At 38.8% G+C, this 126,841-nt stretch overlaps 2 protein-coding genes and 1 non-coding gene across 4 annotated transcripts; 1 reads left to right on the top strand and 2 right to left on the bottom strand.

The window, feature by feature from the left end:
• Positions 1–9,125: 9,125 nt before the first annotated feature.
• On the bottom strand, positions 9,126–62,004 carry cfap46 (cilia and flagella associated protein 46). Its single transcript, XM_088304858.1, has 60 exons — positions 61,979–62,004; positions 61,547–61,603; positions 61,351–61,469; positions 60,788–60,919; positions 60,533–60,597; positions 59,656–59,820; positions 59,014–59,137; positions 57,571–57,665; positions 57,222–57,347; positions 55,669–55,768; positions 55,308–55,406; positions 54,787–54,977; positions 53,776–54,001; positions 52,879–52,996; positions 51,960–52,089; positions 51,666–51,790; positions 50,904–51,019; positions 48,845–48,951; positions 47,395–47,607; positions 46,511–46,700; positions 46,016–46,165; positions 39,703–39,807; positions 38,963–39,144; positions 38,608–38,739; positions 38,334–38,499; positions 36,157–36,223; positions 35,860–35,995; positions 35,592–35,775; positions 35,208–35,361; positions 35,106–35,120; positions 34,260–34,483; positions 32,781–32,879; positions 32,530–32,688; positions 32,226–32,374; positions 31,854–31,952; positions 31,718–31,778; positions 31,369–31,509; positions 31,088–31,288; positions 30,910–31,016; positions 30,184–30,366; positions 29,208–29,346; positions 26,707–26,901; positions 25,448–25,636; positions 24,935–25,054; positions 23,922–24,104; positions 23,583–23,756; positions 22,370–22,467; positions 20,759–20,829; positions 20,098–20,270; positions 19,897–20,003; positions 18,175–18,251; positions 17,761–17,925; positions 15,223–15,290; positions 14,523–14,628; positions 13,830–13,932; positions 13,626–13,738; positions 10,462–10,543; positions 10,081–10,217; positions 9,695–9,772; positions 9,126–9,514 (listed from the first exon to the last, which is right to left on the bottom strand). Exons 2-60 carry the CDS (start codon positions 61,593–61,595, stop codon positions 9,405–9,407), a joined length of 7,692 nt encoding a protein of 2,563 aa, XP_088160984.1. The 5' UTR covers positions 61,596–61,603; positions 61,979–62,004; the 3' UTR covers positions 9,126–9,404.
• On the bottom strand, positions 42,181–42,274 carry trnai-uau (transfer RNA isoleucine (anticodon UAU)). The gene is made up of 2 exons: positions 42,237–42,274; positions 42,181–42,216 (listed from the first exon to the last, which is right to left on the bottom strand). It is a non-coding gene; the product is annotated as a tRNA-Ile (tRNA).
• A 16,693-nt stretch (positions 62,005–78,697) lies between the features above and the next one.
• On the top strand, positions 78,698–122,194 carry gabrzb (gamma-aminobutyric acid type A receptor subunit zeta, b). 2 transcript variants are annotated; one of them, XM_088304925.1, is made up of 10 exons: positions 78,698–79,134; positions 87,260–87,345; positions 102,556–102,670; positions 104,350–104,412; positions 106,188–106,405; positions 109,989–110,071; positions 114,993–115,130; positions 116,251–116,403; positions 117,718–117,908; positions 119,325–122,194. In XM_088304925.1, the coding sequence occupies exons 2-10, from the start codon at positions 87,293–87,295 to the stop codon at positions 119,688–119,690; spliced, it is 1,380 nt and encodes a 459-aa protein (XP_088161051.1). In that variant the 5' UTR covers positions 78,698–79,134; positions 87,260–87,292; the 3' UTR covers positions 119,691–122,194. The 2 variants fall into 2 exon arrangements, with proteins under 2 accessions (XP_088161051.1, XP_088161050.1); XM_088304924.1 differs by having other exon boundaries at positions 78,700–79,134; positions 102,556–102,668; positions 104,345–104,412.
• Positions 122,195–126,841: the final 4,647 nt, after the last annotated feature.

Raw genomic sequence — 126,841 nt, 5'->3', positions numbered from 1 at the left:
TCTTGTAACTTGGATGGTCTGTCTTCGTTGCTGCTGTTTTCAAGGTCTCTCGGAACTGCCACGTTGAACCGATCAATATTTGAAACTTATCTTATTTTTATGATGGATGTTGGTTCAGATGTACGCTGTAAAACTTGTGCCACGCATCACAAACTATATTAACCCGACACCGTATCACACAGTGAGCGATGGCTGTAAATACTGAATGTCAAGATACATATTGCATGGCTTTAACAATGCAAACATTTGAGCAAAAACTTTCTAAATTTTGAAAAGCTATATGAGGCGACCTCGGATTATCCTTATGATACAATGGTAAAATAAATGCACATATGCTATCCAACTTTTATTTTGGCCTCTCCATTTATCAGTAAAGGCCAGAGTGTTAATATAAATTTAATAAAATAATGTATCCAGTCATTCATTTGTTAAGAATTTTAAAATTTGGGTTAAAAAATTGTCTGTACTGTCAATAATTCTTTTAAGATACCCACAGTTTGACCCATTAATTACATTTGTTATTTCCTATGCAAAATAATTTTTCCTAACAAATCAGAAGTTGACCAGGACTAAAACAAATTATGTTTGACCAATACATTTCTTCTGTAGTTTTGTTTTACTATGAATGTGTCAGCTGGCTGGGACAGGCTCAACAAAGGGAGGGTCGTCACATAAGGACTTTGAAACAAAATAACACATCTTTAAATCATATACTAAGGGTTTCATTATGAGCTGTGACTTAAAATACTTTGTTAGATGAATTTCTGACTAATTATTGAAGTAATTCAAAAGAAGCACTCATGACTTTAGCTCCAGAAAAATAATCATATCATCATATCATAACAACAATTTAAAATTGTCTCCAAGCGATCTTATGAGATTTTTTTTCATCAGCAGTGATATGTAGCCCGTATTTATTGGGCAAGTTAGATCACACTGTTGAGATAACGATATTTAGTGCACTTCATTCCTTTCCACAAATGAAACACAACATGCTTATTTTGGTTCTCAAGTGCTTCTTCACGCCGCCACAGTGTTTTTGTCCACTCGCTCTCAGTTGAACTGTCAGTTAAAGGGCCCGTACACGCAACAGCGAATTGAATGCAAATATTTGAATTCCATACATGCGGTACATGACCAGGTTAGCGATGATTAAAGGGACTGACTTCCAGCTTTTTATAGTCCATCCTTTTTTAAATAAACATCACATCCCCGGTCCCAAAATGGCCATCTTTCCGTGACGGACAGACAAACCCTTCTGTCCTTGGGACGAAATGCCCATCTTTGTACAGTAAAGTTTAACATACAGAGATTTGTCATCTTTTGATGATAAAAATAACATTTTAATAAAATGAAAAATGCTTATCTGAGAATCAAGCCTCAGGTATGGGGGGCAGAAGGAATTTGCTGGGCTGGTGACGTTTATGGTTTAATACTTACATTGGCATTCAGATAAACAAATGCTGGAATGTCGGGAACAATTAAAATTATGACAACAGACTGAATTATTGCATTAGATGAAAAACCGTGATGACCAATAGGCCAAACAGACGCTCACATGCCATCAGGTCTTGGGTCTTTTCATGTCTTGTCTTATACTCTTTAGGTGTCGGGTCAAATTGCTAATGTATAAATATTGGACAGCATCAGTTTTTTCTTCACAAGATGAAAAAGAACATTAGTGCTTTCTATATCCCTACATGTTTAATCCCATCATTAATTTATAGGTTGTCATCATTTCATCAGCCCTTTTGTATTAATATTTTATCCCAGGAAAAGGGAAAACAGACCTGGTCAAAAACCCAGCGTTGTTGGTACATTTGGGTAATTCGGTTAACCCTAAATATAACTGCACATGTCAGTGATGGATTTTGACGGAAATAGGAGATGAATTTCAATATATTCTAAATGAGCTTCCAAAATAATTGGTCCCAAAATAAAAACACAGAATGAATATTAACTCTTCCTGATGGGAGAAGCCTAAAGTAAAATTTAGTTTAGAATTTTGTTTTTACTGTTGTGCTTGACCTCTAAAACAGGTGTTCAACCACTGTTTTCCCCAGATACTACGGTTTACTCCCACATTCCAAAAACATGCATGGTAGGTTAATAGCGCACTCTAAATTGTCCACTTGGTGTGTTTTTGAGTGTGAATAATGCTTTGTCTATTTGTGCCCTTGGCTGGCAACAAGTTCAGGGTGCATAGCGCCTCCTGCCCAAATACATCTGGGATAGGCTCCAGCATGCCCACGACCCTCGAGAGGATACGCAGGTCGGATAATGGATGCATGGATGGTGTTGTTTCTAATTGTGTATTAAATCATTGCTACCTTTCATATTAAAGGACATTTACCTAACATGAACTCCGTGTTAGAGGAACGAGTCGCATATACCTTCTTTAACTTAGTTGAGGCTGTCCAGAGATATAGTGCATTCACAGATTGGCCTTTCCATCATGTTAAACCCTCATGTATCATGTAGGTAAAAATAAATAATTCCACATCACAATGCATATTTCACCCACGTGCCGGGATAGGTACTGAGCTTCACAATGCTAACTCGGGATCATGGATATGGGCCGTGTTGCCTCTATTTTCTGAATAAAAAATATGTGAAGCGGTTTGTGAATATGAGTAGCAATACTATACAATATGATTGGAAGCAAGTAGACTACAATTGGAAATGATGTAGGGGTGAAACATTGATTCCGAACTGCTTTTCCTCGCTATTGCAACTATGTGTAACGTTGTTCATGTCCAATTTAGCTTTAGCGAACTCTAGTGGTTGACTTTAGTATTACAACATGTCAAATTGGTTCTCAGCAACTAAACACAGCACTCCTATCTCTTAAATGTGCCGTGGCACATCTGTACAAACAGTTACACTATTATTACATTTCCAATGATGGCTTAACAACTTCATAACACGCAACAAGCCTCATTGATATTTTTTTTCTGTCAACAGAGGGCTCACATCAACAAGCTGAAGAAGTATACTGACTGAGCAGAACTCATCAGAAAGCGTAAATTATCCGTCTCTGATGAACCTTCAATTATGAAAGTAAGAATAATATATATATATATATATATATATATATATATATATATATATTGTAAAGATTTTATATATTATTGTTTTAGCTACAGTCACATTGTTGGAGACTTTTGCTCATAAATATCTTATTCTTATTTTTGTTGTGATAAAAAAAAAAATGAAGTTACTCACCAGTTATTTTAAAGTAACAGGACGCTTGAGTACAATTTGCCTGTAAGATAGACATGGTATCCACTCCATCCTGCTGCTGACACAGTATTAGCTGTACACGATGTCTCAATTTATTATTTAAATACAAATGAAATATTTGACAAAAAAGAGCCTGTAAGGCTGTTTGGCAATAACCATGTTTTTGACATTTGAGAGGCACTCATTATTATATGTCATGTTGGAAATAATTGCTTTCTGGGTGACCTATTTTTTTTTTTTTTTGCTCGCTCATAATCCATCAAGCATATATCCATCGTTGGTATTTTTATGTTCAGTTCTGTTATCAATACTATGTACACAATGCTAGAAGAGCTCTGTGGTTAGGTCCACCTTTGGGTTTTTTCACGTGACTCACTCTAGTGATTAAAAAAAATAGAACCTTAGTCTTTGAATTTATAACATTTTGGGGGAGGAGCTGTCCCCATTCTTGCAACTATTTTGAATAATATGACAGCTGGGCCGGATAATTGCTTTACAGTACCCCTACGTGTTCCCCCAACGCTGGTCTCTTAATTTTTTTGACAGAATACAAAAGTGAAACTATTCTTAGTCACTTCCAGACTGAGATTCATTTATTGTGACCATAGGGCAAGGGCAAGGATTTAACCTGACACGCAAAGAATGTGTCACCCAGTAAAACGGCTTGATAAAAGTGTATAAATTTGGACTGGCCAAGTCTGGGGAGCATCTGCAACTAGATAATAACCCAACACCTGTCTTAAACTGGCCTAGAAACTTCCACCATCTGTGTGTCTTGGACAGCTAATCGTGCCACGCCAGGCCTGCCTGCCTGACACAGAATTGGAGCATTTTCGCAAAAAACATACGAGGGCGGTTTGGGAGTTCATTCCGACTGTCATCTTTGACCTGCCAGAAAGTGAATCAAACTTCGATCTGAACTTGCTAGGATGCAGGATGAAATTGTCGTTGCGTATATGAAAGTTCATGCTCACTTGTCCTTGAAAGAGGAATAAAACGTCACATTGGACCGACCCAACAGCAAAATCACTTTCAACCCATTTTGCGGCAATCAATAACAACCCAACAATCATGGTCACATGCAAAACTCAGCCCGGCTGGTCCTTTATAACCCCTGGCCGGGTCAGTCCAATGTAAGGAACATGGACAGTGACCAAAATAACCCAATTTGGGTTATTTTTAACCCAGCAGTTTTAAGGGGGGGGGCAACTATGTTGAAGGAAATAATTTGCATTCAGCGTTGCAGAAGGTAGTCGGACTGAAAAATTTTGAATTGTTTTGATTCCTCTTGGACTCTGGTTTGAGAGCAAGCATTACAAATGCAGACAGAAAGCGCAACACTTGATGAGTTTCAAATCCCAGCTAGATGCTTTATGTAGGTCTCAAAAAGTGCATTTGTTTGGATGTCTAAGGCCACAACTACAAGTATCAACTCGAAGGTTGTGGATCTTAAAACATTCAATTTCCTCCTCTATATCCCCCTGGAAGTGGTGTGATAAATTAAACGTCAAAGAAACGTCAAGGATCGTGTGTTTGGAAGACATTAGCATGAAATCCATAAAAGTGTCTTCTTTGGCGTGTTTGCTCCACTCTTGCTGAGCAGAAGCAGTGCAGCCACAGTTCACCTGGGATGATGTAAAGAGAGAATCAGGGTCATTTGGCAACCTTCAAAAACATAGCACTTCATCCTTGATAGTGTACATTGTGGTTCGCTATGTGAGTGAGATCGCCTGCAGCGTCCACTACCTCCCTCCATCCGTCCTAACCTAACTGTGCAGTCTTCGGTTGGAGCAACAAAAGATGAGCTTTTCTGGGAGCGTATTTCCAATGTTAGAATGTGGGACCGAACCTTTGCGAGGTAAACAACACAGCAGGCTTCTAATTGCTGATGGGACCGGAGAAAAAAGGTTGGATAACAATGAGTGTGTGGCATGAATCAAAGTTGTAACACGACTGGTCACCAGATTGACTAGCAATGTTCAGAATTATTTTTTTTTTTTTGCATGTAGGAAGGTCCCTTCTTATTCTCCGCTCGAACCAACCCCTGCGAAGTTGCACGGCGAACAATCTCAACAAAGCATGATAGCACAAAATATAAAAAAAACATCCACTGCAATTAGAATAAACTACCATACGCTTGACAAAAATAATGCACCTTAAAAACCCTGTTGTAAGGACGATTATTTATTTGTTTCCTTTTTTTTTTCCTAAATTAATTTGTGATTAATTAATTCTGAAGGTAATGGAAGTTTGAGGGTTTTGAAAAACATCTTACGTTGCAGTATCGGATGTGTGACTATCAGCCACACTTAATCTGATGTGAAATGACAAAAAAAGACTATTTTTGAAATCATAAATTGAAATTATAACCATTGAATTATTCATTATATGATCATCATGCGAATATAATACATGCTGCTATATAATAATTTCAATTGCAAAGACTGACGGTGCTTGACTGGAAAACATTGTTTAACACATTCAATTATAAAATCAATAACAGACCCGTGCTCAGAGCAAGCCAGTAACATTGCAGAATCTAATGTGATTATACAATCGAATTACAATTTAGCACAGGGTAACGCGATTATGAACATGCAGGCCAAATGTGAAGTGGCTAAATGTTGCCTTGCTATAAAACTGAGGATCACGGTTATTAAAATAATGCCTGTAAATTCCTGTTCTGTTTAAAGTGGGAGGAAATCCGATTTACTGCTCCGTTTGACACGAGAGCAGCTTGATGTCCACCTTGAGGCATGGCAGACAGGAGCCAGATGCTCCCAGAGGTTAAGTCAAGATCAAGGCAAAACCCGTGAAAATCAAGCCTAATCATGCAAAATGAGTCCAAAGAGAAATAAATAAAGGAAAATGTTTTTTCTTCTTTCATCATTGATTGCATATCTTATAAAGTAATAAAAGAAAGTTATTTGCATTTGAATTACTGTGCAACTGGAATGTATGTGATTGTGCACATGGGCCAACAAACAGTTCCCAAGTTCATATTTTAGTTTCCAGTTATTTCAAGCAGTCTAAACAAAATCTTGTAACATTTAGCAATAATTTCTACGACCTGACTCAGTCAGACTATTTATACTACTCATTTTGAGTATATTTAAATAGTAAATTACACTTAAGACATCATTTAAATCGATAAGGAAGTGCTCAAAGCTAGGCAGTCTGTCCCGGGGGCGGAATGGACCAACCCTTCGGCCCATTTATTGGCCTGGGGAGGGGATGCTTTTTTTTTGAGGGGCGGAATGGAGTCGGGCGCCGACAGTTTTTATGAATAAGGCTGGAGGGCGGGCACTGACAGGCAAAAAAGGGTCAAGTGCCCAGCTCTGGAAGTGTTATTCTTAATGTCCTGATCAAGGCCAATCAATCGATCAACGCCTGACCAAGTGATAGATTTGTTTTAGAGTGGTAGGAACATGCAGATTCTCAAAATTCTAGATTGTACTTAACTTCTTTGTCCTTAAACATCATTATCTGGTCGCATATTATATGGTTTGTTCATTACTTCAAGTGTATAAAAGTTTACATTAGATTCTCTAATTTTCGGGTTTCTGACTTGAGAGTGCATTTGTGATCTCTGATTCCGTCACTATGCACTATGTGTCGAGCTCTCTTCTGCAGTATGACAAGGTTTTGCAAGTTAGTTTTATAAGTGTTCACCCAGACTTCTGGGCAGTAAGTAATGTATGGCATTTCCAGGGAACAGTAGACAATATAAAGAGATTGAATTTGAATTTGATTTATATATGATGGAAATACATTTTGAAAGTTTGGTTTTGATATTAAGTAGATGAGATTTATATTAAGCTTTATTCCCAGAAAATTGCCCTGATACAATCCAACTTTCTTTTATTTAGCGCATTTCACAACAGCTGGAGCTGTAACAAAGCGTTTTCCATATGGTGTAACATAAATTAAAGGGAAATGAGAACACACATTAAACATATTCTATATATGTATTATCTAATTTCAGTTTTTCCTCAGTTAGGTGAATGTATACTCAGTATGAAGCGCTTTGAATACCGAAGGTAGCATAGCGCCATACAAGTGAAAGTCTATTTGCCATTTGCCTAATTAGGGTCATTGCCGATCTGGAACCTCAGCGGGACAGATGCAGGATACAACCTGACCTATCTTACATTTAATTTCAGCACATGTTCCACATTTCCTCTCTTGCGAGCCTCCAGCTGAAAAGGTTTGCATATCAAGCGCCCTCTTGTACTGACCCACATGCATACATGAAGTGCACGCAAAGGTCAAACATATGCAGTCCAGTTCCACTCTCACTATATCCTCTGGATACAACCAGCCAAAACAAACAAAACAACCTGGTCTTTTGGAATAAAAAAAAACAAAAAACAAAATTGGTCCAGGTTCATGTTATACTATATAACAAAACATCCATCCACACAGGGCTAGACTAGGACAGAAATATCAGCCCCTCAGCAGCATTAGAAGCACAACTCACTAGTAATATGCTAGTATGCACAATAAGTGTTAAATATTAAGACTGTGGGCCGAATTAAATGAAGGATTGCATGTTGTGATCTGGTAAAAAATGGAGCAAACAGAATGGACCATTGGTGAAATGCGCCTTTTTTCCAGCTACTCTAGTTTCTTCCCACATTCCAAAACAACCATAGTAGGTTTATTGCATGCTCTAAATCAGACATGGGCAAACTAAGTCCCGGGGGGCACATGCGGCTCGTTAAAACGTTTTAATCTGGCCCGCCAAACTTGAAAAAAATTCAATGAATTAACCTTGTTAATGTTTTATTTTGTAAATACTGTGGTGTGTCAAGGACAGATATTTTAATGTAATGCTTTTGTTCATTTGCATTTAAAATTAAATGTATTTTTTTTTCTCCGATGAGGTGAGGTTACCAAAACACTCCATCCATCTGCTCCTGTCAAATTTTAGAACCCATTGCGGCCCACCAATCAAAAAGTTTGCCCCCGCCTGCTCTAAATTGTTCCTTGATGTGATTTTGAGTGTGGATGGTTGTCTATGTGTCGTACAAGTGGCTGGCAACCAGTTCAGGGTGTAACCCCACCCCCAATGCCAGAAGTCGGCCTTGATGCACTCCAGCATGCCCGCAACCCTCGTGAGGATAAGCGAATCAGATAATGGATGGATGTATACACGCGCTCTTCTCTCTCAACTGCTACCTCAGCAAACTTCCCCAAAGTCAGGTGGCTGAATCAATACACCAGCACACAATAAAACAGATTTGCAAAATAAAGCATTTTAGGATAAGATTGGCAAGTTTCGGTCAGCTGAGGTGAACCAAAATGCAGGGCAGGGAGGCGGGGAGTGGTTTTAACAAAAAAAAAAAAAGTGCCCAATCGCCCCCCCCCCGAAAAAAAATAACCTAAAAGGGAAACAAAGACCTAAGAAAATGAAAATGATCAAAGGACAAAACAACATAGATAAGGCAACGAAACAAACACCATAAAAGGATGACTTGACTTGGCCTGGACCGGACTTGACTTGACAAAGCGAAACGTGCAGGCGCGCAACTGACAAAGACAAACGACATTGACAATGACTTGACAAAAACTGAAAGCAAACAGGGAACTTCATACAAACAAATTGACGAGACAACAAGGAACACCTGGACAAGCCACAAAGGGTTGCAGAGAGCTGATTGGTCAACACTCGGGAGTGGGACGACAAGCACAGGTGGCCACAATAAGCTTTAATAACAGATAATGGTACACAAGGAAAAACATGAAACTAAATACCAAAACAAAAAACAATATACACAAACAATGTCAATGATATCAAAAGATTTGAGCCTTTTAATCTATTTCAATGTGCAGAAGAAAGCATGCATGTTAATGTTCATGTCCTCCAAACCATATTAGGAATTGCAATTCACTGGTACACTAATACATAAGAAGCAGGCCATTTGAGGATTGAGGTTTTGTCTTCTACACAAAAGACTAAACAATAGAACATATTGACTAATGTATTATAAAGGTACAACTGCAAGTAGCGTTGATAATTCAACGAGTGAGAAACTCTGCAGAGTGCATTGCCAATATAAAAAATTGGATGTCTGAAAAACCGAGTACACTGGAAATTACAATCTTGTAGTAGTCATTAAACTTACAAGCAACACAATATCTGAGTTAATTTCATAGCTTTATATGCCAGTCAAAATAGGGAGTCCATAAAGAACACAATTGAAGGCTGATGGTGTCAGCTCAGGTTTGTGCTGAACTTCCTCTTCAGAATCAGAGACAGAACTGAGATCTGCAGAAGGGACAAAAACATTTTATCAAAAGTGACCTTTTGAGATAGCTAATTCTGTATTTTCTTCTCCTGGATCTTTTTCTATTTCTAGAGATATGAGAAGAGGTACAATTGCTTAGCAATACATAAAGAAATGCAAATTTGTATGAAAACTTAGATGCGAGGCAGAATTTACTCTACCAGTTGATCCCGCGGAATCGTCATCTCTCCTGAGGAAATGGACTATCTGGCCGGAGGTCTGTTTGCCGCTCAGAAAACCTACAACCCAGATTCCATTCTCAATTCCCAAAGTCAAAACAGCAAATCATAGAAACAAATCAAATCATGCTCGAAAGAATGACTGTTTAGAACAGGGGCGTCCAAATCAGGTCCTGGAGGGCTCCTCCTATCCCTCTTTCGAACTCACCTGATCCAAATGATCAATATTGTTATCAGGCTTCTGAAGAGCTTGCTCATGAGCTGATCATTTGATTCAGGCGTGTTGGAGGAGGGAGACATCTAAAACGTGCCGGATCTCTATCCAGCCCTTGAGGACCAGAGTTGGACACCCCTGATTAAAAACATACTGTCCAGAAAGTTGGTTATGTATTCTGAGTTCTGCTGAAGGCTGCTATGCCACTGGTTGAGGACAATACAGTTGACGCCATTCAAGCTCAACAGCAGAGCAACCTCGGAAGGCTTCTCGAGGGTGCGTTGTCCTGCCCTGGAGGACAAGAGTAGCGAGGTTAGGCTTGCGGTGAAAATATGATGCATGGCTGTTAAGTTTCCAAAAAAAAGAGAAGCGTGATGTGAATGGAGATGCATTAACTCATTCAATACCATTGACGGCTAAATACGTCTTTTTTTTTTTACTCAGTTGGTAGTGAATGAGTTAAAAGAGGAGACGGGGAGAAAATGTCAAAAGTAAAGACATAAATGGAAACATTTGAATGAAGGGCTAATTTTACCTTTTGTGCGTGTCAAGGTTTGATGAGTGCAAAGCATTGATATTGCTCTGGACCAGGTCAAAGAGAAGGCCCATGTGACATTCTGAAAAGGACAAAATCATCAACACTGCTTTCATGCAAAGTAACCTACTTTTGAAAATCTCATTCATTTTGCGTTTATCAGTGAAAAACAGAATGAGAAAGAGGATTAAATCTGTAAAACACCAAAATGTAAATGGAAAGAGCAAATTAAAATTACGCCACAGAGTCTGGGACACAGTAAAGGGTCACAGGGACACCAACCAAGACCGTTGCCTGGTTGCAAGACTCTTCGTAAACCATTCAAAGACAGATTTGTCACAACGAGACATTTTTTTTCTTTTCTCTATTATGAGCCCATTGTGTACAGGTAATATTTACACATTAATATCAATTTTCCACATTCCGTTATTTTTGGCACAAGTAGTTCCATTTCTGCTGTTTGTTATCAAATTACCCGTAGATGAAAGAGCAGTTTCTGGTACGGTTGTGATACAAGTAATCAGAACAATTACAATGAAGGAATCATGCACTAATGAAGAACTGTCAGACTTTATTTCTGGGTCTAAAATGGTGAGCAGCAAAGTAGTTTCCTTCTAAAAATAATTTTAAAAAAATCTCTGTAGTAGGAATATATTCACTCATTTTGTTGTTTTTTTAACTGGAATTCAGAGTGATATATCAGCCACGCTATACTTAGCAGCACTAATACCAGGTTCGTGTGTGGCACACATGTCTGTCCTGAGGCCAGGCTTATGGCCATCCTGACACCCTGTCAATTGTGTGATCTGACTGGCATATTATGCTCACTTGAGAAAAAGACGGATTCATGGTAATAATAAAACATAGGTAAGTTTTGTGTCGTTTTGTATGAAACCCGTGGAGAAAAGTGAAAACCCTCCGCACACTGACTTACCCCTTCTTCAACCCCTTTCTTTAAACAAACAGTGCCATCTACAGGAGTAAATCATACAACTTGTTCATGAAACAAATTTGAAGCTTCATTTTCCCATCACCAGATATAGAGTAATTTCATATCTAATTCAGACTGGTGATTCAATTTGTCTGCTATTCTTTGAGTTATTTTATTATGGAGTCTTTTGAGTACAGAGAGCCTCGAGGAGAGCCCATGCTGAGTATGAGAGTAAAGGAGAGTGGGGATCCTAGTTTAAAAGATTAAGGGCAGTTTCTTAAGAAGTCCATAATCCACTGGCAAGTGGGTGAGGAAAGGCCCAGGTGCAGATGTTTTTTCACCAGTTGAAAGTCAATCTAAAGTCTAGAAAGAGTAAGCATTCGCAGCTTCCTCAGAACTCCGTTCAGGGTGGAGCGCTTATGGTAACACTGTCGTCTGTCGATCGATTTGCCGATAGGCAAACTGATATAGGTCCAGAGTAGTTGGCAGACAGGTCTTTCGAAACACTTATGACAACAGGTGTGAGTGAAAGAGGCCTGTAGACGATGAGACAATATGCTACTGTCAATTTGGGAATGGGGCTGATGGTTGAGGTTTTTAGGTGGTCCGGAATGCTCCTCTGTGACAAAAAATGATTGAAGGTTAGTCAGTTGGTCGGTGCATAATCTGAGTACCGTACCAGCACCCTAGTAAAGATAAACGGTTCAAAATATGGATGGATGTGTTTTGTGGCTTGACAAAAATAAAAAAAAAAAGTGAACCACTAATCCCTGCAAATGATGATGGTAGTTTATGCATTGATGTATTACATGGCGATGTGATGCGTGGTATGATCTATGCCAACCTGGCTCGCCTTTTGAGGCTCCCCATATGTCACGTTACGACTTTTTATTAATCCACAAAAAGATGGCGGCAGCCAAGGAAGATGAGGGCGATAATCATGTGGAAAGTGCGGATATACTACTGAAAGGCGAGACTCACTCCCAGTCAATTGAATGGACCGGCGAGGTGCAGGCTGTTGTTAATAGGGAAATTATAAATATGGTCTTGTTATGTTCTAAAACACAATATGTTTGCACTGTATAGACGTGACAGCGGCAAACGTGCTCACAACTCTTGCGAACACAGAATTGTATTTCTTGGGCTGCCATGGTGGCTGCTTGTGTGCCTTCTGTCTCTGTCTCTCGCTCTCTCTCTCTCAATTATACACCGTTTAGCAGGTGATAGCTCAATTGATTGTTTTTTCTTTGCACGCTGAACCCATTGAACCAGGTGACGGCAGCCAGAATAAACTCTGAAGAATGGAAATCCATTTGAAAATGCTCCTAGAAGTATGAAAAAGCAGTTGAAGTGCAAAGACAATTTAGGAGGGAGTTTCAAATTAGTGTTTGATAAGTTCACCAGACCTCACACTATTAGACTTCTTTTATAGGGATACAAAATACAAATCGAATTATTTCACAATCAAATTATCACACACACACACAATTATATATATATATATATATATATATATATATATATATATATATATATAATTATTAGAATTAGAATTAGAATTAGAAATCCCTTTATTGTCATTGTACTCAAGAGTGCAACGAGATTAGAGGGCTCCCCTCTCCAGTGCAATACAACAATAATACAGACAAATATATAGATTAGATAAATAAGAGAGTGCAATGGAAAATAATACTGAATAGGGTATATAAAAACACATCACAATGCTGTTCTGCAAGGTAAGGGTGTTCTCGTGTGTGTGTGAGAGTTCAGAATAGAGATGGCTCTCGGAAAGAAACTGTTTCTCTGTGTATTGGTCCTCGATTTGATGCATCTGTAGCGCCTGCCAGAGGGCATATATATATATATATATATATATATATATATATGTGTGTGTGTATGTATGTATGTGTGTATGTATGTATTAGACAAACATGAATATACTGTTTACTGGTAAAAATGTTTAGCCATTAAGGCTTTTCTAAAATTCATTGTATGTAAATTACTAATTTACGTGAAGGAAAATATCAATAAACGCGTTTTAAAAAAAGTACACACAAATACATTCCGAGGTGTTTAAAAGTGAAACAAGCTTATGCTCCTGTACCTCGCGACCTGACTCAGGATAAGTGGAAGAAAATTGATGGAGGGATGCAACGTTTTTTGCACATTATGATCAAGCATATTAATAATGAATGACTTATCGTACAGTGTGTTGGAAAAAAACAAACTTTACCTGACAAATTGAGCGCTGCTAATTTGGCAGGTGGGACTGGAGCCAAGAAGCGTTCGGCTCCGAGGTACATGAATCCACTGCATTTGCACAGAACTTTCTCCAACTCGCTCAAACTTTTTGAAAAAGTACAATATGGGATTAAGAGAATTACACTGTTCGGTCAGGACAGTAGAAAAATGTTGGAAAAAGAAATTACAGTCACACCTGGAAGTTTGTTTGATGCCCACAAAGCTCGCCAATAAATGGTTAAAATGTTGACCATATGCGCCCCAGTTCATCTTCATCCTCTCAGCAAGAGTGGTCCCTTCTGGAATACATTTGAACAACAAAGTATACAGTTGTCCCGGTAAACAGAAGGTGCAGCTGAATGAATGAATACAAAGTTGTGAAGATGTGAGGAGGAACAAAAGACAATTTAAGAGGCTGAATGTAAAACGAGACATGTAAATGAAGTAGGAGGAGCTAGGACTATGGGCAACTGTTACAGCGTGAGTTTTATTTTGTATATTCAAAATATACAATACTAGGAATATAAAAAATGCACTATTGCAAGAATCTATTGACTGGCCAAAACGTGATCAAGATTGGCAAATCTGGTTTTACAAGATGCAATATAAGAGCATGAGCAACTTTCATTTGAATAATTCTCAGGTTAAAATCAACTTGTAACCTCATTTAGCAACACGAGAATCACACTAGAAAAGAATACTATGATATTATTATACTATTGCAAACTACCGCAATTACAACAAACACACTGCAATAGTGAAATGAAAAAAAATCCCTGATTGTGCCAATCAAAACCGAGTAATATATTTTCAAAGGCAACGGTGTAAATAACTTTGTTTCCTTGGTGTCTTTTTCCACCAAAAGTAAAAAGTATCCATGTTTACTCACCAAAATTGTTGAAACTGTTGATAATATCTTTGTCATTAAAGATGCATTTAAAGTTCTGCGTGTTCACTGGGACGGTATGTTCGGGCAGAACATGACTGGCAGGTATCTGTGGACATTTGAAAATATTATAGATAATTTGTTCACACAAATAATAGCAGAGTGTCTATTTATTCAACTGTACATGGAAGGAGGACATTGTTCAGACAAATATATGAATATAAAACAATAATAAAGATGTTTTTAGACCATCACCCACTGCAAAGTTTATGCCACATCTACAGTATCCCAAATTAACTGCTCTTCGGCCTTTTATTTTTGGATGTCGATATTTAACGATCCATAAGGGAGGTGTTTGTTTCTGTTAGATAATGAACTTATTAGCCGCTAAAATTATTACATCACTTTTAAAGATTGTAAATTTTGAAATAAAAAAAAAAAAAACACATTCACCTTGCATGTGGCACATTGGGCAAATATCAACTGAGAGACATTTAAGAGCAGAAAAAATGGTCAATGAGAGCAAAATTAAAGTCCAGAATGCAGGAAATGCAATATAGTTTATTAAGAAACATACTGGGCAACTGATTGATGAACATTGTTAAAAGAGAGTCTGGAGCTTGGAGAAACACTAATTACCGGTGCCAACAGCAAGTAAATATAATATTGTCACTATCGACCAGGCCCAGATCAATTTACTCACCGCTTTGATGGCCTGGCTTTGATCGGCTTTCCCCTTCATGCCTTTACCCCCTTTGGTTTCCTTTTCCACTATACAAGCAGGAGGCAGAATGAGAAATACACGTGTTTGTCAGCCCTATTACACCATCTAGAGGTTCAGAATATCTGATAAGTCAACTGGCATTTCTTTCGAAACGACTGCTGGGGCTGCAAAGGTTGGTCTTCTAAAGTTTTTCAAACCGGCAGCATTGATGACAACTGGAATGGAATGCAAAAGATATGAGCTTTTAAACCTTAATCAGGTTTTGTCACACTAAAATAAACTCCACACATTATTTTTTTATATTTTGTTTATGTTGGACTGGCTCTTGCTGCCTTTGCAAATAATAATAACAAATATCCATTTTTATCTAGAGTGGAAGTAAAAATGAACAACTAAGATCACGTTGTTGTACAGTGCTGTGTTCACAATTTTATTTGCATACTTTTGATTAAATAAATGACATGGCAAACTTTTCTACAATTACACAAAAAAAACAAACATTTATAATATATTCAGTACTGTACATGTCTTGGGCCAAGAAAAGATTTGTTGATTGTTGATGTTATCATGATCATATTAGGGCTGTAGTAGACGAGTCCGGACTTTTGGACTTAACTCTGATTCCTTAGCATTTAACTTGGACTCGGCCATTGGGCTCGCAATTTTTTTTTATCAACGTAACCGAGTGCAACTATGTTTTTATACCTGAAAATTAACAACCTCCTTCAAAATAAATTTGAAATAAGGTTTTTCAGATTCTCAAATTAGCCATTTGACTGGTTAACGTGACCGCATGTGAATCGGGGACAGCAAACGCTGCCGCAGCTACACGTTCATGTACTTTCATTCCACACTATATCTCTTCTTGGGTTTGTTTTGGTTATTTTTTTTCTTTATCATTTTTGTCTCCCTGCTTCCCAAGACAGACCTAACACAGAGTAGCAGAGAACTAAAGACAAGTTAACTGATGACAACGTGGTACACCCTGACAACACACGAAGCCGATTGGTAGCCACAAGGGACTGGGGCTGACAAGCACAGGTGGAAACAAAAACCTAACAAGCAAGGCAAGACAACACAACTGAACGAGACAACATGAAACAAAAGTAAACCTAATGGCCACCAAATCAACAAAAACACAGAAGACAGTTAGTAAATAAAATCCATTTTTTCATTGAAGTATATCATCGGAATTCCTGTGCAGTGTGTGGATGAATAAATCACAGCCTTTGTTCATTGAGTAACAAACCCTTTATAAGATCATTCTTTCCCCTATTTCAATTAGAAAAATACCACCTTTTAATAGGTTTACATTGAAAATGTTACATCGCTCCAAGCTGCTAAGAGAATGGAAATAATAGGCTGACATTCATCTTTTTATTTAATAATTTCACATTCTTCAGTGGCCAATTTATGCTCCACTGCTAATGTCAATGTGACATATTTTCGCCACTTGGTAATGACTTTGTTCCAGGGTGTATTTAATGTCACGGAAATTCTTTTGTATCCTTCGACAGGTTAATACATTTGAACAATGAGATCACTCTGATGCTGTGGAAGCACTCTACGGACCTTGGCTTGCGTTGTAAGATGTGACGACAAAAAGGTCAGGACAAGCCTACTAGAACATCGGAACTTTAGTTGGGGTTAATCAGGAGGCATTTGAAACACAGTAGCGTATTTAACATGAGTCTCAATCTGATTGGTTTATTATGAACACAGCCACATTTCAAGGAATAAAGATGTTATATAACTTGTTTATTTTTATTTCCCCTCTGTAAAACATTTTTTAAATTAACTCGCCCTAACTTGTTTATTTTTATTTCCCCTCTGTAAAACATTTTTTTAAATTAACTTGCCCTGCTTATAGTTCACATTAAAGGCAGATTTTTTCTCAATTATTAATATTGCTCTATTTCTTTATACCACAAAACTTTGGCATTTGACCAAGAGTGTGTATCCTCAGTGCAATGTAAAGAGGCTTTCATACGTGTAGGCAATTATTCAAGTGACAAAGAGAAACACCCGCTCAATAAACACCATGAAAGGTTTCCAATAAAACCCCACACAAGCTTTTTTTCGTCTCTGATTCAACAACTGATTCACTTGACTTTAAATATGCAACACTATAGCTAATATTTTACATCCCTTTATGGACCCTCGGCAAACTTTATGTGAGTTTAAATTATGGCCTTCTCAGACTACAAGATAATATCGTTCTGTGTCTTGGACCGGGCAAGACATCACACTACACGTCCGTACCAGACCCAATCGCTGCATGCTTTCGTCAAGTGTCAGTTCATCGGCGCAGGTCCCACGTACAAAATTTCAGACATGACAGTGAAATGTCCCCAGGCACCAAACGACCAATTGTTGAGTATGTCACACTACATGGGCTGCGATATATCAAGGCAGCTCAACTACGAGACGCTACGTTCTTCTGAGATACGTCTATCGGCCCAAAATCGGGCTACATTGGTGTAGTTTGACATTAGTGTACATTTGGGTCTTCAATACCTTTTGTCGGCTCTTCTTTTGGTATACGACTGCAGAGAAGCTGGAGGGAGAAATCTCGAGATACAGAGTGTAGTAGGTCTCCCTCAAGGACGGACAATGCCTCCAATGGCAACTCCATCAACTTCGAGTCTGCTAGCAACACCACAAACTCTCCTGGTGTAGCTCCTGATGTTGTCAGAACCACCAAAATACATCAAGGCGCACGCGCACATACACGCACACACACATCCACACTTTGTGTGTAACAGTGGTTCCAATTACAAATCCATATATTAGTTCAACAAATAGCCTTAAAAAAACATTTTAAAGAATGCCAAATTGTATTAAGACAAACATGAAGATGCCTTCATTGTTACTTAGAAACCAGCCTACAGGTCCTAATTGCAATGCCTCAGAATAAAATAACCACTGTACCTTCACCTGATGGTACTTTCTTCACTTCACCTTTGGCTTGGTCCATTTCAGAATCTGGTTCAGATGCCTCTTGGGAACTTTAAGAAAAATAAGAAAAAGAGGATGCGCATAGCAACTCAACCAGTGGAACTCGCCACAAAAAACACCCAATACAATCTTCAATCAATCAAGTACAATATTATTGGAACCATCCACAGGGCTTGACAAGAACAAGCAAGTTGGATTCATTTCCAGTGAGGCTTGGACTCCGCTAAGGCCTTTGTCACCCATTCTGTTCATAACTTTTATGGACAGAATTTCTAGGCTCAGTGCCTTGTCAGGATGACATTGGGACGCTTCCCTGGTGAGGCGTACCAGGACGTGCTGGAGAGACTACGTCTCCGAGCTGGCTCGGGAATGCCTCGGGATCCGCCAGGAGCAGCTGGACAATGTGGTTGGGGAGAGAGATGCGTGGGATTCCTTGCTTAAGGTGCTGCCCCAGTGACCCGACCTCGGATAATGAATGAATGAATGCTGTGATATCTTGATACTATAACTCCCATGATGAACTACCTGCCCAATTCAATGGTCCATTGATGAACTCTTCTGCTGACATAACTGCTGAATGGGGTTCAAAGAAAACTGTAGTAGCAGTAAGTTATTGTTGCAGAAGACATCCGAATGTCTTTTGTGGTAAAGATAAGTAACTTACAAGGTCAAACAGTTTAGGGCCATGAAATGTTGCTTGGTCATGAAGGGTACATCGCAATGAAATGGGCAAAGATGACAGGTCCTGATAAGCCCGCCAGTAAAATTCTCAGAGTAAATTTTACATTTGAGTAATTTCGTCTCAAATTTTATTCTGTTAACTGGGCCCAAATATAGTCTTTTTAGAATAAAAAGTATTCTGCAAAATGTACTGTGTATGAAGATATGAACCTTGCATTTGTTAATTAAATATTCAGCATAAAATTCTCACAGTCATTGTCTACTGTCTGTCGGCCATGTCGCATCTTGTTTTGTTGTTCACAGTCTAGGTTTGAAGTTCTTTTGCTTGTGTTTTTTTTTACATTTTTTTTACTTTATCCATATTGTTTTGTACTTCAGCATTTTTGTTTATCCCTGCGCTGTGTTAGCATTTTTATTTCAATTTAATTTGCTCCGTTGTGATCTCCGTGCTTCCCTGCGTTTGCCGTTCGTGACAGATATGATATATTAACACAAAGCTTTGACATTGGATGTATTCATCCTTGGTAACGCTTGAAGACTTATTATTTAAAACAAAAAGAACAATGTAGACGTTTCATATTTTTATAGTTGCTTTGTCTTCTGCCATGGTGCTCCACTATATCTACGACGTGGAAGTGCTTCAACCTGCTTTACCGAACGCGAGAGTTGGTTACACGTATGCCTTAATCATACAAGAAATACAAAATTTAACCATGGTGAAACCACTAGTCACAGTGGCAATCGAAAAAAAGTTAATTTCAAGATCTGCAACCATTACAAGATTAATGAAGTATCCGAAATTAATTGATTATTAATTAAAACACTCTGCACTACACCATGAATACCCTCCACAGCATACACCAAGGAAAATGTCTTACAATTGTTGAATATGAAACAAAGTAATACAAGCAATACAAAAGTAGACTTTTAATCTCTGTAAAGCCCAAAAATATAAATATGGCTTTTCTAATGTTGTGAGCATCAAGTGTGGTACTAACCTGTTAGTATACATACCTTAAGAAAGTGAAGTCAAACTGAGAGATGAGTGGATTCAGGTATTCTTCCATCTGTTGAACTATTTCTCTGAAGAGAAGCGTTAAAGTATTTTCTTCATCAGATCTCTGCTCAGAACGTAAATAGAACAAGTTAGGTTCTTTTACTCCAACTGCAGATCCTAAGACATGTGGTTAAATAATATTGCGTTAAAAGACATACCGGATGAGAAATGTGACGCTCTTCAAGGTCTTCCACCCTTCCATCATGCAAACAGGCCTCCTTGAGGAGTGCATGTCTCATCTTTTGGTCAAAGGCCCGTGTCTGCTCTTGGAGAGCCAGCAGAGCCCTCGGGCAGACAGAAACCTTAGCCACCTTTGAGCATGTCAGTAAACCTACAACAAATTTACACTCAATCAGGCATGCATGCTCATACACACACACATGCAGTACAGGACTTGTAATTGGTCCCAGTGAGCATCTTCACAGCCTCTTGCCAATGTTTTCCTCCAATACCTCATTTCCCTCACCAACTGTCTCATTCTTTATTCCTCACGATTTTCTGTTTCATGAACAAGCACCGATGTCAAGAAATTCTATGTGACATTTCTTTTCTATGACGGATGTTTTCACATTTGTCTCATGTAAATAGGTAAAGCGTCTTTAAAGCAGTGGTGGATAAAAGGTTGTCGCTTTGTACTACACTTCATAAACGGAATTTTTAATGTGTTTATCAAATACCAAAAAAATCTGTCCATCAAAAACCTGACTCATTTTAAATGCAGACATTATAACGCATTCACTGGGCTACAACAAGCATGCGTGTTAGTGTGATCATGTTAAATAGAAATACGCAGGAGTGCCCACTGTCCGTGATATTAACCTTGTGATGACTTTCGTTTTGGATTTTCTGCGGATTCAGGGACCTTGTAGAGTGCTCCGTAAAGTTCTGATCTAAAACACAACACACACAGTACACAATTATGCTTGGGAGGGTCTATACACCACCACACTTATTATAATAACATTTCAACAAGGAGTTAATCTTATGTTAATTAGGATCTAACACTTCAAATTTCCCCATTGTGGGACTAATAAAGGACATCTTTATCTTTATCTTTAGTTTAAATATTGCCACATTTTGTCATGATAGAAAAACAAACAGTATACATAAAATTTATGGGGTTCCTGAATAGTCGTCCAACTATGTTTCAGTGACCTTGCTTTGTGCTCACTTCGGGTCTTATTTTTTAAGCTTTGCAATTTCAAAAATGAGCACAAACGCGATTGCTCATGCACACATATATGAACGCTGATCTACTTATCGGGAATCCCTCGGGATTGTGGCAAAATTAAAGCTCATTTTGCATGTACTGGGAGGAATTAGTCCAAAAGATTTAGCACACGTAATGTGATTTATAAAACCTGGTTATGTCTTTGAATGACACGCCTGAAAGGCAGGTGCAAACCAGCGCGCACAGCGGTGGCAGCGTTGCGCTGGCAAAAAAAAAAGAAACGCAGCTGGAAGAATTTCTGCTTGTGTAATAAACGTTTTATAAATGCGAGAAACAAAAAATATTGCACCATAGCCTCTATTTACCAATCTAATTTAAGACATTCTGAGTCATTTAAGGGCAGACTTGGAAGCCAGTCACAGGAAAGAGTTATGCGATATAACTGATGACAAGAGTCCTTTCAACTGTAACAGTGCTATGTTACGCAAGATGGGCATCCAATTCACTCACACGCAGAGCGAGTTAAAGCAAACCAAACATGGCTTTTTTTGAGGGGTTTCTCGCCTCCCCAAAATTTGTGGAACTATATATTTATCTGTACCCATTTCTTTGAATTCCTCTAACACTTTCTTTTGTATCATTTCAAATTTTAATTTGGACTTTTTTGCTCTCCAATATTTTCCATGGTGAAAATCATTGAAGAGCAAAAAAAAAACCCTCGATCAAATGATCTGCACCCTCATTGACACTAATATTAATTTTTTCTTATCTATTATGTTTTCATAACCTAAATTTTGCAAATAGTGACAAGAAAGGGTTTCTATTTTATTTACAGTAAGTTCACTCTTTCTCCACAGCACATTGTTACAGTTGAAGTGGTCTTTAAATACAGTAGAGTTGAGCGTTAATTGTCTCAAATAAGATGTGCAAGTATACGTACACAGAGAGCAGCATGCTCTGTGAACCGCCTCATTAAAATCAGATATAAATGATTTGATCGCTTCACTTGGGTAACTGGACCAAATTAGAATGTCATTTATGGTAATTCTAGCACTGAGCATATTTTAAGAATTTGATGGTGTCTTCATCACTAACGTTAGCCTAGCAACCTGACGTTGGCATGCAAATGTATCCCAAACACAGAAGTGGTGCATGCAGTCCTTTATATCGCTCTAAGAACTGCAGCGGTGGTTTAGTGGTACATTTTCGTGTAGATTTTAGTTGTTAGTGTTACAATAATTTACAGATGCAGAAATTACCCGTCCTTAGAGTGCTGCAGAAACATAATCTTCAGGTTTGATGTAAGTTCTGCAAGAAGGTTTAAGTGGTTGGGGTTGATCGTTAACTGGGAAAAGGCCTGCAAAAAGAGATTTTCGTCTATCAGTGGGATGTTATGCATTATCAACTGTTCTTTTAACTTGTGTCAGTTTGAGTCTCTAAAAAATGGTACAGATAGTACAAAAATAGTACTTCATTTCACAGATGATGCCTGTAAGACATTAACTTGCTTTTACAGTGTAGCGGATATATATATAAAAAAAATCTACACACCCCTGTTCAGATGCCAGGTTTCTGTGATTTTCTGGTGAAAAAAAATTAGACTAAGAAAAATATTTTTCCCCGTTAATACGTCCCATAACATGCACAATTCAATTAAAAAACATAGAAGAAATGATTTCGAGAAAGGAAGTAAAAATAAACAACTGACAAAATGTGAAGCAATCACACGCGGCTGTGTTCATAATGATTAATCACGTGTTAAATGATGGTCAAAACACACCTGCCACCATGTATGAAAAGTATACTTCTCTTGACAATTTTGCAATGCTTAGCACAAGCCGTGGACCATCAGTATCAGAGGGATTAATTGTTTCAAAACAACCTCTAAAACTGGATGTCCCTAAAAAATGATGAAAAGACAGGAAAACCGGTCAAGGGGGTTGAAGAGTCAGACAGCAACATTGAGGGAGCTGGAGGAATTTCTGGCAAGTTTAATACATGTGACACCAATCTCCTCTCTTCTTCATACTGTATTTCAGGGCTATGAGGTAAGGTGCCAAGATGGAAGCCTTATCTTACAAAAAAAAAATCATCCAAGGCTTGCTACATTTTGCTCCCTTGAAGTCTCCCAAATCGCATGTGGGAAAAATGTTTGGTATAAGCTCAAAACTGTTCACTACCAAAAGACCACCATTCCTTCAGTAAAGAAAGGTGGTGGCACAATCATGCATTGGAACTGTTTCTTCTGCAGGGGTATATATATATGTATATATATATATATATATATATATATATATATATAGATGTGTATATGTGTAGCCTGCCTCTCTAAGCAATTTTGAGGACCACGGTCCCTTTGGAGCAAAGGCCAGAACATCCCTTATATCAAGTCCAACCTTGAGGGAACTTAGAAACATGCGACAGAATCCATTAATCATGAGTAGTAGGTATTGAGAGTTGGGGACCTGGTACCTTGGAAATGTTGTTCAGGGAGTGTCTTACTCCTTCCAACACTTTAGTGGGCCTACCCTCCTGAGAGACGAGGAGTTTCCTGTAGAGGCTGAGCAGAGCTGAGAGCTGGGACACACTCGTGTCGTCACAGGCCAGATTTAAAACATCAGCCATTACGTCAACCGTACAAGCACTCTAGGGATAAAAACACAAGATAGATAAAGGGGCCGCTGGATTTGGTCACAATCATGTTTGGTGATGGCATTCTTCAACAACAAATTAGATAAATGAGAGATGTTCGGTAGCAATGCTCTTGTATAGCCTGTATGGTTACCGCATGTTTGATGCACAGAACTTTACCTGAAACAGGGCAAGATACTGACATGCCAAATCGTGGTCTGACTGACCAAGGCACTCCAACATGTTGAGAGAGGCATCACTCAAGATGGAGGCTGATAAATTGTGCTGAAGACACAGACTAACAGTTTGAGACAGTACGTTCCTGGCTTCGACCAAAAGCTGCTCAACTTTGCGCTTTTTTTGCTGCAGAGCAAAGAGACATAAAATAATGCATCGTGAATTGCCATTATGTACTGTAAAAAAAAATATAACTCATATCTATTTTGTTACAACACATATGACTCAAAACCTTTTCCAAATAATGGATATGCACTTCTCAAGCAATACAACAACTTGAAGAGCCAAGAAATGAAACCAGATTTCAGGTTAGAGTTGGAATTGCAGTAGCACCCATTTTGGTTTGAATGCTTTTTAAGTTAACGCAAAGCAAAATGTAATTTTTCCTTTCCGTAACATTCATGACAGCATTTCAACAAAGTGAATGTTCATCTTCATGGGCAAAATTATTTTTAACTCAACTAAATGAAGTTCCATGTTTTAACTGGAATAAGGCACAGATCAGATAAATATACAAAATATATATTTTGGTGGTCATTGGTTTTTAAAGTCAATGTTGATGTGTAAAATATTTGTCCGTTTAATTTCGCATATTTACTTGTGAATGTCATATCTGAAAGCATTGAATCAGCTGCAACCCTTGCCTTGAGTTGCAGCTATCCTACCTAACCTATGTGCAAGATGGGAAGTTGAATGTCTTCTAAGACATCCAGAACGGAACAATCCAGTTCTGATCATTTCAATGCCCAGATAATTAAATGACCTGGATGAATGAGAACATTTGCAAGCAATATAATAATATGTCTAAAAAAATTGTCCAGGTCGGATTATTATTAGAACTATCGAGGTGTCCGTAAAATGACGTATATAGGAAATGGACATATGAGATTAACATCAGCAACTTCACGAATAAGAGATGGGCGCTGAGTGATGGGGTCACGTCAAGACGTATATACCTGCAGTTCGGTGCTTTTAGCAGAGGTCATTCTGGACTCTTTACTATTTACAGTACTTTCCTTCTCTTTCCCAGAATTATCTTCTTCTGTAACTGTGGCAGTGAGGCCATCTGAACCTTCCTGTTGTGAAAAATGATTTCAAGAGCACTGCTTTAATGTAAACCACAGCATGAGATTAAAAAAAAAAATATTAAGGGCCCTATTTCTGAGCCTAGTCTAAATGTCCGCATGGGTGAAGTTTTCTTTCTTTTGGTATTTTTGTAGACGCGTGAAATGGGTGTTTGCGCCGTTGTGGGAATGAATACAGCCAGCTTCCTTCCCAGCTAATGGATGATTGAGCAAAAATAGAGCCCTCGAACTACAACTTCCCTCCTGAAAACAACGGAGTTTGTTTATTCTCTTGCTCTTTCTCGAGTGACTGTCATTGAGCTTCTTGATTTGTTTTCATGTTTATCAAAAGTCATAATCATCACGGTGTGAAGGGATTTCAAATTTCAGTTCGGTGTTTAGTACCTTCAGGTGTCTGTCCCAGAGAGAAGACATATAAACAGGATCCTCCTGCACAGCCAGCAGTCTCAGAGTCTTCCCCATCAAACTCAGGCAACGTGCTCTCATCTCCACGTCATCCAGAGAGCAAGAGTTCACTGCAGCCAGCTGGCCCAATGACGTCTGACCTAATGTGCTGCCCACGTTCATCCACTCCTTTACAGAACACAAATATAGGAATTCGGTTGGACTTATTTGATGCATTATGTGAAAAGAATACAGTTTTTGAGGATCTGTAGTAACAGGAACTACTTGGGTTCTTGTAAAAATATTGAAAAGTTGCAAACAGTCAGGAAAAATAGAAAGAAAGGGGATTGGGCTGCTTTAAGTTTCCCCACAGCCATTATTGTTGCTATTATCCACTATGAAGATGGCGGGTGGGAAAGGTGAAGTGGGAGGCAGCAAAATCTTAATGAGAGAGAATGATTGCTGTACTTAACTGCAATGTGCTTGGACAAAAACTAAACCATATCACCTCTCTGCAATTACACGATTCATTAAGTTGATTGAAGCAATGATTAAAGTCTTAACTTGTATCCACTCACATCCTTAAATGTCTCTCTCAAGCTTTGTTTTCTTCATCTTCAAGCTATTAATACCAAAGGACCAATTTGCAATTTAAACTGTTGGTCAATGCAGTTCCTAAATGTGCTGATTGGTAATATGGCTTTTCAAAATGAATTCATAATGTCAGTTCAAGTACGGTAGTCGCAATATCAGTGTAATTTGCACTATTGTTCACAAAAATGCACTGTTACTGAGAGGTCCTAGGTTCCAATCTCAGCAGTGTTTACATGTTCTCTCATACTTGGATTGGCTGGTAGTCCAAGGTATTTCCTCTTTCTTGGCAGAGACAGGCTCCAGCTGACCCTAATGAATCTACTACAGAATACAAATGCATGAAACATTCTATGGAATAAAAACCTAGTTGACTGAATATACTACTTCTCGGAAATGTTATCCATTGTAGAATATGGCTGTGAAATCATAAAAAAAATTGGGGCATTTATGCTGAAAGCAATGTGGATTAAATATCAGTTCCATTAGATCACATGTGGTTGTACTCTCGTATCTCTCCAGTTAGATATTATTTTTCAAGTTTTTGCATTCTTTCTCTGAAATCGTTTCCCATTGATTACATGCAAATGGGATGTCAAAGGCCATATTAAATGTCTGCCTGTTAAAGTTCTCTCAAATAGGGTTGATTGAGTGAATGCAGGAACTACCTGTTCAATGGAGTTGGTTTCAGGAATGCTCCGCATAAAATCTTCGATCGCGATCTCAGCAATAGACTTGTCCTTGACCAGAGCTCGGTTGACTATTTCTTCACAATGCTCTTCCAGTATTGCCAAGCAAACATCTGCCAGGGTGAGACGGAGCCGAAGTAGTGTCCACTTGGGTGACAAGATGACTCCACAACTCTGGCAAAAGAAATTATACATACTAGGTTTAAACGAGTTTATACTAGGAGATTAAATAATAAATCTATGCGAGATGCATGCTTGCAGTATTGTATTCCACAGATCACATGAGTGAAATGAAATTTTTTATGCACAAAAAAAAAAAAAAAATATATATATATATATATATATATATATATATATTTTTTTTTTTTTTAATTTAAACTTCTACTACACCTAAAGGAAACCAGTTTAGAATGTTTTGGACATTCATAAAAGATTACTTGCATACTTCAGCTAAACCAAAAACTTGGGACAAAATCAAAACAAGTAAACCACTGTTGCAATTGTGAACTTGAAAATAAATATACTTTTCTGATGACTTAATTTTAAACTAATGAAGTTAGATTGCAAAGGACTTTAAATTCATGAAGCAGCTGGCAACAACACTACTACCAAATAAAGATGACATTTTGGTTTTGTTAAAATCTTATTGAAAGTGTTTAATTATCGAGGTTTCTGAAAAAATAAAGACAGCATTTCTTGACTTAAATGTTTGTTTTAAACTAAAAAATAACCAGTCTGTCTTGATTTCACATTACACAGGCTACTTACTCAATTTCACTTAAACGCGAAGTCACTTCAAAAATTGCCTTGACAAAAATAAGTTCTATGCGGTCCAGTGACCACCAACACAGTATTCTGATTATTATTGCATTTGTGTAATATGATTTAACCAGCAAAATCCACCCGTTTTTATCCATCTCAGTCAATTTGTCACTTGACGTCAAATGTCATCGCAGTTTCTCAGGGCTCAACTTGCGAACATCACAGGACCAAACCCAGAAAACAGGAGAGTCCTGACGGTCATTATCTGAGCCAGTCGGCACTGTGATATCATTTACTGTCGATTGCAAGTGGAAAAATGGCCGCCCCCCCAAGAGATTTAAACTAACGGGTGGATTTTCACAATTGCAATAATAATCAGAATGTTGTGTCTGGACTAGTTGTGGTGCATAGAATATATAATTGTCATTTTTTTTTTGGACTTGACCTACCCTTTAATATAAATTCTTATCTTTTTATAAAATTATAAAATAGACAAGTCTTGTGGACCTTACATAGAACTCTTAATGCTGCATGGCAAAACTGTTGACGTCATCAGCTTCAGCACAGCCAGGACTGATTTTTAAATGTATCCACATTAAGAAAATTTATTTAAAACGTTTTGATGCTTCTATTTTGGATTTAACCTAATACATATCAACAATGTATATATTTCATATGAATCACTCCACATATTCACTTTTACATAGGCACTGGCTCCTGCTAGTGATACCACCTCCAAAAGCTGTCAGTGCTCCTTATACAGATCAGCAACAGGAAAAAAGGCTGACAAATCCTGCTGTAGTAAAGCCGTATCAGGCTGTTGACCAGCTAACTAAGGGTATGTGGCATATTTAGGTTGGATTACATCTTTACAGACTGCAGATGAAAGCTTGAGTACCCACAGGCGATGCTTTAATAAAATATCCTGGTGTTTAAAAGGAAAACTTAGTTTCAGACGTTTAAATGCTCCCACGTTGAGTTGTAGTATTTTTTTTTCCCTTAACCAAATTACAATAAATTTGGGAAGTTGGATAAAATGTAAATGAAAGCAGATTATGTGTTGTCACATGAAGCCAATTGACATTTTTAATGTGGCTAGTTTTTTTTTCGGTTTATTATAAAGGTTTGCCAGAGCACTAAGTTCAATGTGACTACAGCAGTAGCACCATCTGCTGGGCATCCACTGTTACGATTGTTTATCAGACAGCTGGTTTCTCACTGATGGATGACAGTGGATCAAAAAACAAATTGTACTTGGATCTCCAGCATTTGTAAGGGCTTTTCATGTAATCACGTTTTTTTTTTTTTTTTTTTTTTAATTATTCCATCAAAATGTCCTGTAAATCAGCCAGTGTTTGACCCGAACCATTTCTAGCTCTCCGGCCCTCAAACATCCTCGTAGATCTTAGTGTGTTCATTTCCAAGTGTAACCAAGATTGTGATTCATGACATAAAAAGAAACATGCATACATTTATAGCTCTAATATAATCTCGATATCCGCATTTAAAAAAAAAAACTTAGTTCATTCATTTGATAGACTGCTTCATGCAGCTTTTAATTCCTTGATTACATTTCCTTTAAATAGAAACTTAAATCTCAAGGAATTAAATGATATGCATTTCTTACATTTGCTTACCAATATTCTCAAAGTAAGAAAACACAAATAACAACAATGTTTAAATGCGACTCAAGTGTGAAATTGGTGGAGTTTATTTACCGCCTCTTCCAGATGGAGCAGGTTTTCAGCATTCAAAACAACCCGTTCTTGTTCTGAGATTGCTAACTGCATGTGGGAGAGGCCATCGAGTAGAAAACGCTGCTTCTCCTTTTTGTCTGTAGCCTTGTTGGCCAGAAATCTTACAAGGAGAATATAAAGTGTGAGAGAAATGTTTGCCGTTCAGTTAACAGCAGAACGCTGAAACAAAACAAATAAAATCTTGCGATGGGCTTTCAAACAGTTGACAACTGTTTTTACTATATACTGTGGCTACAACAATTCATTCGCTAGCCATCAATCTGACTTATTCATTATTAATTATCCCACCCCCAGACTCCTTCCTCCCAGACGTGTACACCACAGTTTTTTTCCCAACAATTATACATGTATTTATGTAATATTTATTCATATAAAGCTGTCAACCCCCTGCTGACTGTAAATATTGTCAGGTTGATTAATATCATCTCAAACATCTTCTAGTATTCCCTCAGGTCACAAGTACAGTAAGTGCTTTGCATTTGTTACATATGCAGTAGTCACTCATCCAGCAAATTTCCTGGTGATTTGTCTCCTTCGGTGCTCCATAGCAGAAAAATGGAGGCGATAGATGTCAGCATCCTGTACTGTGAGTCACAACCCATGTAATATAATTAGCGATAACTAGACCTGCGATTATATTAAAAAAAAATGTACGTGGTGACAAAATGTGATAGAATTTAATTATTGATGTTTTGATTTGACCACTACTCTTATTCTGTCCAGTTTTACCTGACATTATGAACATGTAAAAAGAAGTCTTTTTTTTTTCCCATATTGCTACTGTAAAACTGAACTCTCTCCATTGCATGACTAATATGGGGTATTTTGTTATCTATTCTATTCTATTACGATTATATTGTTGGTATTAAATAAGGTGACACCCCCGGTGTCACGAAAATCAAAATCTGGACAAGATCAATGATTTGCCCTGACTGACCTCAGACCATATGTGCACTGTTCATTGCTCTTTGCAGCATGGTCTCTGTAGTTGAGTTGAGTGAAAACCTTTGCACATTGCCCGAGTGTATCACAGGCAACTTTCAGCATTTGGAGTTCCTTCGTGGTGATTGCAACTCCAGGCTCACTGCCAGAAATGGCACACACACACTCGATGGCACCTCTGGAACACAGCACAAATGAAATTATGAGATATTGTATCTGATTGAAATATCATCGCAGGCCCCTGGCACAGCCACCAAGGACACTCAGACTCCCTAAAAGGAGTGGTCCCCAACCTTTTTTCTGCCGAGGACTGGTTAATACAAGTCCTTAACTTTTGTGGACCGGCAATCGGTGTGGGTGTTTGGGTGCGGTTGCTGGCCACATATTGTGCAGAGTGGGCGTTATAAGTGATCATACTCATTTTGCAATCTTGTGGGTTTAATATTAGCGTAATGCCAGCGAGACAATTAGCATCATTACGTGTGTCAAGAGTCCGATGTAACCAAATGAAATATTTTTCAACCTTACTTACTATACTTTTTTTTTTCATCCGTGCGACCCTCAGCGGCCCGGTCCAAAAAGGGCCGGGCACGAGTACCAGGCCGCGAGCCCGTGGTTGGGGACCACTGCCTTTTGGACTGATATTGAACCAAATACAATTGACACAATTTATAAATCTTTAGAATCTGAAATATTTTGCTGGATGAATAAGTGCAATTACCTCATTTCTAATGACGCAATTAAAAATGTGATCTCGGAGACTCTGTTTACCCTTTGCTTGAGAACCACTGTCAAAGCCTCACACCCTTGCTTGATAATCTGATCAATCTGTTAGAAATAAATGTCATCTGATGTTAAAACAATTTGGGGAAACTATCTAATTACATGGTCGTCTTTACCTTGGCTTGTGAATCCTGGAGTCTCTGGCCAACCACAGCAGCAACTTTTGTGAGGGTAAACTTGTACCAAAAATACTCGTCTCCACCCAGGGCTTGGGCCTTATCCAGAAGGTCCAAGGCCTGCGCATGGTTATGTTCGTCACAAGCTAGAGTAGCCATACCGAGCAAGATTCTTGGCATTACAGTCTGGTCCTCAAATTCCTAATATGAATAAACAGAGAAAATAAACATTACAAGAGTTGAATTTTTTTCCAACTTCAATGACTCTTCTCTAAACTCACTAATGCAACCAACTGAGCTTCTGCCAGGTTTTGCCGCGCTCCTTGGTAGAGTCCCATCTCCAAACAGACCTCTGCTTTGTCCACCCAAATATTCAACCGAAACAAATTCTTCCTCTGTAAATGTGACTCCATATCGGATTTCTGTAACAAAAGAGAAAGATTTGAAAATATGTCATGCAAGAAGCATTAGCCCACCCTTGTTTCTTCCACTTATTAGGCAAAGGTAATGATGACAAAAATAATAGCTCTTAAGAATTGAAGAGATGAAATCCAATAATTTTCCAAAGATCTTTTTATAATTTTTTATAATTTGATGTACCATTAACGCAGAAAAGCAATTTGGGCTGACCTCATTATGCGATGTGTAGAGGCGTCTTCTTTCCTGTAAAAGAGTGATTGCCCCGTGGCACCTAAGGCAGAGAATTCAATTTACTGTAAGCGAACGATGCGATGTGTACAGAAAAGCACAATTTCCCTTGCTGTACCTGATTTGTTCTTGTTCCTGTATTTTCATCAGATTCAAAAGACTCTCATGATATGAAGAATCAGACTCCATGCCAAGCTGACAGCAGGTCCTTACAATTCTGTTCAGGAGAGAAGGGCAGAAAGAAAAATGTGTGATGACCATGCATTACTTGATGTTGGATTCACAGTTATCCTATTGTATATTTTTAAAACATGAGCCATAAATTAATCAAATTAACTCTCATTATTTAAACCCCATCTCTATATTGGTATATTTTTGGTTTTTGACCACTGTTGACGATTCACTTATGACTCGTACCATTTCGACCTATTCAACTGTCAGCGGGAGGATCTGGTAATAAAAAGTATTAATGCGTTAGTGGTTCTTCTACCTGAGTCGATACAGGTCAGAAAGGCTCCTCCTATCCAAAAGGTCATGAGCGAATGTCTCAGCTAGGTGCATAACAGGTAGGGTCAGGTGGCCCAATGAGAGCGAGTGGAGCTCCTTTTCCAGAAGGTCAAGATAAAACAAGCTCTGGGTCTAAAAATCGGTACATAAAATAACATTTTAAAAACATCCTTCCGTTAAAACCACTTACTTACCTATTGTAGAGAGGAAACTGTTGTTAGTGACCTATCATCTTACAAGTTGTTGATACAACAATAAGACAGTAGGTATATTTTAAGTAGCCTTACCTGATTTGTAATGCTGTGAATACTGATGCACCGTGGGTTACAATTTATTTTGAACGTGTAACGGACTTGATCAGAGCAAGTGTATTTAACCCAATACTCCAGAGTAGAAGGAAGAGTGGAATCCAAGACAGGTTTGGGATTCACCTCTGGTGGGGTAGGCTGGGCAAGAAGATGATAAACACAAAAAATAATGTATTGCGATACTTTATAGGATCTACGTATGATAATTGGTAGTAAAGTACATCTTTCACTTTTTTGCCTTTGCCCTTGTCTTTTTTGGCCCCAGCAGGAGTGGGACATTGGCCTTTTGGATTTTCACTCGGAGTCACAGAAACAACATCTGCTGACACCTGCACAGATAAACAATATGCATATAAGCAATGACTTCATTCAACGGAGAGAGCTGAACTTTATGACTTGTGAGTGGAAACGTGGGATGCCTCAGGGCTTAATTCTTGGGCCAGTTTTGTTGTCTACTTGTTTAAAGAATGCAAAATTTCCCCATCGTAATCTAGATGAATCCTATGGGTAGTGTTCATATAGTTTGATCTATAACGGTATTACCCACATAATGTATTAATTGAAAATGTTACCAATATGAGTATTTGAATTATTGGGAGTTGTTAACGTTCAAAAGGTAATTGTTTAGAAGAACAAAAACATTCCATTCTATTATCATTCTTTATCTAAACAACTGTAAAACTAATTATATATATATATGTATATATATATATATATATGTGTGTGTGTGTGTGTGTGCATGTGTGTACGCACGAAAGTATTGCATTTAATATTATGGCCATTTCCTATTATTAAATTTTCAAATCATTAACTTTTTTTTTAAACCAAGGCAGTACGAAAAATGCAAAAATTGAAAAAAATCTTCATTCTTTTCCATTATTAATCAAATTAGATGGAAATGACCTGTCATGTGAACTTGCAATCCTCTTCTGTGATCGTCTTAAACTTTTTTTTTTAACCTTGAAAAATCTGAGGTTCCCTTTTGGTCTGAACCTTTGCTCTACAATTTGTTGTTGATCTTTTAATAGTAAATATACAATTCAACAAATATTGGTTTATTTGGCACTCACATACAGTACTTAAGGTACAAGCATCATAAATCTTGTAGTATATGACGTGACCACCATTGTCCTCACACTAGCTCTACATATTTATTGGCAACCTTTGTTGAGCCACGTATGCAATTAACATAAGAAGCATCAACTTTAAGTTCAACACAAAGCTGGTACACGGAGTATATACCTTATTCTCTTGTATGATTGACGATAGGTGTGAGCACAGTATAATAATGTGACTTCTGCCAAAGTCAAAACTCCCCTTGCTCCTGCACATTCCTCAGTTTCATACTTTTCACATACACCCACACACGATATACAAGCAACACACACGCACGCACACCCCCGCACACACACTTATACAGTATAACTACCGCCATTATTACTATTATTGTATTTGATTTATTGCATTCTGAACAGAATTTGCCCATCTATATTTTGTACACGGTTGTGTGGCTTGTTAATTAGTTGTGCACTTGAGTATGTGTACAAGTCTCCGTTGAACATTTGTTATTCGTAACCTTAATTTTTGTTTGAGCCTCTTGGACCAGAAGTTCTAACCTCTATCTGGATAGGTAAAGGTTAAACACACTATTACCAAACTTGATTAAAAAGCTTCACATGAATAAACCATTTTCTTATTGGAATACTCACCTGCCATATTTGGAGAACAAAGTCATACGCTCTGAGCAGGTTAAACTGATGCTCAGGTGAATTCCTGTCTGCCATGACAGCAAGCAGAGTGTGTGCTTGTACCAAGCTGTCAAGACGTTGTACCTCCCTCAAACTGGACACAGTCTGTGCGAATGACAGTCCTTGAACAACAGCCAGAGTTTCACATGTCACTGAACACGGATCCAAGTCCAGCGATTCGTCTTCTAGACAGAAAAGTCAAAAGATCCAAACAAATGAGTTTGTCTGACACATATAGAGCAATGTTATGCAGAGACTACATGAGAGAAAATAAGAGCAACATGGTTTGGGGAAACCTATGAATTCGTCGTTTACAGAAACTAAAATAGGAATGAGTAAACAAATGCGTACTCACAAGGTAACCAATAAAAAGTAAATATGACACATTCCCTTAAGCCCTTGGGCTGCAGAGAAGCAATAATAACAAAACAACAGTATTCGCACAAAAAGACAATCTCCCACGTCAACCTCAACCTAGAATACATTTTGAACATATCAGAAACATGTTAACTTTTGAAGCTTTATTTTTCAACTTTGTTTCTGCCAAGATCTACCAGATGGAAAAAAAATAAAAATACTTTCACAAATGACAAGACCTTCTCCGAAGTAGACCCTTAATATGTACAGTGCAATGTCATCTGAATGCAACGGTGATGCTGTCTGTAGAGAATGTGACGGATTTTTCATTTTACCAGTTGAAATATTTAAAAAATAAATATATAATAAATAAGAATAAAGCCATTCTCTTCATAAAGCCCCAGTAAAACAATAATGCCTTTAGGTCCCCCTGCAGGAAATTATGCTCACCTGAGACAGATACACCTGTAAAAAAAAAGCCCCCAAAAATTAATTAATCAAACCAACTAGATTAACAGTAAAATAGTGCGCAAATTTAGTCACCCGTCATACCTGATTTTTCTGATTGATTTGTTTCCAAATGCAGAAGAATGTCAATAGCCCACTGAACTTGGTGCTGGGCCTCCTCCGTAGACATGTTGTGAGAGTACAACCATGCTCCAAATGCGAGAAGGAAGCTGACCTTTTGCCATTGATTTTCTTCAGACTTTAATACCATCACATAGGTAGAATATGAAATGAAAAAAATAGAAGAATCATGTAAAAAGAATTGTTATTCGACTATACCTCCATTCAACTGTGAAAAATGCTTGTAATGACATTATGATTCCACAAGAGGGTGGTAAGATCTCATGTTTTTTTTAAGGCTCCACTTAAAATGAACGTTCCCATGAAAATAAACGTGTCACAGTGAGCGGCAGCATTATCTTTCCTTACCATGAGAGAGGTGACTGATTTCTGATAGCAGGTCAGCTGCTGCGTCACATTGCAAGAACACAGCGCTGCTTTGTGCCACATTAATGAACAATTCTGCTCTTCTTTCCCTTGTAACGTCTGCATGTCCATCAAAACACTTTCCCCCAGCCGTGCCTTCATCTGGATGCGATATTTCAGCAGAAGTCTGTGAAACACAGATAACAATGACCTTTAAACTTTGTTCCATCGTCTTCTGTTTTTCTAATCACTTGTATTAGCTTTTACTTACAGTCTGTGTTTAGTGCCAGGCATATCCCTAACAGCATTATCCAAAAGCTGTAAGGCACCATGGCAATCTGTCCTATCAATGTATATTTGAAGCAACAGACAATACATGGACGCTCTCAGGGTTAGGAGTTCTTCATCTGTTCACAGAGGCACATAAACACAAACACATTCAGAGGAGTATAGAATTAAGACTGAAATGCAATGTTACAAAGTGTGTCTGTTAAGTTCAGACAAGAAGATACGTAATATAATTAAAATAAGATGAACCATCCCAGGATCCAATGTATGTTACTCTTACTTGGCGCTTCAGGTTTAGAACCCCCAAGAGGGGCCCCTTTCTGCGAAGGTTTCACTTTGTCTTGTTTCTGGAACATTAAATGTGAATAAAAAATAGTGCTGAAGTTGGACTGATACAATAAAAACTAATTGACACGCCTGACCGTATATTTGATATCACATAGCACATAGATGAACAACCATACACACTCACAATCATACCTAGGGACCATGCATGTTTTTGGAATGCGGGAGGAAACCGGAGTACCGGAGACATCCCACGTAGGCACGGGGGAGAACATGCAAACAGTTTGACTTAAGGGCAAGTTAACCCAAAATAATAAGTTCTGTGCGCCTCTACTAACTTAAACATGGTATTCTGATTAATATTGTGTTGGTGGAATATGATTTAAGCAGCAAAATCATAGTTAATCAGGGTTGAGATGAAGACCAATTACGCCTCACCTGTTTCCTGAGTTTGGTCAAGTGACGTTTGCAATACTTAGCCACTTACAGTTGGGCCCCTTGAAAATTTGTCCTTTTGCCACATTTCAGGCTTCAAATGAAGATATTATTTTTGTGAGAAATCAACACTACTAAATGGGACACAATAGTGAAGTGAAAGGAAATGTATGTTATTTCAAACTGTTTTTAGAAATAAAAAACCTGAAAAGTGGGGCATGCAATTTTTCTGTCCTCAGAGTTAATAATTTGTCGAACCAACTTTTAACGACATTACAAGTCTTTCTGGGTATGTCAGTTTTGCACATTTAGAGACTGAAATTTGTACCCATTCTTCCTTACAAAACATTTCGAGGCAACCTCAATTAGGCTAGACGGAAAGCATTTGTGAACATAATTTCTCATATGTGATTTCAGATTCTCAGTTTGATTCAGGCAAGACTTGGACTTGGCCGTTATAACATTCCCAGGATATGTTTAGTTTTGAATAATTACTTTGTAGATTTTTCTTTATGTTGAGGATCATTGGCTTGTTGGAAGGTAAAAGCTCCATCCAAATCACATGTTTTTCAGACTTCAGCTGCTTTTCTTCCGAATTGGCCCAGTATTTGGATCCATCCAACTTCCCATCAACTCAGTGTTACTTTTACCCCAATCATCACATTTTGCTTATTGCCCAAATTTTCAATTTTGGTTTCTTCAGATCGGAGGGCCTTCTTCTACATGTTTGGTGTGTCTCCTGGGTGTCTTATGGCAAACCGCAAATAGGACTTTTTATGGATTTCTTTGAGAAATGGCTTTCGTCTTGTCATATGGACAGATTACCCCACTTAGCCTGCTACATGCAGTTCATCCAGAGTCATTATGGGCCTCTTGGTATCAGTGATCTTCTTGTTTTGCCTGAAAGTTTAGAGGGACTGCCGGGTTTTGGTAGGTTTGAAGTGGTCTCACATGCTCTTTCTATTTTAATATGATTGCTTGAACAGTGAGTGGTCTGCGAAAATTGACATCTTGTGATATTCGAATCCATCTTTAAACTTCTCCACAACAGTATATCTGAGCTGCCTGGTGTGTTCCTTGGTCTTCATGATGATATTTGCACTTTAAAAGACCTCTGAGACTTTCACAGACTAGGTGAATTTAAACTGTGGTTGATTACACACAGGTGGACTATCATCATAAGCATTTATTTAGGTCAACATTGGATCATTCAGAAATTGTTAAAGAACATCTGGAGTGTGTTGGCTGCGCCAACAGTAATGGGCCTGAATAATATAGCACGTCCACTTTTCACTTCTTTATTTCTAAAAATAAAAAAAAACGTTGAAAATATTGTGGGAATGATGAGATTTCCCCCAAAAAACTTTAGTTGTATTATATCTTCGTTTGAAGCTTGAAATGAGGCAAAAAGTCAAATAGTTCAAGGGAGCAACATGTGTGACGAGAGAGAGAGAGGGGGGGAGAGAGAGTGAGAGAGAGGTTGCTTTCTAGAGGCTTTCTTACGTCTCGTCTTATCCACGTTCTGACCATTTCATAAATAATGAATTGGTCTGGAGCCTGGATTCTGCTATGTACCCAGATTGATAGAAAGTAAACCAATTTAATTTGGGGAAAAATAACTATCAACAAAAATGCTGGGTGCCAATATTAACAATGGGCCCTTCTCACACACAAAGCAGTGGAAAAGAAAAGTGTCAGCGCAGGTATCAATATCGCGAAAGAATGAAAGTGTCATACATTTGTATGCTTGGGATAAGTGTGGAGCAAGGCATTGAGAATTGCCTCCAAGGGCTCTTTGAGCTGGTGTCTTTCCTCCGGTGAATGTGTTAGTGGTAGACAATTGTTCCAGTAATGCCTGGCAGCTGTAAAACAGAGTTCGGAATGTCCCGCCTTTTGTGCGTACCTTTAATGAGAATATACATTACATGTTTCACAAGCTGAGGAACTAAATTCGGATTCTTCAATGACCTAGGCTAGAGGTGTTAAATCAATATACATGTCAACACAGCACCTGACACTAGATAGAAGCATGTCCATAGCTGTCCTGTAAATATGTACATCTCCGATGGACTCGTGGATTGAGCTCAACCCCATCAAACATGCCGCTGTGCTCAGCATCTCATTCACTGCAGGTAAGCCATACCTGGGTAAGTGAGAAAATTAACTTGTCAGGCATCACATGTCTGGAAAAGAAAAGTCTCTACAAACAAACACTAGAGCATTTTTTTCATTTCACGAAACCCAAATGTCTCACAATTCATACACAAGTGTGTACAACAATACAAAGGACTGCATCTCATACAAATATAGACCTACTTACTATTTCAGGTACGTGGATGAAAACTCCAAAAGGTCAATGTACTTACAAAAGGCAAGGTGTGGTGTTAAGACACTTTGATGCTGCTTCCTCGAGCTGCATCGCTCTCTCGGTGCAGCTCAGGACCAAACTGTACTCCTTGGCATGGTGGCAGAAGGCAGCAAGCTGACACCATGTCTGTAACTCCACCACAGCATCAGTCCAGTTGCAATTAGACACCATGGTCACCAGCTTTTTGGAACAAAAGAGACAAAAAATAAAGAGTACAGAAAAGAGGGGCTGATAATATGTAAGAGTACGATAAAGGAGTGATTAAATGATATAGTGGACAAAAGAACAATCAATGTCACAAATGAATGATAAAGAATTGACGAGAGTGAGTGCGACAGAGAGGGAGAGTAGAAATGATAAGGGAAAGAGGTAGGAGGCAATAATACAGGAATTAATCAAGTGTAGGGGAAATAAAGAGCATATAAAATAATGACGGTAATCAAGAATATGGATGAGGCACGATACGGATAAAGTTGAATAGATCAAATAAATGAGTTATGGGGAGGCAGTCCAGTGGGGAAATATAGAAAAGCAAATGTCATTTAAAGAACAGACAGAGCAAAGGTTGAGTGGAGCTTATAAATAAAAAAAGAGAAAGATACTCAAAGGGAAGAGGATGCTTTGAAGGCTAAAAAAAAAAATGTGGTTTACTTCGTGACAGGTAATTCATTCTGAAGGCATGGGATAGCCAAATTGACCGTTGAAACACTTGCAAGAGACAAAGATGCTGGTACATACTGTTGAGAGACTGGGATCGTAACCCTCCGAGGGACTGGAATTTTTAAAGGACTGAAGCATCTCCACTGCAATCAGCACACGTGTCATTGGCGACATTTCTTCATTCTGAAAGGTTGGAACAAAAACTATCCTTAATTTTCATTTAACATTGGCTTATATAACAGCCACTTAAAGAGTCTGCCAGACCCAGCAACAATCCACGCATATCCCGCTGGTCGCCTGATCTCCTCCGAGAGATTAAACGTGCACGTCAACAGGTCTTTTTGTACTGTAATCCAATTTTGATTAAGTCCACACAATTATCGTATCCAACAGCCAAGGTATGAAGACAGTTAAAAAGGAAAAGGCACTGCTCCTCCGTCCCCACGCTCGGCTATGACACTCATTCATGTAAATCACAGCCGTAAGTGCACTCGTGATTTTTTTTTGATTATCATTATTATTTTTACCATAGGCTTCAATATTTATCCATCCCACAATCCATCATCTGTGCTGCTTTTCCCCACGAGAGTCGCGGGCGTGCTGGAGCCTATCCCAGCTATCTTCGGGCGGTAGACAGAGGACACCCTGAACTGGTTGCCAGCCAATCGCAGGGCACACAAAGACAAACAACCAATTGCGCTTACACTTACGCCATGGGAAATTCAGAGTGTACCATTAACCTACCATGCATGACTTTTGAATGTGGGATGAAACTGGAGTACCCGCATAAAACCCACATGGGCACGGGGAGAACATGCAAACTCCACACAGAAAGGCCGGGGCCGGAATCGGACTCTGCACCTCTGAACTGTGAGACGGCCATGCTAACCAGTTGTCCACCGTACTGCCTTTCTTCAATATTTATTTAAAAAAAAAAAAAGTATGGTGACTCCCACAACAGCTGACCGTCTTCGTTAGCTCCTTTACACGAGCAGTTGTTTTCATCACGTGTGCTCTGGGTGTGATACAAATATCGGATCAGGACACCTCTAATTATTATTGTTAAAATTATTATTATTATAACTGGATGTAATTTCGTTCATACAGGTTGTCAAGAGAGTATGTGCACATGCTGTGTAATTATCAAATATTTCCCACATACTATGCATAATAAATTACAAATGAACTTGTTTATAATGCAAGGCCTGTTTTAGTTGAAAGAACAAGAGTTCATGATTGATGGATTGCAATTAGAAATAAACAACATTTTTATACTCTAAAACTGTAGTTCTCAGTGTGCCAGGGAAGGAACAAATCTAATTAGTTTGGACAAAAAAAACACATCAAGCTCAGGGGTGTAGGAATAAAGTGACCCATCAGTCAATTTTAGTGACAAATAATATAAATAGTCTTTTCATTTCCGTTATAGAGAAATGTGACATTGGGACATTATCACAAAGCTGTGCATACCGTGATACTAATTTATGTGAAAATGACAAAACGATTAATATATTGTGTATAGTGTAAGATAAAGTGGACTATACGGAACCCTTAACGAATGGTATATGCACTGCACTGGTCATTTTAAACGTTTATGAGTAGTTCATTTTTAGCATCACCACACACCAATTTGTACACTGTTGTGCTCATGTACGTATATTTCCAAATGTACGTTAATGTAATTTATTTATTTATTTTTATCATTGCCCCAGCTCCTACCCCAAGGCAAGGTAGAGCAGGATGCAGCAATGAATGGCTGCTATCTGAGGAAAAAGAAGCAAATCTTTTCTCTGTGAGAGTATAAAAATAGATGCTGTTGGTGTCAAAGAAATGCAAAGCCAAAAATAGTTGGAAACTTTTCTTTAGGTGTATTTGACAGAAAGCAAAACAAAACTTTCAAGTTTTGATGCTTTGCCATGTAGCAACAGAAATGTCTTTTTTAAAGAGAGTCTGTCAGCTCACTTTCTGGGTATGGAGGCAGTCTACCTTGTTACTCAAGGAAAAACACAGTTTTGTCAGTCCAAAAGTAGACTTTTTTTATTTAAAACAAAATATGAACTCAAACTGTAAATTCCAGTATACAAAGTAAACTGTGTATCATTGTTAACATACTGGATCACATTACATGTATATGCAAGTAGCACAATGAACAATTCCTACTATGGATCAGAAGTCCGTCCATCCATATATTAATTTTCTTCTGTATAAATGGGGTTGGGTCACCGGAGCAGCAGCTTAAACAGGGAAGCCCATGCTTTCCTTTCCTCAGCCACTTCATCAAGCCCTAGCAAGGGCATCCCGAGGACTTCCTTGCCCTGGGGCCTCCTCCCAATGGGAAGTACCCGAAAACACCTCACCCGGGAGGAATACTAACAAGATGCCTGAGCCACCTCATCTGACTCATTGATGTGGAGGAGCACAAGATCTACACATGATCAAGCTTGTCACCCTATTGTTAAGGAGTGCCCTATAGATAAAACTAATGTCTATTTTTAGCACTAGTATTAATAAAGATGTCCTTTATTAGTCCCACAATGGGGAAATTTGAGAAAATACTGCTCCAGGTGAGGCTCGAACTCACAACCTCGGCATTGCTCTACAATGTACTGTTATATAAGTACCGCGCGCTAACCGATTGCGCCACTGGAGCTCAGGTGGTAATGAGGCGGCACGGTGGACGACTGGTGAGCACGATGGCCTCGCAGTGCAGAGGTGGTGGGTTCCATTCCGGCTCCGGCCTTCCTGAGTGGAGTTTGCATGTTTTCCCCATGCCTGCGTGGGTTTCCTCCGGGTACTCCGGTTTCCTCCCAGATTCCAAAAAACATGCAAAGTAGTTTGATTGAACACTCTAAATTGCCCCTAGGTGTGAGTGTAAGCGGATGGTTGTCCGTGTTTGTGTGCCTTACGATTGGCTGGCGTGTACCCCGCCTACTGCCCAATGATTGCTGGGATAGGCTCCAGCACCCCCCCCCCGACCCTTGTGAGGACAAGCGGTACAGATAATGGATGGATGGATGGTATTAATAAACTTGTTGTTTCAGTCCCCAACCAAAACCCGTGACCAAAGTAAGACCATGGTTTAACAGGTAAATCAAGCTGAGCTCTGCCTTCACGACAGACAGATTAAGAGCCTGCATCACTGCAGACATCGTCAATATCACGCTCCATTCTTCCCTGACACGTGAACAACACAAGATATTTGAACTACTGGTATCTCCCAGGCCTAGAGAGGGCACTCAATCCTTTTCTAACTCAGGCAAGTGTACCATTACACTATCAGCGACAGATTTGCAAGTCCCAATTCATTATTACAACCACTTTAAACTCAGTTCTGAAGATTTAAGCTTGATGAAAGCCAATGAACGCCAATAGAATTAGTAAAAAGGGGCAGCGTTGTCAGAATCTGAAAACAAATCTGAATTAAAGCACTGCCGACCGAACAATATATATCAGGGGCTCCGTACTGCTGGAGATCCTTCCGTAGGTCTTACGATAGGCCACCGTTTAATGCCTTATCCAAGTCTACCAAAGACATGTAGACTCGTTGGGCGAACTAGTGGTGCACCATGGAGTGGTATTAAAAGTGTATCATTCATTTTATGGGGCTAAAATAACACAATACCATTATTTGCAACTATAAGTATATAAATATTCGAGATTGGATGTGAACTTTGCCACATTCATGGCCATCTATTATTTGCTTTTTATGAAGAAATTAATGCATGTGAGCCCGCATCCTTGATCTCACGTGTACACTATCAAAACTGAAACTATCAAATAATCGCAAGCACAAAATCCGGAAATATATGAATCGTGTATGTGAAAGCTCAAGTGGATTGATCACTCTTGGATGACTCATGCCATGTAACAGGCAATCAGCAATTCCCATCATGCACTTACTGGTCTCTCAGTCATTACCCACATAAGCACCAAAGTCCACAGCTGCTTTGACTAGTAAGGGACCAACTACTTCACGCGTGCCCTGGGCAACCCTGCCATGACTGAAAGCCCCAGACAGATCATAGGGGCACATAAACGCCACCACTATGATAAGATGAAGGCTCAATGGCACAATAAGGAGGGGTCATAAGTTTTGTTCTCCAATTGCTGTCAGATTTGAGAGTGGCGCCCAGGAGCAACACAGAATTATGCGTTTCCCTCCTGGAGATGCTTTGGCAGGCCTTCACTTCAGCCACTTAAAGTTGGGGTGTGTTTGTTGGTCTCTTAGGTTTCATTTTCATTCTCAGTAAGGAAGCTCTATTGGTTTGCGATTAAGGCCAGGGACTTAGCCATTAATTGAGTTCATTTGCAAAAATTAAACCTTTGTTTTAAATGTATGGATAGGATGATTTGTCTGTGTTGTGAAGCATTGTCAAATCAGTTTGGCAACATTACGCAGGGTACAGCCCTATCTGCTACTTAATTCACCTGATGCAGTCTCATAATCAACAACAATCAATGAGCCCGTTCACTTGACGTTTATTTACTTTGCATTCATGGCCAAGACAAAATACAACTTCAACAATTTTTGACAAAGGATGTGCTATGGTTTAAATTACCTCATTCATTCATTCGTTCATTCATTTTTCTAAATACTTTCTTAATGTCCAAAAAAATCAAATTCCAAAACAGCAAATGTTTGAGTTACTGCATGTCATAGTCTAGATTTGTGGTTTTTGGTTTAGTATATAGTTTCAGGTTTTTTCCTTGTGTTTGGTGTGGCTCGTCATGTTCATTGTGTCCACCTGTTTTCGTCTACCCAAGCCCCAGTGTTAAACCATCAGGTCCTTCCAACCCATTGTGTCTTGTTCAGGTGCCCCTAGTTGTCTCGTTAATTTGTCCGTGTCAGATGTTCATGTTGCCCAGTCAAGTCAAATCAAGTTTAGTTAAATCAAGTCATTGTGTTTTTTTGGTCCCTGTAGTTTTGCACTTTTTTGATACTTTAGTTTTTAGTTCCATGTTAATTAACAAGACAATGAGGAGCACCTAGACAAGACACAAAGGGTTGGAAGGACCTGATTGATTAACACTGGGGCTTGGGTAGACAAATACAGGTGGACACAATGAGCATGGCGAGACAAACTAAACGCAAGGAAAAAACATGACACTAAATACTAAACCAAAAACCACAAATACAGATCATGACACTGAATGAAAGGCAGAAGTCATCAAGAAACTAAAAAAAATCAGCAAATGAAGGTTATGCAGCGAAGGGATTGGGTTAAGAAGTATGTTATTGTTTTACTCCCGGCATCCTCATTATGGTTAATGTGGAGTAGTGGAAAAATGATCATTTTGAGTTTGTGTTGATGCCTCATAATTGGCTGCAGAACGGATCAGGATGTATCCCAAATCTTGCCCAAATTCAACTAGGAAATGCGACTAACAAGCATAAGCGGTAAAAATAAAAGGATGGATTTGATGGATGGATGCATTAATGTTGAGCTGTGGAGATCCACTAACTGGCTAATTTTTTATTGTGTGTTCATATGTTTTATTAGAAAGCTGTTTTTCAAGCATGGCATTTCAAGCAGTGACCAATGACAGAACATAAGTCATGATCGACAGCAAACTGTACTAACAGAACCCCTGGCAAATCTTCTCCAGGGAAGAAACATATAAAACCTGATTTACTAAAGCATTGCGTGGGCAAATGGGCACAAACGGAAATGCACACGCAAATACATTTGGAAGCTGATCTACTAAGCGACTGCACCAAGGATTGTGTCTGCAAAATATGATAAACTGCTGCCTGTTTCATTTACCATATTCTGGGGGAAGTCAATGCAAATAAATTAGCTTGTGTCAATGTGAATTATCATACCTCGAGGCAGGTGAAAATGGCACCACTGTGCATAACTATGGCAGCAGAGCAATGGCAAAAATGAGAGTTGAGTCCTACATGCCACGGATCCTCCCAGATCATGTGTCAGACTGTATGACGAGAGCACAATGCCCGTAAACTGTCACACGGCAGCAGATGTTGTGATTGAACGGGATTTAACGGCAACCATGCACCCTAGTTTGCCGTGAGAACCAAAGTGGCAAAACGACCGTGGGATGCCCGGGAAATATATACAGTAGTCTCGCCATCCCACTACGGGTTACAAGCATCCTGTCATATTTTGTTGCATTCACCCCCCTTTACTATGGCTGACAAGGTTTCTCTTACGCAGCATAACTCCGGTGGCACATTCTTTGAAAAATCTGTCCTCACATCCAAGGCAATCGTGGCCTGTCGGAGTTGCACATCCCATCTCACTGCATTGTCTCACATGCCATAGCCGCCAGAAATATAGTGTAAATACAACATAATGATATGTTCCAAGAAATATTGAATTAGACTCAACAGATTACTTTTCAGAGCTAGCAGCGAGAATGAGAATGGTACCTTTTCATCTGTGTCCGTTTGGCAGCCAGTCTGTTGCTGGAGAAGAATCTTGATCTGGACCCATGTGGCCACCAGTTGCTTCTGGACAGCAATGGGTACTGCCTCCCCAGTGGTGTTGCCATTGGATATGGAAAGGGCGTAGTTACACAGCTAAAAATGGAGAATAGAAATTATTTCAAGTTATTTTTTACAAGATAATATAATGGGGGTGTATTCTTGGAAAAAAAATAAAACTTAATTGAATATGTGATGAGCCAGTTGCACTGCAGACTATAACTTATTAATTGAAGAATTAATTCAGTATTCATTTTAGAACCATCCGTGCAAAGGAATTCGATTTGAGGCGGTTTACTGTTAAGTATTTGTCAGCATAGCGTTCAGAGAAACAGGAAAACAACAACGTGTATTTCTGGACATTAGAACCTAAAATGTCCATCCCATACTGAGATTAACGCACTGGAGCATCTCATTACCGCACAACACACACTGACGTACCTCAAAAGCTTTGTTGACTTTAAGGAGGGCATCAGGGTCAAGCAGAGCAGCTTGACTAACGACCACTTTCTCAGATTTGACTTTTCCCTTGTCTTGTGGAAAGGGTTGTTCCACGTTGTCTGGTACAGCTAGATGCTGGTACAAACCTCGAGCCACTGCATCACACAGGAGCACCAACAGAGCATGATTTCTAGAGACGACAAAAGTACAGGTTCTATATACTAACCTTTTTGGTGAGGTTAAGTTACTTCAACATGGGGTTTAATAACAATGAGGGCTATATTCCTGACAAGAGCCTCAGATCAGCAGGTGACGAACGAAAAAAGTAACCAAGTCTACGGAGAAGCTTTTCTGTCGCTGTCCATTAAAGTTCTAAATATAATTGGTGACGAAGGGCAGCCGTGGCCAAGTTCACCACTCAATGGAAATGAATCTGACTTACTGCCAGCAATGTGGACCATTAATGCCATCCATCTATCCAGAGCACCACCCCCCCCCCCGCACAAGTTTTCTCCGGGGGACTCGCATGTCTTCTCCAAGTCCACAAAACACATGTAGACCGGTTGGGCAAACACCCATGTACCCTTGAGGATACCCGCTGAGGGTGTAGAGCTGGTCCACTGTGCCACGGCCGGGATGCAAATCCCCTCCTGAATCTGACCTTTGATTTTCCAATGGACGCCCCCCCCCCTCCAGAATAAATCAATAAACCTTATCACGGAGGGTGAGAAGTGTGAACAGCTTGTATTTGGTGTGTGTACCAAAATATTTGGAAGACTCAGCATTTGTAATCGATGCATGACAAAAATGATAAAAATTTCTCAATTGCATCAGGTGGTCAGAAGCTAAGTGATGGATCGTAATGTACAACGCATTCCTCCTACCCTGTGCACTCCGTCTTTTGGAACATCTCTACCAGGCTTTGGAAGGTGGGGATGAGACAGTTATAGTCTCCAGTTACCAGCAAGTGTCTGTTGTAGTTCCACAAGTAAATGGCGGAATTTGCCACAACCCAGGGTTCCCTGATCTGTGTGCCAAGCTCGGCTGCTCGCAGAAAAGTGGACGTGGCATAGGCAGACAGATCCTGGATCCAGTCTCTGGTTGGAGTTGGATAAAGAATAAGAACAATAGATGCGTTTAATAACATGCTTTCTAGTTACAAATAACGATATTGTTCTATATCATTACATTTCAAGGGAGTAGATTTGTAGCAGTTAAATGAGATAGATCATGTTTAGTGTGGTCAATATCTGACAGAGGCCATTAACCAGTGGCAGGTAGTCAATAAAGGGGTCTTGAGTGCCGCCTCACCACTCTCATAGTCACCTTGAATACCGTAATTTCTTGCACTACCACAAAAAAAAAACATAGCAATGTATTCCATGCAATATGTGCCAAACAGGCCTTATCTCACAACAATAACATTTGTAACTTATGCATTTAAATATTACCATCATTGTAGTAAGTGTAAATTAAGTTTAAGATATACATCACTTTTAAATACAACAAAATAGTACACTGAATAAAAAGTACAACACAAAAATCAAATAATTACTTATAATGACTAAGTTCTTTTTTTTCCTTTTTTCTTTTGTTTGGATAGTTTGCTATGGCTTCATAGAACTTTTGCTTAGTAGAATACTCAGGTGTACCGACAATTTTTTTTATCAAGTCTATCTTTAATTCATTAATTTCCATGCCTATTTATATTGTAGTACATTCTACATATAGCCATTAGCACATTTGAAATGCTTTTCAATTGTTTCTAGTCAATCTATTTCCTTACCCGTGGTTGAACACTTGATATACAATATTAGTATTTTTGTATTTGAGTTGCCAAAAGTGTAATAAAAGAATGACGTATCAGATGAGTGACGTGATAATCCAGTGACAATTAAATTTGTTAAATATAAATTTTTATCAATATGATTTATTCGTTTTCGGCACACTACTTTCATGATTTACAACTATGCAAAGAAATTATTTGACCGCCCTGCTGTCTTCAATTTCTTGTTCATTTTAATTTCTATCAAGTGATTGACACAAAATAATACAGGGAATGCCAAAAAGCAACATTCTTAGCAGTGCAATGTTATAGTCATTGATTAAGAACTTGTAACGTGATTTTGGCTACTATCAAACCTTTGAAAAATGTCTCAATCAGCTCTTCAAATTTCCCCATTGTGGGACTAATAAAGGACATCTTTATCTTTAAATTTATGCTGTTCTGGTTGTCATTAATATATAAGTCCCAACAAATGTACATTTAATTATTCTAGGCATTTGCAATCAACAGGAAACATTAAAAAAAGCAAGTCTCATATTTTTTTTTACCTATAGATAATCCAATGCGGATCCTCTTCAGACACGCCCAGATCTTGCGGGAGGACTGCAGGGCTGTTGAGCTGCACACCTTGCATTTGTAGCTTCTGGGCAGTAGCCTGAATAACAAAGATTATTTGACTTTAAAACAATATACACAGGGTTGCTACAATATAAGGCAAGTGAAATTCCAAAGACTTTTTAAGACTTTTTATATTTTAGATCAAATTTAGGAGCAACCTGACTAATAAGAATCCCAACTAAAACAACATCACTATTTCGTATGTACCATCAGAGGGATACAGTGATTTATTATTACGTTATTTTGAGATTTGACACCATTTGCAGTCATAAAATCCTACATGTAACGTGTTAACAGACTTTTGAACGATTGATTTAAGATGTTTTAATGCAAATTAAGGCCTTGATCTTAGATACATTGATTCCAAGCTTTTTAAAACTTTTCAAGCAGCTGCAATACCCTTGTACATCTTTTGAAGCGCGTCAGGTGGACGACTCCAACGTCCACCTCACAGTTCAGAGATCGAGGGTTCAAATTTGTGATTTGGGCTTTGTGTGTGCAGAACGCATGTTCTCCTCGTGCCAGTGTGGGTTTTGTCGACTACTCTAGTTTTACTCCTGTAGTCCGGAGGTATGGATGTGAGTGTGAGAGGTTTATGCCTAATTCAAATACAAAATATGCAAGTGAGTTGCAGGCTTCATTTTTGTTCATTTGGGATCATGATAATCACATTCCACATAGTAGTGCCTGTGATTTTGAATGTTTGTGGCTTTAACAAGCAGGGTTTGGACTCGTGATTGAGGTGGGGGTCAATGAATGAGCGTGGAGCATAAGTTGTGGATGTGCTGCTATGGAAGTGATTTGATAAATGTCTATTTCATTGAAGTGTGTTCAATATGTCATGACCCGTGTCGGTCATGGCAGGGTTTTTGTTGTTGTTTTCGCGTCTCTCATGCTGTCGTGTTGTTGTTTTGGTTTATTTTCGGTCAGCTGAGTAGGGGCGTTTCCCCTCAGCACCTCGTCCTCACCAGCCACGCACCTGCTCATCGTTAACCGTCACACACCTGATTCCCATTTGCTCACCTGATTACCGGACTATTTAAGCTTCCCATGCCATCAACCCAGTGTCGGGTCATTGTCCCGTGTTGCTCCCTGTTGCTCTGTTACGGACTGTCACGACCACTCTTTGGTCTCGTTCATGCTCCCGCTCCCGCTCCCGCTCCCGCTCCCGCTCCCGCTCCCGCTCTCGCTCTCGTTCATGCCCCCAGCTCTTGTCACCTGTCCCTGTCCCTTTTCATATCCCCGCTTAGTTCGTTCCCGTCTCGTTTTGTTCTCTGTCCTTGTTCCAGTTTAGTCACGTTTAGTTTGCCTTTGTTATTTTGCACCCTGCCACGTTGTTTGTCCTTGTTCTTTGTTTTGCCCTCGAGTTGATTTACTTAATAAAGCCCCTGGAAGTTACCCTTATCCCTGCCTCCTCGCATTTTGGGTCCACCTCCTCCTCGCCGTACGGCGATCGTGACTTCACCTCCTGCTCGCCGTACGACGAACCCTCACACAATAAAGCATGTGTTTATTCTTGACCACCAGTGGAGGTATTACAATTTATTCTAAATAACGGAGGTAGGGGAACACTAAAATTTGGGAAATTCTCTTATCTTTCTTGGACTCTTTCATCCCACTCACGCTTATTGGTACATAAGTCTGCAGTAACATCAGTCTGTGTTGAAAATGATAACCCCAAAGCTTGCCTTACACGTGATACAATATGAAATTAGTCTGTAATACAGTTAGACTGCAAGAGTGAAGCACAACGTACATGACTGCAGAGAATGAAGAATACAAAATGGATAAATTGAATGACCAACTCCGCTCGATGAGTAGTTCCGTTTCACTCTCCTTGATCTATCTGTCCGAAAATCTACACACGAGCACTATGAGATAGTTAAGCTTGCGGGGTTAATATATGAACAACCTCACACACTTATAAACTGTTTTTAATTTTTTTTTAAATATGCTCTTAATATCCTTTTTGAGGAAATACTTGCATACCTCAGCGGTGATAAAGCATATTTCAGCTAACAAGCGCAACTTCTTTGCACAGGGTTGATATTCTTCACAGCTGTTAAGGTTTTCGGGAGAGCTCTCTTCCTCTGAGCATTTTGATTCTGCATAGAAATTATTAACAAGCCTTTTATCATGGCAATAGTCTGTAAACACATACTGACTCCTTCGACCAAATGATTCATAAATGACAATAAATATTTCTCATTCGCTTTGATGCCCAAAAGAATTAGACATAGATCTAGATAACATCACCCAATTTAATCTGTAAAGATGCACAGGAAAAAATGGGATTTCACGGTGATACAGTGCAGTATAATTGATTGGTTACCTGATTTGACATTACGGCTTCTGACCCTGCATACACACAGTGAGTGCATGCAATAAATAAGACATTTAACTCAATGAACTGTCATGGAATTGTTACTTACTCATTACTGTGAGGCTTGTCACCAAAATATCATGAACCCTTAATACAATTCATGAATATTGATCAGGCCGAGTAATGAAAAAATAACAAATGTGGAAATTGCCCATAAACAGCTAACTCAAGCCGGATAAAACGTGGTAAAGGTACCTAATCGAAGCAATAACTGAGTAGCAGAAGTCTGTACATCATATCTAAATGAAAAACACAATACAATTGTTTTGCTCCTCAGTTGGCCACTATAATTAAATATGCCTGTTTTGTCCTCTGGTCAATTTAATGTATTTTCTGAGCTTTGATGATCTTTTCATTGCGCATCTTACTGTGACATTTGGACATCTTCGATCTCGCTTCATCATAGAGCAAACAGAATCGACCAGCCACTCTGCACACATCCCAGACTTCCTGTTTTCTTGCAGTCTTTGCAAGTGTAGCCCACAGCCTCAATCTAGACAAGAGAACATCACATTGTAGATTGTGAACATCATTGAATGTGGCTATTTGCAGTGCAAAATCAATCAGGTTTTCTCAAGTTGCAATGGTATTCAGAGTGCAAATGTTTTTGTATACACAAGCACCCCCCCACGCACACACGCGCACACACACACACCAAACACCTCTCTGTGTTGTCAGTGTTTTCCCCTTGTCGATCCAGGTAGCCATCCAACTTCTGTACGGCTGCATAGTAATTATGAGCCTCAGCAGAGAGCTGAGCTATTGGTCCACATCCAACATTGGCTTTGGTAACTAGTAAAACAAAATTCATTGAATTAAGTTGCTAAGATGTATTTTCACAATTTATTAGCAAAATATTGTAGCGGTTACGAATGCACCAAATATTCTATTTGTATTGTTGCAGTTCCTTACTTCAGTGACTGCCTATCATTTATTTAAAATGGATTAAATATGCATGATTATGCAAAGTAAAAATGTACACTGCAGGAGTGTGTGAAAATCGATGCTCGTTTCAGCTAGTCATGGCTACACAGCAAGAAGATTAGAACGCAACTTAAAAGAAAGTTTCTTGTTTAGATCTTATTTAGATACGCCGTGGTCTCAGCAGCACTGGGGGCATTTGGTGTAGTAAATGGATTAAGAAGAGAGGCTGGTGACTGAAGTGGTTCAAAACGCGACAGGATGTACAGTATACAGTATGCATGTGCTGTTGCTAATCCGGCACTCCATTTGCTATCTATCATCGTTGCTGCTATTAACTAAATTACCTTTTTAATTAAAAGAAATCACGAATGGTGGAATGTCTTTTTGAACGGGGCGATAGCACAGTATATGGGGAACAATGATATTGTAAAATTAAATCTCTTTATCTTAGCCTATTATGCGCTACACATAGGCAATTAATGTCCTCCCATAAAATAGGAATGTGATGTTCACATGCCAGTGTGACGAAGTGCGTGAACAATACTGAACGTATGTACGCTTGCGAAAAATGATTTTTCAACTTCTGAGAAAAAGATGGTGCGTGAGATGTGTTGAAAGAAAATCAATTCACAAAAACTGAATGTGAAGAATTCGTACTTTTGGATATGCTGTCTGCATTTAGCACCATCTGGAAATCAGCGGGTGCCAATAATTGACCCACAGTCAGCAGTAAGGGACGGCAATCCGTGTTCTGTTGGGGCTGCCTGTCTTTGACCTGAAAGAAAAGGAGGCTTATTTACAAGTACAGTACACTTAAGGACTATATAGACAAGTATTTAGGCATGTTGATCACTGCATATTGTAAAGTTAATATCGAAATATTTTTGCCCCCCTATAAACTCTTTTATATGGCTACATCGTCATCAAGTATGGTCAGAGCTGGTTCACATGACCCTTTTTTGCCAGTCAGTCCCCCGCCCTCTGGCCGCGACCTGGGTAGCTTTCCGGCATCAACCCTCTGGCCTTATCTGACCCCATTCCGCCTCTGAACCTCCCAAAAAAAGCATCCGTGCATGTCGCCGCTGTGCGAGAGATGCAAACCACAATCCCTGTATAATTCATTATCTGGCTAATTTAGTTTTCAAATACGCTTAGCTTATAATGGACTTATTATGGTGGCAAATGTTTCGTCAAACGGAATTGGGTTAACGGTTTGACTTTCCCTCTGTTCTCTCTGTCTGTGGTATTGCCCCGCTCTTATTATGGTATGCCCCAGTAGCAGGTGGGAGGCGCGGGTTACATGAAGTCAAAATAAGGCAATACAGGCACGCTTGAACAAATACTGTTGTCTCACGTATTTTCATACACAAACCGTTGGTAGTGTCGCTTTTGACTCGTTCGGAGGCTATTTTTGAGATTGACTTTTGATCGCCTCGACGGAACATATCACAGGCACGATGGCCGAATCGTGAGCTAGACTAAAATCCAAGTACAAATTTCTACCTTGTGCATTTTCCAAAACTGTTCCGATGTGTGGCACAAAGTGCTGCAAACCTGCTGCATAAGCATGGCGGCTTTATCCTCGGTTCGAGAGGGCGTTTGATAAAGGTTTCTTCTGAGCTGTAGGAGATGAAAAGCTGACGACAATCTTTCTTTTTGTGTGCCATTATCCAGCAGCATGGCTTTCTGGAGGTGAGTCATTGATGCTTCGAGGAGTCCGTCTTCCTCTTCAGTCACTGCAAGCTCAGCGTGGACCTGACATCGAACTGGGAACAGCATGCTGGAAAAATGAAATCATAACTCTTAGAATAGAAACCAATACCAAAATTCTGGACTAGCTAGATTATGGTTAGCTGGTATGTAGGTAACTACAGTAAAGATCATGTAGCATACACCACTAAGCTATTCCATTTTCTCAATCTAGTGCTAGTATCTATTATGACCTCTATGTATAACTGATATTAATCAACTTAATCTCAATTCATATCCCTAATTAAATTTTACTTCATTTAAACGAAGGCTGACAGAGCAAGTCACTGTTGCAAAATGCAGACTGCGGTTATAATAAAGCAGCATTCAAATCTGGGATGGACAGGTTCAGATAATGTTAACAAGTTTATTTATTTTATTATTTCTTTCTGTCTATCCTCAAATCAAAATGTTATCATTTTGATAACTCAGTAGCTGGTTTGGTGTCCTGATGTGGGAACTATGAGGCTTGCAACACTGGCAACATGCTCATAATGTGCAAAATAAATCATGTAAAAAAAAAAAAAAAAAGTTTAGCAGAATATGGCAAGCATCTACCCTTGGTCTCTGAATAATTGGTATTCCTTCACTCGGTACTGAAAAAATGTGTTTGTAGGTTGTGAATTTGGAGGAAGCAAAGGTGGTAGGGAGAGGTGCTAACTTCTGTTTTCCACATTTTTTTTTCATGTAAGGGATAGCCTCCCATTTTACCACTATTGGCACCAAAAACAAGTTATACCGCCGTGAATAAAGAATGATGCCCTAAAAGATGCAAACATTATAGTGGCTCTAGATAAAATCAATCACACTGGTTACCATTGCATGTCCTCGAGTGCATGGGCCACCCGCGACAGAGGTGTCTTCACGTGTCTGCGGAGATTATGCTGCAGCAGTGGAAGACAGAAGCTCCACTGGGTCGCACACACTGCTTGCACGGCTTGAGGGTCTCCCTCTCTGACTGCAGCCTGCAGGCATTGATTTAGCTTTCCTATCGCTTTTAGACGCGCCTAAGGGGAAAACAAATTCTTCAGAAGCAATTAGATGTGACAACAACCTTTCAATCACGGAGTGTCCTATCCTCAAATAAATGCGGATATGATTTCATTAGAATTCTAGTGCTATATGATTAGAGCGTATAAGTATATGCAATAATGAAGATTCAGATTAGGAACAAACTGAAGGTTTTACTTAAAGTACAGCCATCAATTCAATTAATGTTTAATCACAATAGCTGTCTAAATAGAGAGCAAAACTATTCACTTTTAACTGCTTATCAAACTGCTAAAATTACTGCTTGATTAATAATATGTTCTGAGACGTTTCTGATGATGGAGCACCTCCACACTGGCTTTGGAATAGTCATTCGTCTTTGTCTCTTTCTTCCGAAGGTTTATTTCACAGTTGACACACTCCATTATTATTTGTTCACCGATACTCTGAAAGGAGAGAAAATCAAGAGTCAGTGTCTGATGTAAAAAGATTAGCTTCATTTTAAATCCAAGTAGCTATTTATACATGAGATTTGGGTACTCATGTCATTGTTGAACTTTTATTGTCAGCATCTTTCTCTTGGAAAATCCACCATTAACATTTTGCACAGAATAGTTTAAAAAAAATTTACACTGCATGTATGGATGTTATGTATAGTATAGAGTCTTGCTACTGTTTTGAGATTTTAGAACAATATTGGGCACTCACAATCTCCCCCAATGACTTCAGCTTTTTCAAGCTTTTGGCAGCCACTTTGTGATTCTTCCCTTGTAAAGACAGCAGAGCCAGCTCCAGGAGGAAGGACACTCTGAAATCCAAATATAATAAACAATATACAATCTTAAAAAAGTCATTTGAACAAATAGTAGAGCCATCTGAATTATGTGTAAAAAGTGACCCATCTGTTGTACAGTATATTAATGTGGTAGTCTAAGAAGAAGAAACACTAGGGGACTGAAAATAAAATTGCAGGCAGAAGCGCCGCCAAATTCTGGGCCACCTCCGCCTGTAGCAGCTATTACATAATGAAAACTATTATCAAACCATTGTCTACTACAATTGTGGTATTAAAGGGTGCTAACAGGGTGGCGCTGAAACAGATGGAAGTTAATCCTAAACGCGTCAAAGGCAAAAATAGCAGCGAATACACCAGTTATCAATATGATGTCACACGTTCTTCCGGGGCAGTACAATGAGAAATGCTTCGGAACTTAGGAACACTAGGGGCGAGCGATTGGGTAAACAGTGTAAATGGCCTGAATTATGATTTCTGCTTTCTTCGCTACTGCGGTGGCTTGAACGTGTGAAGTGTCAAGCAAAAAGGAAATGTTACGTGACAGGTAATCACTTGGAACAGAGACCCAACAGAGGCCACAATTTACATTTTAATTAGTAGAGGAGAGTCAGGCAAGATGATTTTCTTTGAAAATATAAAATTTGAATAGCAACATTATAACTACATACAAAGTAGTACTAAATAAACACTTTTGGAGGGTAATTAGAACTGTGTAAGAGAAAAAAAAATAGTCAAATCTTGTTCATGAATTTACCACACATCCTGCAGACGGCACCCCCTAAAAAGGGTTGAGGGAGGACGGCCGCTACCCAACAAGTCATTTTGAACCATACGAACTGATAATTGTTGTGATAATATTGTTTGACTTTTGACAATTTCAAATAAACCGACTGTGACAAATCACAAGATCTGTTTAAAAAAATGTAGCCATCAACTTTTTTAAAAATGAGATAAACAGTAATAAACAATTTTCATGTTCATATAAGTAGTAGTTTAGAAAGTCTAATGCAAGGTATATCTCAAGTTCACCATTCAACAGCATTTTTTTCTCTGTACTCATGTATAGTATGAAGCATTAATTAATTTATTAATTAAGAGCAGTTCAAAGTTAATCCCTCCAATAAATTTGAAAACCTCTTGGTGCAACAAGACCCTTTGGATTACTTTAATAGGTCAAAATGGATGGAAAAACGTCTTTGAATGAGTCTTACATGGACATGATGATTTGGGAGTTGACTTTCAAAATGACCTTAATGTCTTGATTAAAGTACACACAAACTCAATTCACGCTGGACTTCTGTAGAGCAAATGGTTTATTTTCTATTCTATTTAAATACAGATGTTTTTTTCAATACCATATTCAGTAGTTCAATGTAAATCAATTGGATTTCCAAATCAAAACATGTTTCGATTAAGTTAAAATGAACACGGACAAAAAAATGATATCCTATTTAGGGTTACGTACCTATTAGCTGGCGGGATGGGCGTCCGAAGAGAAGCTTTTGTGGATTCCCCCAGGAGACTGAAAATCTCCTCAAGCTCATTCAAATCCTTTTTTGCAAGTTCATCCTCATTTATTTCTGCTAACCACCTAAAAATGGCAAAATCTAGTGTATGTACTCTTCATTTGTGTGATAAAGAAAAACGACTTATGGCGATAGAGTGCACAAATCATTCAAGTATGTAAATTAAAATGTGACGTCACCATTTTGATTGCCAACAATGCATTCTTCAAAACACATGCAGAGAGAAAGCAAGTAAGAAAGGCATTCCGAAAGCTGACACCAGTTGTACGGCGTATCTGAGTTCCTTACCTTTTAAATTGCAGCATTTTGTAAATAACTGTTAAGGTAGTTGACTGACGGCTTTTTTTAAGGAGGATTTCCCTTTTTGACAGGTTATGCCACACCTATGGCAAGAGAGTTGTGGTTAGAATATTGTCTTTGAGGATATGATATAAATTAGACTGTAATGCAAGGAGCCTCTTTATTCATGCTGTCATGCTGTTTTTGAAATGATTTGTGATGTTCCGTGGTTTGTCCACGTGTACGACGGACGGGCTCGACGTGTACGAGAGGTCAGCTGTCACTTGCCAGCCACGTATTAGAAGTTGCTAATGTTGAGTTCATGCTAAGATAAAACAAGGTTGAGGCGTTAAATTGCCGTTTTGATAAGTGAAGTTGAAATATTTCGTTATCTGCTTTTTAATTGTCATCATTACACATGGAGCTCCCTCTCTTCTTCGTCTGTTTTCTCTCCTTCTCGCATACTCCTTCTGCCCAATCCGTTACAGTATTTTTAATATTCTGTGGATAATAATATAATGTGAACGGAAGGTTAAACATTACGATTGTTAATGTTCAGGCTTGCGTATTTTCCCATCCCGTGGGAGTTTCGCTGACTTCCGTTATGGCTTTTGCAGTTAGAGTGTAGTTCAATGTTGTGTCGGTATTTTTACAGTCGTGCCGAGGTTTAGTGTTTCAGAGTTTGCTTTGTTGTTTGTTATGGCCTTTCTCGTCCCTCGTGGAAAAGTAATACTACGACGACTACTACTACTAAATTTGTCAAGAGTGTGCTTGTTAAGCTCTTTTTGATTAAGGGCTAAAAAAAAAAAAAAACTTTAACAATAATAATGATAAAAATAAAATGAAAATCAGACATTTGTTATGAATTGTGGGTTAACAGAACTATTTCAAACCTGACACAACAGAATCGAACATTGGTGAATGGAGCTGAAATATGCAGTCTTAAGAAAGCACCCTCCAAAAAAATGGGAAACAAAGTAGTTTCACTTTGTTGATAAAGAAAAGGCCAAAACAAGTGCTGAGAGCGGCTAATCGTCTCAATAGAATTTGCAAACACTGTTTGATTGCAGTAATTGCATGAAGCAGGTTGTGAAAACAAATATTAAGTTCGGTGAACCAGTTTTTGTCCAGGCCTGTTTCGTAATTTTTTTTTTTTTTTTTAAATAATTGTGTTGAATAACAATTTATTTTTCTTTCATTAACAGATGGGTATCGACAATTTTGTCCGTGTGTATGTACAAAGGACAAAAAGAAAAACATTTCGTATTGTATACTTCCACTGTTTGCAATGCTTGTATTTACAATTTAGTTATGAACTGTTTTAAGGTCACAGAGTATATTTGGACTGAAATAATGAATCAAGTTTAAAGAATGTTTGTCTTTCGATATGTTACCGAGCTGATTTTTTTTTATCTTCTATGAAGTTAATATTTTTTCACATGCATTGCATACCTGCAAACGAAAGACATTTGAATAAAGATGCGGGCAGTGTTTTCTGATGAATTCCTCTGTTACTCTGGCATAACTTGCCGCATCATCAGTTTTCCCAGCGTCCAAATGAGAGTCAATTAGGTGCCTGAACAGAAACAGACGGTGAAAGATACTAATTAACAATCATATACACATTGTTGTGCAGTCCTAAACACAGCCACGTGGTTACCAAATTACATGAAACAACTTAATTCTCATCTATTGTCAGTATTCTGTTCACGGTGCAAATTGTTCAACAACATACTTTAAAATGAACAGAAATTCAGTCATACAGTGTAACAAAAAAAAAAATCTCACTTCCACCCACTCTCCTCTGCGAAAGTGTGAATCCAATTAAAACTCACACACATCGCACTACACTGTACACACATTGTACATTGTGTCTGGTGACCAAAAACAAAATTAGCATTTGAACCTGAGGTGTTTTCATAAACACGAGACAGCTTACATCAGGCACTTCCTCCCTCTATTAGATGAGAAGCAAGCCAATTAATTGGCGAGCCACAAAGCAGTTGCAGGACATGAAATGCTGCTTAATTAGGCTCTGTATACCATCCCTGTGAATGCAGAATGAGCCTGAGAGTGCAATGGGGTACCACTTACATCATGAGTTCAGCCCTCCAGCTGTGGTCCTTGTCTGCCACGAATTCCAGACTTTTGACCACCTGCCTGAGGGAGGTTATGAGGTGGCAGCACCGCCCTGGCTGTAGGAGAGGACGCACCGTCTGGAGATACAGTACTGAGGCATTGAACACAAGGTAGTGTGATCTGCCAGAAAGAAATGTCACGAAGCACAACAAAGAAAAAAAAAAAAGTTATATAGAGCCCCATATGCAACATAATGTATTAACTTGCTACAACTCTCATCAGAATTTGAATTGAGTCTGGGAGCAAGCCCAAGTAATGTGAAATGCAAAACAGTGGAATTTCAACTGTTTGTTTAATGAGCCACAGTGGAGGAATAATGTAATGTGTAAAAAGTAAATGTATGTTAATTGTAAATAGACGACTTTAGTGCTACTAATTTATCCATCAGAGTGCATGTTGTGTACTTGTCTGGGCTGGATTTAACATACTGTTCACATTCCCTGAGGTGCTAATTGGGAATTTGCTCATTTGACCCTGTTTCTTGACACATTCTGCATTTCTTAGCCAAGGGGCACTGCTGACGCCCAAACATCTTTTACAGAAAAACACCAGGGAATTAATATATTTTCCGTATATATCAAAGACCCCCACAGTCGTTTGAATTAAAACAACATAATACATATGTGAATATGAGGTCATGGTATGTAAGTAGATATTTAATTATTCATTGTTTCCATTCAAACATTGATGTAATGCTGAATCGGACGAACTACACATTGCATTGTACACTTTCTACAGCTGGTATACATGATTGTGTATGCATATTATGTGTTATCGTTTCTACATATGGGTTCACCAGCATGGCAAACTATTGTATTGAATGATTTCTTACCTTTTATCTCGCTTTGAAATGTCCATTGCTTTAAGAAAATACTGCACATTCTCTTTAAAGTCTCCCTAAAAAGAAAAGTAATAACAATGGGGTAGTGATAAGCCATCACCTCAAACAAACTGAATAACAATTCAACAGAAATGTCTTTAAATGCCAATATTAGGCGACCACTTCCATTTTACCATAAAGACGGTAATTAGCGTAATTAACCGAAGGAACTGAACCAAGAAGCTGAGCCTAATTTACTATACTCACCATGCTCCCTGTGGGTGGGGGAACCTTCAGTTGGCTCTGACAGAGGAAGGCTCGACACAAATATTGATCAGCTGGTGGATTCCCATCAAAGAACCTCTTTAGACAGGCTGCAGTTATCTCTAAACAAACCAACTAAAGCACAAAGCAAAGATAATGATCATTTTGATAAGTTTATCAGTTTTCATTTGGATTGCACACAAAACTGCTACATACGTGCCTCGGGTACTTCCTTGCATAATCTAATAAGCATATAAGGGTTTAAATTGTGCTCTTGTGTCGCAGGTCTATATAGTATCACACAACTAAAAGTAAGGTTTGCTTTGTTAGTATTTCAGTTGTTGTCGTACCGTTAAGTTAAGTCAAATATATTTAGATTACCCTTAATCACAAGGAAGAACTTCACATGCCCACAGTCGAAAAACATTAAATGTAACCACATACTTCTACTCGATCGACAGGTAAACAAGATCCCAGAGAGCTAAAGCCAAACTGTGGCAAGGTTTTCACTTTCTGAACCTGGATTTGACGCCTCTGTATACAGGGCTAGGACCCTTGTCTCCTACCTGTAGTGCTACTTCTGCACAGGAGATGTACATATGTTGGTCAAAGCTGGGTGGTCCTCCTGAGTCAGCTTCTGTCATCTCTTCCAATTCATTGAAGGCTGACTGCAAAGCTCCACAGTCTGCATACAAAGCAAGACGGTTCAATACAATGTCAATAATGCATTTTAACAGTAAATGAACCTGCAGGAAAACAAACCTTGTTTCTTCTTGGCCTTGGCCAAATACTGAAGCACATCCAGGTCCATTTTTGCGTCTGTTTGCGGAGCATGCAATGTAACAGCAGAAATAAACAGATTCTCAAACTGACAAGTCGTTTCTCACTTCTCTCAACTATTAGTGACTTTATTTATCAAAAACAAAGAATATATATGAAGCTATTGAACTTGAAATGATGTCCCATTGCGATTTTTACCAGTTCAGATAATGACTTGAAAGACGCCAGCAAGCGTCACTTTTTTTTTACCTGTTTATGCTAGATCAACTCTTTATTCATGTGTTGCTTCATCTACACTCAAAAAATGGCATTTCGGTTTTAGTAAATATAATCCATGTTGGCGCTCGCTTATAAAACCGTAAATTTCAGGTCTATCTAGTTACTTCATCAAATTTAAGAAAATATTGAAAATACCTGTGTGTTAAAGAAAATGTGTTTCCTTTCAACCATATGCTCGGAGTCTTTCGCAATTTCGACGATCGCTCACTTGTTTGGGTGTGTCGCTTAGCAACAGAAGCTTGCCCTACGGTAAGCAAAGAAAGACAAAAGTTTCGCATTTTTCCAATCTCTTCTTATTTTCGTCCATTTTTTAACTCTCTCTCTCTCTCTCTCTCTCTCTCTCCCTCGCTCTCTCTCTCTCGGGACTCCACACAGGTTTTTATAAAATTAAATTACTACAGGGGTGTCGCCAGAATATTTTAATTGGAGCGGCCAGGATGACACAACACCTCTCCGAGGAGTGGGCAGTCTAAGTAAAAAAAAAAAAAAATTAAGTATAATTTTAAATAGTCTACTTATATTTCAAGCACTGATTCGCTCGCTAACCAATCAGATGTCACCAACGGCTGGCTCCACTTTACATACTGTGAACAATCGCGCATTCATTCGAATCTTACCTAAAAAGCACAATGACCAAAAATTGTAAAATTCTTTTACAATTCTTAACATCACTTATTACTTAGGCTTGTTCACATGAATTGTGTATTTCCTCTTTAAATATGCAGTTAATATAAATAACTTGTCAGTGGGGTCCGAGAATACTGCGTTTGTTTGAAAATGCCAGAAAAATCCCACTTGTTAAAATTTACCCATCGATGTGGGAGTCATTAAGGGGGTGGCCAGAAAGAGATGAAGGGTTGTCATGGGCACCTCTGGCCACCACTTAGCTCCGCCGCTGATCTTTCCCCTTGATTTACTTTGCATTTCCATCTGGATGAATTGTTATAAACGGAACTTGTAAGTATTGCACACTTTTTCCCAACCAGGGGTACATGTACCCCTTGGGGGATTTGAGCACAATACAGAGGGTATATGGAAATATTTAATTTACTCAGAAGATCAATAACTTGGGGCTCAGTCGAGGCAAAATCGCAACAGCCGTGCGTCAGCTCAAGTGTGTAATTAAAGTTCAGCTGACTGATGAAAGGAAAATAAAACTGCTCTAGTGTGTCTGAATATTTACAATAAAATACAATACAACTTTACTTATATAGCGCATTTCACGACAGCTGAAGCTGTTTGTTAAGTGTTTTGTTCCTGATATTTAATATTTCAGTGACTGTTAAAATGGGATTTATTCAAGGGAGCTTCATTTTTTTTTGGTAAATGTTATGAGTTACATATCACAAAGGCGGGTGTTTTTTTATTTTTTTTTATTCTTATATACTTATTTATTTTCAAGGCTACATATTAATTTATATAAAAAGCAATGAAGAAGTTGAGGTTGAGTTTATTGTCTCAATTCAGAGGTTTCATCAATATTTACTTTGATGTTGCATTTGAGTCAGAAAAAGACAATACCTCAAACTAAGGAAACAAAATAAAAATCAGATTAAACCCTTGAAAATGAACAACCTGAATGTGTGATAAAATAATTCGGGGAACACAAGCAAGAAGGCTTTGTTACTAGGAAGTGTTTTCTGGGTTATGCTGAAAAAGGGGGCATTTGATGCGCCAAGATGAAAACGTCGAAGTAGGGAAGGCAGTGGGTGTTTTTAGAACAAATAAAGGCTCCAGCATGGCATCCACCCACGAACCTCGAGAGGATAAGCGGCTTGGATAATGGATGGATGGATGTACACATTGAATCTAACTTTGTGGGGGCGGCATGGCTCAGTGGTAGTGGTCTTCTCGAAGTGTCTTTGAGCAAGACATTGAACCCCCAGCAGCTCCTGATGCTGTGTCGTCAGTCGGTAGATTAGGTAACACTGTGAAGCGCTTTGAATATCGAAGGTAGAAAATAGCTATACAAGTGACAGCCCATTTACCATTTTGCTCATTATTGTATGAAGATGATGGAATTATTACAGCAGTCAATGACATCATAGGAGGACAAAGCTGTCGCAAAACTGTACATAGAACAATTTCCAACACAGTGTCTTTTAATTGGCAATAAATATACTGCATAGTTCATTTTAGGGAATGCTCCTCATTCTGAATTGAGTGTATATTCTCATTATTGATGGTTTTTGATGGTCTTAGTAAAATATATTATGAGCAGGGCTGGTTCTGGCTTGGTAAAATAATTAGCTGCGCAGTCCGCTCCACACAGATGGCCCAAAATCATTTGAAATGAAAAATGTATGTTCCTATCACTCATTATGTCTGTCACAAGCATAGACCTGTTCCGCAGCAAAAATTTATCAATATCTCCATTACGAAGAAGCTAAAATGGCTTCACTGTCGCGAGACAGCGCAGTCTAACTGACAAGTGAGAGAGGTTTTCCAAATCCAAAATGGTTCATTGAAAGGGATCAAGCGCCTGCAGAAGGCACAATTTGTAAAACTGCTGAAAATAACAGCAAGATTCACTGCAATGAGAATTTATGAAGATCAGGGAGCACCTGCACTGCCACTCGTGGCTGAGGCTGTAGCGTACGTAGCGCACGGATGCCTGGGCATCAAAAAGCCACAGATGGCAAAACAAACACCAAGTTTCTTAGGTGACTAATACTCATGAATTATTACTTCCTCTATAGAAACAGAAGCAAACCCTCCAGCATGCTGTAGCTGCTGTGTTTCTCATTACAGGGCTTCATATTGTTATTATGTATTTAAATTAGCGGTGCAAATCTGGAATGTATACCACTCAGAAACAATTATCGTAGCAATTAATGCTGAAATGTAGCTAGAAAGCCATCATGTGGAAAAAACAAAAATTAACGCATGTTGGTACGACATAAGTTTAGGTAACAGGATGATATTCTAAAGGATGTAATTCCACAGTGCGTAATTGATTGGAACTGGTTTATAAAAGAAACACACATTTGTTGTATAAGCATTGTCTGAAATGAACTACATATGTACATGTGCAGAATTCATCCATTATATAGCAGTGTCAACCAAATAACCACTTTTGCATTATCTGACCCCTATGCTGGGTTCACTTTCACTCTCACTTAAATGTCTAACTGTGTTATATTCCATATTCCTAAGATTGTGATGCAGTGGGATCAGCTAAATCATTGATTACCTGCCAAGCCATCATTAATAATTGAAGGGTTTGTACACATGCAAGAATGGTATCAGCCAAATAGTAATTACATTACATTTTCTCTTCTGATCTTATATGGAACATAAATATAGTGCGTGTCTTCATACATGCAAGACATTTGATGTGTCTATTTTTAAAATTGAGAGCTACTTCTTGGGTTCTGACTAGTGAGAAAGAATACCAATTTGACATCTAAAATACAATACTCAAATTGATCATTTCAATGATGTCTCACAATAATTAAGAAATTGATACATTATATATGCAACAGTTTTTTTTCTCATAAATCTCTGCCAGTGTTTGGATTTTTAAATGCTCATTTTTACAAGGTTTGTACAAATCACAATGTCTCATCACTGGTGAGCTATTTTTAAAACAGCATGTGCTCTATGCGAGCTACCTGATGCCCACGAGCGCCACATTAGTGACCTCTGCTCTACTTTCTACTTGAAGAATAACATGCTCTACTCTCTGACTCTAGGCCATCAAGCGTCATTTCCTGATTAATAAAAATAAATACTTTAGTCTTTGAAAGCAAAACATGCTTCAAAGCATTGCTTAAAACAGGATTTAAAAACAATGGCTTTGGTAATTCCGTCCCTTCCTTCCCTTAATCTTTGTGAAAGTTTGCTTATATTAAACCATCCATTTCTACCTACGGTACTCAAAGTACTTCACACAATTACCTCATCGACCGACTGATGCCATACCATCAGGAGCAACTGGGGGTCACTATCTTACTCAAGATTACATCGACATGGTCACAATAGCCAGCGATCATACTCTAAGCCTAAACCTTAACCCCTTCTCGGTTGGGAAATGACCACTCTACCACTGAGCCATTCCGCTCATTATCAGGGCGATGCGGAGCGCAGGCCTGAGCACGCCGTGCTTGACATGCGGAAACAGAAATTAGCCTCACTGGTGTTTGTGCATGCCATTGGCACGTAAGCTACAATAGTGACGGGGTGCTATTAAAATATTTTTAAGATGATGATAATGATGATTTGTTCAATAAATTGATTTCTACGATGATGCAGGGGGATTGTCCCCTGGTGTCATACTTGACATGAATGAAATAAGCACCGAATCTGTCTGCCTGCGCTTTGATTAAATACACCAAAATCGAGTTAGACCAACTATTTTGCTAAGGCGTGAATCCATGAGTTGGAGGTCGATGGCACAGTCAATGATTTGTGTCAGGACAGAGGAACATTATGTTTTCTGAAAACCTGAGCAAGGGTCATGGTAAGGGACGGCCGCACAGGATAAGTAAAGGTGTTCTTGACGACTTTGACCACTGGTAGGCACAGTAGCAGAAATGATGATGATTGCTCCAAAAAGTGATGCTGCACACGGGGTACCACTTTATAATAGTATCACTATTAAGCATTCGCTAAGCATTCGTAAATAATAAAGTCATCATTTATAAAGCATGTTTCTGGCATGAATAATCGTTTACATTTAGTTTGGAAATACATTATTGTAAAGTGTTACCCATCATTATTTTGCAAGGTGTTTTCTCAAATCCAACTGCAGTATTCAGAATGAAGTTGAATGATTTTGCAGTTTTTAATGTGAAACATTTAGAATTATGTCATATTAATGCAAACTATTTGCAAATTATTATTCGCATCAGATACATGCTTTATAGATGATGATTCAGTATTTACAAATGCTTATCTAATGCTTATTAGTGTGTACTCATTATAAAGTGTTACTTCACCGTTTTATTTAAAATCCATTATGATGTTCTAGAAAGGTTGGCGTGGATGGTTGTTTGTCTCTGTGTGCTCTGCGATTGGACGGCGACCAGTTCAGGATGTGCCCCGTCTACTGCCTGAAGACAGCTGAGATAAGCGCCAGCACCCCGTGACCGTTTTGAGGATAAGCGGCTCAGATAATGGATGGATGTTATCGAAAGCCAGAATCATAAAAATGTCACTGTCCAAAGGCTTGGACCAACCTGTATCTAAGTGAATATAAAGAATATTCGCTTCGATGATCGATGTGCACAAATACACTGTCAGGCAGCAGACGATGGGAGTTAAGGATTGAAGCAGCGGGTGTCTGCTAAGTGGCTTATTGATGGCTGCCGGCGGGGCAACCATATTGTGACTAATCATAACTGATTTGCAGCCCTTCTGATGCTGAGAGAATCATTTTGGCATGGGGTATTGGAATCTCTCAACACTGTCGATCAATAGAAATGACATTCCAAGCAATCTTAATGGAAACTTAGCATTGGCATGCGAGAGGCTTCTGGGTCTGGGAACCAAACCACACAATAATTCTGCTTTGTGGTGTAATTGAACATATTCATTAAATTCTCTCCCTAAAGTTGGTTTATTTGGGGTGACTGGGGCGGCACCTGGATGACTGGTTAGCACGATGGCATCACAGCCCAGAAGTGCAGGGTTTGATTCTGGCTCCGGCCTTCCTGTGAGGGATTTGCATGATTTCTCCGTGCCTATGTGGGTTTTTTCCAGGTAATCCGGTTTCCTCGCACATTCCAAAGACATGCATGGTCGGTTGATTGAACACCCTGAAATGTGTGATTGTGAGTGTGAATGGGTTTTTGTCTCTCCTGTGATTCCCCGGCAACCACTCCAGGGTGTATCCGCCTCTTGCCCAAAGACAGCTGGAATAGGCTCCAGCACACCCGCGATCTTCGTGAGGAGAAGTGGTTCAGATAATGGATGGATGGATGATTACCAGTAAGCAATGTGATCAAAAATAAATTACTTACAATGGCAACAACAAATCATCAACCTAGAAGATACTTTTTAGATTCAATTGGATTTTTTCGGACAATTACAATCCACAAGTAGGCAAATGACTCTTCATATTCACTTTCACACTTGTGGACAGTTTAGATTCTGTATTCAATATGCCTCACAAACATGTTTTTGGAATGCAGGAGATCTACGCAAACCCTATGCAAGAAAATCCAAACTCAAGAGATACTGAAACTGACACTCCAAGTCTCCTGACTGTGAGTCAATCATGTAACCAGTGTGCTGCCTCTTTGAAAACTCTAATTATAATTTCAATAACTTGCATGATTTGAGTGAATTTATGCATTATATTAAAGATACCAAGGGCTTTCATTCTGTTTAAAGAGCTAATCTAAAGGGATTTGCAATTGTGTCAGTTAGTGCGAAGCAGGCTTCCAGGGAGCCATCAAATCCAATACCCATGCCCAAACAAACTAGGGGCATCCATCAACACCAGTGACAGCATAACCAATAGACGTTTTACACATACACGCTGACTTTTTTTTTTTTTTTTAAATCTTCATCTGCTGCTGCTGATTTACCCCATACTGTTGTAACACATGAATTTCTCTTCTGGGGATCAACAAAGGATTATTTTATAAAACAGTCTGTCTATATCCGAGTGTTGTGTTGGTCGCAAAGCATCCGGTTCTTAGATGTTTTTTGAAGTGAATAAAGGGAGACTTGTTGGTTTTCTCATTTCTTTTCCAGTCGTAGGCCGCGTTCAATTGGTCAAATCTGATATCTGAGTGTCAAGACCAAGCAAAAGGGAGCCAAGTGGGGTTACAGGCCCTCGAAGAAACCCAGCACAGTGAGCACACAAACTGAAACAGAGTTGAGACAAAATTAGTGGCATGTGGACAGAAAATTTCCCAACTTGTTTCCCCTCAATCACAGATGAATAAGCATACCTGTAAATATTACGATTAGGCCCCAGCCTTGCCCATAAAATAATTTTTTGCGATGTGGGGAGGGTTCTGTCCGTAAATGCCCCACCTCAGAGGTATGCCCGGGGTCCCCACCCTTCCTCTACACGCTCCTGTTCAAGAGAGTGGAATAAACTCAGCTGAGGTGAACACATTTGAGTAAGTGAAATTTGGTCATATATTAAACAAGAAAGTTCATACTTTCTAACATTTTAATCTCATATCAGGCAGGCTCCATAAACAGCATGCATTAGGCATATGCAAACTGTTTATCAAAGGTGTGCATTCCTTCAGTCCGTCATTGACAGACACCCGTTTTGCTGATAACTGAAGAATGACGGGACACTTAGAACATTATGGACGAAGCACTGACGCAAGTGGATTTTCGTCCATCTGAGTAATCGTCACGAACGAGGTCAAGTACCGGCGTACCTCTCTGTCCGTCACTGACAGGTGCCTGTTTTTGGGGTTGGGGGGATGGTCGGACAGACTGACTGACGGACTGATGAAGTGGCCATTACGATTTGGGTCGGCTTTAAAAAATTATGCACCGACGAATGATGGACCGGCAAAATTGAATAAAATTCCCACCTCTGCTGTTTATTGATGAAAACAAGCAATGGGGGCCTTCTGTTAATGAACATGAGAGAGGCATGTGAACTGAAATGGTGGCAGTTACATTGATGTAATAATTGTTAGGAGACAAGCCGAAATAACCGGTTCTTAGAAGGGAGCCGAAATATTGCCTCCTTCGTCCATGAGGGAGTGTTATTATCAGTAGTTGGTCCTTTGTTAACCCAAATAATGTTCAAAATACCTTCCTGAATCCAAGAGAAATATAAGTTATCACTAATGAGGAACTACACTAACTTATTTTTCAAGAGGCGGTCAAACTGTTCAATCAAAATTATGACAACCACAAGCACAGTCACACCAGTGCTATGGATTTTCCTATCAATACCGCCTCTCACAGTCTTTACATGAATACTTTTTTACTTCTTGTTATATTGTGTTGAAATGCAATCTTAATCAGTTTCTTATATGATTTAAAAGCTTGACTGCCACAATAGATACAGACCTCTGTGCACAACAGAGGCACGGTTGAAAATATCTTACACTACATCATAATGTTCAAGAACTAAACCTGTGTATGATTTATTGGACATAAATACACCCCAGTAATAATAATAATAATAATAATTGTTTTGATTATAAAGAATGTGTGCAAACATTGTACAAACCAACATTTTTTTTTAACAGAAAACATTATTCTGTAGGAGCAACTGAAAACTCAAATCTACATTATGTGTAATAAAAAACACATCTTCACATGACTGAATAAGTTTATTGCTTGGAACTATTTGAACTGGGCCCTTGGATTAGGTAGGATATATATTTTATCCTCTGGCTCAATATCAGATCAGTGCGCTGTTTGTAGTCTGTAAAGAGGGGTGTCGTTCACGTGAAAGTAATTATACCCGGTTCAACGTCGGCTTTTCCTCCCCTCTAGTATCTGTTTAAAATTCAATTCGAGTTGCATATTAAGTATGTGTGGATGGTTATGCTAATTAGGTTTGGATCCATCAGTACCTCATTTTGAAACGCTAAGTGTATAGCACAGTATACATATTACATGTGCAGTATATATAAATATATTACGGGTGCCACAATATGTGTATCTGTATCGAATCGTTGAATACAGTGCTCATGGTTCAGTGTGCACTGTATCGAATAATAAGTGTTTTTTTTTCCTTTGATGAATGGTGCTGCCTGTTTCGACAGCTCCAGCCCACTAACTTGTTCTAACTATACATACAGTATATAGTGTTTAATCATTTCAGAAGAAGAGGACATTGCCTTGTTAAAACAAAGGTGCAAGAACATGCCGTGATGCAGATGCGGATTAATCAATCGGGTAAAAAGATAACCCTGATTCATCCATCATGAGAAACCTTAAGCGCACTGGCCAAGTTCCTTATTCGGGTCCACGCATTAGTTATTCAATAGCAGTTTGAGAGCGGCAACAACATACTGCAGTGAATTTGTGGCAAGAAGTGCTCCCATGAAAATGTTTGGAAGTTTGGTGCTATTGTAATTCGTTGCTGACGTGCAGAATTTTTCTTTCCGAATAAAAGAATTCTGAACCTTTTATAATACACGAGTGGCGTTTGGGGACTGTAATTGCTATTCGTTGGACATGTGCTGTAATTAACTCCAAACTCACAAAGAGACTTATCTCCTTATAGTAAATGAATGTGATGAGTGGGCTATTAATCATACTTCAAAGACGCTATCAATACGGGAATTGTGTGCTTACAAGCCATCTATCTTTTTCCAGTGAGGATGATCTTGAAACAGTTTTGAAACTGAATTTTTACTTTTAATTTTACAGGAACTTTGTTTCTGACCAGAACAAATAGATTAGAACATATTACTACAGAGGCATTACACTGACTCACAGTCAGCAGTAGAATGGATTTTAAAATTCTACTACTGGTCTATAAATCAATGAATATTTCTTTTGTCCTGAATAAATTAAAGGAATGCCGACTGTTACATACACCAGAAATTGGGTCACTTACACCATGTTTTCATCATTTTATGTACTCCTTCATGTTACAAAACAAAAATGACTTCTTATGTGAATACAACACGTCTGTGATGTGAAACCTAAGCTCACAAAGCACGGCGTCGAAAAAAGTGTCGCAGTGTTTACGGAAATAAATATGGTCTCGCTTGCAGGGACTCATCTTATCATCTCATTGGCGAGCTGGGAGGAGGTAGAAATATTTTTCAGGATATGAGGCAACACTCCTCAATCTCCTCATTTAATGGCGTTAACCTCAAATCATTGCCACCACTAATAAATGAACAGTCTGCATTGCTGAATTACTACTATTATCAGACAAGTCCACTTTATGCTTCTGATTAAATTAAAGTCATATGTTAAAACAAGAAATGTTACAATTTTAATTAGTTTGGCAATAAGTTACTTCAAACCCTTACATCTCAGGAACTACTCAGTCAATCTTTACAAAACAGTTATTGTTAGAAAAGGATTTCAGCAAGGAATGCAAATCGGCAATAATCAAGATTGGTGCATATTTTAGTAACTTGACCAATCTTTTAAATGATTGCAGCTTTGGATTCCTTTCCAACTACACTTCTTTATTGAAGCTTGAACCAGAATTTCCTGAGATATAAGTGTTCAAAGAATAGCGCAGACGCTCTTTTTTGACAAATGAATTGACCCCAAATTTGAGATTTCGCGTTGTGCCATTACTATCAACAAGTACAGCAAGTTTGATTAAAATAAAACTCCACTTGTTTATTTATTTTTTTTCTGATTTGGCATGGCACGACCCCTATGCAGATTCACGGCATTGTCAGTACACTCCCTGAGCAGTCCTTTTTTACTCCAAGGACTGGTCACACTTCGACATGTTTTGACAAACCCACGATGACACTTAAAACAAATAATTAAACGTTCAACTTACCATTACGCCCATACAATGAATGAATTTGATGTCATTAATGGCTCTGCTAGGTGTGTTTTCTTTTACGAACAAGTCCCAAGAAATACTCCAAAGGCTTCTCGTTCAAAGCTGACCTATTTGAAGTGGAATTGTCCAATTGGGTTGTAAGAGGGCATAAAAAAAAGGGCATAATGTACATTTGATAGCTTTCTGGAAGTCTCTTGCTATTTTATTAAAATGCGTGGCATATTATAACTGCATCAAAACTTCAAGTGCAAGTCGGTTTCACCTTTGCAGAGCACTTGACTAACTACTGCCTCTGAAGCACATAAAATGAAAACTAAGTACTTAAACTGATGGCCCCTCTTAAGCCCACGGCATATTATGGCCCTAAACGTAGACAATTAAAAATGTAGAACAGTCCCAAAAGTCCCAAAAGGCAGACCATGGAGGTAATTCCAATTTGGCGGGAATTCATTACTCAATGTGAAATTACTCATCCATTGCACCTGGATTTTAATTCAGGTTTGTGCCAGTAGTGTTTGAACTCTCCGGGCGTCTTAGCATTTCTTCATTTTCTCGACATGAGCCTGTTTCAGCCGGATTTTAGCTGACGATTGAGTGCCATTCCTTCAATTCCCAATTTATGACATTGAGTTGTTGAAAGGAAAATAAGGAAGTACTATTTTAGATACCGTACACCAATGGAGTGGTGGTCCTGGGCATCCACCAGAAGGGGGGCTTCCATAGCCTCCCTCCCTCACCTCATTGACGAAAATGTTGTTTGGCCATCGTAGAAGAAGGGGCAGCCTTCTGTGATTGATGGCCACAAAGTTAGGAAAATGCACTGTTGGCAATTTTTTTCACGGTCGTGGTCGTTGATGAGCGTGTATACACAGGCATGCTAAAGGTAACGCTAGATTTGAATGGAATAATTTGAGAAAATTTGCATCAGCATCCAATGTTTTGTTCAAAAGAACGAATCTTTTGACTCAGAGAAGTTGGAACTTTTTCTGTTGCCGGTCCCTTCCTTAGGAATGACCTTCCATTAAATGTTAGGCAAGACCCCCTCTCTGTCCATCATTAAAACTCATCTTAAAACCCAATTTTATTATTTGGCCTTGGAGTCAGTCTGAGACTTGGTAGTCTTTAAGTCTTTTATTGTGTTAGGAATTTTTGTTTTTCATTAATTGTTTTTATGTCTTTGCTGTCTCATTTTTACTTTATATACAGAACACTTTTCATTTATTATTATTATTTTTTACATGAAATAAATTCAATACATAAAGTGTTTGCAACTTGTTCACTCTCCCGCAATAAATTGGGGAGAAGTGATTTCTGAAGCTTTGCACTGAAATCCATCATCCAGATGAGGAAGGAAGGCGAGGTCACCCTTGAAATCCATTGAACCTTTCTAAACAGGTGAATTGTTATTTTGTAATAACCATTGTAGCAGATGAAATGTTGCATAATGCAAACCCATTTCAATATGGCATCAAACCCCTCATGCTCTGTGGTCACATGGTAAATAACTGCAGAGGACAAAGGCACTCTTCAATGCTTGGGTTATGATTTGGCCTTTGCCACTCATCACAAAGATGCTTGGGGAAGAAAAAGGTAATCATCTCATCAGATTGCAGATCATCCCGCATGAATAACATTTCACACAATTGATTTGAGTGAGAACACAAAACACTGGGAAAAAAAGGGCAAATGGGTTTGATTTCAGTGTGCACCTTTAACACAAACGTAAATGATGGCACACAGAGCACATAACGCATGAATAAAATATGCACATACTGCTATGACCTGGGGTAAAAAGCTGCAGATGAATGAGGGCTCAGGTGCTTGTGGTGACGTTCCTCAGCAGAATTATAATGGCAGGGAACGGAGAGGTGCATTCATCATGAGTGGGCTTGCTGATAGAGGAAGAACTTGAGAGCTGGATGGCCTTCAAGTGGTCACTGGTCCCACACTGCCATGCATAAACAAGTAGAAAGGGGCACTTTTGGAACTTCAAGGATGTTCAGAAGAGCCACACAGCTTGTCCTCATTAGTGTTGTAGGTGAGATGGAGCCTCTCCCAGTTGACGTAAAGGTGAATGACGACTGACACCCTGGATTGGTCACCAGCCAATGAAGAGGGAACATGTGGATAGTATGGTTAAGGTGTGAATAAAGCAAAAAATATGATACAAAAACAGAATACAAAGAATTCCCCTCATTGCCACAAGAGAAGATTACCCAAAATGACAAGAATGAAAACTATGATCAATATCATAGAACTGTAACTTGACTGCATAATGAGACTTGTTTGTCCAGACTGCTCAGCACAACGTTGCTAATAATAGAAGAATGGAATGAACTGCAAAAAGTGAGTTGCTTTATATTGGCAACCCCATTTCTGTTTCAGAGTTTCACCATCTTGAAATAATCACCTAAGTCACATTTTTGACCCCGAAAAATGTTTTTTACCTAGAAAATCCCCTCAAGATGATGTTCACCTCTGCTCAAATTGGCTAAGTTGTTTGTTAAAAGATCATTCAATATACTACTATTGAAATTAAATCACTAAGACATGTAATAGAATCCGTATTTGGTTTCAGTTTTTCACGATAACGAAAAAATGACTTAGGCCATTCTTCTAGCAAGGTGGAATTATGTATTTCATGGATGTGATGCATGTTTCGTCTTCTGTTCATATTGGACCCTGACCCATCACTTCATAGCTCCTGGGATGTAAAACAGGGGGGGCTGGTCAAATGTTTTAATGTAATAATATCATAACATACTGTCCGGGTAATAATGTGAAAGGTCTTCAGGGATATGTGGTGGGAGGCATTTGGAAGTTGTTGGCCCTGGTTTTAGCCGATAGCTACCATCACTTTGGCAGTGATTCATTGATCAACTGCGTTATGGAATGCATTTCTTTATGTTGCACCCACATTTGCTGTGTGATAGAAAGCAAGAAAATATAGACTGGCTTCCTTTGGGGCCAAAATGGACACAAATGTGAGAGCGAGGCTGGTGTAGATGCAACATTGTTCACCATCTTCACAGGAACGGTAAAACACACACACTCGTTCACAAAGACCAGCAGCAGGCCGAAAGAAACAAGAAAGAAATTGAAAGGTATGAGCACATTTTCACCTAAAAGGTTTTTACATTGGACATGTGGAGGGGCGGTTGTGCAAAGTTCACTCTTTGTTCTTTACAGACGTGAACATAAACAATACACAATTTAAAAAGTCCCCCATGCAAATTAACAGCCATTCATTTGATACAAGCGTTCCAGTATTCCAGAAGCTGCTCAGCATGATATGGCTATCAAAAACAATCGGAGTAAAAGAATCACAAGTCAGCTGTGTGTACGTGAATCAATTTGCCTCCTTCCTTCCTGTTCCATCACCATTTTTGTCACACATCATCAAGGATACAGACGAGTACTCAGAATTGTTATTAACCGTGATTAATAATGGATCAGCAATGTTGCAATGATCCTCCAAATACTGCCTGCACAGTCAATGGGTGTTTTTATGGTTGTTAAATGAGCTGTAATTGATGAAATTAGAAGTTACTCCCACTTCATCCCACATTCCAAAAAGATGATGATGATTCACAATGTGTGTGCTAATGGTGGTCAATCGGCTGTTTGTGCCCTGCAATTGACAATTGGCTGATGACCTGTTCAGGATGTACTCTGACTTTCGCCCAACTTCGCGTGGGATAGGCTCCAGTTCCCCTACAACCATAACCTGATATAGAAAATGGATGGAAGGAATATTGAAGTCGACTTGAGCATACTTCTATACCACAAAAATAATATTATTCAGTACTTTTTTTAAACTCTAGGACTACGACAGACGTCATTATTACAGTGTTATTACTCTGCGTATATAAATTGTCGATGCTCCTGGATTTTTCTAATTTTGTATATATTTCAGTCTTATGGTGCAATTTTATGTTGTTAAAAAAAACTAAAAGTAGTTGCGAGTAATTGCTCCTTTAACTACGACGCGCCCGTCAATTTGACGGCTCTACTTAATCTTATACAAGATTGTGCTGGGACAGCGTTGTCGGGTTTCTATAGCGACCGGCGACTGCACTGAGAAACACTGCTGGTCACCATAATCTATAAAAAAAATCTTGTAGAGTAAATGAGGATTTACATGTTCAAAATATTGACGAGTCTGAGGATGGATGAAAAAAGTCCCACTGCCACGCCCAAGAGAAGTCGTGTCACGTGTAAAAAAGGCTGTTACAAATCAGAATCATGACATTGCAGCCTGTACATGCAGACAGTCGAAATGAAAGTTCTTATTGTTTCAAAATCCTCGTAGTCCGAGTGTTAATCAATTTGTTAACAGCGCAAAGAATACTGGGAGTTGGCGTTTTATTTTATACATTTTTTCAAATGAAATTAGACAGATTTTTCAGGTAATCAGATTGTTTTAGTTTATGCATTTTGTAACTGATGAGCATACTACAAGGTGTCTTTTCAATTCAGATATCATTTGTTCAGACGTGAGATCGTCGGCATTCGACAGGCTTTGTAGGTTTCGTGTGCCATTCTGTGCCATCACCATTCCTCTCCTCAATTGACATTGGATCAGGGTTGCAAAATTGCCACCTGGCCAGAAGTTTTTCTGTCACTGACTGCAGCTCAGCGCAAATATTGAAAAGCTTTTTGGCTGTCACACAGCTCTAAAAAGTAAGGCAATTTATGTTAGCAGTCAAAACAGAACCTGTTTTGGACAAACCACACAGCACACGGCCTGCAACCACTGATGAAACCACAAATCTCTCAGAGCAGGCATTTGCACAAAGCTGAAGACTTCAACTGGCTTCAATCAGACGATTATGATCGTCAACAATCTGAAGTAGGTACAGGTAGAGCTAATTCCCTCTCTGAAGAATCGCTGCTCTTGTCTGTGTTTTCATCAGGTGTGGTTGTTGCTGGCCTATTGCGACATGGTTTGTTAAGAACAAATCCTGTTTTGAGAAACTTGCCATGGACAATGTAAATTGAACTAAGCGTTGGGGCAGTATAATGTTCATAAAGCTTCTGGAGCTGGTGCTGAACTGCTGTCTGGGACGGAAACTCTTTGTGCCATGTGGCAATTTTGTCAGTGTCAATTAGCAAGCCATGGGCAAAGGGAAGGATATGCTCATAAAAACTGCTAATCCTAAACTGTCGGATGCTGATAGCCTCACATCTGCACATGTCCGAATGATGCCGAAAATGAAAGGCAATAAAATAAAAATCTTTTTGTTTTGTTTCTTCTCATGATTTGTTGAACTATTTAAAGTTGCAAATATAGGTGTTCTCTTTTGGTGGTCCTGTTTTCAGATTTTTTTTCTGTCTTGTGTTGACCTATGAAGGCTACTGGGCCCTCAGTACTGATTTGGCACTCTTATAATGTCACGTGTTAATGCCATAAACAAATGCGAAGGTCAAGAAGGAAACAAAATATCACTCTTCAAAATAGATTCCTTTTGGCATCTGAGAATGTAACACATTTCACTTTAAAATTTTAAAGTTAAATGGATTTTAAGTGGAAGTTCATTATGAATAAACATGAAGAAACATGATAAAAGCGACGATGACCTGTAACTTTGCTACCAAATTCAAAGTAAAAATGATGAATTTGCATATTCTGTGCGGTCACTGTGCACACATTTGACCTTTTACAAGTTGGTGTACCTCAAGGCAACTTCAATGCAAACGAGTCAAGAGGTTCAGAGGGATGAAACAAACCTCACTACAATTACACAAGCTCAGCATTCCTTTTTAACGTCAACTTCAACTGCTCCGTGTTCAGCTCATTGATTCACAGCCAAATGTAGGCCTACCACATCACAACTCTATTTTGCTTACGTAATCTTCACTCCCCTCCACCCCCTTTATCCCATTTCCGTCACAGGTCAGAGGTCAGCAAAGGAGCAGCTTCCCTGAAGGTGGAAGCGTAGTCAACATCCTCCTTGTGAGCATGCTTCAACTGAAAGGCTGTTGGCCAACAAAAGGGCAAGCGACCTCTCTCCCCCGTGAATGGTGGCACTAAGGCACTCTTGCTGCCTTATCAACTGAGCTTCAACAGTTCATGCACACGTGAGCCAACATTGGAACACTATAGCTGCATGGTGACCTTCCACCCCCTTGGGCGTGTTGTTATGTTCTAGGTGCATCTTATACACGGAAGAAAACAAGTGAGCTTTCAGGGAAATTGTGAACCTCACCCTGAGTCTTATTTTTCTGATTTCTCTTTCTTCAAGCAGACTGTTCTCAATGTGGCCGATTAGAAAGCATAATAGCCTGCAGGTGCTGCTTCCAAGCGTTAAATTTGTGCTGACAGGATTATCGTCACTTGATTTCTTCAAAGAACCAAAATAGATGACACAGCGTGCGTGTTGGGTGCCAAAACCCATTTCATTCAGGCTACAATTATCGTTCATTTAGCTCTCAGAATGTTGTGATCTCATATTATTTCTTATATTTGCCTCTTTGTGTCATTTTAGTGGGACAATAATGCGTATGCTGTAAATTTCCCTGAGTTGTTTTTTTTTTAATTCTCACAGCACAATGACAATGTGGTTGTCACCACAGCAGGTTTTAGATTCCATGTTTTGGAGATTCCACATCTGCGCGCATGCCCTCGGCGTGCGTGCGTCATTGCGCAGAGGCTCGTCCAGCCTATAAGTGATATGGGAATCTGCTGACTGAGCACAATCGGTGCTTCAGTCGCTCTTACGTGGGCTCGGATCAGCAGGTGCTGTCTTTAATAGAGCTGTCTTCACTGCAAGGACTCAGACAAGAAGAGGATCTCTTCCATTGCGGATGACAAAAGTCTATAATAAGGATACCATCAATTATGTGACATCGCAGCGATCGGCAGTTTCAGGTACATTTCATAATTTAATTTGATATTACCCTATGTGAAACTGGTTGTAGCACTTTTCATATATTAGTCCCCCCTTTCTTTTTTTTCTCATGTCGGAGCTGTCTATTTTCGTGTGCCGCTTTTCTCTCTCCGGCGCGCTGATGCGAGAAGCGTGCAGGCGTTTGAAGTCTGAACTTTGAAGGATGGGAGTGTTTTTTATTTTTTTTTAAACTTCCTTTCTTCAGAAATAGTCTTGTGTAATCACTTAATCACAGGCGTATGTCATTCACACACATTTGTAGTTAAAATGCGCGGGTTGTTTGTGCATTCGCCTCACCCTTAATTGGATTTAATGATTTGGCGCAATAGTGCCTTGTATTTGCATCGTTTATGTTGGTGTGTATGTCAGGGGGTTAACGTGTTGTCTTAACCATGCGTGCTTCTTGATCGTTTAGTGATGGCAAGGCATTCCATTTGGAGAAATAAAATGTTCCAGCTAGGATACACTGAAAACACCAAAGCAACCGTTAATTATTACACAAAGGTGAAGTTCAGGGATAAATTAAACTGAGAGCCTCGAGGTGCCCATGCTGCGAATCCCTGCCATATGACTTTTAAATTAATGATTTTAACATGGATACAATCAAACTTATTTGTCAGATCTGTGTTTATTGGATATGCTGTCACAGTATGACAAAATAACCTGTATGTCTGCTGTGATTCCACAATGCAAAGCCTTGCTGAAAATCACACCGATATCATAATAAAGAATTATGTTGCATTTCTCTAAAGCTTCCTCGAATTTCACAAAGTATTTGTAAGCTCACACTCGTATTTTCTTTTATCTTTGGAACAAACCCAGATTGCAAGGCATACTTAATTGGTACAGCTTTTGTTCACTCATTGGTTCTAAACTGCCAGCTGCCAGCTTTCAGATCTGACAATGCAGGCCAACCATCACAAACCGGGACTGGAGGGTAGAGGAATGTGATTTGCATAAATAGAGTTGTGTGGCAAATGGAAACATTATCATCAGAACTCCAGAGCTCCAAGTGCTGTTGTGTTTCCTTCTTTTAGATGGAGAGGGCCTTTAACAAAAATATGTTTTTGGTGCATGGGATAAGCGGCTTGGGTAACGGATGGATGGCTGATTTCATCAGGGACATCACTAGTTGCACGCTATACGAGACCAAGACTTGCTTGAGACCAGCACTTTTTGGAGTTGAAACAGTCCAAGACCCAGAGTGAGACCACAGCAAGACCAAGATAATAACAAAAACATGACATTTATGAAAAGTTAAAAAGCATTTTCTCTTTATTTTAACTTTATTTTTATTTGATTTGACAGTGCAAAACTCTGTGTGCAACTCTCCCGATTAAAAAAATGTAACAAAAAAAAACATTAAAATAAAAGTTTTTTGCAGCGTTTTGTGACCTGACGTGCACGGTGAAGGGAAATTATTATGACACCCAACCATGCAAAAAATGAAAAAATGACCAATTTAGTCGTGTTGCATAAGCGCAGCTAAATACATTTGTGTTAAATGAAGCACGCTGCTGAAATGCACTCGTAAACAAATTTGACATACACTTCATGGAGCACATGTAACTCTCCCGTTACTCTCCTGCCTCTCGTCAGGAGGATGTGTGCTCCAAATGAACGTTAAGCTTAAAAATCTTTGGATGCGTTAAAAGATATGGAAATGAACACATAGCAAATCACTGGCTTCTAAATTGGGAATAAGTCCTCAATTGCTCTCATGTGTTGGGGGGATAAATATGATACTATCCGGCTTGTCAGTGATCTATATTCATAGATCGCACAGCCGGTCGAGCATAAAAAGAGGCGCATGTTGATTTTTGTGCCGTTGCAAGCCTTGTTTAGCGTGTTTGGGAATTTGGCAGAGGGCTCAGCGCCATGCTGGGTATTCTGGCAGCCCAAAGGCATTTAGTTTTACACACGCCTGGTGCACTTGAAAATTTGGTGGATCAAAGTAGACTCAACCTAAACTAAATTACATGTGCTGGAACCAGATCTAAGTCGTCGCGCAAATGAGGTAACACGATTTTGGTGCATTTGATCGAGGTTCCAGGCAGACAAGTGATCAAGGCATTTTAGTTCCTTGATTAAAAGAACTGCTTGAGGATTTTTTCTGCCTTGGGTCACTGTTTAATTTGGTGTGCACTGTCGGGAAGACAAGTGATATGCTTGTTGTTAACATGCCACCAATGCCGTGAGAAGAAAAACTTTAAAATAAAATCATACCAAATAATTCATGAACGTCAATGACTGACTTGATTTGTATTCCCAACTGGATTTTGGTTATTTGTTAGGTTGCAAAACTGTCAAGAAGTCATCCTGAGATTATATTCAATTGCTAATTAAGGACACAAAAAAATACTTGTGTGTGTGTATATATATATATATGTATATATATATATATATATATATATATACATGGGCAGAACTTTTTTTTTTCTGTGTGTTGGCCAAAGTGAAACTCCACCTCCATGAGTGGTGGCCAAGGGTGGACGTACACCCAATCTCACATACTAATACTTCTTGAAAAGCAAATGCAGTTTGCTGCTATACACAGTTTAAAAAAAAAAGATTATCTAAAAATAAAATAAACAAGTCATTGTTCATTATGAAGTGATATTTCTCTTCCGTATTCAGAATTTTTCTTTGACAAAGCAAAGAAATACACACATATAATTCTATCAGAATATAAAACTCAGCGATACAATAATCAGTATGCTATCCAAATACCAAAATTATAAATATCTGTAGCCCTACTTGAATATGTTAAAGTGTACCATTGGAATGGTTGAGTTGTACACTTCCTTCCACTCTGCCATCGTATGCTTTTGCGCAAGGTTCATAACGTGACAATAAACAGAATAGATGAAATTATTGTTCCAAAGAGCCTGGTAGCTAGCTGTGTAGCTTCTGTGGCCACCTGTGCATCATGATTAGCTAGGTAGCTTCACGACTGAGAAGCAATTTGATGTTGAAAAGCAGGTCACTAACTGCCAACTAGTGTGCTCAACTCTCAACCAGTGAGGATGGCATCTGCATGTTCCATAATTTTTGAATGAATCGGTAGCGTACGTCCCAGCACTACACCAAGCACATTTGTGATGTCAGGCAGAGACCATATACTATTCACTTTCTGGCACATGCAGGCAGTGAAATCATCATCTCGGACACCACAGGTTTGTTTGAAGTAGAGCGGCATCACAACGGCATAAATCCTTCTGGTATTTTCCAATTCTAAAATGTCAAAGTGTCCAGATTCTTCTTCACAAAAAAAGGTTTCCCCCAGGCTTTCGTTTTCAAGGATTACGTGTCAGAGGAATGTGGCCGAAGCATAGATATGGGAGAGCTGAGGAGCTCGGAAAAAAATAAAAAAGTCCCTTTTGATTGAGGGTGAGAGCAATGCATCATCCTTTGTCAGTCGTTCTAAATCTTGGATAGCCTCATCTCTTTTCACATTAGAGAAGAAAAAAAAAAGACGATCATTAACGATATCTGTATGAAGACCACCAAACTAAAAAAGGATTCACAGATAGTGTTTTTTGTATGTGGTCTGTTTGAATAGAAAATTGTATTTAGCAAACTGTAGAGCGGCAAAATTCAGACTTGAGGCAATATTTTTGTATGATTTGAAAACGCAATAAAAGCCAAATAATAATGCGTTAACGTCTATGACATTTTAGTGAGGGGCGCGGAAACTAACATTAATCAAAACACTTGATCAATAGATTAGCTCAATTCGCATTATGGCAGCTAACCACAAAAACAAAAAAAAAAACTGTCAGTTATAGACAGTTTTACCTGGGCTGGCGGGAGGTTCAGTTGGAAGGGCGGAGGTTAACACAAACACACACAGACACCCACACGAGAGGTATGCACTGTGAAACTGAACAAAAATCCGTTAAAAAGATGGGAAGGACCTTTTTATTGATTTATTTTTAGCACTGTAATATAATACAGTATTATATGAATGAACTCGTTTATGGATGTTTTATTGTTACGTGTTGCCGTGGGGTGAAGGGGTCGTGACAAAAATGTCATGTTCTGTTACTTTGAGTACTTCTGTGTCCTGTTAGCAAGTGTTCCACGATTGGTAGACGCAACTATTTCTTCTTGGGAGAAGTGTGGGGTAGGAAATTCTAAACTTACTTTTTATGCACACTATGGAGACAATATATGGAACATTTATAATATAATTTTTAATTTAGCATTGCTAGATTTATTGCCAATAAAATGGGACTTCCCGAGCTGTAAAACCGCCCATGGATTCTTTAAATTTCTTGAAATGGAGCACAAATCCCAATAAGACCATTATCGGTGAAAGTTATTGCTTGTTAATTATTTACTTCACTAAGGCTCTTGAGTGACGACAAGTTCCTTGTCATGTTGAGGAATTACACACAATTCCAGTTTCTTCTGCATTTATGCATTTCAAGATTTTTGTCTGAAATGTTGCCATGGCGGGGAATTAATCATGTCTTCATACATTAAAAATAAAATGACATTGGGTTAGGTTTGTGAATCCAACTGGATTGTCTTCATTTATTAATTTCCGTCCTCCAGTGAGTAGAAAAACCGTTTGCAGCTAATTCCTTCTTTTCCTTCACACTTCACGAGAGATTTACTCTCATTCCTTTTCTTCACATCACCTCCAACTTTGTCAATTCGAGGGATTGAAGTGGACAGATATGTTAAAGCCTCCTCATATGTCCAATAAGGTTTTCCTCAGCGCTCTGGCTATTCCACTCCTCTGCTCCTTCCTACACCATGCCTCTTGTATGAACCAAGAGGTCAGTGATGCCTGGTTTCCTTGGCATGAAATTGTGTCTTTGTCAGACCAGCTAATCTTGTTTCTCACCATCTGTGCCTTTGGTTGGTTGCTTGCCATTTGGCATTGCGGAGCGGTTGAAGGCCAACTTGGTGAAGCAGAACATTTATTTCATCAAACATATTCCATGATGATTTTTGTGAACTTGCGTGAATATTATGATTGGAGCCATTTAAGCATTGACACAACCACTTGGGGATTCATTTGTAAATTGGAGCTCTGAAGCGTAGAAATGACAGTAACTGAGTAATGTACATTATTACGAGGCCAGATGTGACTCATACAGTATGTATCTATGATAAATGACTATGAGTGACTCAATTCTGCCTGACATATATTTTTATATTTCTTTATGCCCTTTTCACGTCTGCTTTAAATCAAAATGCCCACTGACGACATGCAAGACTTTGGAAGACTTCAACTCTTAAAAGGTGACAGTACTCTTGTAGGTGGTCATTAAAATAGAAGAGATGCAGGTCTGTGGTTTGTCATATATCGCACATATTTCCATGATGACCATCAATGTTGATGATTTTTTTAAATGATTTGAAGCTTTCTCGTCACATTAACCCTCCTGTTATGTTAATTTCTCAGGAACAGCGATGATGTTCCCGGGTCAATATGACCCGGTGCATGTTTAATTAACCAAAAGCTGTCCAAAAACCCAAATAATCCGAACAAGCATCGTGAATATTATATTACTAACTTGACGACTACCCCTTCTATCAATATTTAGTGCAATGGTGTTCCTTACCTCTGACAGGTAATGGTTCAATTAGGATCATTCACGTTCAAACGCATTATGGGCTGATACATCATGTTAGCCACCCTACAGTCATTCACTTGGTGCTGAAGGACACTTTTACTTTGTCTAAGTCTTCAGCAGTGTTATGGACTACATTTTATTAGTAGCTGTGTTTCCTCACACGTGGTGCACTCTGGTGCGAAAATAGACCAAATGCTGATTTGTAGTCCTCAATCTTGAGTCATGGTGGATGATAATTAAATATGCATTGCCCTATCACAGAAATATTGATTTCAAACTATGTGTCAAGCGTTGTAAAGGTTTCCCCAAAGCTAATGTCACTCTCTCCTGCACTATTTGACGAGTTACAGTGTGCTGTATCGAGCTGCCTCCACCACATTGATTTTCGCAGGCTTTGTGATACAACTCAGGGGAAGCTCACCCTTGTTTAGGCACGTACCTCTAGTCAAACTTAAATACCAGAATTAGAATGGTAACCAGGGACATACTGGGACCAAAATTCTGCCTGGTAATATTCTTCGACGGCCAGGGGTGGGTGTGGTTTTGTCCGACCAAAATAATTTGTCTATGGGGGGCTGCACACGGCGACTGTCTCACGATGACATGTAACCGTTGATGGGAGTGGTGGGGTTGGCCATCATGCGCCTAAATGTTATAGACGGTTTGGTTAGGGGGGGTTATAATGTATAAGGTCACACAACGAAAGTTAATCGGCAATGGAGATGGTAGGGCGGCCGTTACGGAGTTTGAATGGCCCTAAAATAGAAAAGCCGTTCGGGAAAATAATTTTCCCCGAAATTCTGATAACCAGCACACCCCTGGTTATTTTAATAATAGATTAATCTTTACATTATTTTGTAGACCAATAGATGAATCAGAAAAACAATTAAATAAAAATAAAAATGTGTTTAAACTTCCATCCGTTTTTTGTCCGTATTAAAAAAAGTATTGTTCAGTTACAGGTTTGGTTTGCAAAAAAAATTAATATTTTTTTCCAAAGTAAAAGCATAATGTGTTTTATTTTGATTCAACACAAAGATAATCCTGCTCCTTTCATCGAGTGCCACAGAAATTGGGTAATATTTATTGTTGAGAATCTGAAATTTAGAGCATTTGGACAATTTGTAATTAAAAAAAGGTATCTAAACAATTCCTCAATTATCTAAAATATTTAGCGTTGCCCATTAATTGATATTTGTTGCATTTGTTGGAAACCATGTAAATTTTTCACAGGCATCACTTGCCACAAAACACATTGACACACTTTCAAAAAATGTGCGGGACTCTCGTATGCAATCATTGAGGTATTTGTCGTATCTTCATTCCCATTAATACGGGCCGTGGCAGCGCACAAATTCTTGACATTATGGAAGCAGAAACTGACTTGATGTGGTCCGACTGATGAGATGAGGTAAACTGCAAGATAGGAAGATGTATGTGACGCGGGTGATTGGAGACCACCTTGCACCTACAATTGTGTGTGATATGTTCTCTGCAGATACAAGAGGACTCTTTTGTCAGAAAATGTTATGGAACTTGGCCATTCTGTTTGATTTCCCCCCCAAAAATATTTTTCCCACATTCCAAAAACAGTTAATTGAAGACTCTACTTTGTTTTTTGGTGTGATTGTGAGTTAATCGTATTTTCATGACCACAAAGGGCACCCGAAAATCTCAAATTTTCTCCAAAACGGACAGGGCGCCCTATAATGCGGCGCACCTTGTGTATGGACCGAGTTCCATAGATCTGTACACGCGTGACTTCCTTGAGCACTCTCACCAACTGAGTGCATTGCACAGTGCGTGTTAACGCCCTCTATTGGTAAAGCTTGAGATTACAAAATGTAATGATTGTCAACAGTACATGTAACCGGCGGTTCCAACATATGGACAGTCAACATTAAGTAACTGTCATTAAGTATCTGTCAATATTTCCTTTGCCGAATTTGCCTTCTGGGGCAAGTGGTGAGTGTACGAGTCTCAGAAGGTTTTCTGATTACTTTCATCTTCGACTTCTGAGAGATGACAGAAACAAAGACACCCACTCGGTGGAAACTCCACTGCTCCTTTTTTCCTTTTCAACCAAGGAATGGCTGTGGTTTTGAGCCACAGAGTCTCACAAGGAGAAGTCATTAACGAGATGTCATTATGCTGTATAAGGGAATATCCTAAAGGCATGTCACCATCGTATCTCACTGCTGTATAAGATACAGACAAAAAAAACAGAGGGTCTTTTGAGGTCATCAGATAGCTAGGGGCAATTCCCTTATTTCTTATGAGCTAACCTACTGTATATTTGTTGAGCAATCGGCAGGAATGTCTGTGATGGCTGGCATCTGAATTTGTCTTGAAATGGCCGTGGGATTTCCAAGTCTGTCGTTAAGCACAAAGACTTTCTTGCATTATTTTGTAGCCACAGAAAACAGTATAAATTTAAATTTCAACACAATCTATCACGTCTTGCATCATGCTAACTTGCATGGTATTATCGCTGCTGTGTTTCTTCTTGTTGCAGACTCAACTCAGCCTCTCCACTTCCTCTGCAGCCATGGGTCTATTTGCGTCTGCTGGGAACTTGTTCTTCGTGCTCCTCATTAGCAGGTAAGATTGCTTATAGAAGAAGAAATAAACTCATTGAATTTGCAAACACAAACCTATCTTAACAGGCTCTAATTTTGTTTTTAAAAAATGCCACGTTTTAATTTTCATGCTGGTTGAAACTAGTCTTCGAAAAAGAATATTTTCAATGAGCGAGAGTGAATGGACCACTTCCTCAAGTGTTCGTTCCTTCCTGAGTTCATTTCAGTCAAAGTCGTCAATGTTCGTGAACGATCAATCGGCAGCCAGCGTCTGCTAGAGGCGGGATTTTACGTGCCATACCGCCACGCTATTGGCTTTCACGGAGGAAACAGGTAGCTTCTCGTTCGAGAACGATTCAGTGAGTGAGTGTACTATTGTCGATCAAACATTGTAGCTGCAACATTTTTGATAACAATAATGATAATACAAGCAAAATACAAAAATTACTATTACTGCAACAGCAGGGTAAGCACAAAAGTATTTTATTTATTAATTTATTAATTACTCACTCATTCTAATGATTCAGGTCACTTAAATTAACTGTGATGCCTATGATAAGTTCAAACCTAGTTTGACGTGCTGGGGAATTTGGCAATTCGCCGTGCTGGGCATTCTGGTGGACTGAGGGTGTTTTTTTTTTGTTTTGTTTTTTCACACTCCCGGCGCACCTGACTATTTGTTGACTGAAAGTAGACAGCTTTGGACCAAATTGTGGTGCAAGTGGTGCTCCAACATTTTGCTGAATTTGATCGAGGTGCAAGCAGACAGATTCTGTGTTCCACCAATATTTGTGTTTGGATGTCATCATATTTCACAAATCTCACCACCGTGTCCATCAAAACCTCTGAATCATTGTAGATATCAATGTACAGGAAGTTTAAACAATCAAAGTTCACTCCACATTGACAATCAGCTCCAGTTTTCTGAGTATGAACATTAAAATTCCATTACCGCACTCATGATGCTGTTGAGCACATCTGATTAGTTCTGCACAAATCAGACACAGCAGCACATGTCTTACGGGGATGATGGGATATGTTGCACCACATTTGTCTTCTATCAAGAAAAACGCCTCTCCTCCTCACTGTCACTGCACACCATAAGTGTGCATCCACTCAGAACTCATCCATAAAAAAATATTCTGTCAAGACTGTGACGGAATCTTTTATGACCACCTTTTTATTCATTTCTACTTACAAACAAACCTGGCAACCTATATGACCTTGACAGTCCGAGGAACCCCCAAGCTTGTTGTAGCCTTTTGACCAAATGCATCGACATAAAGGGTCACAGAAGTCATCCATTCATCTACTACAACACACTCACTGAGACATTAATGGACTATTTGAATGCATCTGCTGGTAGTTGATCTTGCTTATTATGAAGATGAAGACAATAAATTCTAAAGAGACACGAGGGCAAGTGCTTTCATCCTTTCGTTTAATTTTCTCCTCATCTTTTGTTTCATATTCAATGATTGCCCTTGTGGCATCGGAGCGTTGTTATTCGGCGAGTGTATTGTATGTTGTCGCTTTAATGCTACACGAGTTCAAGTAATGCAAATTCCCCTCATGTGAGGCTTGACATGGGCTGAGTTGGATGACAGTTTACTGATTCGATGGAAAATATTTTCTAAAGCATATTCATTGCAAACATCTTGCTGTTAGCTTTTTTGCATTGCATTTCGTAATTTCATCACTTTGAGATGATCAACTCTTTGGGATGGTTGTTGTCCTAGCTAAAGGAACAGATGTATAAGACTTACAGAGAATTATCAGCCTTTGAATCTCTTCACAGAAAATATATCGGGTGATAAAATTCATGTAATTTGATTGGAAGAGCTTCTCCTCTTAAAAGACTGTGATCCATTCAGCATTAATCTTCTATTCTGTATGTGAAGTCACCGCTGAACACATGAGTGTAAATAGGCAGAGGTTAAAGTGCTAGAAAAAGTGTTTTCAAGTAGTGCTAAGTGGAATAGGAGACGGATGCACCTAACCCGAAAGTAACACTCTAGCTAAAGCTAAATATAAAATAAAGATTTTAAATTGAATCATTATTTTTCTACTGACTTTTTTCATGACTTGTTTTTGATTCTCTTTGACTGCAAAAGCAAACTGCCTTGTTTTGACTTCAATCCATGTTTGAACATTTTCATTTATTTCTGATGCAATGCTGACTGAACGTCCTTTTGCATATTCATCAGCCTTAATTGTAGATCCCCTATCTGGAACAATATCTTCCCGCTCTTTGGGATTCTCTGCCATTTTAATCTTCCAAAGCGATTAGGCATGGTTTCATTCTATTTTAACAGAAGCTTCAACCTACAGGATTGTTTGGGTTCTCATTGACTGAATGCAACTCGCCATCCCCTCGATACATTGCACAAGGGCACAATGCTAATAACAACATGTCCTCTGAATGGAGAACACATTTTATGATTGCAGTTTCAGTATGTGTCATTCACGAGACACACGTACACAATGATGCGATCATAACGATCTGTAGATTTTTCATTCCCCATTAGACTTTAGTAGTTCGGCACTATTGGACTTCAATTACAATAATGAACATACTTATATGATTCAATTAACAACTTGTTGTCAGTGTCAGTTAAAATTGAACTTTATTGCCTTTGTAGAGGCAGATTATTTTATATAGTGTAGCTTTTTTTGATAATATACTGCGACAATGGTTATAATTTTGTCGCTAGTTGGTGTAGATTAAAAACAAATAACTTTGCTAAAGTAATAGTTTGAACAATTTTATTTGTCAATGCTACAACTAACTAATTTCTGTTTGTGTCTGCCGCGATCCAGCTACATTGGCCACAAATAATTTTTATCAGTTATTGATAGATTAAACAGGTGTAATTAACAAAGTAATTTTATACTCAAAATTCCTAATGCCGCTTTATTTTTTTCATGTTTGAATATTATTTTTCAACTAACTTTTATTCATTTTTCACTCGTGTACGTCATATTTGGTTGGCGCTAGACATTTACGTCAACACGCAACAGATATTATAATAGATCAAAATATAACATGGTGGCGAGGAAGGAGGGGGTTTTTAAGACGAAGCAATGCGTTTGTTTCTGTGGAAACACTTTGAATTGTGCACAAAAGGAGATCGTCTTGTCTAGACGGTGGTTGTGTATAGCCAATGCTGAGTGAAAAATAACGGAAGCACGACTATTTGTCGAAGCGTCTTGGCCGTCGCCAGGGCATCACAAACAGCAGCGAATCTCAACTGAATGAATGAATCAGCGGCGGATATGGTAGAATTTAGTGCCTTATCTATTCAAAAACTTGATTATAAACCACCTTGTGATCAAAGAATTACTTGTTTCATAGCAATACCATGTGATATTTTTGAAAAAGAATATTCAAACCTTTTGAAAAATTTTTTCAGACAGTTGTTCTTTAAACAGAACAATCACAGCATTAGGTTAATATGTGAAAATATATGTTTAATGTTTTCCCTATTTTTTGCTCTACAAAAAAGAATGTTGAATATTGTCCAGATGTATGAAGCACTTTATAAGAATGGTTTGTTTGCATTGTTTTTTAAGACATAAAAAACTGTTTATTCTGATAATAATGTAAGTTAGTGTATTAAAAGACAACTCGCTTGTTCTGTTTAACTTTATTTATGCTAGAATATGAAGATAATTAGCTTGTTCCGATAGGAATGACGTTTTTGTTTACATTTTGGAATCAGTAAAGCTGAGTTGTTTTAAAAAAAAAAAATTGAATGGCCATCCTATTGTACTTATTTGGAGTAAATTACTAGATTGTTTATTTACAGATTTTGTATTTATTTATTTTTTTACTGTATTGAAATATCTTATCAAAGTTGCCTTTATCGTATAAAATGTTATCGTTTAAAAAAAAAAAAGTCACTTTGTCAAATGGTTAGACCTTATATGGACAAGTATTGTATCGGTCACAAAATGTATTGTTATACCCCTACGAATTCCATAGCTGCTAACCACACAACCATTTGGTGTATGAGAGTGAGTGTTGGTCTGAAAGTGGCTTTAGCCATGAAGTGAGTATGTCATGACTAGCCAGAGAACCCTGAAAGACTGAAAACAAAATTAAAAAAAAATACAACACGATATAAATTAAGGCTCACCGTGGTATAACATAATCCATTTGATGTCCTGCAGTGCTTCTGCTTCCTTATTAAAATACATTTTCCACATGATCTTGCTATTAAAAGTTTAAATAAGATCTTTGGCCCGTATTAGTGAATTAAAATGACACTACAAAGTATTTTCTTGGAATTGATAATCTTGGCCAAAGCACCAGCCTTTTAGACTGGTGCTATTAATTGCACCCTGGAGCTCAATGATAATGTGCATGCAAGCTTAGTTTGGGCTGAATAAATAATGAAAGGAATTGCTGCAAGAGACAGCTTTGCTCAAGATGTGGCGTACTGCCTCCTGGATTTGTTAGTTACAGTTACAGTTTAGCCAGTGTGTCCACAGATCCTTACAATAATTTGAAATAAATAAGGTCTTGATGTGAGGGTGCTGGGTGTTTGGAGGACCTAAGAGCAAAGAGGCAGGCGGGTTAGTAGAAAAAAAATGATGATTTTATTTAATAAAGTCTGCAGCAGGTGTTGGCTGTCCAGTGAGGGTAGTCCGAGTTCAAAAGAAAGGAATCCAAGGGGTCGCAAGGTACAGGGCTGGCAAGCAAAGAGCAGACGACAAACTATCTGTGGAACACAGGGAATAAGGCAAGGTCAGGATACTAAAACAATTGTTGGGTGTACACGGCAAACTGGCTGGATGTACAAACTTGTAAGTCAGAGTCTTGACCTGGTGACGAGGTGGCTTAAGTAGTCTTGATGTTAATTGCTTGCACTTGGTCTCAGCATCACGGGCCCTTGAAAGAAACACACGCACACACAAAAAGGGAGGGGCTCAAGAGCAAATTAAAAACAATTCAATTGATTATATTAATATGGCACAACTATCAAGACCATCCGTCTTAGAGCGACTTCACCTTTTTAGCTTACTTACCTGTGAAGTGCGACGGGTCGGAACTGGCTAACACCAAAGCTAGGAAGCCTTTTAATTCTACACTACTTGGATATCCAAAGGTTTTTGATCGTGTTAGCATGCACAATGTAATCTAATTGAAAGATTTGGACTGAGGCGACTGGCCATTTATTTTAACTAAGTCCACACTTGAAATCAGCATACTTAAACCACAAACGTGTGCATGTGTGCATGTCACTGGTACTCGTAAGAGGGAATGCATACCTCCTACTCTGGTGTCCCTTTCCTTGCTCCATGTACATTTTCGAGTGTTTCTTAAGATTCTGTTGTTTGTTTTCAAATCTTCAAATGGTCTCGCACCCACCTTACCTGTCTGAGCTCCTCCACCCCTACGCACCTGGTCTCAGGTTTGCGGACCAGACCCTCTTAGAGGTACAGAGGACTAAGTAAAGCCTCAGAAGTCTTTATTGCCGGTCGTTGTTTGTTGTTGTCCAACTTACATTTGCAGCACTTTGCATACATCAGTGGTTGTCTTTCTAAATACAGTTGAGTTGAGTTCAGCTGTTGCTCATACAGTACACAATTTCAGCGTTGTATTACCTTTCGACATTGTCTAAATATTATAGCACTTATCGTGTTCTTGTTTTCTCATTTGCCATAAATTATATTAAAATAGGCAAACAGCAAAAAATCCAACAAGATTTTATTATCGGACGGTAACAGATGGGGCAGGCAGGAAAGCACCAGAATGGAGGAGACTATGTCAACACCAATTTATCATAGAGTGGCTTATTCTCAGAGCAGTGTCTCTTTATAACTACATTAGAAGGTGAGCAGGAGTTTGGATCCATAAACATTTGACAGAACACCCCAGGTAGGTCAATTTCTGGCTCCAGTACTCCTTATAATAAGCTCGACTTGTGCCATAGCAGACGTGGATGAAGAAGCGGTGTTTAGAGCCGAGCTGAATTTCACTCATCAAAACATGACCTGTTTATTACGAAGACAGCCATATGTGACTGCGCATTTTTCATAGTCAAGGTGCATTTCAACGATATGGCACTCTGTTTTTTCAGTTCACACACAGAAAAATGCACTTTTCCATGCCACAATATTAAAGATTTGAGTCAGTTTAACAAATGAATTAAATAAATTTTAGAGCAAACTTGTCTAGATGCACATTAGCAACACAATCATCATGGACATTCTGTGTCAAGATTGCAGAAACATTAAGATAACTGAATCAATACATTATCACATAGAACAAAAGGCATGCTAAATGATATAATATTTATTTATTTATTTTAAATAATATTTAATGTAATTATGTGATTTCAAGTGTTAAGAGCAGTGTGCAATGATGTAATTGGTGCATTAGTATACATACATATAAAAATGACACATTTAGTTACTATTTCCTTTGATTGTTCTTTTAATTCGGTTCACTTCAATTATGACTTTACTACTTCATTAGCATGGGTTACTTTTTTTTTTTTTTTTTTTTTTTACCAGTTATCCGAATGAAAGTCAGCTGCCCATCTGACTTTGGTCAAGAGGCGAGGTATACACCAGACAGTGTCGTTGAAGATTATTCTCAGTCTGCACATTACACCCATAACAAACACATTGTTTTGATAATAATCCCTCGTGGCGCCAATTAAAACTAAGATGATTGATCAATGTAAAGGTTTTTTTTTTTGTTTGTTTGTTTTTTACACACTTCTCGGGCTAGATTTCATTTAATCAGAGGTGTCTTAGTCTGCATCACTGTGATGGCTGCCCTCAAAGGACAGGTTGAAAACAGCGAAATATTGTATGAATAAAACGTCTTCATCATAGTATTACATAATTGCCTCTGTAATTAACTTTGAATAATATTAACATCCGAAAAAGCCCGTGTCTTATATCATCCTTATTCTTCTCAAAGCCATCAAGAATTATTATTAAAGAACTTTATTGATTTTAAAGGTTTTCAAACACTGTATGTGACTTGTCGTGTATACACACAAATGCATTTGCACACACCAGCAGTTAATCTCTTAACCGTTGTCTGCTTTATTCTATATGACTGTATTGCCATGTCTATACAATTTGTTAACGAATAAGAGAGGGTTTATCATTTGAAGGAGTCTCTCGATGCACAAAATTGCAGAGGCGGGCACCAGTCGTGATCGGTTTTGTTGATTTAGCTTTGTTACTTAACGTTCTTGATTTTTCCTTGCGTTCCTTCGTGTCTTGTCTGTCTCATCATACTTATTGTGTCCTCCTGTGTTGGTTTAGCCAAGCCCTTGTGTTGACCAGTCAGCTCCCTCCAACCGTTTGTGTTTTGCGCAGGTGTTCCTTGTTGTCTCGTCAATTTGTTTGTATTTAGTTCACTGGTTCCTTTTACTTCTTGTTGGGTCATCGTCAATGTCGCCGGTCTCCAGTCAGTGTCTGTCCTCCATTTCCTCAGCGTGTTTCACTCATCTTAGTCGGAGTCAGAGTTATTTTGCTTGTGTGTGTTCTTTACTTAATGCTTATTATTTGTGGTTTAGTATTCAGGATTTTCTCAGTTCTTAGTTTGACGTTTCGTTTTCTTTTGCAAACGAAGCAGTTTTTGTTGAAACCACTTCCTGCCTGGCTTTCCTACTTTTGGGTCATCCACCTCAATTCTCCACCATGCTGAAACATGTACCTGACACATCTTCTGTCAAATTTTTGAATTTCCATCCGACAGACTGCAATGACATTGTCCCATAGTGTTTCAATTTCACCAATAGTTATTTATTTTATTTACTTTTGCGTGCGTGTGGCATATTCTTGATGACTATTGGCTATACCGAACGATAGACCGGGCCGGCCTGAAATAATGATGGATGGATGGACGATTGACGTACCCGCCCCAGCAAAAATGAAAAAAAAATGTGTAAAAAGCACCACCATGTCTGTTGAATTTAATGTTAATAAAAAGCTTCAGTGGCATTAGAGGTTCCACTATATCTCAATGAATTCAGAATGACGGAGTATGTTACTTGTGGTCTCAGGTTTTATTGTATATTGCTGTCAGCAGTATTTAATTTGTTGGAATAGCCCCCTAGTGGGGTGTATTAAAACTTTGTAAACAATACCATGTGCTCCTATTAAACTGGCACAACTTTTTATGTTCCTTGGATTTCAAAGTAGACCAGTATAACATTACTATACAATGCCTTTAAGGGAAACATTTATGGCTTTCGCACTCACTGATTTCCAACTGTCTTGTCATGATCACATTTTTCATGATATTTAAACATCAGTAGGCAGCTATGCTGTATACAGCTGTCTTTTTCAATTGAAAGGTTTCTTGTTTCCTACCAAGGATTGTATACAATGAAGAAACATCAGCTTTCATCCACCAAGCTCGCTACATGACCAATCATGACTTGCCTGTCATTGCATCTTATGTAGCCCGTGATGGCTGAGAGGTCTGCGGAAGCCTCGAAAGACACCTACTCTAACGCATGAGGAGATGATCTTTGCACATGAGAGCGGCAGCATCTCAAGTCCAGTCTTGTTTCAAGGGGAAAATAAAAAATCTTGACAAAAGAAGACATTTGGGGCATCCAATATGGATTTTTAGGACAAGCTCAAGCGAGAACAAATGGAGAATGTTTGAATGAAAATTAAACTTCATTAAACTGCTCGCCTGTACACTACGGAAGTGTCAATTTAGTTTCCATGAGCTGCCAATCGTCGGCCACGTAATCAGCAAAACTCCAGCTGATCACTATTCTATAGAAAACGCCTAAAATCGGTTGCTATGATCAGCCGGCCGATAAATAGGTCAAAGGTCAAAATGCTCGAGTGCACTCAATAAAGGGGGTAATAATTGCCAACAGCCTATCAAATAGTCACACTTGCATCCGTTTCTCCAACTAATCGCTCTTCTTATGAAACTACAGTTGTCATAGCAATCCATTATTTTTATTTTATTTTTTTATTAATACAAAGGGTCATTCACCGGGTTGCGACTGCTCGTTCAGTTTTGTTTGGCCTCGTCTCTTGGTGTGTAACGGTCATAAAAAAAAAAAAAAATTACTACTCAGGTCAAAGAGGCACCACCCTTGAATCAATGCTTGTCATGTTACTCCCTTTGGAAAAAAATACAACTGAAAGGCTTGTTCGGGAGCTAAAATAATTTTAAACATTATCCTAATATGAATGTGGAATAAGGGCATTTTCTATCAATAACTCATTGGAAACATGCACAACTTGCATCTGTGTTTCTAATTTGATTGCCATAATGGAAGAGAATGCATACATTATGGTAATATGACTTGCAGGTTTAATGAATCTCCAGTCAAATTATCTCATGAAAATGCATTAGTGAATCCCTTGTGAGTCAGAGTTTTAGGAGTAACAGCAAAGTTTGGCGGAACTGTATCGCTGCCAGCAATGGAATGCGTCAGATTGCTTAGAATAAATAAATAAAAAACTCAAATTGCTCCTTGTGCATATGCTAAAAACACACGGGATTTCTGTATAACAAAAGGCATGGTTTGGATGCTGGAGTGAGATAATCACATGAATCAATGAAAGATGTGTGGGAAGCCGGTACGACTTGTGCATATTGCTGAGTGGGAGGAAGCATGTCGGGAAAAGACGGGGAGAAGGAAGTCCATTGAGAGCATTACTCAGCTCACTGCAGGGAGGGTATGTTCATCTAAATTAATCTGTTATGAAATGCGCAAGGGCCGCCTGTGCTGATGCTTGGTTTGAATTGAATGAAGATTGGGAAGAAGAGTTCATAGGGAGGTTGGGGGGTCTTTTGAGATGTTATGTCATGAAACTGTATCTGAAAAGGCAAATTCTGCCACAGGGTGTGAGATCTTCATTCCGAGGCACCTCTGTATAACGATGTCTGAACTGATTCATCCAACCGAGCGTCTAACTTGAGACACCCCACATTAGTATAGCCTTTAGGCCACCGAATGTATAGAGAGCTTCAAATGTCACATAATGCACTTTGCAGTAGAGGTCAACGCCCTTCAAGTTAAAATTGGATTCTCTTATAAAGTGATTTGGAAGATCACATTACTTAATTTGTATTGTGATCAATTTCATGTAGCGATCAAAACAAATACTAAGATGGAAATTAACTGTTGTTTTGGAATAAGTGAACAGCTCATTAATGTGGCCTTAGCTTTTTGTGTCATTGTGTGTGTTTTTGCTCATTGATTGGTAGCTACTTGATTCACAGTGCCGCCATTATTTGTGTTTCCTTATCATTGATCTGCACCAACGAGTCACACTGAAAAAAATCTATTCATTTTCTATACCATTTGTCCTGTATACAGTCACAACGGTGCTGGTTCAAGAGGGTATCCTAACTCTTGCAGTAATTGTTCTTTACACTACTCCCAACAATGATCTGAAGAATTTAAGAGATCAACAAAATACAGTTTACATACGATAATTTATCTACAGCGATGATGAAATAGCAGCAGCGCTGTCCAACATTTTTTTTTCCACAGCTAGCGTTGGACATGTTCCGCAGCATCTGTTTCAACCCTATATATATATATATATATATATATATATATATAGATTATAAATCGCAAGATATCACCAGCAAGGAGCCGCTCTTATGTAAACATAATCGTGCAGCCTGAATTATTTAAGGTATGTGTAAACTATAAAAATGAAGACATTTAAGTTGATTGTACACTTTACCTTATTAAACTTGGAAGCTTTTACCAGCATTCTTGATACTGTTTATAAATGATGGCGTGGCCTCAACATTTTTGGTTGTATATATCTTTTCAAATTGAGCCAAAAACTACACACTATGCATACTTGCACCATCAATGCTATGAAACTATGAATGCAAAAAGAAATACCTGCAAATACATTTCATTCTTCTTAGGCATAAAAAAATTTTTAATTTAGAAGTCAGTAAAATCGAATGAGTAAAATTAGGAAAAGGCACTGGGCAAAAGAAAACTAAAATCACTTGTACTGTGTTTCATTTTTTTAATTGAACCTTCATTCATCCCAAATGCTTTTCGAATTTAAAGTTTAATGCATTAAAATTATATACAAAATTAATAAGAGGTATGCACCTGAAAAGGGAAAATAAAGAAACATCGAAGATTAATAGAAGCGTTTTTTTTTTGCACTGTGACAGTATATTTTAATGAACTGGTTGTGTGTGCTTTATTGTTATGTGTTGTTGAGGGGTTGTGGCAAACATGTCATGTTCTGTTACTTTGAGTACTCCTATTTGTCAATGAGAGAGAGAGAGAGAGAGAGAGAGAGAGAGAGAGAGAGAGAGAGAGAGAGAGAGAGAGAGAGAGAGCATACAGTTTCTCTGCGTTGTAGTCACGATGACGTCGACGACCGAGTTGTTTATTTATGTTTTTATTCATGAGGTGCGTTGTTTTCCTCTCAGGTCATTGTAGTGTCATGGCTATCCCGTGTTAGCAACCGAGTCCGATAATTCAGGTGCAAACCTCCCATTCATGGCAGCACGGTGGTGATAAGTGAGCATCTAAAAAGGAAGCACGTTGTGGCTGATGCTCATTTCTGACATGGGTACAGTCATGTCTGGAAGCTAGCATTAGCATTCTCCATTCCGACACTCTCAACCATGCACAGAGTGTTGTGTTAATGAACTCAAAGTAACAGAATGATATATTTTGCTACAAGCCCTCAATGACAACACATAATCTAGTTTGTTACAATATATACATTTATAGTGCGAAAAAAAAGGACCACCTTATATTTAAGTATATATATATTTTTTTTCTTCTTTCAGGTGCATCCCACATTTTGATTGTGTATATCAATTTACTACTTTTGTATTGTGCATACTAGTGAAAAAAACAAAACGTAATCGATATGGGTTGAATAAAAACAAAATTAAAACTAAATACAAGTTCTTATTTCATAAGCTCAGTCCCTTTTCCTAATTGCACATTTCACTACCTAAGCAATTTAAAATAAGATGATTGTATTGGGAGTGAATTCTAAACTAGTGATTAAAATGTGTATACACATTATGTAGACAATAGAAGAAACATTTATTATTATTACAAGACGGTGAATTTAGTATTGATCGATTGCAGATTGGCATTTGGTGGAGGTGGCAGTTCAGCTGCCACCACATAAAACCCCCAATGGGTCTAAATATTTACATTCTAAATTAAAATCAGCATAATTTGAAGTATAATGAATAAATCCACTTTTTCTTTGACGAAGTATTGATAAGAACGTGCATAACTTGAAAAATATGTCGCGTTCAAGTAGGTAGGAGTATTGTCAGTCTAATATCTTTAAGCTTAGAAAAAAATAAATGACATTACAAATATGTTGTTGTATGTTTTTTTTGTTATTGTTTTTTTTTTTTTCATGCTGATTCTTAAGTGAGGCTTCCCGTCTGTATGGCATCGGTGCCCTGAGCTCAGTTGTGGGCACTCAGTGTGTCATCTTATTATTCTTGATAGGCAGCCCAGTGGGCAGGTGTGTCAGGTCTGTCAGATTGTACCCTGGGAATATGTGCCCTCTGAAGACTTTGCTTTCAAATAGGCGTAGAAAGTTGCGACAGTTCAAAAATAGAAATGATGCTTGTGTTTGGATGAGCAGGTACTGTGTAATGTGTGAGGTTAATCATAGCATCGGTCACAAAATATCTACTTTTCCTCTTTATCATGCTGTCATCATAAAGTCACTGTTGCAGATGTGAAGTATACGTTTTGTATTTAGATGCAAAAAATTGTCAATAAAGAATAAATATTACAAAGCTTGTTCGCTAATATTATATTTGTATATACACTTGATCGATGGCAAACTGTAATTACTGACTGACTCGCGTGTATTTCGTGTTTTAAGATGAGCTAACGCTGTTGGCCTATTTATGAATGAATTACGATGACAACCACCACACACATCTGCGGAGCTCAGAACTGGCAACCTGCACCCTAATCAAATCCACCATTTCACAATCTGCTCCACAACTTAGACCAGCTTTTATCTGGTCAAATGTTTAGCCTACTCGCTGTTACAATTAGAATTGCCAGTTGCATAACGGCCTCGGCCTGGCACAAATATGAAAATGGACCACTTTTTATGAAAAGCGCACATATGTGTGTCTATGTAGAGGGAGTCCCTAGAATAAGCGAAAAGACTTGATTTGGTGCAGTTCTGTAGGGCGGCGGTCGCCAATCTTTTTTGCACCAAGGATTGGTTTCACATAAAGACAAAAGCACCATGCCACATACAAATTTTAGTTAGTTGAAAATAACAAAAAGTGGTCATTATATGAAGTGCAATTTTGTATGCCGATATTCTTAAAAAGCCTAATATGATTGGCAATATCATCTGTAATCGATAAGAATTCTGAAGTCATTACGGAAGCTATATTTCTCTTCATGTAATACGTGTTTTCCTAGTTCTCATTTTATTTTGCCAGCCACTGATGTAGCAGAAACAACAGCATTTTGGTTAAAAAAAAAAAAAGCCTTAGAATCCAACCATGCATTTTGTAAGCGTAATTGTGAATGTAACCACACAGGGTGAGCTAGAATGATAATGCAGTGGGCCAGAGGCAGAGCGCTGTCGCCGCCGTCTCTAACGCGGCTTTAGCATCCAAGACTGTTGCCTGCTGAAACAACAGGCTGCAAGCCATGTGAGTGAGACTTCATGCAGCATAGCAACAGGGTGCTGGGAGCAACTTCCCAGCTGTCTTGACTTATTTGACACAGTCAGGTGGTCTGAAAGCTGAACTTCACTTTCATTTGCGTGGAAGCCTGTCAGCTCCAGCAGTTCCACTTGGAGGCCACATGGGGCTTTCACAAGTAGGACATGCACGAGATGGAATTTCATAATATTGTTAGTAGTCATTTATTGCATATTTAATATAAGTTTCAAAATCAAAATTATGCAAATTGCTTTTATCAACAATCAGGTGGTTGGGCATTGTCAACATTTTTTTATGTTAATTAAAGATTCATCCAAAAGCTTTGATATGCTGTATTGCAAATATAGTCCGATTAACAGTGGGTTCCTGACTCACCCCGCCAGGTCTGTGCAGCAAAGCTCAGCATATAAAATGTTACTGCTCGCAGTAGACTCATGAAACATCATTAGCATGGTGCCACAGATGCGAGATGACTCGGTCCAGAAAAAAGATATTCTTTGCTCCCTGTAGTTCATTTAATTTCCAAATACTGCACAACTGCATTTATTATTCCACTAATATCCCAATTTTTTTTATATACCGTTTTAGTTTGTTGCATTAAACCAGTGCTTCTCTATTATTTTCTGTCACGCATCCCTCGAAAGAAATATTTTGCATTCCCCCAACTCTCTGCCGTGGCTTTACAGTAAATTCCAATAAAACTGTTATAAGCACACCTGTGCATAACACTGCTTACCTTATGAACAATAAAGAAATCAAAAAAAAAAAAAGAAAGAAAGAAATATAGCTTACCGGTAACTGACCACAAAAAAAACTTCATTTAACATTGTTTTGATTCTTTCTTCACCTTTCTTCTGATTACTGTTAAATATTTCTCCACTGTGTCTTTTAAGGGTTTGTTCACTGCATTGCATATCTCCAGCTCTGTGCTCAGCATGCTTGGTGCAAAAAAAAAATCTAATTGAATTAAAAAAAACAAAAAACAAACACCTTACTCTCTATGCACACTGCCACCTACAGTACTGATTGTGTAATTACAGGTTCTTCTAGTATGGTTCTTCTTACATCATGGCACGTGCGTGTGCCTCTACAAGCTTTTTGTCCATGAGAAAATTATCTGTATTTCACACTTTCCAGATTCGACACAAACACACACATAACCTAAGGATGGAGAGGGGGAGGGGGCTGGTGTAAATCACTGTATATTGCAATTACATGCCATATAATAGCGCTCGTATTTAAAAAAAAAAGAAAAGAGATACATTTCTTGAAAGCCACCAATTAAAATGCAAGCCTATGGGAGATGGTTGGTTCCCATAAAATATAATAAGTGATTCAAAACAATTCAATAAGCCTTTCATGTGTGCTTCATGTTTTTCTTTTTTGGGAAAATCCCATTAATCTCCATTTCATGCCATGTCTTCTCGCAGCAAGTGTTTGCAAGATTTGCATCAGAACGAAATGGATACCCCGCAGTTACAGTGAATGTACCTGGTAAATGTGCAAGGGTGGCACAATGAAAAATTCTAATGCGCTCCCGTTTTGCCTTCTTTCTGTCCTCCTCAGGTTGCTAGAGAACTCCATGCTCAATGCGGAAATGAAGGAAGGAGAAATTCTGCCTCCAACCATTCAAAAGCTGATGAAAGGATATAACAAGTACCTGAGGCCTTTCTTTGATAGTAAGGAACCGACATCCACACGTACTCTTCAAATGGAATTTTGACAGCAGGGATGATGACGGATTCTATGCAAGGAAGTATTAATAATCAGAGTAATATACTGACATACATTATGTTTCAGTTTGCCAAATAAAAGTAGTACAATACTATTTGATATTCATTATTTAATTCAATGTCCAGGGGCGGGTCTAGGCAGGGGCAAGAGGGGCCTGGCCCCCTCAAATAATTATCATGCTGCCCCAAATATAAATATATATACATATATATATCTCACTCCTCCGCTCCACTTCTTACTGTCTTAATGACTTGATTGCTCGCTCAAATATAAAATTGAGTTGTTTCTCGTGTCATGTTTCTTGACTTCTGCCATTTTCACTATGCTCAGCGTATCGGCCTGCTGCCGGCTCACTGTGGGGATAGCTGTCTGCAGCGAGCGGAGACCCAATTTCCAATCACTCTTCAGAATGCAAATGAGCCAGTGTCAGGTTTCTAATCCCAGTTTACATCAATAAACTGCAAATGCGAAGCAAATGAGCTTTGTTAAACTCGTTCATGTTTTGGGAAGTGACATACTTAATTGATAATAACATAATGAAAACAAGAGTTCATAATTTTTCTTGAAAATCAACAACAACCAACAAAATTAACAAAATTCTTTGAGTATTTAAACTGTCGCCTATTCTCCATGACCCGGTTATGTGCGCCCACTGGCCTGTCATGTGTCACAGCACAGGCCTCAGACTGTGCACGCATTATCTGTGCGTGCAGCCACCTAATGAAAGCCCCGCCCCCACCTAACTTCAACAATCTGGCTTTTCTCTTACAATAGCAGCTTCACTTTTCCACTTCTGCAAAACTTTCAACAGACTTGTCCAAGCCTTGTGTTTCTCATTCTGCTCAGGCACTCGGCCTCGCAAACAAGTGACATACCACAGAACTCTCGCGTAGAGATTGCTTGCATTCAATTCTGAGGTTACATATATAATGCAATAATGCCCCCTCAAGATTTGTGGCTGCCCCCTCATACATGTCTGCCTAGACCCGGCCTTGGTTAGAGAATCAAATACAACTTACAAGTCCACTGTATCAGTGCAAAACCTTGAAGTGCATCATTGTAATTATGGTAAGGTAAAAATCTGAGTTTAGGCGACCAAAAAGTCTGCAATTCTCTTAATATTCCGAAGAACATAGCGGGACAAAGTATTCTTCAATTCTGGAGATATAAAATAAATAACACGCCGAAAACTGTAAAAATGTACAACGTGCTCCCGTTTGTGGAAAAGATTAGAATATTTGCCACATTGTTGTCATCATCACCATAGGAATGATTGTTGCCAATCCACATTTATACAAAATATTTTTGATGGCACTGACCTTTAATTTTACTTTGAGAGGCTCACTGGTCTTCTGCATAGAAATAAAAACAGAAAAAATGAAAAAATAATTGGTTTTGTCAGTGGAACAGGCAAAACAAATAATTAACAATTAACAAATCAAAAATGCAATAAATATAAGGGATTGATTTTCTTTAATGAATGTCCCCTGATCAGCAATTCATTATTCAACACAATGCATTATTAAACTCTTGATGACTTAACATGACCTGGAATTCCACAATTGTCCTGGACAGGACATGTTGGTATTGTATGTTTTGTTTGCTTCTTCTATTTTTCTAGATGGTCCTGTGACGGTTGGTATGAGCTTGGACATTGCTAGTATTGACACCATTTCAGAGATTAATATGGTAAGAGATTTTTTTTTGTGTGTGTAAATCTACAAACTCAGCAGTTTTGATTTCTCACACTTTTTATGACTTGAATTATAATATGCAACAAACAATTAAGAATAGGATTAAGTTTGAACATAGATTTGATGAAAAAACAAAAACAGCAAAATGAGTGCCTGATAATTGGTGTTCGTGAAGAGGTACAGATAACATTAATTGTGACTAATTGGTTTCGGGACCTAATTTGTTTGTGTGAAAGAAAATGGAGTAGTCGAAGAAAAGGCAACTTCAAATATGATCTCTTTTTTTTTTGCTTGTTTGTGCAACGCAATGCGGCAGTAACAAAAACTTTAACCTAATTTATTTGTTGAAAGAACTTTTTCCTCCTATCTACATGTCCTTCCAACATTCATTCTCTGAATTTGGCCGCACATCCAACAAATGTCACAAACACAGACCATGCCAGTCCACGACTTGGGAAATCCTCCAAGATCAGCCCCCCACACATCTGATGAAACAGATGTTTTGACCTCAGAAGAATTCCGCAGTTCATATTTTGCCTGAATAGGCCACAGTATTGAACACGTTTGTGATGCTTTATGATTCAATTTCTGCTCATGTTCTGCAACTTTGAATAGCCAATATAGGCGTAAAACAATATTTCGAGGCCACAATCAAGCTGATCAAATCTGCACTACAGGTGTCACCTTGTGTAGTCCAGTGGAAGATTGACTTTTCATCTTCGAGCCATCTTAAATTGTGACCAGAGATGTGCAAAAATCATGTGCATAAGGTGATTGGAATATTTTTTTTTACAACTTAAAAAAATTAGAAAATTAAATTTGATCCAGCAAAGGAAATAAGTACAAGACACTCACCTAAACTCATGCAGTAAAGCAAATATATTTTTGAAAAACACTTCTAGGCCATAAATATGAACTAATCAAATAAAAAAACAATAAGATTGATAAGATACCATCATAAACGGAGGACCCTGCTTTCTGTTTTACATCAACTAATTTCCAGTTGAAAACAGGTCCATAAATATATCACATGAAATGTAAACATTATATGTTTAATGTCTTTAGAATCCCACTCCTTGCTTTTACATTTAACATTTGTTTCCGGTGTTTTTTTTTGCAATTATGACCCAATGGGGAATATGGGAGCCTAATGCCTCACGAGATTTCAGGTGTAATTTATTTTGGTCATGTGATTCATCTCTGTTCTACAATTGTTGCCACTTTGTGGGTCTGACCTTTCCAATTTAAACGGACTCATCATACCCTCCAAATAATCCAAAGTGACAATCTGTCACACCCCCCCGTCTAGTTTGCTGCCCTGCCACTGTCAAGGCCTCCAGAAGCGACTCACTGATGAATGTCAAATAATTACCTGATTATTACGTTTGCTATTGCTGGCTTACATTATCAGCATGCCTTTGATGGGCAATGAAAAAACACAGTGAGAAGCTCAAAGATCATTAACACCTATCAACCTGGCAGTGCTGATACACACACAGCAACACACAATACCTGGACCCTGCTGTGTTCTCTCAAACGTAAAAGCGAAGTTGCTGACTTGATGCAATGCACTGCATTTCAATTGCTTAAGGCTTAGAACAGCTCAGGGACCTGATGCCACCAATATCAAAATGTGGGAAAAAAATAACCTGACTACACAGGAATGCCATAGTTAGGGAATACATTGCTTGACTGTCAGCATATTTTGGACATCACATAGTAAAGTAGTCCATTAGTTTTGCTCTAACCTTTTGGACCTCAATCTTGCAGGACTACACAGCCACCATATTCCTCCGGCAGCGCTGGACAGATGAGCGTTTGGTGTTTGAAGGCAACAAGAGCCTGAGTCTTGACGGGCGGCTCGTGGAGCTCCTCTGGGTCCCTGACACTTTTATTGTGGACTCCAAGAAATCGTTTCTTCACGACATCACTGTGGAGAACAGACTGATCCGCATCTTTCCGAATGGGACCGTCCTTTATGCGCTGAGGTCAGATAATGAACGGAACTGCCGCTTTATTGGTTGTTGGGTTTGGTCTCTGATTTACGAAACAATGAAATGGCATCAAGGGGGGATGGAGAGGAAATTGACTAAGGCCCACAAAGTGACATGGTTTGACTACGTAATTATAGAGCAGGGGGTTCTGTCAATACAGTTAGCATGTCATCTATCGATACGAAGAGCTTCAGGCTCTCAAAACATTGAAGTCTTCTTAGTGCTGTGTGAGCGTTCGCTTCGTATCAGATAAGCATTATGCTAGATCATAAAACATGCATTCATTGAGCATATGGCTTGGATGTTGGTTTGAGATTATAATTTGCACGGTTTTATAATAAACCCTTTGATATTACTGATCAATAGATTACACCAAAAAAAAAACTCTCTAGACCTGAATTATATTGACTCAACGTTCTCTGTGTTTGAGTTCAACAGTTCAGAACTTTTTTTTTTTCGTGGATACAGTAAAGTGTTGTAAAATAGGGAACATCTCACTCAGGACACATTTCCTCTGTTGTTAATAGCAGCTTTGAAACTAACAGTGGGAGAATAAATTAACGTGAACATCTTGCTGGGGCAAAATTGAGTTGGGTATTCCCACTCGATTGAGTCTCTCTTTATGGATGACATGCCACTGTGAGGAGAGTTTGCTGTGTTGCCAACGTGTGCAATGTTTATTTATTTATAAATTTATTTTTCAGTGTGTGCTCTCAATGTCCTTGTGCTTCACTGAGACAGAGATGTTAAGTAGGATAGTGTTTAGAGAGTTGGGCTAGTTGGAATGAAATAGGACTAAAAGGATAGTCAAAAGAGGAATGGTTACCGAGGGGAATTGGGGCTGAGAAAATAGAGTATGAGGTGAGGAATGTGAGGTGTTAGAGCTTTGGTAAATGTTTCAGTACTTCGCCTTTGGGAATACATGAGAAAGCACTGAGATGTATGCACAGTGAAGTGGTTTGGAGGAGAGATTTAATCAAGCAATATGAGGGGGATTCATTCACAATAAAGGGTCCTGTGTTAAAATTGTAATTTAATGTTCAAATATTTGGGAAAACGGTCATGCTATGTATGACTTTAGAGCCGCATGAAATATTCTCAAAATGTGGCTTTATCACCTCAGGCAATACCGACCCTGTTTGCTTAAAGCGTTACATACAGTGGATATTTTTATCTTTAAATGACAAATTTTAGCAATATTAAAAAATGGGACCACGCTGAATTATTTCACAACTAATATGTGCAAAAACACAATGACCTGGCTAGCAGTCTCATTTTCAATAAATTGTTGCTACATGCTTGAGACACCACCGGTAGTTTGCTGCACTATCAGCGAGGCATCTATGTTGTTACCAAAACACATGAATGCTGATCAATCAATCTGAAGCTATAATGGCCATTACTGAGTGGGAAAGTTCAACCCCTCGTTTGCACCAACCACACATTTTAATCTAAGCCAAAAAGAGCAACTTTGATTTCATCAGCCGATAACGCATTTTCCCAGATGTATTTTGGAGATTTTAAGTGCCAAATGTAGCCTGGCTTGAATGATTTTCTTCACATGACATTGTCACACGTACTGAGCTGCCAGTACTTGCTCTCTGTGGCAACTCCTACCTAAAATGGGACCAAACAGAAAGTCAAACAACAATTTACCAAAAATATTTTGTACGAGATCGAACTGCTGTGCTATTTTCTCCATGAAAGGATTTTCTTTACTATGTTTCACGATATGACAAACATTTGAATCCGGGCCTACTTAAGCATCTGTTCGTTATTTCGGTTTAATCAAAGACATGTTGAATGATGGCAGGTGTGTGTTGACTGCCATCTAACATGATTTTGAATCAGGCTTGGTAATTATGAACACAGCCACATTCCCAGTTATAGGAGTGTTTGAAAACTTGTGCAGCCACAAAGCCTCAGTAGTCTATTTTTTACTCCCTCTCTCACAAATCTTATTTTAAGATTCATTTCCAACAGAGTTGTGCTTGTGTAATGGAAAAGTTATTTATTGTAGAATCAATAGGTTGTTCGATCAAAAGCAGGATGTTAGCTGGAGTGTGAGGTTGGGAATTTCCGACTAGATTTATTCTGGCTCACCTCGGCACGTAGCTTGAATTCTGGTACCAGTCCTCTCGAGTAAGGTTGGACTGTATTCCACACTGGAATTGCTCTCCGTGAGAGGCCTGAGGTGGGAGCATACTTACGGCTTCATGCCTAAGCATTGGGGCTCACCCAAGTGAACAGACGGATAGGCTACCATTGCCCTCTGGTGGGGGAGAGGCAGGTCCTTATTGTTGCTTGTTCCTATGCGCCAAACAGCAGTTCAAAGTACCCGCCCACCTTGGAGTTTTTGGAGGAGCTGCTGGCGAGAACTCCCTCTAGGGATTCCCTCGTTCTGTTGGGTAACTTCAATGCTCACGTGGGCAATGACAGTGCGACTTGGAAGGGTGTGGTTGTGAGGAATGCCCCTCCTATATCCCCCCTGATCAGAACCCGAATAGTGTTCTGTTATTGGTTTTTCGTGCTCATCATAGGTTGTCCGCCACGAACACCATGTTTAGTCACAAAGGTGTCCACGTGTACTTGGTACCAGGGCACACTAGGCTAGATAGGATAGAAAACAGCTGGAAAATAAGCTTGTTGGTCTTGGTGACCGTCTCCACTGTGAATTAATGAATGCATTAACTCTCGGGTACTGAGACCTGACGCTGATAATTGAAGGCTTTGAGGCAGTTGGGGGCACAAAAGGCTGCAGTCTTGGCTTCAGTTCAGCGTCAGCACCGTAAAACGAAGACAAAATTGCGGTCCGTTGGAACGAAACGTTTGTTCATTTTGAATTGGGCATGCCCAGAGTTGGCATGCAATGACAGCAACTGCACAGTGTTGTGCGTGTAGATGAGTTTGTGGCACGAGCACACAAAAGGCTACTGATGCAGTCTCTCCTGAGTCCAATGAATGTGACGACGCATTGTTGTTTCCATGGCAATCAGTCGTTTTGGTGCGCTGATAAGGGTCATGTCCTCACATAAACATCACATTGATGGTGGAAAATGTTTCAAATGTTTTATATTGGTCACATCATTTCACAAAAGCCTGGCATTAGAACAGGGGTGTGAAGACTTTTTAAAAGTACTCAAAGTGTACCATCGCAGATTTGCCAATTTCTTTTCATCGAGTAATTATTGCTATATGCTTTAAAATGTCTATGCTTTAATAAAATAAAAAAAATAATAATATCAATACACTTCAAATATACATTGCCTCTTGCATCAGTTTTCCGTCAGATGTTTTCATGTCATCAATGTTTGGTGGTGACATCCGCTTGCTCGTGTTGTGTCGGCAAAACCCCAAATTTTGGCACTGTGGCCAAAGCAGAAATGCACAATTTAATGTAATCATATCATTAAAGGCAGGAGACTCCACCCACCAACACTCTCCAAGGAGACGGTAAACAGAAAGACATGATGCTCCGCTATTCATCCTTTCTTTTTAAATGTGTGGATTTAATGAAAAGCCAATCAAAGTTTGCATTTGGAATTCTTTAATTAATTGTTATGTTCGTGTCCCACAGAATTACGACCACTGTGGCCTGTAACATGGATTTGACCAAGTACCCAATGGACAAGCAAACCTGCACACTTCAACTGGAGAGCTGTAAGAACCTCCTCTTTCTGTCTGTGCCAAACATCAACGAATTTATCTTCCAGGAGAGCCTCAGAAATGTGCTGACAGTGCACCGCCATATTTGGGTTATGAAGAGCGTATGCACTGTGGACAATAGTCTTTTACAGTTGGCTCCTCTGCCTGGCACACCTCAGGCGGATAGTGCCTGAGCGCCAAAATGATCAAATATGTTTGATATTTGGTGCCGATGGCGACATGCCATCCGTGCTCAGATAAATGCTCCCGCACACGAAGGGCGGATGGCGACGGGGGCCGATGGCGCCAGGCTTTAAGGCAATGTTAAAAATTCAAATTCTCTTGTAAGTGTATGTAAATCATCGATGGAGAGCGGCTTCAAATAAAATCTCGCCTAAGGCGCCTCATTGGTCTGTCTGCAATAATTTACTTATTTAATGATCAAGACTGCAACATATTTAGTTTACAGCAAACTGTAATTGTCAATGAGTTTGCTGTATTTTAGATTAACAGCCTGCATTTTTTATTGCACTTGTTTGTGTTGCTTGGTCCGACACAGTGTATAAACATCAGCAATCTGTGTAGATCAATGATGTCAAGACGTAATAATTACAGTCTGTGATCTCTCCAATTCTATCTGATGTGATACATTTTTACTCACATTTGAAAGAAGTCCAAAAGCAATCTGACGAAATCAGAGTCTATGTTTTCTTCTCTTTTATGCTGCCATGTCACATATCTTAACTGTTGCACAATTCCACCTCTATGAATTTAGTATGGCTCCATCTAGGCCAGTGCTTCTCAAATACGGGGGCGGGGGCCCGGTGCAATGCTGAGGGGGGCGCGTGTGAATCTGGGGAACATACGTACTGCAATAAATTGCAATTACAAATCTGCTCCAGTAGTTGGCAGTGGCGCTCGCATTGTCTATTGTGTGCATCGAGTATTAACTCTACGTTGTAGATTTGTTTCGCCACGAAAATGCTGTCATTTATAGTTGCAGCGGTGGTGGTGGTGGTGGGGGGGTTAAATTATTTTCTTCTTGCTAGGGGGGGGAGTAACAAAAAATAATTGAGAAGCACTAATTTAGGCATTCGTGATATTCAAGATCTATTAATAAAGTCATTTTGTTCATTGTTGTATCATGAGGGAACTTGTTTAATGACACTGCGTTTTCCGATGGTTTTGTGTATTGATGGCGGAAAGCATAGCAAGTCTTAATTAATTGGTGCAATGCAATCCGGTGGTCACCTTCATGGTGCCTCCTGGCACAAGGTAATCCCCAAGCAAGGACCACAAGAGTTGACGGAGAGCTTGTTGTAAAAATAGCTCACCAGTGATGAAACTAAGGGATTATGATTCAGAGAATTAGTTTTGCATATTATTTATAATTATTGTGAGAAATCATTAACGTCAGTGTCTTCACATAATATTAATTATTCATAATAAGATGCAATCAAGACAATTTGAGCAAAACTATTTCAGATGTGTGCCAAATTTTTAGCGGTCTGGATTACTCAACTCAAGGATTAGCTCTCGGTTTCAAAAAGGTTGGTGACTCTTGGTGTAATTTGTCATTAAATATGACCCAACAGACACGCACACACACACGCGCACACTACACACACTTATCAGAAAGGTAGCAGGAGCATCTTTATAACTAAATCTTGTTACGAATTGACTGTGATGTGAGAACCAAACGATCCCTTCTGTGATTTCTGCCACCCTCGCTGATCTGCTTGCTTCATGCCATGCTTTTAAATGACAGCCACCCATGCAGGCTTAGCCCATTCTGGTCCCTGCCAAAAGCCTACCAAGCCATCAATGCCAAAATGAAAGGAAACCTGTGGGGAAGGGGAGGCTTGCTGAAAGTGAAGGAGCTACAATCCCCTCAACAGACATATAGACATCTGGAGGTTGAAGCTGAAAGGATGATGGCTCCCTCCTCCGCTGCCTCAATAATTCCCAGCTAAATATCTGCACCTTTCGCCGCTTTTTTTTACGCTTTTCCATAAAGTTTCTCTTTGATCTTCTGACTCTCTTTACTGATATCTCCCTCTTACTTTCTGTTCGTCCTTATTCTTTATGTCTTGCATATCTCCCACTGTGAAGATGTAGTCAAAGATTAATTCTTTTTAAAATCTTTTAAAGTCAGTTGACAGCAGAGTGTGGTGTCACGGTGAGTGGGTGCTGAACATTGATTTGGGTTGTGGTAAAATATTTAGCCGTTTCTGACAGCAAAGTATGAGTTATGCGCCATTTTAGTTTGAAAGAACCCTTGGCTCAGATATTTTACAGCACATATTTAATAGTTGTTCAGTCATGTCAGGGCTTTAACTTGGCAAAACAAATACAAGTTGAACTATTGCCCTTATGTGGGGCTCTGGTTAATTATTTAGACAGTCAATAAAACGTTAAATAATACACGGAGAGATGACAAGTAATTAAAGTGAAATCTAGAACTAGTTCACTGGTTCTTTTAGTAATCACTTGCACCCTCTGGTGAAAAATGTGAGAAGCACACCAATTAGGTTAAATGATATTTGTTGCTTCAAAGTGAGGCACAATCAGGGCCAGCGTTGGGTGCCCTTAACTGAAAAGTCAGACCAACCCGAAATAAAAAAAATTCGTCGCCCCAATTTTTCTGTGCTCGTGTGTGGGTGGTGCATCTGACTGTTAAATTGGTTACCTGGAATGAATAAAATATAGCTAGCAATGTAATCAAAGTACCATAATATTAAAGTAATGCAACTTTAATATGTTTTATTACTATTGGATCGCTCCAATACCTGATATGTTAAAAGAGATTAATACAAAAAAAAAACATCAATATGTTGTTTATTTTTATATATCTCTCATTTATTTCCCCCTCTTATAGCTGTTTAAAATGCACGGTTTTTGAATGCTGCAGGAAACCTGAGCACCCACAATTCAAACCCAAAGCACAAGAAATGTGAAGGAGACAAACTAACCACTTGTGCACCATGCTAGACAGACAGACAGGTAGGGAGATCGATAACGTCATCTGGCGAGGGAAAGTATATTTGGTAGCTTCATAAAGGATTTCAAACCATTCCACGTGATTTTGGGTTGTTAATTTGTAAAACGTTGAAACAACCACCACCCCTAACCCCCTCACATACAAACACACACACACACGCGCACACACCCACGCACACACGCGCGTTCTGTGACTGACATGACGTTGACTGCAAAATGCGTTTGTATTTTTTGTATTCCCAGTGACAAATTTAGCAGATTATATTGGTAATATGGCTTTAAAATATTAAGGCTGTGAATGAGTCGTGATGGGAATTAGTGAAATGTTTATGTGTAAGTGGCGGGCATAGGGCTAGCATGCAAGCTATTCGCGCTCCTCCACGATAACAAGCAGTCCGGACGATTTTGACATTTCATACGTTTCTTTGTAAATTTTATTCAAAATAAATAAGTCCTGCAATGAATCTGATCCAAAATAGTCACCATCCGGTCCATTCGAGTCACTTTTGAAAATGACCAGCACATAACAGCAGTACATGTATTTTATTACCCCCGAGCTTTTGCACACGTCGTGCTCGATGATGCGTAGTGTCCCCATGGATGAGGTGGTGCCCCCCCCCCATGGACAATGGCGCCCAATGCACTGTGCGTGCTCTGCGTAAAGGGAGCGCCATCACTGCGTACAATAACAGGCCACAACATCAGATCACCCCATACAGTCTAATTACAATGATAAACATGCCCAGTTTTGACTAATGTCATATAAACAGGACATTTTAAAATGCATGAATACATATTATGTCTGTTTGAAATATTCTTCCCATCCCTTTACGCTAAACTAAGGAGGCCACATCAACAAAAAGGGACAAATCTCAAGATGTAACGCAGTTTTACACCCCTCAAGACCAACACCACTTTGTCATGGCTGAATTATAAAACACGGCACCTGATGTAGTGTTAAATGAGTGTATACAGCTACGAATGTGTATGCCAGTGTTTCCAAACATTACTCCGTGTGAAATCATCTTGAATAATAATTTGTGAAATGATGCTTTAAGATGATGATTTCCCAAGGCACATTATTCTGACGTGTTTGGAGATGTAGGCATTTGCCAAATTGCTATAATAGAAGGAATACATTTAACATGTATTTTTTTTTCAAAGCTTGATCTGGGTTAGCGAGACTCTCTGGGGTCATGTGCAATATGCATGATTAGCGTGGTTTGTATGAGGCAAGAGTTTTGCTTCTTATTGGGAGTTTTACATGACGAATGCATTTCGGTTAACAATTCCTATTGGACTTTTTTTTTTTGTCAAACTGTGTTAGCTCTATTACAGCGAGAATATTCGGTTTCCACTGTGGCTAGAATTTGTTAAACACTGACAATGTTTTCAAGGTTCTTACACAGTTTGTCCATTTCAGGTGTTGCGATGAAAGCAGAATTATTTGAACGTTGTATCCCCCTTTAGGCGAACACATCCTCTTGAAACTAGCTTTTCCAAGGACTTTTAAATTCGTTGTGCTCTTACTTTGCTATAAGAAGGACTTTATCGTGTAATCCCTTATGAACATAACTGTGGGTGGAGCACAGTTAATTCACTTTCCAAGGTGTCCAAGGCAGTGCTGCATTTTGGTTTAGTGGCATTCTCCTTCCCCAATTCCTCCCCATCTTGTATTAATAACAGCTTTGCTGTGTCACACGAGGACAAAAGCTGAATGCAGAAACTGCATTTCCACTTGACTAAGAGTGCATCGCACTGTGTTAAATGAAAGGATGGTTCTGCTGCAATGCGATGATATCCTGGTGTGCTTATTTGATGAATTCTGTTAAAGGGAAGTGATTAATTTCCACTGACATACCGCTTGGAAAATTCATTTGGTGCAATGTTCCTGAAAAAAAAAAAGTTTCATTTTCATCGGTTTCTTGTTCCATAGGGGGTTACAACATCAATGATGTCATGTTCTACTGGACCAGAGGAAATGAGTCTGTCAGTGGCCTTGACACTCTTCAACTTGCTCAGTACACCGTGGAGGACCACTACACCTCTGTGTCAGAGGCTATCTATGAAACTGGTAACTATAATGGCAACATGGTAATGGTTCTTACTGGAAAGGGTTCAGATATTTTTTTTTGTTATTATTTTTGCTTTTATGCAAGGCACTTAATTTTGTCTTGTTGGATTCAAAATACATGAGTTATGGGTGAGAAAAGTCCAAAATGGAATACTCTTGGTCTGTGACTCCTCTTGTCATCAATACTGCCAAACAGGAGCAACAGCTCGAAAGCTACAGTCATGGACTAAAATGATTGCTAAACTCTGTTAATGGTCACTGAATCAACATGAAAATGAGAAAAGTATAAATGCAAATTTACTGAGATGGAACTCAGGTGTTGCTTGCCTTATTAAGGTGGTCCAAGAAAATGTGAAAAAAAACAAAACATTATGAGGTCTTGACAAAAAAGTAACCCTGAACTCAATGGGCTCTATTCGCTCAGCCGCAAATGATGCTTGCCCAAAGACGCTTAAATGCTCAAACAAGCAAATGGTTAGCCAGTTTCTTCCAAATCTTAGCCAGTTAACAGCCAGCCACTATCCTAAACCAAGAGTACATAACTCTGCATTTTAATATTCTAACTCAACCAGCCGAGCCCTGCATTTTAAAGCCACACACATTCAAAGTCACAGATACCAGAATGAATAATAACGCACCTCATCAGATTCTTTATTGGTATTAACCATGTTATTATGCATACTTAATGGATTTCTGTCTGAAAAATAACCCCCTCAATAAACTAGGGCCTATTGCAGTATTCTTTTCTATTTGGCATCCATACTTAGCTCATCTGCACAAAGGGCATTCTCCCAGAAGCTCGTGTGTATTATGGTAAAGGTATTTCTCTGACATTTCTGTCTTTCTTTAATCAAAGGATAGCAACAATTTTCTTTTTGCTTTGTGTACAAATGTAAGAGCACTTTGCTAACTGTAAGACATGGAGGCGGCTCAATATGTTCTATGGTTGCTTGTGTCTCAGTGTTTTGTTTTTTTTAAACATGTGTAATATCTAGATAATTATACTTTACAAGTGTATACAGGAGAAGTATGCTTCCTCTATTGTCTGCTCATTTCTGGAAAATCAAATGTATTTGCTAAAGGGACTTACTGTTCATGCTTGCTGTCTTTTGTCTGAAAGGTCACTACCCAAAGCTGGTCTTCCACTTTGAGCTGAAGAGGAGTATCCTGTACTTCATCCTGGAGACGTACGTCCCATCAAGCCTATTGGTGGTCCTCTCTTGGGTGTCCTTCTGGATTTCCCTGTCCTCTGTTCCAGCACGAATTTGTATAGGTATGTACCAGTCAGAAGTAATGAATCGTTCAGTGTGTAAAAATATGAGTTGCCAAAAATATATTATACTATGGATAACAATATAACACATGAGGTAAGTACACCATTTTCACATGGAACCATGTCTTCTAATTATGTAAAGCGTCACATGAACAACACACTGGATTTTACAAAATGCAAACAACTAACATTATTTAACAATTACATAAAATTAAAAACCCTGTTTTCATTCCCAGTCTAGCGTAAAGCACAGCCTTCTTTGGTATTTTGCTAGACGTTGCACAGGTATAATTGGGTGCAATGGGGCGTTTGCGTCGTTGTGGGATGGAAAAAGTCAAGCCTGGCAATTATGGTGTCATCCCTAATTTGCATTCATATCAGGGCGATGGGAGTGCAGTACACCATGGGGTCCGTGCATGACACTGGCAAGTGAACTGCAAGATATGTTTGTGGTTTCTCTGGTCTGTTTCATGTGTTCAAAAAGTCTCTCAGGTGAGAAAACGTATTTTAAAAGTAGTTTGCAGCTATTTTGGGATATTGGGGCATAATTGAGATGTCTCAGTGGAGCGATATAGCTTACATCAAGGCTTTGTGCCTGGCTATAATAACCGATGTTTTGACAAATATACAGTGTAACGTCTTCCATGGATCGTGGGAGAAGTTTGACAGTAAAATGTCGACTTTATTGACAACAAATCACAGCTACTGTCTAGCATAATGACATGATGATACAGCACTTTCTCTCTCTCGCTCTCTCTCTCTCTTTCTCTCTCTAACAAACTTCATTACAATAACCAGTATTTTTTTTCAGTGATCAATTTAATGCTTTTAAATTACAAATAATTTAATGGTTTAAAATTATACATAAACTATATATATATATATATATATATATATATATATATATATATATATATATATATATACATATACTATAAAGCAAAGCAAAACATTTTGGATAAAAGGTTACATAAAAACAATGTGTTTTTTCCTTATCTTAAGGAGGCTTAGTTTCTGGACGTAATTTACCATACAAAGACAGTGTGGGAAAGAGGCAAGATGTCCAATAGGTAACAGGGAGACAATCTGGCCCCTTTTTAAATATAAAAGATCTTGTGGGCTCCAGTAGTCCACCTTCATTGTACTGGTTCACTGCCGTGGTGTTTGGAGAAGCCTGATCTCGAGGGAGTGGGAATTTAGGATTCTGCTCAAGGCGTTGCACAAATCTTTGGAAGTGGAAACTAGTATTTCCACCACGTGTCTAGCTGACCTTGTTTATCAAAGAATGTGCACTGTGTATGTGTTCCATCCCAGGAGTGACCACAGTACTGACGATGACCACTCTGATGATGGGAGCTCGCACGTCGCTACCGAACGCCAACTGTTTCATCAAGGCGATTGACGTGTACTTAGGAATCTGCTTCAGCTTTATCTTTGGAGCCCTCATAGAGTATGCTGTGGCTCATTTCTGCACCCTCACTTACAGTGACTCGCACATGCTGGTGGTGAGGCACTCTTGTTTTTATTTTGTCCTGCTGTTACCATCGTTGTGGTCGTTACACTTAGCTCACTGATTAGAAAGGGTTTAGATACTGAGCACGGGTGTGACTTTCTTATTTTTTATGGGTACTGTATCTATTTATTCACAAACCAAAACTTAAAGGGGAAATGAAGTCCAAAAATATTCTTCACAATATTATGCTCTATTTGCTTCCTCTAGTCTAAACATGATATTCTGATTAATGTTGCATTTGTGGAATATGACTCGAGATGCAAAATCGACCTATTTCTAGGCATCTTAGAGGGAGCCATTTTGCCACTTGCTGTTGACTGTAAATTATATCACAGTCTCTAAGGGCTCAGGAAAGAACCGTCACTGCCCACTTGTTTTTTGAGTTTGGTCATGTGACGTTCGCAAGGCCAGCCCCTCAATGCTGTGAAGTCATTTCAGTTGAGCGCAAGGAGCAAAATGGCAGCTCCCGGAAATTAATTCATATTCTACGAATGCAATATTAATCAGAATACCATGTGTTCCGCCCCTCATTTATTAGTCAAGTAGGTTGTACTTTCATGTTCTAAACAAGAGTTTTTGTGTCCTTATTTGGCCAGTAGATGTCACTCTTGTCATTTTTATACCTGTTTATGCATTTGATTGTTTCTCAAGATACCTCTTAGCGGCTGAGCACTGAAATCAGCAGCCAAGTTGTTGAAAACTCATTAAACCAGCACGAGAGGTTGAAAAAACAACGATTTACCTCTTTAAGCATCGATCTCAAAGGAACCTTGGCAGAGCATAATCTTTTCACAAATAAGATAGAAGGAGATCAGAATAAGAATCAGAATCAGAAATCCCTTTATTGTCATTGTACTCAAGTGTGCAACGAGATTAGAGAGCTCCGCTCTCCAGTGCAATACAACAATAATTCAGATAAATATATAAATTAGATAAATAAGAGAATAGTTAGTGCAATGGAAAATAATACTGAATAGGGTATATAAAGACGTGTCCCTCTCTTGGAACTCTTTCAATATTTAGCTTGCAGTCTAGGTTACGTACTTTATACTAACTGAGGACAGAAGACCGTGTTTAGATTATATTGAAGATGCATAAAGGATGTTGAAAAGAGTATTTTTGACTCAACTTCCCCCTTTAAAAAATAGCTTAGGAGATCACAAGTTAGTGATTGCGCATTATTCGGTGTCTTAGTTTCTTATGTTGTCATTTAGTACAAGTTAGTACTAAGACAAATTTTGTTTTGGAAATTTTGTTGGCGTAGTGTAGTAACAAAACCATAAAAGCACAGACCAATTAGAGTAGACAATTCATGAGTTCTTTAGTTCAGTCATTTCATCAATAAATTAGTAAGCTCTGTCATTATTGTTTCCATTTACAACTAACAATCTAATTTCCCTTGTTACAGTATGGCCACCAATTGCATAACTTTGATGACGAAATGAACGGCATCGTCACCACCATCTCCAGCCACTCCGAAAGGGCCAAGCGACGCAAGGAACCTGACGCAGGTCCCGCCGCTGCACCCACCTCCACCGAATTGTCGGTCGACCCATCCAGCCCGACAGGCAGCGAGCCCAAGCCTGAGGCTCCCCCTCCAGAACCAACCAACTGGTGTCTCATTGTTCTGGCCACCCTTCGCAAACTTCTCAGTTTCATAACGTGCTGTCACATAAAAAATCCACATCACATAGACAACTACTCAAGAGTCACTTTCCCCTTGTCATTTGTCCTCGTTAATCTTCTTTATTGGACGTATTATTTGTACTTTTAGCAGTATTTAAACCGGGAGTTTATTTCACTGTACGTACGATAAGTGTGACTTAGGTGTGGTTCTGAGGTGAGTTTTTACTATTTTTAAAGCAGCAACATAATGATAATGATACAAGATTGTTTTTGAGGAAGAAAAAAAAAAGTCTTCCACTATTTTAATTAAACGCCACTGTTTTAGCATTTTTAATGCTGACTCGTGAGGTCTGCTACACAGAAAAGCTTGACATGAAAAGGGAAAAAATGCTTCCAAATATGAAAATCATTCAGTTTGCATATTTCCCGCTGTAGCACATTTCTTCTAATTGTGCCCCTTGCGGTTTGTTAGTGACTAACGCAAAGAAGATGGAGCTGTGATTTATATCCGAAATGTCCACCGGGATTGTGAAAGGACGAATGGACATTCCTCTATTTGTCGGAATTTTTACGATTGAGATTTGATTTATTCTCCTTTTCTGCCTGAGGGTCCACATTATCCGTAAAATGGATGCTGAGTGGCAGGAATTAAAAATAGCAGATGCAAAAACAAAACTTATAATAGGACAGTGTTTTGAGAAAGTCCAGACCCATGAAATAGCACAAACCGTGTTTATTTAATTGTCTTTAGTACATAAGACTTAATACTACCTTATATACAGCAGATAAATACATGATTTGATTAGTTTGCTATGAATAGTCCACATTATAACCAAATTAGTGGACCGTATCATTCATTCACCGCTTTTGCATATTGGCATCATTTTCATTATTTAACATTTGAACAAATACGGTTTTGTTCCACAGGAGAGAAAAAAGTTGTTCCTTCCTTTGACAGCAGACTCTCTCTTTAACAGTGGAATAGAGAGACAGACAAATTTAACAAGTCTGTTTCCTTCTCAACTAACAAATTATGGATTTTTTTTATTGTAATATTTCCTTTGAAATACGGTGCTGTGATATCAATTATCGGTGTGGGTTATGAGTGAAGTGCTTTGTTTGACATGTAATTATGTCATCGTTTTAGCTATTTTGAGTTGAGTCCAAAATGTCACTGCAAGTATTTATATTTATTTATTTATTTATTTATTTATTTTTAAAGATGTCATTATACTCGCAAAGCTTCTTAAAAGCTTTAAAACTATGGCATCTTCTGGACTATTTCAGGAGGCTGCTGTAAAATGACGCGTTTACATTGAAGCATAGAAGTAATCGACATGACTGCCTGCGTACTTCAACAAGTTTGGAAAAAGAAAGCAACAGAAAAGCAGAGAGAGAGAGTCAAAAAAGCAGAGACGCAATACGGACGCAAATTTACTGTCATTGTATTTGACATGGTTGAGTGTTTGGATGACGCATTTAGCACAACCTTGACTTACTGTACAGTACGGTTATACAGTCTGTTTGATATCTTTTGATGGGGATTATGTAAACCAAAGATTCTAATCAGATTTAAAAGTGCATTCCCAAACGTGGATACTTTAGCGTCATGCTGTCAGCCTACGGATGAACGTGACATCTCATATGTCAGACAACAGAACAAAGCTGCATGTTAATTTGTTGTTGTGTTCTGTACTGCTGTGACATGCTTTCACTTATACTGGGATGAGTTCGTTTGCTCATATTGCAAGTTTCTTCCATGATGTGCATTGAATTTAATGATTAAGGCATTGCCTTTAGTAACTGTTTCAAGTTTGAAATAGACGAGATCATTCGTCTTTGTCTGATAACAAATAATTTTAGATTACATTTTGTTCTCTCTGCATGCTTATCAGGGTATAACTTTTGTTTCGTTCCACTTTGGTTGGTTTACTTTTCTTGGGTTACATATGACGGAGAAAAAAAAAAAACGACTCGATGCTTTGATTGTCAATGCTTTCTCATTTCAAAAGTTCAGGTTCTCGGTTCTGTTCTCATCTTCAGCCTCAGAGCTGTTACAATATTAGACTGAGCTGTGTCCTGTGGAAGCAGGCAAGCAGTGAGAGATTGAAAAAAAAAAAAATCAAAAATGATTTAACACTGTCGGGTTTTATATACGGCACCTTTCTCTTACAGTGGATGGTCGTCTTGTGAAAAGGATGGGAAATGAATGCTCATAGATCAAGTGAAAGTGACAGTAGAAAAACTACTGAGGGTTCTTAACGCTTTTGTCGCAATAAAGATGGCGTAAGGTTTAAGATAAGAGTTTTTTTTTTAGGCATCGGCTCAATAGCTGCAACTCAATCATGGACACCCCTTGGTTACATTGACCTAAATGACGAAAATGCGAGGACTTTCCTGTGGAGCACAGATCAAAATGGACACATTTCTCAGAGATGGACGAACCCTTTTTCCTTTCATGTTATGGAAGTTGTCAAATAATACCTCATGGTAACGTCGACGGCCAACCTGGGACGTCTTCATGTAAATTGTATTTCTACCGTAGCGCTGTAATGATCTAAATATTGTTCTGCTTTACCATTTGTGAATAAATTCCACCAATGTGCATGTACACTGTAAAGAATTAGATGAGAGCAATAAAATGGTTTGTGTGTATGATAGAAATGTAGTTATTTTAACTTTGGGTCTTTAGCATTGCAAGCTAACATTAACAGCGGCACGTTGCGGATGACAAAATGTTTTAATATTAATTCCCTGAGCCTACCTTGACTTAGAGCCAACATTATCTTGATCAAGGGTCTGCAACCCGCAGCTCCAGAGCTACATGAGGCTCTTTTGCTACTTTATTCAAATTTAAACCACATAAATGTGTTGCTTTTCTAAATGCAATTATTAACATTGTAAGACGATTATGGTGCCAAAGCGTTTTTAGATGTTTTTCATTGCAGAAAAAAAACCAAGTGTAGTCTTCACTGTAGCTTACGTGTCAGTAATATTATTTAGAAACCTATGATTAAGTTAAAAAATCTACCAAATGTGTTTTTATCCAAACGCCTGGCTCGACATTGTCTTGCTGAGCCCCATCCAATATCGTGGCAAAGTTCCCATAAAAGGCAGGAGAAACTTAGATTGATAGCCTCAAGCAGCCCTAAATTGAATCCTGGCCCTGCAAAAATGTGAGCAATCTTTTTATTAAATATATCCCTTTCTAATAAGCTATATCAAAAATAATAGTTTGTTAAAAAGTAATCTTTTAACAACAAAATAAAATTACTGATCATTTAAACAACCAAAAATGTTATGTTTCTCTTTCATAATTGTGGGAATGAAATTGAAATCAAATGAATTTACCTTACCTGGCCTGAACTCAGTAACCCTAAACCTCTGACCCCAGAATCGCCGCTCACTAAAATAAATAAATAAAACAAATGAAATATTTAAAAGTATTTTTAACATAATAGTTAATTTTCATTATTTAGTGTTTGTACCTTTCAATGTTACTAGCGCCCCCTATTGTCGAGCCAAACCTCATGTCAAATGCAACAAATAGGGATAATAATCAATATAACTATAAATTAAGGTTATACAAGCCACTGGTATATTATTTACTCAACAGTACGGTACATATTTCATTAATCAAGAACAATTATATTTCCTGTAGGGATCTTTTGGTTTTAACCACACCACCACAATGACACTATTATTTGTTTTTACCAAACTATTCAAATTATTATGCTATTATTTTATCACATGAAAAAAAAAGGAATTCTAAAAATGATCTGCATTATTTCTGTCATTACATAGAGATCATTAAAAAAACACACACACGCAACAGAACTATAAACATTTACTAATCAAGTCAAATGCTATCATGGGAAATTCTCTTTGAAACTCTTTCATCCATGGAACTACAGTAAGTCTGGTAAGTTACTTTCTTCTGCTACCTCATTTGAGGATGCAAGAATTGCCTGGTTGCTGTTTAGAGGTAGACTCTCTTCGGGCTTCCATTTCAGGCTCTTAAATGTAGTTGAGGTCACTAGTGAGAGCGAATTAGCTTTTCTTCCCCTGTTCCCTACACTATCCAAATATCACGGAGTTCATTGAGGAAGAAATTCCTCCTGGTAATATTTGTTAGAGGGTAAACAGATTTATGCATGACTTCAAACTTTTGGAGGATCCTGCATGGAGAATATCTTGGGACTCAAGAGACAACAGCAGCTTCATATTTTTGCAGGCATCAGTGGCTTTTAACAGCTGCTCTCTCAGCGTGATTGATGTACTTTCCTAAATACGTCTACATACAGTCAATATTTTATTTCATGATTATGCATAAAAACTATGCTTGCTAAACAAGGGGGGAACATCCTTCTTAATTTATGTCGATTTAATTACTGGTAGCCTCAGTTGAGGCTCGATATTGATATTATCTAAAGTGACAAGAATGGATGTCCCCTCTCTGGTGGATGCCCGGGGCCTTTGCACCTACAGAGAAAGAAATCATGGAGCCGTGCCTGGTGAATCAGTAAAGCATTCAATCATGTGCCTGCAAGGCGGAGATATGTGATATCACCAAGTAGACGTTTGTGTGATGCTCAAGGCAGCCACAAGATGACGACATGGAATAACGTTTGGAGAATGCTTTAACCTGCCGCATTGCATCTGCAGAATGCAATTACACATCCTCCACAGCTGGGGAGGTACAAGCATATTCATTGGCAGAACAGCAGTCCTGTTTGAAAACGATGTCCTTGTATGATTTTATTTTGTTGTCGTTTTAAAGTATAGCCTTTAAGTGCTCATGTGCGACGGGGAAGCGTCACGGTACAGTGTTGAACTCGGAGCACGTATTAACGGGGGGCGGGGGGCGCAATGGGCATTAGGTCAGCATGGGGTGGGGGACGGGGCATTCTGCCTTAATATAGAAAATGTTTGATGATATTAGTATTATGTTCCCAACTAATGGAAGTGTACCAAAACATGAGTTTGCACTGCCAGAGAATGGAATGTATCTCTCAAAACACAGTTGTAGTGTATGGCATAATGACATGATGAGACATAGAGAGCTCTCTCTCTCTCTCTCTCTCTCTCCCTCCCTCCCTCCCTTTCTCTCTCTCTCTCTCTCTCTCTCTGTCCCTCTGCCTCTTTCTCTCTTTATCTGTCTGTCTCTGTCCCTCTCGCTCTCTTAATCTAGCTCTTTATCTCTCGCTCTTTCTCGCTCTCTCTCTCTGTCTGTCTCCTTGTTTCTTTCTGTCTCTTTCTGTCTCTCTCGCTCTCTCTCTGTCTATCTATATCTCGCTCTTTCTTTCTCTCTCTCTCTCTCTCTCTCTCTCTTGTACAATGTACAAGCATTGCATGTTTAAAATTATTAGCCTTCTCTCTAAATTCAGCATTACAATATTAATATTAATGAGGACCGTGCCACTCTCATTGATGGAACACCAGTCTAATGTTTTTGTTATTAAAAAAAAAAAAAGATAGAATTAAAAGGGGAAATAAAAAACAAACTGGGAGAATGAAATCGCCAGCCAACAGTTCTTCATGTCCACGTCTAAGCTAAAACGTGTTGATTTTGAACTCGCACAAGACCTGAGGTTTATTGGCCCAAGGTCCTTTTATATATTTTTTTTGGGTCAAGTCTCAACGAAATCAGTAATTATTTGGTGGGAATGAAAACCCAAATAAAATCAACAGAAGCATGTTCTTTTCTTTTACAGGCTTTTAGCACCTTTTGTCACCTTGTAACTGTGTTCTTAACGGTCCCATGCCTCACTTCACCGGCACATTTGGAAACACTTGCTTGAACAGTCAATGTAGCAATTTGACCTAGAAGTAATCATCACGTTCCCTTAACAACCAAAACTAGCCAATTCTGCTTCACAATGATCAATATGATGTCGTTATGAATGCTTGACTGCCACAAGATGCCTAGATATAGCAGACTACTAGTCAGCGCAAAGCTATATTCCATTTTCATTTTTGGGAGAGCAGTGATCCAATCAGAGCTAAGCTTGTTAACATATCTAATCTTAAATTATTATATATTATATATACTATACAGGTGTTTTTGACCAACTCTTGATGAAGGGCATTCTGGGAAGATCAAAATATTAGATCAAAGATTATTAAAAAATATTAGTCAGAAAATAGCTGTGGCATGAGACCTTTAAGTCAATGGAAAGTTGCAGCGCTTGCGAATATTTGTGCGTATTTGACCAATTATGCGTTGAAGCAAGAAAAAACGCCTTTAGTTAAAGCCTTCCAAAATTAGTATAAATAATGGCTGGTGCTGTGACAGTTCCGTAATTTGGTGTTAAATGACTTGACACATTTAGCTCTCTCTTTGTGAACTTTAATTGGATGTGGCCTCTTAAAGGAGTCTTAAACATTTCCATGACATATGAGCTAGAATGTTTAATTCCATGCATTTGTTAATGGTATATGACCACATTCTGCAGAAAAATAAAAATAAGCCTCCCTGAGTGTGATAAATAAAGGAATAGGCTGCTATATTTTGGAATGTTAACCAGATGACATTTATTGACATACTTGATATTGTTTTAGTACATCAAATATTTAAGATGAGAAACTTTTTAAAAAAAATGGATCCAGCCATTAATTTTCTACAATGCCTCATTAGGGTCACAGGTGGGCTGGAGCCTATCCCAGTTGAATTTGAGAACGAGGTTGGATATTGCATGAATATACGCCCCAGGCCATTGAATGAGGAAAAAAAAAAAAAATTTTGTTGCTTTTACCAGGCAGGCATTACAAAAATGTGCATGCTAGGATATCGTACTTTAAATTGTCAACGGGTGTGCATGTAGGTGAGAATAGTTGTTTTTCTATAGGTGCGCTACAACTAGTAAAGCGTCTATTAGTGTTGAAGCCAACATTTGTAACACGAAGCTGAATTGAGTTAGTTTCTAACTTTAATATGCTGCATTCTGGAGTAAGAGCTACTCCATTACTGGGTCCACTCATACATGTCCAAAAGTGAAAAATGCATCCAGAGAGCTCCAGTCAACCAAGGTGTGCAACAACAATGCAACAACTTGCTCTCCATCACTTTGCAATTTATATGCACGGCCTTGTAGTGACCTTTCACTTACGCGAACGACATCCAGCTTTAACTCAGCACACACCCAACCACTCTGACCCTTCACCGGCTCCTTAGCAATTTCTGCACACCCACCCATCTTCTTCACCTACAAATGCCATCATTCCTTCGTCCCATGTTACATTACCAACCTCCTCCATCCTGACAGCTATGGTCAACAGATGCAGTATAAATGAATCTAT

Source organism: Idiotropiscis lumnitzeri, chromosome 9, assembly GCF_059441095.1.
Source record: "Idiotropiscis lumnitzeri isolate Australia: NSW breed Sydney's pygmy pipehorse chromosome 9, RoL_Ilum_1.0, whole genome shotgun sequence".
NCBI classification, from domain to species: Eukaryota; Metazoa; Chordata; class Actinopteri; order Syngnathiformes; family Syngnathidae; genus Idiotropiscis; species Idiotropiscis lumnitzeri.
The sequence above is the reverse complement of the archived record's forward strand: the minus strand, read 5'-3'. Positions and strand labels throughout refer to the sequence as shown.

Coding starts and splice junctions, on each gene's coding strand:
- cfap46 (XM_088304858.1), bottom strand. CDS start 61,595: ATGGACCTGGATGTGCTTCAGTATTTGGCCAAGGCCAAGAAGAAACAA. Junction 31,779..31,853: donor CAGGAACAAGAACAAATCAG/GTACAGCAAGGG, acceptor TCTCTGCCTTAG/GTGCCACGGGGCAATCACTC. Junction 15,291..17,760: donor AAAAGAAGAGCCGACAAAAG/GTATTGAAGACC, acceptor CTGCTTGTATAG/TGGAAAAGGAAACCAAAGGG.
- gabrzb (XM_088304924.1), top strand. CDS start 87,293: ATGGGTCTATTTGCGTCTGCTGGGAACTTGTTCTTCGTGCTCCTCATT. Junction 106,406..109,988: donor ACCGTCCTTTATGCGCTGAG/GTCAGATAATGA, acceptor CGTGTCCCACAG/AATTACGACCACTGTGGCCT. Junction 115,131..116,250: donor AGAGGCTATCTATGAAACTG/GTAACTATAATG, acceptor TTTGTCTGAAAG/GTCACTACCCAAAGCTGGTC.